This window comes from Passer montanus, unplaced genomic scaffold (assembly GCF_014805655.1).
Source record: "Passer montanus isolate IOZ18808 unplaced genomic scaffold, ASM1480565v1 scaffold52, whole genome shotgun sequence".
Classification (NCBI taxonomy): domain Eukaryota; kingdom Metazoa; phylum Chordata; class Aves; order Passeriformes; family Passeridae; genus Passer; species Passer montanus.
The window spans coordinates 1,462,211-1,584,972 of NW_024370152.1; the positions used below are offsets into that span (position 1 = coordinate 1,462,211).

General features: G+C 41.3%; 1 protein-coding gene across 6 annotated transcripts; it reads right to left on the minus strand.

The window, feature by feature from the left end:
• Positions 1–25,411: 25,411 nt before the first annotated feature.
• PIGG (phosphatidylinositol glycan anchor biosynthesis class G) lies at positions 25,412–97,811 on the minus strand. Of its 6 annotated transcripts, XM_039724066.1 has the most exons (15): positions 97,113–97,238; positions 94,698–94,823; positions 94,071–94,140; positions 93,784–93,989; positions 92,580–92,789; positions 90,922–91,110; positions 89,233–89,371; positions 85,441–85,653; positions 77,113–77,330; positions 74,442–74,723; positions 66,936–67,393; positions 58,919–59,110; positions 56,846–57,155; positions 46,008–46,171; positions 25,412–27,053 (listed from the first exon to the last, which is right to left on the minus strand). In XM_039724066.1, the coding sequence occupies exons 2-15, from the start codon at positions 94,710–94,712 to the stop codon at positions 26,828–26,830; spliced, it is 2,892 nt and encodes a 963-aa protein (XP_039580000.1). In that variant the 5' UTR covers positions 94,713–94,823; positions 97,113–97,238; the 3' UTR covers positions 25,412–26,827. The 6 variants fall into 6 exon arrangements, with proteins under 6 accessions (XP_039580000.1, XP_039579998.1, XP_039580001.1 ...); XM_039724064.1 differs by lacking the exons at positions 94,071–94,140; positions 94,698–94,823; positions 97,113–97,238 and adding an exon at positions 97,627–97,809 and having other exon boundaries at positions 25,412–26,362; positions 26,822–27,053; XM_039724067.1 differs by lacking the exon at positions 94,071–94,140.
• Positions 97,812–122,762: the final 24,951 nt, after the last annotated feature.

Consider the following 122,762-nt stretch of genomic DNA (forward strand, 5'->3'; position numbering starts at 1 on the left):
TGGGGGTCAATGGCAACCTGAACATGAGCCAGCAGTGCCCTGGCAGCCAGGAGGGCCAGCTCTGTCCTGGGGGCATCAGGCACAGCATCACAGCCAGACGAGGGAGGGGATTGTCCTGCTCTGCTGTAACTCAGCTCCAGCTCCCCCTTCTTCCCTCCAGGCAGCTTCTGGGCAAGAGCCTTTGTTCTCACCATAAGACATACATACCCCCAAATATAAACAGAGCAAGGACATCAGATTCAGCAGGACGAGATGGCTTATTTTGCCACCACAGGTGCCCTGCGACTCGGTCCCTTTAGGGTGTGGTCACCACATTCACAGCACTCGTAATCTGTAGGGGGTGAATCAGCTCTGCCTCATCCTGGGCACCACAAGCAAAGGTGCAATGACCCCTGCTTTGCAAACCACACAGGCCCAGCAAAGCCTGGCTTTTCACAGGCTGCAAGATCAACTGCAAAGGATTATCTCAATAGAGGTTCTCATGAAACCCCCATCCTTTGTGGCCCCCTTGTGCCCACCTTTTGTGGATAATAACTCAAAAATGCAAACCCAAAAATTAAACCTGATGGCCATGTTCTGCATAAAAGATATGAGACTGGCAGTGGTGAATTATCTGCTAAATTTCACCTCTTCTTCTCTTCATAGACCTTTAAATGACAAAAAGGTGATGTCAGTTCATCCATTTCTTCCTCAAACACCAGCTTCAGGGTTGTGGTGAAAGAAAAAAATTAAAGTAAGAAAAAAACTAATAACAAAATTTTCTGTATAATGAACTGATTTTATACTTCCCCAAAGACCACCATTAATGAAAATGGCTCCTGAGAATACAATGCCAAGAGCTCCCTGCAGAGAAGGAAACCCAAGCCTTTAAGTGTTATTAACACTCATGTCAGGACTGCTCTGATCTTCTCTCTTTCTTTGTCACCCTCAGCCTTATACATCATCTCCCATCCTATTTTCTGAGCTAGGCACATCCTTGATCTGTATTTCTGAGATGATGCCGCCTCACAAGGCCAGGAATAATCGGTAGTACATACACAGCATAACCTATCTTAAGCATGTGAGCTGGAAGCATGTACTCTGTAGTCATTAGACAGAGAAAAAGGCTCTTTCAAAGCTCAAAGCAAGACAGGAACCTAATTTAGCTGCACTGAATTGCCCTCTGAGAAAGAACAAGGTGCTTGATGATAAATCAGGAAGATAATCTCTCTAGATAGTAGAGGATTTACCAAATATACCCAAAATGATGTGGCACACAAGCTCACAGGCGCAGGGACTGCACTGTGTGCAGAAATGGAGATTGGCTGCCCTGCGTGAGGCTAATGGGGAGCTCGCCCATGGGCTGGAACACACCACTGCTCAGGAGCAGCTGAAATCAAGAGGGGAGGGCCACTTGCAGCCCTCGATGCCCCAGTCCCCTGGGATGGCCAGCAGGTGCCCAAACACGGACAACTCCCTTAGGATTTTCATTTTCCTGAACTCCAGCTCAGGGGAGGTCTGTGCTGCAGCACATGCCATCACACAGCGCCTGGAGATGAGCCCTACCAGCAGGCAAAGCACAGCCTGCTCCTGCTCAGTGGCTGCTCAGAGGGTGGTTTCCATTACTGCCTGACCCCCGCAGGCAGGGAAGTGGAGTAATTCAGCTGCTTGGCTAAAAATAGAAGGAGAGACTTCCCTTTCTCCCTTTGGCCTGTTCGGTGAAAGCTCTCCACACTGATTTGAGCCACTTTAACTGTTGTCTGCCTCTTTCCTTCACTAGCCTTTCGCAGATTCTCTGCCCCTACATTTCATACGCAGTCTTCCCACCTCTTCTCTGCCACGCCACTTCAGACTTTTCTGTCTTCTTCTGTTTTTGCAGCTGCATTGTACCCCTGCAAGTTCCCTTTCCCCATCACTATTTGTACTGTCACGTTCAGGGAATCACAGATGCAAATAGGAGGTATATGAAACCATCATTTTGAGTACAGCCCCATTGCTGCCTTGCCCTCTGATGGTGACAGCTGGCAGGAGCCAACATCTGCTTCAGGCACCTGGGCTGGTGGATTCAAAGTTCTGCATAGCCAGAGAGCAAACCAGGTGCCAAGAAATACGATCCTGATCCTTCACACAGCATCCACCCTCCTGTGACAGCACAACAGCATCAGGTTAGCAGCTGCCTGAGCACTGGGAGGAAGGCTGAGGGGATGGACTGAGGCATGTGGCACCTTGGAGCAAACTGAGACTCAGACTGTACAGTAGCTGTGTATGAACTATCTTTGTTTAAATTCTTGCATTTGCTCCACATAAAAGTTAATCCAAATGAGAGCAGAATCTGGCTTTACTTTCCATGTGTCCCATGTGCTATTATATAATCCCTTCCAAAAGTGTTTAATTGCACTTATAAATACAGTGACTATGATACTAGAAAACTCCAGTGGTGTACCCTACTAAGATCCTTTGGCCAGCATCTACTGCTCCATGGAAAGACACAAAACATTTGGGCATTAAGTTATTACCAAGTAAGCTGCTTGTAGGTTTCTTTCCAGCCTTCAGTGGAGCTGAAGGATAATCTCTGCCTGAAAGCATAGGACTGAATGTGCTGATTGCTTTCTTGTAACTCCTTTTTTGTAACGTAAGAATACTGGTTTTGATCCTGATTACAAAAGTTGTGGGCTAGATGCTAATAAACAGTTGGGAAAGAAGTCATCAGAACAGTACATGCCCTTCTCACCAGCTTTGGCACAAAGGACTCATCATGGAATTTCACTGTCACTAGAGTACCTAACATTAAGACTTGTAAGGTAGAAAGCTAACTTCACGAGTCAGTGTTCTGGTCTCATAGCTGCCACATCATATTTATGTAAGATGTGGACTACTGACCACTTTTGTGGAAAGTACTTCATGCGTCTAATGTTTTTCAAAATACAGTATTGTCAGAACTGGGTTATAAACAAACAAACTAACAAACAATCAAACAAACAAACAAATAAAATAAAGGCAAATTTATTATTGTAACAGTGGCAGAATGGAACTATTCTACTGAACATTTAAATCCCTGCATATTTTAGACCAACATGCCAGAATCTGTCCCACTTCTTTGCAAAAATTTCAGTGAAAAGCAATATTTACACTAGATGAAGCAAAGTATCCCTGGTGCAGAAGACGCATTACTATACAGAAAAATTGTTTCCCAGAGGAAAAAATATAGCCTACAACTTCTCATTAGGTAATTGAAGATATTGTCATGAGACATGAGTTATCTACTCAGTGACTAAATGTCATTCATCCTTCCCAAAGGTAACTTAGTAGGTTTACCACCTCTCAGGAGAAAATGAAAGGCTATTCCTGTGTGGTCTGTATTGCTGATTCCCCAGACACAATTTCCTGGAGTCTCCCATTAAACTCTCCCTCATGCCTGATGACCATACGCAGACTGGTGCCTTGACTCATGCTAAACACGTAACTGTGCAGCAGGTTTTTACTGATTTTGGAAGGAAAAGGGTTTTCTGACAGAGGAGCTGTTGGCTGGCTTGCTTTTAGTTCTTGTGAAAACAAAGGCAAATGAAAGTAAGGACTGAATTTGGTGTCCAAATGCTTTGTATTGTTCCAGAAAAAGTATGGTGCCTACAGCAACAAATTCTGGTGCAGCGCATTCACAGTGGTAGTGGCAGTCACAGACTGTGTCCAGGCCCTGTTTTATCATTTTTCTCTAATGCACTACATCCTTTGCTTCAGGTAGGACAGCCTGGGCAGCCCAGGAAACCAGTCAGACTGTAAAGGAGTAATGTCCTATTCCAACTGGAAAATAGGTAAAATCCAGCCGAGGCTTCCCTTGAGCAACCAGATCTTGCGCAAGGGATCAGGTACCAGGTGTCTGGGGAGAGAAGTCTCTTCAGCTAGAAGAGAACTACTGCATTAGAGATGAGACAAAAAAGAATCCCAGCCAAGGCAAAGGAGACTGGAACATATTGGTAATGCAATAAGGATGTTCTTCGCTTTGGTCTTTGCAGCTACTCTACAGCTGCAAGATGATCACCTACAACCACCTCAGAGACAGCACAGGCTGCAAAACCCCAGGTGGAAGACAGAATTCTGCTTTGGGAAAGTGGTCAAACATTACTCCCAAGCTCTTACTTTAACAACCGAAAGCCCAAGTAAAAGATTAATTTGAAGAAGGGTAATTAATCAACACCTGACTTTTCTTTAGTTGAAACCAATCAAAACAACATGTTTTGTGAACTTGCAATATCATACTTCCTGTATAAAAGAAATCTTTTTACTGACATCCTTATAAATCCTGGGATTTTGTCAAGAGGTTAAATGTTTATTTTGTTATTCAGTTTAAGATTCAGGAATCACACAGATACAGATTTTGGTCTCAAAGTTTCTAGCACTTATGGTGTACATGGAAATTTAGAAAGCTTCATAAATCCCTTTCCCTGTCTTCTTCCTGCCCCCAACCTTCACCCACCAACCTTCCCCCTTAATATTTATTAAGAATAAAATATTAATAAAATAAAAGAAGCCCACTATGATTTTTATATTTCTGTCATAATACTCAAATGCCACTTCAACAACATTTTTTCTTGCAGAATTTATGAAAATTTTTTGCTACCACTAAAGTTACATTCCTTGATAATAATCTAAGCTATTAAAATAGATTTTTCCTTTCAAGAAAAAGACTGGAGCATTTCAATTAGCTTTTGAGAATTAGATAGATATAATTTTCTCTAATTAACCATTCCAATTTCTTCCTAAATGACTTCCCCCAGTAATTCAAAGACATTTCCCTTCCTAATTCTGCTACTACTGTGTCTAAAATAAGTCTACACTCAGTTTTACATTTCATTTTCTGCTACAGTGGATCTAATAAAGCACCTGATTTACAGAACGGAATGCACAGTGCTTAGGGGCTACAGGGAGAGGTTGTCCAACCCGCTGGTTTCACAGAGTAATTAAAATTTACCCTCTCTCTAGTTCACAGCAAATAAGAGACATTTTGCAGCTCGCTTCCCAAAGGTCAGCAAAGATGGCTGTGAATGGAAGAAGATGCTTGAGGTGATGTGCTCTGAGGAAAGTAATTAAAATTTACCCTCTCTCTAGTGCACAGAAAATAAGAGACATTTTGCAAGCTCGCTTCCCAAAGGTCAGCAAAGATGGCTGTGAATGGAAGAAGATGCTTGAGGTGATGTGCTCTGAGGATCAGTGATTAAGAGATGGGGAAGAGTGGGAAGTGCTGGTGTTCACACAAGGTGACCTGCTGCTTGGTGCTGCCACATCAGGCAGAATGGCCTGAGGCAGACAGCAGGGCCAGGGAAAGGAGACATGCCCTGAGTGACAAGTGGCACAGACTTCCACTGGGGAGGGACAGCTGGGGGTGGTGAGGGCAGTCCTGGAGTGGCAGAAATCACCACTCCCACACCACAGAACAAGACCCATCACTGAACTCTGCAGCAGCCTAAACACAAAATGGGAAAAAGTTTTTTGTAAACAAAACTTAGCTGTCAGAGGTATCAAGAACAGGATTTTAGGTGAATTGCCAAGTTATCTCCAAATATTGTCTCCCTGACAATTTTAGGTGAATTGCCAAGTTATCTCCAAATATTGTCTCCCATATTATCCCTGACCAGAACCATCCCTGGCACTAGTCGTAGTCCAAGACTGGATACTGGAGCTGGGTGATCTGTGGTCTCTGGTCCCAGTCAAGCATTTAATCCATTTCATTCATAGACTTCTCCAGAAAAAAAGGGAGATCCTAGTCTTGGGGGGAAGATAACGTCCCTTGTCTTCTGAAGTAGAGATTATCAATATGCTGTTTAATCATTCAGTATCATACATACTCCTCCCAAACAGGCCTGCCATGTTTCTCCTCATGGTGGGCTTTCTAGGACAGAAATCATGTCCATGCATGGAGAGAAATTTTTATAATGACATACAGTGATAAGATAAGGGGGAATGGTTTAAACTTAAAAGACAAGAATTTAGATTAGATATTAGAAAGAAATTTTTCCCTATGAGGCCTGCTAAGGCACTGGGAAAGGTTTCCCAGAGAAGCTGTGGATGCCCCATCCCTGGAAGTCTTCACAGTCATGTTGGATGGGGCTTTGAAATATGTGATCTAGTGGAAGGTGTCCGTGCCCATGGTGGGGGATTTGGAATTGGGTAGTGTTTAAGGTCCCTTCCAACCCACACCATTCAATAGAAGTGATTCTATGAGTCTGTGTCCAGCTCACTGCACAGAACAAGTCCCATCATGGACAAGACTGAGCAATGAACCCCTGGGATCCTAGTGACTTCCTCTGCATTGTGTACAAAAGGTTCAACACATCCATTTCAGTGTGTACCAAATACAGCACTTGCATTGAACAAACCAGTTCCTCTGCAGTGCTCCAACATGAAATTTCTGCATAACAACTCTGATCAGGACATTGAACATCTGGAATTACAGGCAAACATCCAAATATGGCAGATTTCAACCAAACATCATTTTCAGCAAAGATGGTAAATGTGAAAGAGCTGGAAGCATAACAGTTTTATGAGCCCAGAGCCAGCCAATCCTGTCAGAACAGAAATCTCCTACTCACTCATTATAAAATCAGCTTTTTTTACAACAGAAAGCAAGTATTTTTGGCTTTTTTTTTAGAGAATTTTTTATCAAAGACCTCAGAAGAGCCACCCCATCTCTCTTTTTGTTCTCCCTGTGCTTCTCTGGTACTAATTCTCTGGTTTTCCATGTTATCACTACTGTCCTGACTTTCCATGCTTTATTCAAAGCATAAGGAGTCGCTGGAAGTTTTTCTGCTGCTTCAAGCCCTGAGCACACATGCAGTCCAGTGTTTGTCAGGGAAGGATTTGTCTTTATCCAGTCCAAAGCCATTTAGATTGCAAACTCAAGAGAGGCCTCTGGAGTCAATAAAAGGAAGCTGCAAGTGTCTTCTGAAGCTCACTGTGTCCCAGCACTTGCTGTCTCCTCTCTGCCTTGTGAAGCAGTACAGACATGAGCAGAACAGTGGAGAAACAAGGCTGCCACCATGGGAAACACTATGAGTAAAGAAAGAGAAAGAAAATCCCAGGAGCTGCAGCCAGTCTCCCCACAGACCAAAAATCAGGGGAAACCTGGACAACAAAAAAACATGTTTTCCTCCAAAACACAAATTTGGCATACACACCTGTAGGGCCTCTGGAGATGCATATGTAGAGGGCACATCACCTGGGTCTACAGCTTCCAGAATGAAATGTTTATGACAGAGGAAGAACCAGCATTAGACCTCTGGTCAGAAGAACATTACAGCTTTGGGTAACAGATAACTTCTTGTTATCATGTCTGTGGAATGTGTTAAAACTGGATAAAAATTTAGGTATAAAAGCAACTTGTATCTTGCTTACAGTAGCCTTCTCACCTTCCTCCAAGGGAAGAAAGGCTGCACCCAATGACTCTTACAGTCTTCTTCCTGACCAACAAAAAATTTCCTCTTTAGAGTACTTCAGTGTTGCAGTGCATATTTCACAAAGAGCAGAAAATCCTTTGCTAGGGAGCAGCAGTTTGCTATTAACAATGCAGAGTGTTACTGCCTAGTGGAGCAGAACAGCTCACAGAAAATCTCTTTTCCCCTTTTGATTCAAAGGTCATGGAGTGTCTCAGAGACAGTATCTACTACTTTATAGCTACTTCCATAGCTAGGATAGAACTTTGCACAACTGCCTGAGCACAAGAATTAGTCCTTGGTACAACAGTAAAAATTCGGCCACTGGGCTACCAGTGAGAATTTGGCCATTCAGCTAGCAAGGAAACTCTCTCTGAGCTTTTGTGCAAGGTCTTATGAAAGATTAAATAGCAGGAAGAGCAGTAAGGTAGTACTTCAATGCAGCCATAGACAAATCCATGTCAACAGCCCAGGTCCAGGCTCCATCTGTTTCACTCCCAGACTCTGATCCCAGATTGATAGCAAAGATTTCATTTCATCTAACTCTCTCTCAGAGGAAAAATGCACAGCTGACAAGATAATTTCTCCATTATTGTCTCCATCATGGTCATCTTGTAGACCTGCACCTGTAAAGGTGTTCCTGTTTCATGGTGCACACAACAGAGCATGGAAACTAGAATGCAGGACAGTTGTCTGCCATGAAATGGGAATGTGGCAGGCTGCTAGTCTCCAAACCTGTGTCATTCCTTCATCCAGCATGCATCTGCAGCAATGTCACAATCACTGCTATAAAGTTCAGGGTGGTCCCTTGCAAGGAAAAGAAGATGCATCAACATTGTCTCTCTGTGCCCAGCTGCTGGAAAAAACTTAAAGGTATTTCCAGCTGTTTGAGAGAGAGTTTAATGCATGGAAGGGTCTGTCCCAGCTCTGCTGCATGGTTGCATCCTGCCCAAAGGGGATGAGACAACAAGAGCATGCCTCCAACTGCTGTGAAAGTGAAACTGTGCTTGGAAATCTGACCCAAGTCACCCAGCCTGTCATCAGAGAGTGCTAAAAAAGAAGGACCACTTCACGAAGACAACCAGGGCTTTTCTTCTTCATTATGTGTTTTCTCCAAGGTACTTATTTACCACAAATTTAAAGGTTTTGCTTAGAACTACTGTGAGCCCAAAACACTCAGAGACATTGGGGCATGAAGGACACTGGAAAACAATTTTTAGCCAAATAATTGTTTAATGTCTTTTCATTTAGAAGGCACTTTGATGACAAGTTCCACAGGGATGCATTCAAACACTCTCTCAATATTCATTTAATGTGGGCCAGGTGAGACATGACCATAACGGGCTTCAGTTTTGTTTGGATTCATTTTACTGCCTTTCCAGAACTCTTGTTCGTTAACAAATGTTTGCTGTATGAACTTTTTAACTAGTAAAGTATTTTAATACCCACCAGTAGCTGTTTGGCTTGAGTATTACACAAGACACTCTCAAAAAGCTCACATTTCCTTTGATAAGCATGGAGGCACTGTTGCAGGGCACTGAACACAACACAAAGGAGCTTGAGGGCTGAGTTAATTTTGTATAAGGAGAAACCTCAAGTGCAGACATTGTCTTTTGTTTCTAAGAGCACATTTGTCAGCTCATTGCAGAAGGAAAAGAAATTAACTCAGTAGACTGTGGATAACATTTTAGAAAAAATGTAGATCAGACATGTTTAATTTTTGGGTTTTGGATGACGAGCCATGCAGAGCTATGAAACTCTGTGTGTGTGCATGTGTATGTGTTTGCAGTAAATTCATTGACTGAGTAGCAGCAAATTCTGTAAGGAGGTGAACCAAGAAAGAGATGCAGCAGTCCAAGCTGTGGACAGAAACCTCTGTCCCTCAGGACTCAGCATTCACATAGCTATGCCTAAATTGATGGCTTCAAGCAGCAGGACAAACAAGGAGGAAGAGCATATGGCTTTTTTCATGTTGTGGCTTATGCCAAACATTTTGTCATGCATGCTGGGGTTTTTGGAGAGATTTAGTGCTTTACAAGCACACATTACAGGAGAAGGTCCTTAAATGGGGACAAGATTGCATAAATAGAGGAAGGTGCATTCTGGATGCTCCAAGGAGAGCTTCAGGGGTGGTCCTGTGACTTACAAGAGAAAATAAGGCACTAGTTTTATCTAGTTTTTTAGGTTGTCCCTACCTTGCAGTACTTCCTTATTTTCAGAATAGCCCCAAAAGCCTTCAAGGATACTCCTGCACACCACAGATGTTCCGGCCTGTAATACAAATATCCCCCCTCTTCTTCACAGGACTCCTTCACCAGATCAGCCAGGGATTCTGAAGCTACTTGAGATTTTCAGAGAGAAGTAAATATTAACATTTCCAAAATCACAGGGCTCCTAGGGGGCAGTAGGGTGGCCAAAGCTGTATCTGACAGCTCACCCCTCTGCATCTCCATCCAGCATTATGTGGCTTTCTCTAGCAAAAACTCCTCCATCCAGAATAAAGGCACAGGCAAAAGGTTGTTCTCCTTTCTGTGGAATCAGTGGTAATTTTCCCACTGAAAGGAAAATTCCCTCCAATGTACAAAAAGAGGAAGAATAAAACCAGCCATATAATAAATAATATTATTTGTTTTGAGTTGTCAGAACTTAGTTTAGTATCTCCATGTGAAGTTCTCAGATCACAGAAACCAACTCGTATAGTGAATAACTTTTAAATCTGTTATGTATTAATGGATATTAATAATGCTACAGCCATAGGCTGCAAGAGTGCACACATAAACACTTAATCCTAATCCAGAACACATACATGACTCCAGCGCTCTACATTTCCCACTCTGTATCTTTCAACGGCAGGAATTTCACATTACAATCACTTCCAACTCTAGATATCTTATTTTGGAAATAATCTTTTCAAAATATGTTAATGCCCTAAGCATCCCACACAGAACTGGTAGCTCTGAGTTCTCCATTATTCTTTTAGCATAGTGAATGCACACTTAAAATTTCCTAATAGGTACTAAGAAGCTCAAGGCAGAAAAGATTTCCAAAATAACTCATGCTATTTTCAGAGAATCCAATTTAAACAAGTGCCAGCTAAAATATTTCTGGACTGAAAAGTTTTCTATAGTAACTTGCAAATACAAAATCAGTCACCAGGACAGTTCTAGCTGCTATCTTTTTTGTCACAGACCTATACTTCTGTCCAGTTAAAAAATCCTAGTTTGAAAATAGAAAGGTGTGAGATGAGCACTGATTTTTATCTAAATGTTTCAAAAAACAGATTCATGTTTCTAAACCACAGATTGCAGGTGAGGTCAAAGTCTGTCCAGAGGTCAGTACAAGGCTTGCTCCTACAGCTGCTGGAGGAAACAGAGCTATAGCTTCTGAACACAAGATTGATGGTCAGGTTCTGGCCAGTGCAAGTTTGGGCCAGTTGTGGCCCACAGCCTTCTGTGTGGATCTCACAGACCTTGTGTTGCAGCATCCCAGACAAGTGCATCTGCAAGATCAAGACCAGATGACCTATTGCTGCACCTATTCTATTTCTCATCCTGGCTCCCCCTTTAAATTCTCACTGCAAAACAAAGCAAAAACTGCTTCATGTTACAAAAAGGGGAAAACTGGAGCTGAACATAAAGAGAAGCTAAAAACCGGGTGTCAGTCACACAAAGCCATTGGGTAGTTCTGTTATTTTGTTTCCAAATGTTAAAGCCTTTGGGATGTTCTCTGCCCATCTGAAAGTCAGGCTGCACATCTCATCCTCTCTGAGATTTTAAGCACCTGCCTTTCAGCAAGCAATTTCCAGACTCCAGGCTCTTCTCACAGAGTCCCGTGACCCTCACTGTGTGCACCCAAGTCAGAGAACCTGTTAGGAGGAGGTCTGAAGGGTATGAAGGGCGTGCTTAAATGCTCAGGCAGGCAGGGAAACATGGCTCACATTTTCAACATGTGCTGCTGCTGTGAACCCTCCTGCCCACGCCGGTGCTGGGCTGGGGAGAGGGCAGCCCCTGCACAGTGCATTCAGGCTCCTGGACACATGCTCCTGCTCTGCTCTGAGCAGCTTGGAGACAGCTTCTCTCTCACAGCAGCTCCTCATGTCCCTGCACCACTCCCCCAACTCCCCTGCCACTTTTTCATAGCTCGATCTTTCTGTTTAGCTGCTTTACTTCCAACACAGAAGACTGGTCCCCTGGGGCAGCTCTGTAATGACAATCAGCAGATGGAATTGTCTGCATCAAGAAGCAAATAGCAAAAACCAGCTTCTTTAACCCCAAAGAAGTGGATGTCAAGCACCTTCCCTTCCTGGAGAGATTGAGACTGTACAGGTCTCTAGTATGACATTAGCTGACACACAGCAGACCCCAACACACAGGAAGATTTGAAAGCCTACATTCTAGAAACTCAACAAGATAATTCCACGGGGATGGAGGAGCCAAGACAGAGCACTGACTAGCACCCACACGCATCACTTCTTCCTCTGTCTCAGTTGGACAGACAGGGCACAAGCCGTCAGAAAAGTTCACACACCGCTGCTTTAAATAGCAGCTAATTCCCAGACCTCAGAACTCAACAGAAAGCTGCCTGAGGAAAAACATTCAACGGCCTGAAAATCCCAAATTAATTCATTCTGATCGCTGCTGCCAAATACACTGAAGTGGATTAATGGCAGCACCTAGCAGACAACTAAATGTAAAGGCTGGCTTTTGGCTTGTTGCTCGGCTCTCCAGAAGACATCACAGCACATGTCTGTGCAGGGAGTTCCAGCTGCTCTGCCCCCAAGCAGCATTTGTAAGACAGGAGGCCAGGGGCTGGGGCTGGGGTTCCACAATGTGTGTGGGCATGCCTCTGCTTTCAAGAACATGTTGAAAATCCACCAAAATCATCCTGTGGAGGGTCAGGGCTGAGTTTACACCTTGCCCCAGCATCCCCAGAGCAGCCACTCACCTTCACACAGTCCCAGTGCCATTGCCCCAGCATAAGCACTGAACCAGGAGCCCTGGGCCATCTCTGTCTGCAGAGGGTGGCCTCCTCACCAAGGATCTCACACTAAATTCCTGTCTCATTCTGCCTGTGTCAGACCCTCGAAGTAGATCCTCTTAGGACAGAAGCAACAGTTACCTCCAGGCAGTGCTACTGCCCACATTGTGGATATGGGGTTCCTGTCTTCCCTTGCAACCCATCTGTGCCAGAACTTCACACTCTGAAAATGAAACCTGTAGGAGCGACGGGGGTAGGAAGGTCAGGATGGACGGAGATGAGAGATCTCTGAAGGCAGGTCTTGGAACTCGTGGTTTATTGCAAAGGGCGTAGGGCAGGGGCCCTCCTTGGAGCTGCCAGCCACAGCTCGGAGGAGGCCCCAGAGAGAGAGGTAAAGACTGGTAGAGAGAAAGAAGGCAAGAGCGTGGTAAAGAGGATGAGAGAGAGAGGTTCCTGTTACAATACAATAAGTTGTCTTCTGTGTTGAATATTCTAATTCCTACTAACCAATCTAATACAAGATACAAATTCTATAGCATTTACATACAGCCTATAAGCATCATTACATTAGCATACTGTGTTGCATTTTAAACCCTAAAACTACTCTTTAGACCCCTTCTGCCATGCTAGTAGGGTCTGCTCTGACCCTTGGCCTTGTCTGCAACCAGAGGGTATTGTTTCATCAAAAGGGGATTACCTTCAGCCAGCCATACCATCGTTTTCCAGTTGTTCAGTAACTAAAGTATCTCAAAGCTTACTTTCATTTCAATCTTGCTTATAGTTTCCATATTCTCAAAATCTTTTGCCAGGCAATCATATTTATAAGGATTTCTTGTTTCACCTTCCACAACAGAAATCTCCCAAATGAGCATGGGCACACCTGGGAAAATGGTGGTGGCTTCCCGTAAAGCACAGAAATTAAGAACTCCCCATCTTCCATTTCATTTGGGAGTATCACCCTCTGGCAGCCCTTAGTTCCTTGAAACAATGTCCCCAAGGAGCTCCACCTTCACCTGTCAGCACTTCATCAACTGACTTCTTGCTTTTGTTGGGTGCACCCAAGAGAGCAACATGCCCAGAAAACTGCACCCCTCTTAGATTACACACTGGAGATCCATGCACACCTTCAGATAACTCTATTCTTGGCAGTACACAAGCCTCTTGAAACTCTGTCTTGCTTTTCTTTCAGGCTTTTCATTTGGACAAGACAGCCCTGCTCACTTTGTCCAATTTTAAGAAAGCTTTTGCCTTTTCTTCACAAATTCTCTTTGAGGTCTGGGAAACAGTTGTCTTCAGGTCAGTAAAGTCTCCAATAGTTGGAAGGAACCACTGAAATGTTGTTTCTCACACACCAGAGGAGCAGAGTCACCAGAGAAATCATTCCTGTCTAGATAGGTACATGAACAGGGACATTCACAAGTCTGGGTGGGACTGCTGAGTACTAGCTTAAAGCACATCAGTCTCTAAGAGCACCAGATGAAAGCTTCCCACAGAGCTACAGGAATTACCAAGCTCTTCCTTCCTGCACATCAGCTGGCAGTGAGATGCTTCCAGGTCTTTGCCCAGCCATCTGCAGTGAAGTAAGCTGCCTTCTTCCACAAGCCCTTGTGTATGGCCATATTAGGAAATGTCATTAGTTAGGATTTCTGGGAGCTGGCACACATTTTCCTTTAGCTTTACAACTTTTTATCACTATTATTTCCCTCACATACATATACTTTGTGTAGGCATTCATACAAGAACTTGCCTGATTTTTGCCCTAGCTAATAAAATTAATTCTCTCCATTTCATGCTTTGCCTTTATAAGAAATAATGTCATTTCTAGATCTGACCTGGTCTTGTGCACAGGGACATCTCACCTGGTTCCCTGAAGGTCACACTGCAAGCTGTGCTGAGGGCCATGTTCCTTGTTTTCCCTCTCAGTCCTTCAGCTTGCATAAGTGATGTAAATATTCACAGCACAGAGGAAAGCAGCTCATTATCTGAGGGAGGAACCTCAGCTCTGATGGATGCTCAGCTGCTTCACACAAAGGAAAAGAGAGTCAGCAGGAGGGGGTTGCACTGGGTTTGTTTGGACAGGCTTTGGTGGTGGGGGGAGTGATCCCATGTCTGTGGATACCGACAGCCTGTTCAGAGAGAGAAAGCCAGATAAACTTTCCCAGGAATTGTTCCGGGAAAAGCTGCAAGAAGCTCAGAGAAAAGAATGTAACAATTCTTAAGTTTCTGCATCTGGTGTTTGTGAACATATGGAATGTGTTATGGAAAGATGTTTGCCAAAGGGTAGTTTCTTAATTAGCCAATGGTTACAGCGTGTTGATTAAAGAACCACTCAAGTCCACCTGTATCAAATGTAAAACCATGTATAAAAATAATGGGTTTCCTAATAAAAATATTATTAGTCTCTGATCATGTATGGAGTATGTGTCACCTATCCTTCCCGGTCCTGACTCAATGGTGATACATGTCAAAGAGAGCCAATGCTAAATGGCTTCAGGATGGACCTGCCACTGTTCTGGGCAGAGACAGCCAAGAATTATAGTAATGTCTCTGTGATAATGTATTTTAGGAGGAAAAGTTACTGTGCAGATGCAACTGCGGCCAGAGAAGACTGGGATGAGAATATGAGAGATGAATAACTCTGCAGACACCAAGGTCAGTGAAGAAGGACAGGCAGGAGCTACTCCAGGCACCAGAGCTGAGATTCCCCTGCAGCCCATGAAGAATCAGCAGGATGCTGAGATCCCCCCACAGCCCCTGGTGGAGCCCCAGCCTGGAGCAGGTGGATGCCGTGATCCTCTGGGAGGCCTGGGCAGGAACAGGATCCTGACAGGGACCTGCAGACCCATGGAGAGAGGAGCTGGAGCAGATTTCCTGGTAAGACTTGTGACCCTGTGGGGGACCCATGCTGGAGCAGACTGTGCCTGAAGGACTGCACCCTGTGTAAGAATGACCCATATTGTAGCAGTTCATGGAGAACTGTCTCCAGTGAGAGGGATGTCAAGCTGGAGCAGGGGAACAACTCCTGCCCCTGAGCAGCAGCAGAAACAATGTGTGATGAACTGACCCCCATACCCTGTCTCCCTGCTCCTCAGGGATAGGAGGTAGAGCTGGGAAGGGGCAGGGGCAGAGGAGGGGAAGATGTTTTTTAATACTTTTTTTCATTATCCTGCTCTGATTTTGCTACCAATAAATTCAATATCCTTAAGCTGAGTTAGTTTTGCCCATGATGGTATTTGATGAGTGATCTCTCCCAGTCCTGATCTCAACTCATGAACATTTTGGTTATATTTTCTCTCCCCTGTGCACTATTGGAGAGGAGTGAGAATGTGCCTTTGGTGGATGCCTGGCATCCAGCCAGGGTCAAACCACTTATAGGGTAAAAGCACACTTCAGTTAAAGCTCCTGACTGCCTAGAGCTGGAGGGACTCAGACAACTGTCCCCTCAACTTGGCCATATTGAAGCTCTAATCAGAGGGCTCTGGAGAAAAACCTGCCACTGCCAGTTTTCTGTCCCATTTTGTGACCCATCTCTAAGTTTTTCCTCTAACCATGAAATCAATACTGTGAATTCAGTCTGGACTGTGGAAGCTCATTTTCCTGTGAATACATTGCACAGCAGAAGAAAGGATAGGCTAAGTGTTTCCCTTTTGCCCTCCTCCTGCCTCCTCCTGCAAGATCAGAGCTAGACCAGCTGCAGCTTCCATGCCATAGTGTGCTGCCAGCCTCATCAGTTAGCAGACTGAAATACTCATGGTTTTGTGTTGCTTTACACAACAGACAGCAATTATGGAGAAGCATGCAGAAGAGGATGAGTTTGATCTCTGCCATTTAATTTTTAATTTGGGAAAAAAATTCATTTGTCGTAAAAAGGAGTAGAATCCCAGAAACTTCCCCCTACCCCATTTGTCTACATACCAACAAGGCAGTAATTGCCCTGTGAAAGTAGAGGCACAGCACTGCTGATATAAACCAGCTTTTCTCCCTCTTGAAACACAGTAGTTTCTCTCAACTACATCACATAGATATGTGAGATGCAGCAGATGGACAAACACATACACGGAAAGGCATGCATAAAGTTGTGAGATGCACACTGAAAGAAGCACATGGTAGTGGTGTTCCCACAAGCTGGTTTATGTGCAGCTGAGTAGTGCAAGGACTCAGCAGTTAAAGCAAGAGAGGGTAGCTGTTGCCTGAAGGCTAGAAGTGATGACGCAGAAACAAGCAAAGCAAGCAAATACAGATGCTTGGTGTGGTCTTGCATGTTCCTGTAAGAGGTTGTGCCCAGAAAATAAGGGATTTCTAGATAACTATTCACAGACTTGCTGTGTTTTTCTTTCACCAGTAAAACTCTCTCTCTTTAAAGCAATGAAAATTCTCAACCACTTCCTAGTTTCATCCTTCTTAAAACAAGCTTCTCTCCGTTCACAAGCTGTGACAGGACCTTTCTTGAGATGTTACCTTGAGGAAGTAAGCAGCTCTGTGAAGTGGGAGCCATAAAATGAGTGTTTTGTAAAACATTCATCCATGAAAAAGAAAATTGCTCTGTATTATCAATTCCAGCAATGCTCAAGGTGCAATGTCTATGGATATTTGTACATCTTTCTTATAAAGTCCCTTTAAGTACTGGATGGTGCTGTAAGTCTTTCTTCTCCAGGCTGAACAGCCTGAATTCTCTCATCCTGTCCTCCTAGGAGAAGTGCTCTCTGACCATTCTTGTGGCACTTCTCTGGATCCACTAGGTGGACCTGCTTAGGTCCATGTCTTTCTTTTACTGCCTCCACTACATGAAGGCACATTGCTCTGTGCAGGTCTGAAGCTGCACAGAGGGTGATCATGACAAGATCCCATTGAGTGCTTACTAGTCAGCAAGACAGGCTAAACACAATGAGATCCCAAGCACTCACATATTGTACTGGGGGGTGCTGCTCATAAGAAATCATCCAGTGTGGAACAGAATAAATGTTCCATGAGATGGAGAGTAACAGCAGGGAGTTTTAATTGGCAGTTCTCTTAAATGCTATGGTCTTCAAACTAACTCAATTTTCCAGTGCTAGTCATTTTGTCCAGCCTATGTTTTTAAGCCCTCTTTAGTTTTCTTTGTATTTCAGTTCACAAATAAAGTGGATTGAAGTGAGTCACAAGCCCTCAAGAAACACCTTGAAAACAGATTTCAACCTAGCTTTTTCACATTACCACCAATAAGTTGAAGGATCACTCTCTGACACTGGATTCACATATTTCAGTCTTCCTCTTTTGCCTCTGTTCATTTGCCTTCCTGGTGTTTTCTATGTCCCATCTGGCTACTTCCATCTGATTCCAAACACTGCTCTTTTCCTGCCTGCAATTGTTCTCACCACTTCTCCTCTCCTGCCAAGTCTCTCCCTCCAACAACCGGCACTGCTCAGGGATAAGGTGGAGAGTGCCTCTCCTAGTATCGGTCTGCTAAATGCAGACCCAGCCTTGAGCACAAGAGTAGCTGGATGTCTGTGTCATCCCTTGAGAAGGTCTTCTCCACATGCTTAAGCATTTTCAGGATCTGGATCTTTGATGCCCTTGAATTAGAGACTGCAGCATTCTCTTTGCACAATCAACAGCACTTAAGGCAATTACACTCAGAAAATAGTACTCAATATGTGTAGGCCGACATAAAAGCAGCATGACAGTAACATTTCAAATGAAGAATTAAACTGATTTGGTCTTTATTTTCTAAGAGTACTTCATATATCTCAAGCAATACAGCATCAGGCAAGTAACAGATTTCAGTGATGGCAACTGGAAATTATTTGCAAGTTAGGGCTCTCTTGGCACCATGAGCAAAACACTCCTGATTTCAGTGAAAATAAGCAAGGCTCAATTAAAAAGCCCATTCCAGGGAAACAGTATGTTTAGTGGAGTTGGGGGGGGAGAGGAGGGGGGAGGCACATCACATGTAAGGATGTAAAATAATCTAATTGGTCTGATGAAAAAAATCCAGCAATTCAATTTAAGCATCTAACAGCAGGTGAAACACTTCCAGGGAAGTTACGCTTGCTCTTTATTCAGCTAAGATATTTTCAAACCATCACATATCAAAATACAGACTAATTATAGTCTTTGCATAAAAGAGGAAAACTGCCCAATCTCTGTACTTTTGTTTCATCTAATCTATGTTCATTGCACTCCTCATGCAAATGAGCACATTTTTTACAAATGGAGTAAAATTACTTTGCTAATCATCTAGTATTTTATCATCTGAGTTTCAGGCTTTAAATATCTTGTTTGTCTATACCTGTTTGTCTGCTAGCTGTGGTATATAGCACGTGGTATACTTTTGGTATCATGAAGTTTGCTCTGCAAAGTTCACCCTAGGGCAAGCAAGCAGGCTCCAAGTGATCCTTAAAATGCAGAAGGAAAGTCAGACCTTTGTCTGCTGATCTGTGAGCTAGGACAGTGTTGTGTGTCTCCTCGGGTGGCAGACAGCCCCCAGCCATGGCCCTACAGCATTCAGTGAGGAGGATAAAGCATTAATTCCCAGCTCACTGTTCAAGTCTCAGGCAGGCTGTGTGACACTCCTGGCTCCCTTTCTGCTGAGATGGGAATCCAGTGCAGACTGTGTCACATACCCTGACAGATACAGCACTGTGGGGGAAAGATGGAAAGGGTGATTCATTTCTATCCTGCACTTGTACTCAGGAATGAAAACAGGCAGCAGCTGTCCAGACTCCACCATAAGGATGCTAAGGCAGAGGTGCAAGTGTTGACCATGGCTGTGGATAAGAACCTTCATCAAAAACACAGTAAAATTCTGCTACTGAGGCACAGTAGCAGATGTCTGTCAGATGACTGTCTCTTTGGTGACTAAGAAGGAACTTGTAGGAGCTTCTTCACTTTGCATTTAAATAAGGTTGTTCCAGGACCAGGGGAGCTAGCAAGGCCAGGTTTTAACATCTGTTCTTTACATGTGCATGGGTCTGGTCAGGCTGCTGTTATGTGGAATGGACACTGCCTAAGTTCTGACTGCCCAGTCTTTACAGAATCACTGAATTTTTATGGATGGAAGGGACCTCAGAAGATCATCCAGTCCAGCCCTGCTGTCAAAGCAGGGTCACCCTGACCAGGTGTCACAGGAACATGCCCAGGTGGGTTTTGAACACCTCCAGAGGAGGAGACACAATGACCTCCCTGGGCAGCCTGTTCCAGTGCTCTGCCATCCTCAAAGTAAAGAAATTTGTTCTTGTGTTGAGATGGAATTTCTTGTGTTATGGTTATGGCCATTAACCCTTGCCCTGTTGCTGGCACTGCTGAGAAGAGTCTGGCAGCATCCTCTGGGCATGTGCCTTGGAGATATTTGTGTGCAAATACAAATCTCTCAGTCTTCTCCAGATTAAACAGGCCCAGGTCTCACAGTTTCTCCTTCTCTATTCTCATAAGAGACAGACCCCAAATCATCTGAGCAGCTCTCCACTAGACCCTCTCCAGTAGCTCCTTGTCTTTCTTGCACTGAGGAGCCTGGAACTGGACACAACACTCCAGATGTGCCTCACTAGAGTAGAGGGGGACAATCACCTCCCTTGACCTGCTGGCCTCACTCTTCCTGATATCCCCAGGATCCCATTGGCCCTCCTGGCCCCCAGGACACACTGCTGGCTCATGAACAGCTTGCTGTCCACCAGGACCCCCAGCTCCTTCTGCACAGAGCTGCTCCCCAGCAGGTCACCCGCAGCCTGTGCTGCTGCCTGGGGTTGTTCCTCCCCAGGTGCAGGACCCTGAACTTGCCCTTGTTGAACCCCATTAGCTTTCCCTCTGCCCAACTCTCCAGCCCATGAAGGTCCCTCAGAGTGGCAGCAAAGCCTTCAGGTGTGTCAGCCACTCCCCCCACTTTTGTACCATCTGCAAACTGGCTTAGGGTCATTTTCTATCCCTTCATCCAAGCTGTTGATAAACAAGCTGAGTAAGACTGGACCCAGTATTGATCCCTGGGGAATGCCACCACTATAACTATAGGCCTTCAATTGGATTCTGCTCTGCTGGTCACAAGCATCTGAGCTTTTTGTAGAATGTCATCATAGCTTTGCTATTTCAGCCAGTTCTTGGTCCAGCTCACTGTCTGTTCATTTAACCCACATTTCCTGAGTTTACCTATGTGAGACAGTAGCAATGTTACGTGAGACAGTGCCAAAAACATTGCTTCCCATCCAATAAACCTGCAAGCCAGACACTACACCGCTCTCCAAGGCTGTCCCGTGACCACAGACTCAGCTTTCCCAGGGGAACACCCCACACTAACAGCCTTTGCAGGTCAGCAAAAGCATAAGACCAAGAAGGGCTATTTTGGGAACTCCTTCAGCCACCAAAGACAGCAGCTTTTCAGGGCTTTTTTTTCTATTAGGAAAAGTTGAGCTCAATTCTTCTTATCTACACAGATAGAATCAGCTCTCAAGGTAACAGGTGCAGGGTCTTCTGAGTGTTTGGGAGCTCGTGTCTTCCTGCTGGTGACTAATACACCAACATACAGTTCTGGGTGCACGCTTGCTGTGTGAATGGGATTGTGTCAGGTTCTGTGTCAGCTTCTGCACCACAGGTAGTCTTTGCAGCAGACATCAGCAAATACAACACACTGCAGTGGAAATGTCAGAGGCCTAAAAAAGGCATAGGTGGTTAAAGTTTTCCATGTATAGTTCATCTTAAGACTAAGTAGCACTTAAGGACCACCTCTAGTGGCTGGGCTGGCATGCTTAGTTCTCCAAATGACAATGATGTTATGCAAAAACAGTGGTGCTTTGAGCAACAAATTGAACTTTTCACTGAATTACACCTTAACCACTGTATCACACTGAAAATGTGTCCTCAGCACTCTGCAGGTGGGGAGGACAACAGCATTATCCTGAGTGGGAAGGAACAGCGCAGTTCCTCATGGCAACCCAAGCTTTACATCAAATGCTGAGGGTTAGGTAGGTAACAAGTTCTTTAGGATGGCCCTCTGTCCCCCATCAGGAAAACAAAAGGAATTAATGTCCATGGGCCTGTTTCTGAATCTGAAAACAGAAAAACAACTTCAGAAAGTTAGTCACCTATGTATGTCCTACCAAACATACCCAACACGGACTTACAGAAATCACAGTCATGCCACAAGTTTCACCTCAGGCCTGATAGGCAAGCTGAACTTTCTGGGGAACCATCTGAATCATAACAGAGGAATACAGAATAGGGCACCTTTTGTAATCAAGTCTGGAAATACTCAAGCTACAGAGGCGCTGATGGGCAAGTGACATTACAACTAGGATGTAAATGCATGACTACAGAAATTAACAACAATTTTCAACCTGTGAGCTTTATCTATTTTTAAAAAATGACACAGACATTTTCTTTTTTTTTTGTTTTGTTTTGTTTTGTTTTAATTAGGAAATCAATTACAAAGTTTTTTACTTCAGGAAGTAACCTGTGAAATGGTCAGTAAGAAATTGCAGAGACAACTTCAAAGACAATAAAACCACAGAATCCTTGCTGAATGTTGGCTGGAAGAGAACTTTGGATCACACACAGTACAACTTCCAACACACAACAGGGCTAACTGAATGAATTTGCTCCAGTGCTGGAAGATCTCCCAGGGTACAGGGTGGAGACCTGGGGCTCATCCCCACAGTAAACACACACGTAAGAAAAGAGTCTCCTGAACTCCTGGAAATGTCCCCAACTTGTGCCTGTTGCCTTTGGGGCTCTCCCTCTGACCTTCTGAGAAAAATGCACCTCTGTGCTCTCCTCCTTCGAGCTGATGGCAGCCAAAAGGTCTCTGAGTCATCATTGTCCCCAGGCTGAAATAAGGCACAAATCACTGCCAACTTAGGTGATAACAGGCTGTTCATGATTGCACAAAGGTCAGATGGGCAAAGACTTGCTGAGGATCTCAGCTAACCTAATTGCTCAATCAGCAATTTATAGTAATTTATTTAGATGACAATATAATCACTCACTAAGCAACTGGACAATTATCCCTGGTGTGAAGCACACCAGGATTAGTAAAGAAAATAAATGTCTCCTCCTGAAGATCTCACAGACTCAAGGACCTTATTGCCTGGAGGAGCATAGGACTCATGGGATCCACAGGGAAAAGCACTTCAGGATTCAGCAAAATTTATGGCATGTGTTTATGGGGATTGATGAAACATGCAAGTCATACTTAGGGAAGAGATAAAAGCACAGGAAAAGGAAAGACCAAGATGGCTCAGAAAGTAATGAACATGGGAAAGCAGAGGAAAATATAGAGAAAAAGTGCTGGCTCTGTACAAACAGGCCTCTAGTGTGTGTATTTCTGTGAGTCCTTCACTTCATCACTGCTGAGTGCTCCCTCCTCTCATTACATCCTACTTCTTTTGAGTGCGTCCTCTACTCTTGATAGATATTTATGAACAGCAGTGAACTTCAAGCTGGACTCACTCATAAGAGAAGAGGTCTGGATACCAGCAACAGAAGCTGGAAATCTCTGGGATTCCCTTGTCTGAATGACAGCAGCAAGGCAGGCCACTGGGATCTAGGCCAGGTACTGGATAAACTGTCCATGCAGACATATGTGTGCTTGCTCCTTGAACAGTGATGAGCTGGGGAGCAGGATCAGCCTGTCAGGGCTGCTCAGCAGACCATGGGCACCATCCTGCACCATTACCAGCCATGGGCATATGCCCAGGCTGTATTGCAGGTTGTCAGCAACTACCTCTCCAGGGTGCCAAGCTCACTCCAAAGGGTGGTCCTCCCTTTAGCATATACACCACTCCCCCTACTTGGTACCATTTCCAGATTTGCTCTGATCTCTCCCCTCATCCAGCTTAAGAATGACCCTAAAGTGCCTTGCCCTAGTATCACATCACTTCTCTGCCAACCAAGGCTGAGATGGGGTGACTCAGACACTGAAGTCTGAGCCCAGAGATCCAGTCCATCCCTCAAGCCCACTCATCTATTAGCTCAACATGTGGCTGCCAAGTACATCCTGCTGAAGGCCTTGCTCAAGCTGTCCAACATCCATGCTCTTCCCCTCTCCACAGAGTCTGTCATCTCTTAAGAAAAAAAATTAAGTACCAATGGGCCAAACACAAACTGTCCTGCAAACTCCCTCTCAGTCATTTTCCCTCCATCTAGCTCCTGGCAAAGAGTCTCCCTCTGTATTACCTGCCTGTGGGCTGAAGAGAGGCTATTTCCCAGACTTTCCATACTTCTGTTAGATGGTGCAACACCAGCCTCACAAACACCCCCTGATCACAGTCCTTCCTTCATAGTTAGGAGAGTGGGAGGCCTATAATGACATTAGCCAGCTCCTTCTCCTGCCCCACTGACCAGTGGGATCACACCTTCCTTCCCCTCCTTCTGCTGGTGAAGCACTCAGGAAAACCTTGGTTTATCAGAGGAAGCCCTTCATGGTAGCTTGTAACTGTGGCCCCCACCTCTGCAACTGTGCAATTGTGGAGCTAAATCTTATTTAGTTTGCAAATGCCTGATGTGAGGGATTCCAGAAACTGCCCTGACCCTAACAGAGAGAACTACAGGGGAACAGTGGCCTAACACACGTGCCCTGCCTGCTGGAAAGGCTGGGGCTCACACTGTGGATTTTGTGCTGGCTTACGTACAGGCAAGGAAAATGGAGGCCTCTTTTCCCAGAGAGCAGAACTACATATATGTAGTACCTGAATTACTAATAGATTTAATATTTTTTTCTTAAACCTGAATTAATTTTCAAGAATGAAGCTCAAGCTTCACCACTGTGAATCCACGGGCCCATATCAGAGATCATTTAGGAGCTTTGAGTTGTGCTGACTGGTGGTGATCTAGTGAAATCTAGCAGAGCAAGCAGTAGCCCACAGTAACTGGTTGCACTGTCTGACCAGCATAAAAGTGCTGAGCAGAAATATTTAACATGGCAAAACGTTATCCAAATAGAGAAAACATGCCTGCTCAGAAGGTATTTAGAGGAGTCTGTGCCTATGCACAGGGCACTACCAAGGAATTCCAGGCAGATCCCACACTGGAGCAGGGAGTACAGATGACTTGGACAGAAGAAACTGATATGCTCAGGATGGCAAAAAACATCCCCAGTAGCATCCCTGCTTCCCACATCACTCCTCTCTTTGTCTGAGGGTTTGAAACATGCTGAACATGACGAGAAGCAAGGTGGAACAGCTAACTAGTGAGATAAGAATTTGTGTTCAGGCATTTGCTTTATGTTGATATAAAATAAAATTATTATAACATAATCCCTCAGTTAAAGCCTGGTTGCCTGCAGCAGGAACTAATTCATTCCTTCACTGCCTAAGATTTGCATTGCTAGAGCCCATAAGTTCATGAAGCATTATTTCATTTGCCTACACCCAAAGGGAAAGGGTGAAAAGGAATAGAAATGTTGATTCTGAAGCTGAAAGCATCGTGTTTCTTTCATATATCATGCAAACTCATGAGATGACTTGAGACAGAGATGCAGTCTCTTCTCCTTCTTTCCCCCATTCCTGGTCTGGAAGACCTAAGCTTTTCCCAAGCCATTTAATCCTAGATCCAATCCTAGATTTCAACTTCAGAGGAGAAGGGAGACACTGATCCTTTAATTAAGTAATCTGAAAAATACACACACAATAATTTAGATTCCACTATTTGATAAAAGATATACTAGAAACAAAACAAAAACAAAAACAACCAAAAAACCACCAACCAACAAAAATCAACCAACCAAACAAACAAACAAAAAAAAATAAAATAAAAAAAAACCAACCAGAAGGAAGGAATAAAAGACCTTGTAAATGTCGTCCCACATTGTTTTAGGCTTCTGTACCTGAAGCACTGCTCTATGCCTTCCACCTCTTTATTAGCAGCCTTTCTTTCCGACTCAAATGCCTTATAAACATACTCTGTATGAATTTTAGGCAGGACTGCTTACCAATTAATGATGGAAATAAACAGAGAATATGTTGATAATGCCAACATGGCTGCTAGCCAGCAGGTAACCAAAAAATATTGAGAATTGTGAAAATGGTAGATGCATATTCACAAGTACAAACTGGTTTAAATAACCATAATTGCCAGTAAAAAGTGATTTATTAGACGTATTTAATTTTCAATCTTCCAGCAGGTTACAGTAAAGGACATTAAGATCCAGTATTCTCTCCTTCAGGTAAAGAGCAATATGCTGACAGTGTACTGAAAATCTTAGTTGTTTTATAGCTGAAAAAATATTTTGTTATGAGTAATCAAGATAGCCTATTATTAATGTATAAAAACTAAAGGCCTACATTTTGAGATCTGTAACATGAGACAAAAAGAGCATCAGTGATTTTAACTGTGCTGTCAGCTATATCGGTCTCAAAAGCTTTATTTTTCCATATTTGCAATAAAAGTTAAAAGGTCTCTGTATGTTTCTCTTCTGATATACCTCAAATATATTTAGACTAACTCATATTAGCCAGTAAGATGGACAAAACATGGACAAAACTAAGAGGCAAAAGACCCCACATGAATACTGATATTCAGTATAGTCATTAACATGTATCTTCTTGACAGAAGCAAGGAAAACAACATTGTTAGAAATTAATCACAGCACATTCAAGTGAGATGGCTAGACAGGTCACTAGGGGGGCGGTGATGCAAACTGCAAACACCTTTTACACGTTTTATTCTGCTGTAACTTAATCTATTAAACTGTTTTCCTGTTCACTGCTCACAACTCTCTAACCATGTGTGGAAAACATGATCAGATGTTCAGCATACCTGCACCGACCTGATTTATCATTTATACATTGATAAGAAGAAACAACATTTTAGCCATGAATGGACTCCATAAAAGATTTATTACTTTGTTAGACAGTGTTTCTTATTCAGTGTCTGAAGTGCAGATCGAAATCCATTACAAATAATGACGACACTCATCTTACAAAGAATCCTGCTTTTAAACAGAAATGCTTGCTGCCTATGCAAAGCAAACAAAATCTCTTACCTGGGATGTTTGTACAATAAAAATGTCAATGCATCCCCTAGAAAGAAAACAAACACAAAAATCCCCTGAAGCTAATGGATTTAGGATCTTGTGAACAGCACCTAGAAATCCAGCACATTTTTAGGATTCTGTAGTCTAAGAAAGTAAAAAAAATATATGCACACAGGATTTTTTTCTGTGCCCATGAGGCACTGGTCTGTATTTATATCAAGACGTATATTTTTAAATTCAAAATATATAATATCACCATTCTGTTATTTGGGAAGTGCTATAATGACGGCTGTAGAACAAAAGGTATCCTTGAAAAGACAGTTTATTTCAATTCAACATTTTTAAAGCAAGACCAGTTTTAACACAAACCTGATCTTGACTAAAACAAACAACTCGGTTAACAATTTGCTCTTCAAAATCTCCACAACAATTTAAAGCCAATATTTTCCATCTTGCATTCCAGTGGCACAGCAGACATTGCAATGCAGAACCACATACCACACACCTATTTTCAGTCTTGCACTCTGTAAGCGTGGTTCTGATCCATTGCTGTGAAGAACAGGCAGACAGCAGCCGTGATGAACACGTGCACTCCCTCGTAGAGGAGCTTTGGCGAGAAGACGCTCCATATGAACAGGTGGTAGCGCAGACCTGTCACCAAAACAACGTAGATGGCAACGGGGATTGAACGCATCAGAGCGTAGCAGAAACAGCCGTGACCCACTGCTGCAGAATTCCTGGGAACGAAAACAGAGGACTTCATTCTCAGGCAAACTCAGAAAAGACACTGGAGTTCCTCCCCTCTTTAGCATTATTTCACAACACAAGGAGTATTCTGAAATCTCCACTTTGTATTTGAAAACTGATTGTTAATGCAATGATGAACCAATAAAATTTGTTCCTGTCACCTCTATATATCCTATAATGTGTGTGTCAGGTGTAAGCACAGATTACAACAAAGGTGCCTAGTAGTTCACTTCACACTTAGATTGTTCTGTACTTTAATGTATTTTTATTCTAATTGTCAAAGTTTCCATTAATCAGTTTCAAGACCGCTTTGTCTCCTGTTGGCCTTACAGCGCCGTTCCACAGAGCCTGAATGGCAGGAGGAAGAGAGAACGACAGTACTCCTCACAAAACTTCCTACCTGTTCAACAGACAATCAGATGGGAGCATGCAGCCCCCTTGTAAAGGGCATAAAACTTGTCAGAGTGCACCGCTGCCCACAGCCAGCAACACTGTACAAAACAACATAAAAACTGTGCTACTGGAAAACTTTGCAAAGCTTACTAACATAACATTCTCTAAGGAATACAAGGAATACCACATTCTTACGCTCACAAGATACATTGCATTTCTGTCATAGCTGCTTAGCTCAGCTGGGTCCACTGCATCCCAAGAAATGTCTGCCCCATGAAACCTACATGGACCACACTTGCAACATCAATGTATTTTGGTGGGTGACAAGAGTCAGATGAAAATGGAAGTGAAAAGGTTTCCTGCACTTTGATTGTCCTCCCTCTCCTGAGGCACTAACTCAAAGCAATGCCAGGTTGGCCCCTGTCCAATTTCCCCAAAATACATCTGCAGAGATTAATTCACACTAAATTCAGATGTTTACCCCTTCAGACAAAAGGAAGGAAAAAACTATTTCACTGGAATAATAAGTGAACATTTTCCTCTCCCCATCAAAATATTTAACATAAGCAGCTCCCAAAAGAACACACTGGCAAAGAGTGGAAATGTTTTACAGCAAAATCCTGATCTGAGAATCTGTTCTGCTCCTCCCAGTTTTTAATTCTAATCTTGTTCCAAGTAATAAAAATTTAACATGCCTAGCACTTCTGCAAGATGTTAATTAGTCACTTATGACTAAGTAAACTACAGAATGCAGTATTTTACATAAACTATTAAACGTCTTATTTTTTAAATAAAAATAACTTGGATACAGCCCTGTTTTCCAGTGAAGTCAAGATCTAAATTCCCAAGGCTTTCAGTAGAAGGAAGAACAGGTAATGAAAGCAGAGTTTTAAAATCAAGGACAGCAGGAATGAATGATTGAAAAACATACATTCAGTTCTCAGAAAACTACTTCCCTTACTGCTTAGCCAAGGAAACTGAGACTTGGGAGTGAACTATACTGCTCCCTGCTTCTGCATAACTATCTTAGTCTTCAGTTAGCTTGTGTAAATAACCTGATTTATTTTTAATAACTGATTTTATTGACAAGGATTAAACAAAGTGCAGTTCACTCTGTCTTAACTGTTTTCATGCTGATATGAGTTAAAACAGTATTTGTAGCAAAAACAGTATTTGTAATAGTCAGATGGCCACTGAATAAACAGAGGAAATGGCTTTTCAATCAGACAGGCAGGCATTTAAAAAAACATTTTCTGTAGTTAAAAAATGCACTTGACAGACCATATAATGAATCCCCAGGTCAATGATACAGTTCTTTCTGTATTGTGATATCATAAAAATAGCTAACTGTTTTCTGCTTACAAGATACCTCTACTTACAAAAGCTCTCAGCACTCACTTCACCTCTCAAGATACCACAGACACATATCTTCAGAGGAAAAACTTGGACAGTTTCACTGTATAATGCAGTGGTGCTGCCTTTAGAGAAGCAGCAAAAGCACACTGTATCCACAAAGTTAAACTGTTAGTGGGAATCAACAGCAGATTAACTGGGTTTATCTCAGAGTTGGTTGCGGACAGAGCACATGCACCGTTGCGGACAGAGCACTGGAATGACTGAGCAGAAGCAGTTAGACCTCCTTGGCCTGACCCTAAGGCAATAACGTAGCTCTTCAAGCACATCATCATTCTTTCCTCTTATTTCGGCCAGGGACAAAATTTGAACAGCTAATAGTAATGCCTTTTGTGTGCTCCTTCTTCTCATTCTACAGACACAGTGCACACAGCATCTCCAGGCCACAAGGAAGGCAGCATCCAAGGATCAGGCAGCTACTGACAACATGACCACGACAATCCAGCCAGTTCTGCCGGTTTCTGAGTAACTCCAAATGAATTCACCAGAAGAACAGAGAAAGCTGTCTGTGGGATGCCACTCATGTATCCTCATGTTCATGATCTGGACCAGCCAGTAATGAATAACCTTGCAAATTCTCAGTGTTGTTTCAATTAAAATAATGGAAGACTACAGGACACATCTAAAGTATCAATCTGTAACTAATCCACAGTAAATCGTCTCTTCAGCAATTAATACCTTTCATTATTTGAAGAAGAAGAGCACAGACAGATATAAACTACCTCCATGCTCTGACAAAAACAGCCCACTATTACTCCTCCACAATGCAGGAGTAACAAAAAGGAATACTCAGCTTCTAATAATCAGCTCATCTAGGAAGTTAGCTTATGGGAACTTGAAAGAGAGATTCATATGTGTTACAAATGACAAAGCGTATCCAAACTTCATGTGAGATCCAGGAAAAAACAATGGTTTTGGAGAGTTCTGAAGCAAAGAACACTACAGATTAAAATCACTAAACATGCTGTAATTAGAATGCAAATATTAAGTACGGTCTAGAAAACATATCGGCTTTCAGCAAAATTTGTCTCTTAACAGAAAATATTGAATGCATAGTAAAACATGCCCAAGAAACTGTTATATGAATAGGTTTACCACTTCTTTGGATATCCTAAACCCTAGTAGTTTAATATCCTAATCTAATAGTAGATGTTTCATCAACAAATTTTTTACCTCTTAATCCTCTCTAAGGTGCCGCTGAGTAATACAAGGATTGCAAAATGAAAAAAACTATAATGCAAAACAAAAAAAAACCCAAACCAAACCCCCCCCCCCAAACAAAAAAACCCTACTATTTTCTTTTGAGAAAATGTCTCTTAGTTATATAGAATACTTGGCAGCAGGTGGCAACAAGTTTTGTACCTTAAAAATCAAGCAAAACATCTCCATAGACAGCCTACAAATGCATCCAGAAGGAATTTTAAAATAAACTTTACAGTGTTTACAGTGTCCCAACCCTTCTTCCAACATACCATACCAAATAAACATATATAAATATGCAAGCATATGAAGGCGGAATACCCTAGTATTGTCACTCTTCTAGGGTTGAAAGAGCAGGGCCATTCTGAAGGGTTCCAGTATAAATGCGCTGAGTCCTTTCAATGCAAGTTACCCTGTAGCGTTTCCACCCTTCCACTTCCTCCTTTTCTAGCTGAACATCACTGCCTAAGTTATCTCCTACTGGAGATACTGAATTTGCCTATTTGAAGGCTATTTTTACTGTATTAACACCTTCTACAGTATTAAGTGGCACTTTCTAGGCATTCTGCAGTTTCAAAGATCTCCCTGTTTAGTGCCCTCTGAAAATACTTGGTATTTTTTCATCTACCCCATATATACTAATGAATGGTCGCACTCACAAATAAGCTGTGTAGCATTCCAAATTTCTCTAACATCTTAGTGTATCTGCATTGTGTGAGAAATTTCTCTGATCTAAGCAAGTATCAATCAGTTCAGCAGCAAGAACAAATTTGCTACACCTCTCCCACACATCCCATTCTTACTTAGTATAATTCTACAACACTATTTTAGATTATAGAACAGAATCCTGCCTTTTCATGGAAAAACACTTTATATTTTTAGCAGTTCCAAGGGAACCAAGACTCCTCTGTAAATTTACATGATTAATTCTCGTAGAAACTACCAATCAGGAAAAGATTTTTAATGATATGAAGTCACGATTTTTGGCACCACACCGTATCAATGGACAGATGTCAAAATGGTGGTTGCCAGCAAGATAAAAGGGCTGTAAAGTGTATTCTGCTGCCATGGAAATTATGGAACTTCGGTATGACTGATTTTTCTCTCTCCTGTGCATTCTTTTTTCCAGTAAGAAAGGCAGTGAAGGTACAACTACCTGAGCAAGATGTGTCTGTGGCAGTAAGTTACAGGGGACTGTAGCACAGGTGGATTGTAGTACAGGGTTCAGCAGGTTCTCACAAAGACTTAGCCGTAAAAAGCTAGTAGGACTTAAAACTTCAATTATCTTGATTTCAGCATCAAGAGTATGAAAAATAGAATTGTATCAATGTTTTTTCCAGTTCTTGCTGCTGGCATAATCAGTTGTGCTGTGAGCTTCATGTCAGCAAAATAGGCAAAAAAACCCCCAACAAAATGAAACACCACACATACACATACACACAAAGAACCCAAACCAAAAACACAAACACACACACACAAAAAAAAACCAAACCTTAAACAAAACAAAACAAAAGGCCAAAAAAACCCCAATAAAAACCCCAAAGAAGCTCTAAACCAAGCCAGCCTATTCCCATTGACACTGTTCCAGATTTTATTGCAGCAAGGTATAACCAAACCATCCTAACATGAAAAACACAAATCCTAAGTATTTCAAAGCCCAGAATCAGTCAATTTTCTGTGACTATTCATCCAAAATTCACTGAATACTTCATAAGGTTTCCAGTAGGAAAAAAACCTGAAGCAATTTATACTGGTGTCATACATGCAGGGAATAACAAGGAAATTTATAAGCTGATTTTCTGTTAAAGTGCATCTGCAGGCTTTCCTGCCCATCTTTGTACACAGTTATTCTTCATGACCTTAGCTAAAGGTGTACAGAAAAATTGCATCCGACAATTGTTATTGACAGATAGGATCTGAAGAAATTTAACACAGACTGTTAGTGTCCAAGTTATTAAATTAAATTCAAATGTAATATATTAAAAAATACCGGTATAACACGACATATTGATAGTGGCACAAGGCATTTCTAGAAAAATAAAGCACAATTTATTTAAGTATGCATAAGAAACTGGCCAGCAAGGCCAGAATGGATTTTTGACTCCATGTGGCAGCCAGTCAGTCATAAGTGGGGTCCCACAGTGAATGTTACTGAGCCCCAAACCTGCTGAGCATTTTCATAAATAGTCTACATGGTAGGACTGAAAGCACCTTTACTAATGTGCTGTTGGCACTAAACTAGGTGTTGAGGTGGACACAGTAGAAAGGAGAGCTGTCTTACAGAGAGATCTGGTCAGGCTATTAAGACCTATATGAAGTTTAACAAAGACAAGTGCAAAGTCCTTCACCCAGGTTATGGCCTAGGGTGCACATGACTGGGAAACAGTGCTGCCAAAAGGGACCTGGGGGTACTGGAGAACAACAAGCTATGAGTCAGCAGAGCACTGCTGCAGCAACAGGCAAATCATGTCCTGGGCTGCATTCTCAGGGGCACTACTAGCAGGGAGAGATGTGATTATCCCAACTCTATTGAGTGCATCTCATACTTGTAGTACTATATTCAGTTCTGTTCCTCACCCTTCCAAAAAGACATGGACAGGCTGGAGGGCCTCTAAAGAAGGACTGGAGAGCATGAAAGAGCTGCACAACATAAGACATTAGAAGTTAAGTCTCTTCTTCATGGAGAAGGCTCAGGGAGACTTCACCACAGCATTCCTGTCCTTAATTATTTCAAGACAGCAACAAAGGATGGAGGTGCTTTCCTCACCAGGTGGTACATGGAGAAAATATACAGCAATGGGTACAAGTAGTGCTGGGAGAGGTTTCATCTCAGTATAAAAAAGACATGTTCTATAGTGAGAACAATCAATCACAGATAACAATCTTGCCAGGGATCTGGTAGAGTCCCCATCACTGCAAATTTTCAAGACAAGACTTGACAGCATGCTAGATGATCTCATGAGGCTCCTCTTCCCAAAAAAGGTTGAACAAGAGGATCTTTTAAGAGCATCTCCAACTTGCGGTGTTCTGTGGTTCTGCGAAGCAATGCCCACTCTTCTGCACTGAAGAGTGCAGAATAATTTCTTGTATTTTTCCACTCAAGTAACCATTTTTAAACTTACGACTTAAATGAAATAACAGCTCCCTCCTCAAATTACTCCTGCCATCCCAGTAACACACCCATTCAATAAGAATTTGTTACCTTCAAGAAAAGGTGTGACAAAAGAAGATAGAAAAATCCTAGATAAATGCAGAATGACAGTATGCCATGTACAGTCCTATCCACAGCTAGCAGAATGAAGCAGTTACGTTGGCCATGGAAGGGAGAACAGAAAACTAATGGAGAAAAAGGAAAAAAAAAGGTGTAAGAACAGTAGGACTAGCTAATGCCAGCAAAATCACAGGAAACATCTAGAAAGATTGCTACAGTAAAGACGGATAAGAGGTACAGAGGTAAAGAAGTATAAGAGGTACAATAAAGAGGTATAACCAAACACCTACAAGTGTGACCCTCTCTTTCCAGTAGTGTTCTTCTGAATGACTCTGCTCGCGCTCAAGCAGCAGCATTAACCACTCAGAGTCCAACATCATCATGCACCTCTTGCTAATTTAAGGGAGGAAACAAAGTTGGCACTATGCTCCAATCTGTTTCAGAATAAATAGGAAGGAATATGCAAAGTACTGAAGAGAAAGGGGCAATGGAATAATTTCTTCAGTGAACTGTGCATTCATGCATTACATCAGCTTTCTTCGCAGCTTTTTCTAGCACAATGCACAGCATATTCATCTTCAGAGACTCTTTATTCCTTGCGGTGCAATGAGATGTCTTCTGGGATTACACAGGGATACTCTTACTAAGCCCAAGTGTCATACACTTTTTATTTTGGCAAGTTGATAGGAGCATTTGACTTCTTAGTAATTCAGCTTTGTGCAAATTACTTTAAAGAGCAATACTGAACATCAGAATGAAGACTGCAGAGCCCCACATACTTTCTCTGGAAATGAACTACAGCATGATCTGTAGGCCCATACCCTAAGACCTCTGCAGAGGATGAGACACTGCTATTATCATTAAGTGTAAAAGGATCAGTCAACAAAAAATGTAATTAATTGCAAGATCAATCTGATGTTTTATGAAGATAACTTGATTAGTAGCTGCAGACCGTCCTCCTCTTTGGACCTAGCTGAGAAAACAGACAAATCAGCACAGGATTTTTCAAGCCCTGGTTTTGGTGACAGTGTAATTGTAATGGCTCTGAGACAGAAAATTTAAACACACAGTACACAACTTTCAGAGGATTGCAGATGTTAATTTGCAGTTTGGGGAGGGGCGGAAGGAAGTGGTGGAAGGAAGGAAAGAGAGAGAAGAAAGAAAGAGAGAGAAGAAAGAGGAAGGAAGGAAGTGGCGGAAGGAAGTGGCGGAAGGAAGGAAGGAAGTGGCGGAAGGAAGTGGCGGAAGGAAGTGGCGGAAGGAAGGAAGTGGCGGAAGGAAGTGGCGGAAGGAAGGAAGTGGCGGAAGGAAGTGGCGGAAGGAAGTGGCGGAAGGAAGTGGCGGAAGGAAGTGGCGGAAGGAAGTGGCGGAAGGAAGTGGCGGAAGGAAGGAAGGAAGGAAGGAAGGAAGGAAGGAAGGAAGGAAGGATAAGTCTTAAAGAATAAAGGAAGTAAGAAAGGAAGGAAGGAAGGAAGGAAAGAAGGAAGGAAGGAAGGAAGGAAGGAAGGAAGGAAGGAAGGAAGGAAGGAAGGAAGGAAGGAAGGAAGGAAGGAAGGAAGGAAGGAAGGAAGGAAGGAAGGAAGGAAGGAAGGAAGGAAGGAAGGAAGGAAGGAAGGCAAAGCACATGACACAAGAGATAAAGCACTAATGAGGGAACAACAAAGCATGTGACAGATAAAGCCTACATGAAAGACAAAATATGTGAGAGAGAAGGCAACACGTGTAAAGATGACAACATGCAGAAGGGAATGAAAGATATGTAAGAGGTGAGGTGTACAAGGGAGAGAAAATACATGCAAGAAGAAACAAACAAGTGGAAGCAAAGGTCAATGCACAAGAACAAAGTGAAAGAATAAGAAGGGAAGGTTGGAGTTGCAAGAAAAAAAAGGCACATGAGAGAGGCACAGCATAATATTCAGGCAAAAGGCAGGAGAGGCAAAACATGCAGGAGAAAGCAAGCACTGGATAGCAGGGAAAGCATGAGAAGGAACATTCATGCAAAAACATACAGAATCATTTAGGTTGTAAAAGACTCTCAAGTTCTTTGAGTACAGCCATGAACCCAGCACTATCAAGTCCACCCCTAAACCATGTCCCAAAGTCCCATATCTGCACATCTAAATACCTGTAGGAATGGTGATCCACCTACTTCCCTGGGCAGCCTGTTCCAATACTTTACAATCATTTCAGTGAAGAAACTTTTTCCTAACATGCAATCTAAACTTCCCGTAGCCCAGCTTGAGGCCACTTCCTTTTGTACTATGACTTGCCGCTTGGGAGTAGAGACTGACCCCCACCTAGTCTTCCTTTCTGGTAATTGTAGAGAGCCTCCTTTTCTCCAGGCTAAATAATACCATTCTCTAAGCTGCTCCTCATAGGATTTGTGCTCCAGACCCTTCACCAGCTCCACTGCCCTCTCTGGATATGCGCCAGCCCCCAGTATATATCCAGTAGTGAGGGGCCAAGAACTGGACACAGAACTCAAGGTGTGCCCTCACCAGTGTCAAGTACAGGGGAACAATCCCTTCCCTGGCACTGCTGGCCACACTATTGCTGATACAGGCCAGGATGTCATTGGCCATTGTGGCCAACCTGGGCACTCGACGTTCAGCTGCTGCCAACCAGTACGCCCCTGGCCCTTTTCCATCAGGAAGCTTTCCAGCCATTCTGGCCCCAGCCTGTAAGTTGTTGTGATCCAAGGGTGGGAGCTGGCACTTGACCTTTTTGGGTATCACACCACAGGCCTTGGATCCAGCCTGTCCAGATCCTTTTCCAGGGCCTTCCTGTCCTCCAGCAGATCAACACTTCTACCTAACTTGGTGTCGTGACTTGGTCCCCTTGTACAGGCAACTGATAAAGACAGAGATGGGGGGCAGGCAAAGCAAAGCGCATGACAAAAAAGCCTATCAGAGAAAGGAAAATGTGGGTGCAGATATAGAGAGGGGGAAGAGATGTGGGAAGGGAACAACAGAGAAGAGGAAGAGGAACAACTGGAGATAATGACAGAGGGGAGAGAGGAAGGGAAGCCACTGTGTTTTGGGAAGGACTCAAGAAAGCTTGAAAGACAAATAGGAAATCCCCAAGAGAGAGGAAATGCAAATCTAAGAGGGAGGAAAAGCAGGTTCAAGACAAGCCAAAAGCAGGGTATGGCTGGGGACAGCTCTACTGATTTAGAAAAATAACTATAGAGACGGAAAGGACAGAGAATGAGTGGGAAGAAGAAAGCACAAGTGAGACACTGCAAGAGAAGCATGCAAGAAAGTGTATCTGTCAAGAGACTGAAAAGCATGCAAAGGAGAAAGTAAAAGACAAAGAGAAAAAGGAAATGAGGGAGGGAAGTCCTACAAAAAAGGCATGTGAAAGAAGAAGGGTGGGGGAAAAGATGAGGATTCAGGTAAAAGATTTAACATGGAAGAGAGAAGGAGAGTGCAAGCAAATTGCATTTGAAAGTATCTGAGTGCATGTGAGAGCTGGAAAATCTGTGAGGCATGGGAAAGTATGCAATAAAGGAGAAAAGCTACAGAAGGGAAAGGAAGACACAAAAAGGAAAAACAAGAGGCATAAGGATGCACAAGATAAAGAACAAGAGGCTGAACATGCACAAGAAAGCAAGAGAAAAACAAAGCACATTCAAATGAGAGAGAGAGATCATTTGCATGCTTGCAAGAGTGAGAAAGTGCACAAGCAGTGAGAGCTGCATGCGTGAGAGGGGGAAGCACACAAGGGAGGAGCTGCAAGATGGGAACACTAAAAAGAGGAGAAGTGTGCCAAACAGGGGAAGAGCAGAAAGGTGAGGGAAACAGGTGAGAGAGAGGGGGAGAAAGGTATGTGAAAGAAGGGGAGAAGTGTGTGAGAGAAGATGTAAGAGCACATAAAGCAGGAAGAACACATACATAAGAAGGAGCTAGCATGATTGGGAGATGGATAAAGTGAGTAAGAGAGAAGGGGAAAAGCCATGATGGGGAATCAGGGAGCCATGAAGTGTGAGTGAGGAAGTGTGTGCAGAGGAAGGCTCATGCAGAAGCACGAAACAGGAAGAAGCATGCTTGCAAGGGGCAGAACCATGAGAGTGACAGAAGAGCATTGAGGAGGACAGCATGAAAGTGGGGAAGCCCACGAGAGAGAAATAAGCATAGCCAGGACAGGAAGCATATGCACAAGAGGCATAAAGCAAACACATGTGGCAAGTGGGAAAAGTCTGCATGTAAAAGAGGCAGGAAACCTAAATAGGAGGGGTGATGAAAGCACAGCCATGAGAAATGAAAGCACAGCCATGAGAGACAGGCAACATGCACAAGAAGGGTAAGTGTCTGACAGGATAGGAAAGCAAGAGGGAGGGGGGCAGAAAGAAGACAGCTGTAGCACCACAGAGAGACAAAGAGAGAGACTGACACAGTGAGAGAGGAGAATGAACAGAGGTGTTAAACCACATCCAGGTCCTCAGTTTGACTGGGACACCTCATGCATAAATAAATATTTACTCTTGTAATTCTATGCTTTCCATCTTGGTCTCTCTTCTCAGTCTGCATGCAGCAGTCTTATCTTGATGCAAGTGTGAGAGGGAGAGATGTGATGCACATGCAAGTGAGAAGAAGTATGAAAAACAGATGCAGAGTATGACTGAGAAGGGAAGTTTGGGGTGGGGTGGGCTGGTGGTGGCAAGCGGATAACAAGAGAGGGACAGGGAAGATACCAAACAAGCTAAAGAAAAAGATGCAGAGGAATGAGAGGACAGACAGCAAGCAAGATATAATGAAGGACATTGAGTCAGAGACAGCAGGAAAGCACAGAGGAAAATGAAACTTCATTTTATAGCAGCACCAAGCTTCACAGCTTTTCATCTACTATCAGCTGGGTTGACTAATCAAAATTTTCTTACAAGGCAGTGTAGAAAAACCTAATCCCTTTCATACAAGCTTACTAAAATTCTGCTTATTGCAGAATGATGTGGTTTTTGAAAATAACATACTGCACGACCACCTATTATCCTGCAACTTTGAGGAAAGTTAGTTTTCTTCTGTTAAGTTTCAGTAAGCATAGTTCAGTAACGACAGGAAGGACTGCCGTAAGTTTATTTGCAGACACAACACTTAACCAATCTTTCATCATTATCTTTTCAGCTTTTCAAGTCCTTTTAGAATCCTGTTAACAGTTTCTGACTAGACTGCCATTTTTCTCTGAGGATACTCTGCATGCTTACCATGGGAACATAAAACTTCCCCTAGGCTACTCATATCCAACATGGTTAATACTTATTGTCTTGATATATTCAATAAGCTTTGCATGTATTAACATTTAATGAACTCTCTTGTGCAAGCAACTTTGGGTAATCTAACCATACAGGATGGCAGAAAAATACTGTCTTACAACACAGAGGTTCCAAACAAAAATGAAGAACAAATACTGCACTCTTTTGTACAGAAAAGTGGTACTACATATTTGCATTGTAGGTAGCTGCAGTCTAAAGATGCAATGAGAACGTCAACTCAGCTATGTGCTCTTGAGCAAAAGTCACATGAAAACCAGAAGAACAAGAGGAAGAAGACAATGTAACCATGACAACCTCAAATCAGAGCTTGGGCAGAAATAAAAAGGATTTTCAGAACCCTTTCAATTCAGTATTATCCACAAAGAAAAAGTGATGGACTATTCAAATTAAAAAAGTATAGCTGACGTTACTCAAAGTGGTCTCTACCTAAGACTGCAGTTCTGCTGATGAGAACAAATCTCATAGCAATTGCAATAAACAGCATCAGCAAGACCATTTAAAAGGCAAGTGAGTAAGTCTCAATGATTTGGACAGTAGCTAGCACACTGGAGGACAAGTTCTCAATTAGGGTCATCAGTCATTACTGGCAATTAAACCTCATGTTGGATATGCTAACTCTAACAAAAATTAGATCACAATTTTTAAAGTTATAAATCTATTCAGACACTTAATTTTACCTATAGAAAGCAAAAATAACCTAACCTACCCCAAATCTGTGTATTCATAAATACTGAGCACACAACTTTCCTTAATACTTACATAGAAAGTGCTTCAGCTCCTAAAACTGATTCATGGAGCAAAAGGATGATATTTAGTTTGCAAATGGCTTTGAAATAACTTGTTATTTATTTATAACAGAAGCAACTCTACTTTGCTGGATTATTTTCCAATTAGAAAATACTTTTCAATACTGAGCATCATGGATGCCTGGAGGAAGCCTCATAGGAAAAGTCAGTGTCTTGACAACATGAAAAAGGAATGAATGAAGAGGTATCCATCACAGAGCAGTAACAAAGTCCAAGAGAAATCTCCAGCCATCTCTACAATGACAGCATCTCAGCAAAAACATAAGTGAGCAGAATACTCTTCCAGCTTGTGGCAATAAAACCCCAGCACAGCTTTAGCCAACCACTCCAGATGTCCATGCATATCAACAAACAAGTAGATAATCTTTCTTTCTATTTATTTAGAGAATGAGACTGCTACAGTATAACAGATAACAAGTATTACAATTTTAGAGAATGCAGCAGCAGATACTCTTAGATGCCAACATTTTTTCAGCTTGCACCTTCTTCAGCTAACCTAAGACAGAATGGATTTAAACAGAAGAATTAAAAACTATTTGTATAAAATACTGAAGCGTTCAGTGGAAAATGTTTGGACTGTCCTTTGTCTTTAAGGAGACACTTTCTATCCAGGACTCAAAAAAAAAGGTACTGAAACACTCACCACATGTATACTGAAACACTCACTGCATGTCCACCTTATGTCAGAAGGAAAAGTTTTAATGCATTAACATGGGTAGTGAACCCATGAGGGGTGTCTTAGATTGCAAATGGGGGTGTGTATTCTATCACCAACTGTTATAGGTGGGGCAGTTATCTTCTGCTAATCAGGCAGTTTTCTTTATCTCTTCTATGACCCATCCTCCCTCCAGGAGATAACTTCTGTTAATGGGCCACTGAGTGTCACTGCATGACTGATAAAATTACATCATCCCACTCGAGATGCTCCACCCAGGGGGAGGAGCCAAGCATTCCTACCTGGATATCATCTGAGATATGGAACACAACAGGCAGCTTTTTCCCACTGGACTCCCAGAGGAGCAGCTGTCTTCTTCACTGGATTCTCAGAGGAAGACCACCTACACCACCACTGGACCTTCAGAGGAAAACTGCACCCAGAGGATCACTGCTCCAACAGAACCACACCTGTCACTGCAGGAGGACTGCAGCCACCACTTAATCAGACTGCTACCAACACCCTGACTCACAGGGTGTCAGTGTTGTTTTGTATTACTGCATTTTTACTTTTACTAATAAAGAACTGTTATTCCTACTCCCATATCTTTTCCTGAAAACCCATTAATTTCAAAATTATAATGGAGGGAGGGAGGGAGGGAGGGAGGGAGTTTACATTTTCCATTTCAAGCGAAGGTCCTGCCCTCCTTAGCAGACACCTGTCTTTTCAAACCAAGATGGGGGACTCAGTCAATCAAACACATTCAGCTGAAGATAGCAAAAGCTGACATGAACTGCTGAAATTCCTTCAGCTAGCACACCTTCCTAATTCTGTTTAGGTCAGCATCACAAAAGAATTCAGAGCAAAATTTAAGTTTGCAGTGCCAGAGCCCTACATTAACAAAGTCAAGGTATAAAATTAAAGTTATGCAACTATTAACACCCTCCTGTTGGGCATACATCAATTTTTGCTATCTGAAAGCCATTTGCTAATGTGAAAGCACTGTTACAGCTTTTGACATCTGAGGAACAAAAACTAATAGGCATGCAGGCTTCTAGTGCTAGGGAACACACACCAGTTCACCCTGACACCTAACTAACTAAACCAACACAGATTTCAATGTGCTGGTAATCTGAAAACTATCACGATGCCTAACTGAAGAGTAGTAATTACACAACACTCTGAACATCTCTGAACATCATCTACATGACAATTTGGTTTGGGTAGGAGCTTAGAAACTGAATCCATCTGGAGTGTACTGCACAGTGAGGTCATATAATATAGGCCAAGTTATCCAACAACATGGCCCTTTTCCAGTTTTAAGGACCCAAAACCCCAAAGTTCTATCTCAGATCAGAGCAACAGAGCAGTCACTGTAAAAACTACCTTTTATATGAACCAGGTACTCACAGGAATTTATGCAAGTCACACACAGAACACTTGGTTAAGTTCAGGCATCAGTTTAATCAGTACTCCCCATTTCAAAAATAATTTCAAGAGTTATTGCACAGTTTCCATGGAGACTGAACCTAAAGAGTTCTTTCTATTTCTGTCTGTGAAAATCCCTTCACATTTATGCTGCCAAGTTTCTCAGGAGAGCCTGAACGATTAAAAGTGGCAGTAATATTCATGTTAGTGTCTATCACATGCCACTTAATTATTTTAGAAACACATTTACCTTTCCATATGAGGAGAATATCTTATAGTTTCACGAGTTTATTCAGATGAAAGCAAACTATTTATGGACTTCCAACTACATTTCCACAGCAAATGTACTATCTGAAAGCATCCTTATCTTCTATTCCACCTTATCATACCAACAAAACACATATGGGCTACATGTATCTAATGCATTTTCATCTCACAAGTAGGCTCTTAATGTCTCCCATCGCATCTCCACAAGCAAACCAGTATTTTCTGATATTTTCCTAGCCTAGTTCAGGCTAGGAAAAGCGGACATTCAGGTAAACTGAAAAACTATTCAGACGCTGCAGAAATTCCATTTGAAGGCCAGTCACCAGTGATCAACCACAGGATGTCACACAAGGGGCCAGTACTGTTTAATGTCTTCACTAATGAACTAAGTCATGTGATGAATTAGGGGGCAATGTCCCTTCAGCGAGTCTGCACACAATACACAACTGGGAGGAACAGTTTGTACAGGAGCCGGGTCTGCAGACGAGTCTGCTGCTACTCAGGGGCATCTCAACAGGCTGGAGAAATGGACTGACAAGAAACTCAAGATGTTTAACAAAGGGAGACACCAAATTCTGCACCACACACCAGAACAGGCGTGGGGCGGACCATCTTGAAAGCAGCTAGGTAGAGGAGGACATACGTCATTCCTGCTGGACAACAAGTTGAGCATGAGGAAGCAATGTTCCCATGAATCAACGCAGGGCTGTAGTGTGAAAAGTGGAGCCAGCAGGTTGAAGGAGGTGATCTTCCCTCTCTGTTGAACAGTTGTGAGATCATACCTAGGGTTCTGGATCAAATTTTGGGGTCCCCAGTACAAGACAGACATGGGGCTACTGGAGTAAATGCACTGAAAGCTCACAAATATGTCTCAGGGACTGGAGCTTCTGACAAAGTGAGAGGCTGAGAAAGCTGGGACATTTAACCTTGAGCAGAGAAAGTTTGGCAGGGTTCTCACCAATGTTCATAAATGTCTCATGGACAGAACAAGATCTACTCAGACTCATCTCACTGGTGCTCAGTGAAAGGATGAATGATATACAACAAACTGCCCTTAAACACCAGAGAACAACTGTTTAACTCCAAATGCTGCCATATGCTGGAACAGGTTGTTCAAGAAGACCCTGGAGCATCTCTGCTTGCTCTGGCTGACCCTCCTTTTGGCAGGAGGGTCAGCCCTCAGGAGGGTCTAGACTCAAGTATTCTGTGGCTTCATAAATGCAAAGTGCCAAAAGAGGGAAGGGTATGTATGCGTACCTGCACCTAGGCAATGATGCCCAATGCAAGAAGCTCTGGTAAGCCAACCCAACTGATGCAGCTGTAAATTACATGGACTCTGCTCAAGTGGCTAAAATTAACAAAGGCTTGGAATCAGGCTTTCCTATCCAGGCCAACCTCCTCAGATGCAACAGCTACATCTGAGCTGTTAAACAGGTTTCAGAATGCAAGGCTCTGCTAAGAATGACGGTCTTGAGTGGTTCTGGGCACATCTTAATCTTGCTCTCAGAACCACAATCAAAAAGCAAGTGTTTGAATTCCACTAACCAAGGCACATTGCTATAAAGCAGTTAATAAGAAGCTTTTATAAAGAATATCCTAAAGCATCTATTACTTAAAAAAAAAAGTTCAGTCTCCCATACACTTAAGAAAACACATTAAGTAGCCAACCCCCTCCCTTCTGCAGTTTCAGCTTTGGTTCCAAGAAGTAAGAAGCAAGTAAGAAGAGTAATTTGGACAGCAATGGCAATCCACAAGAATAAAAAATAAAAAGCATACAGACCAAGTTCTGAGCAGATTAACATATCAATTTAAGCAAGTCCCAGCAGCTAGAGATTCCAGTCCATATTTATGGACTGTTTCATTGAAGAAACAGCCTTACCAGTTGACCGAAATGAACCTTAGAATGGCTACAGACAGACTGATTGATGGAATCTACTTACATAAGTGATGTGGGTGTTACAGGCCGAAGCTACCCATTTGAGAGCAGGTTAAGCCAGCTCTGTACCTGGCAACACTACTAGCTGAGATTTAATCTGCAAAAATTCAACCAAGAAAACATCAGAATAACAAGCAACACTACTGTAGAGGCACATTATTTGAAGCAATACCAAACAAGTACAGACACTCAAAGATTTTGTCTGTCACCAAAAGCTTTTCGTTATTTTGTTAGAAGAGCTTTCCAAAAACATGCTGAGTGTTATCATTTTCCCTTCACTGTGTGTTAGTGTTCATCACAGTCTGCAGTCTAGGTTTTAAACAACAATAAAACTGTAGTTCTTTAAATTACAGGAGCTATTTTTTTTTTCTCCTCCTTCCCCAGACAATGCCACCAAGGTAGTGCTCTCTACTCTGCTTGGAATCCTCCAAGCTCAAACAAAAAGTGCCAGTTCGAAAGCGCCTACAGTATAACAACAAAGAATGGAGATTTGCACCACAAAAAAAAAAAAAAAAAAAAAAAAAAAAAAAAAAAAGGCAGAAACGCAGATGTGAACTCTTAAAATGGCACAGAGCTATTTTAAACAAATCACAGCAGAGGTATAAAGGAATTGGGAAAAACAGGACATTGAGAGAATGCAAGCAATACCCAGATTCATGGGTAACATATTTACCAGAAGACAAGTGGCAACACTTTTTATATGTTCACTATTTCATAAAATAGAGTGAAAGAATGGAGAACACTTGGAGAGTTTGGATACTGGAAAAATGTATTGATTGAGCAAAGCAGTAACTAAAGCTAAACTGGGGAGCATTAGAAACAGAGTTAAAACTCAGTTTGGTGTCAAGTCAGCAGGTAGTAAGGAAAATTCAGGAAAGGGCTTTCTAACTTTACACAAATCAAGACATCAATAATCAGTGTACTCCACATATACTCCTGCTGAAGCAAAAAAATTAATGGAGTGAATGAACAGAGAAAAGCCTGGTTTTCAGAAGTATTATATTCAAACACCAGTACTCAGACCGTATCAATCTATTTAAGACAAAAGACAACTTCAGGGTAGCTGGCCTCAGACTAAGAGGTAAGGTTTACAGTGAGTCTCAATTTACACTAAGTGCATGAGTAGATCAATACAATGGCCCAGCATTGGTCTGCATAAATCCACAGCAACCAAGAAGAGATTGCTAGACATCTTTAGAGAGCCATGTAGCAGAGAGGCAAATCAGTGAGCAAAGGTTAATCACTCTGAATACCTGTTAAGAAGCCTGTTAATCTAGAAAAATGGACACAGTGACTGGGCACAAATTTAGTCTGCTAGAACAGGTCCCTCCTGGCTCAAAAACCTCCACTGGTCTGTGCAGCTTGGTCAGCTGGTGATCCCATCTCCTTACACCTTTAATGAGCCAACACAAGCATAGTGTAGGCATAGCCCAAAGTAAAAGGAGCAAGAAGAGAGAAGGAGAAAGAAGGAAAGGGAGAAGAGAGAAGCCAGAAAACAAAAATCACTGACAGGGTGAGACCAGATGACACTATGTAGATGAAGGGAGTCAGAGGTTTACAGGTGTTGACAAGTAAGGCAAAAAGTTGTGCTAAACTAAATACTGTCTAAAATCCCGCCTACTGAGCCTACTGCAATATTTTTACAATCACTAAAAAAAAGTAAACAACAGAGAAAAGACTCTGAGATGGTAAGAATTTTGACACTGTCAAATCTGTTAAAATTCATGAAGTTTTGGCATTTGTACATTGATATGATACAATAACCCCCCTATTTAAACATACTGTATCACTCAGTTTAAATAACCTGAATGATGAGTTAAAAGCAATTTTAAAGAGTCCAATCTGATTTTATATGCACACTCTTAAATTACATTAGCATTTTACAACTGTCTTCTTAAAATTCCAATTCCAATGCAATAATTCATTTTACTTTAACTCATCCACTACATAAGATACCCAAAGAAATACAAGTTAAGTTTGAATTCCATTCTTATACTTTAAAAAGCTCTTCTCAGATCTTCAAAGGTTTCAAGAAAAATGTTTTTAGGCAGAACATGCTGTCATAAAAAGAAAAAAATAAAATTTTAAGTAATTTAGCACAGCAAACTGAGAACTCATTAAGAAACAAAATTAGTAAAGCATACATGTAGATACCCAAAGCAAAGCCTCTGCAGATAAAATGGAACTGTAAGAGTTAGGTGAACTTATACTGAAAAAAGTAACAAGCATTTTTTAAATACAAAACTACCATTCAGAGAAAAAGATAATGTGAACATATATATTTCTTTGAAAATATATATGCTTCATGTATGGTGTTTATAACTGCAGTGCATAGAGCAGCATTGCTTTAGTTCAAAAGTTATTACCTGCTAACTTCAGAACTCAAGTAGCACAGCAGATGGATGGCCCAAAGGAAAGGTCCCGCGTATGTTGCAAATGCTGTGAGGAAGATAGCTGGTATCTCCACATAGCTGTCTAGTCCCACAAAACCTGCTGAAATGTCCACAGTAGCAATGCCATTTGAATTTCCCTGAAAACAGGATAAAGTAGTAAATATCCAAATACCTACAAAGACACATTTTAAATACATTAGAATAATATTAATTATTGCACCCCTTAAGGACTTACTCTTTAAATTGCTTTACAGTACAGCCATATTCTCTACATCTGAATTTCAATAACACAGCTTACCAAACAAGTGTTTTTAATTAAAATTTACAGATTAACAAAGGCATAAACAGCACGCTACTTTGCGAGTCTTATTTTTTCTGCAAATTAACATGCCTATTGTTTAATAAGTTACATTTTAAAAAATTACAATAAACAGCTCCACTTGCTGATTTCAGATACATTAATGAAAAAGATGCATCTTTTTTGTCACACAAGGTTAGAACACAAGATTTTAAGTCTGCTGCCTAAAATTACACCAAGAATAAATACTTCTTGCCCTTAGAGACAGCAGGACTCTAATTTAGAGCTGTAATGGAACATTATATCGCCCACCTGCCTGCCTCATGGCACAAGTTCCTGCATGTAAACAGATTAAGACAGGCAAATTTAGAGAGGTTTCTCCTTCTTAAGTCCCTGTACCACATAAGATTGCACTGAAATAGACCACAAGTCAGTCTAGATAGCCTGACTCATCAGTAAAAAGCATTTAAACCTACCAAGAGAAACACAGAAGGAACATACAGCAATTAAAGTATCAAGAGCTGTCAAAGTCTGGTATGTTTTACCTAGTTTTCTTTTCCAGTGGCCAGAATCACTAAATAACAAGAAATAGTGCAAAACTGAAGGAAGTGTTTTCCATTGAAAATCCAAATACCTAAAGTAACAAAGACGCCCTATGATTAAGGTAGAATATTTCTTAAATTAACAGGTCACAGATAGGTTTCCTCAGACTAGTGAGAAAGCTCTCAGATATTCTTGCTGTACCTTGAGAAACTGATCAGTTTCTACAGCACTGATCTTCTAACAGCCATCAAACCCTCTTTTTCCACCTACAGAATCCCAGAACAACACTAATGTAAAGACTGTCACCACCAATAGCCTTAGACTCAATCCCAGCAGAGTATATGAGGAGTGGTAGCTCCCCATTTCCCCCAAACCTGACCTCGGATCACCTTAGTGACTGCAGTCCTCTTGAACTGCAAAGTAACCCAGCAAGGAAGTGCGATTATCAAATACACACTTCTGTGACAAAGCCCAGAGCACACAGGGAAGATAAAAGATTGGCAGCTCTTTTAGGTACATAACTAACTGGGCACCAGCAAAGAAACCCTATTCCTGAGATAGCTCTAAAACCTAAGAGAAAAAGCATCCGTGTTGATGGAACTATTCAGAGCCCATTCTGAGTAGTCACCATCCCAGTCAATCTCACATGAAGATATCCCCACAATATAAGAGAAGCCTGAAGCTGTAAGAGGGCTGTATGGTATGGAGTTTACCAAGATATCATACAGTAGAAAAATCTTCACTTATGACTGTTAGTCTTGCTCATTTTGACTTTCATCGTGCACCACTGTAGTAAATCACTGCACCAGTGTAATCAATTATTGTTATGCATTTAGTGCAATATCCAGCAATGCCAGGAGCAAAGCACAGCACACCTAAGGACAAGCAGCTAAAAAAACCCAACATGTCTGTGCCCTAGAATCTGTAATATGAGACTGGAAAAGAAAGCTGTAAAATAAGACTACTTCTCAGGTTTAACCAGTACAGACTGAGGTCATGGCAAGAGCAAAAAGGTAACACTTTGAGCACTGAGTAGAGTGCTGCTTCTCAATAAGTTGGAGTTTGACAGGGACAGGTATGGAGGGAACCTGTTCTCTTTTCCTCCAGTTCCTGTCCACAGCAGCAGGTCTTTTGCCCACATCTACTTATTTTCCATTGTCCTTCTCCTCTGCATGCTGCGTACAGAGTAGAAAAGCTGAGACATTAGGTGATCCTTCCCTCTCATGTCATGAGGAGCTGAAAGGTCTCTTTACACTGTTTAATCCACACACACATGGTTGACCTTTGACATCTTGGGGCAACTCCCCATGCCACTATATGTGAGAAGAAGCACAAATAAATGCTGCACTGCAGTGCATGTCATTGGTCCTGCAGAACTGATGCAAGCAAAAAGATGTATTTCCCTATGGAATGTAGTCAAGGCAAGTAAGGAACCTGGAGGAAGGAACTGGTTCTCCTTCTCCTCAGCTCCCTGAGTCCCTTCCCCACAGGGCTCACTCCATCTGTCTTTGTTTGAAGTGACACAGCTGTAGAACAAGGACACACACAACTCCAAATCACACTGTGAGAAGTGTCCAAACATCTTATTCCAACCGTGAATCTGCCGAGCCTCATGGATACTACTGTCACTGTTCTACTGGAAGAGCCCTGGTGAGTAGTAAGAAGCATTTTTTCTTCAAGTTAAATTTCTTTCTCCAAGACAAATTAATGTAATTACACAAAATTTTTCACAGCTATAAATTCGAATACTCCACACAATAAATAACTGACAATTCAGAGTGCCTCCTTTTATTTTAACATATCACTCTAGTATTTCAGAAAAGGTTGGCCAGAAAGGTTCTGCTGTCTCCAGACAGACCTTGGAGGTTTCAAGACCCTAAGCCATCTCATTTGACCTCACAGCTGACACTGTTCTGAAAATGGGACTGAACTGTGAGTCTGCTGAAGTCCTTTCCAATGTAAATTATCCTACAATGCTTTGAAATCATAACAAGAAAAAGTTAAAATCACTTTAAATACTCACTCTTTACTTAAAGGAAAGTTGAATTAGATATAAGTAATTCTAAATAATACAAAACTATTCTGGTTTCCTCCAGTGACAAAAAACACCAGAAACTGGAACTGTATTTTCTTTCTCCCATTCCGCAGAAATACTGCTCTAAGCATGGCAACAAAACTCTGCAAGACTAATAAATAAATACATGGAATTTTTGTTCATTTATGAGCATTCACACAAGGAAATGAAAATATTTTTAGCAATATTTACAGCAAAATAAGTTTTTTATGAGCTGGTTTATTCAAGAGAAAAAAACCCAAGTAATTTATTTCTATTTTTACTGCATTTTAAGGATAAATAGTAATGATTAAGATATAACATACTTTTAGAACATGGCTGTTGAGTTATGAGATGTGGACAACTCCAGACTTAGGAAAAAATCAATTATTCAAGCTCATTGCAAAATTCATCACAAGACTCTCAAGCTTTCAATAATATTCTGATAAATAAGTTGTACTCTGACTAAATGTATTAATTGCATTTATTTTTGACAATACTGGAGTATTTTAAACTTTGCTTCACTTCATCATTTCACACAAAGTAATAAATCAAGCAAAGGCATTTAATTACTAAAACAAAACTAGAAAACAAATTGGGTTTACTCAGCTCCACATTAATAACACAGCACTTTATTCAGACAATCTCTAGAAACCTCCAAGCATGAAGACTGCACAACCTGTGTGAGCAACCTTTTCCTCTGCTTCTTATTCACTATTTGCACTTACTATTCTTGCTAAAATGCTGAAAAAATGACATCACACATAGCCTTCCCATTTAATTTACAACTGTTTAACAAATCTGACTTTTAGATCTAAACTGCTAGAAAGCAGAAAGGGACTTCCTTTGGTTCTGCAAAGGAAGGTAAGCTGGGAAACGAGTGTGAAAACAAGGCATCTGAGCAGAGTAAAACAGGATTCTTCAGTGCCATGTCCAGGTCAGGGCTGGATCCAGAGATAATGATCAGGGCTAGATGCAGCCCAGGGCAGCAAGTCTGTAATGACAAGACAAACCCAAGATTAGACTAGAAAGCCCAACCATCAGGTCCAGGTCCAGAACAGGATCAAGGAAGTTTAAGACAGGCACACACATACCTGCTTACACAGCTGGCATACAATACAGACAGTAAAGCATCAGATTAAAGCAGAACCAGAATGGAAAGAAGAGCCAGGCCTTTCCTTCTGCTTTTCTCCCATCAACTCCTCTCTCCATCAAGGACATGACCCTCAAGTCTGCTAACTAAACTCTGAGACAGGAGATGCAGTCAGGGTTCAGACACAAACAAAATGCAGAGTGTAAAACCAAGTCTAAGATCAACGTATTTGTTCTCATCCTGTCCTGTATTGCCAAGCAAATTGTATTTTATTTGCCATCTGTATGGCAGTTGTCTTCTGTTAAGTGGGCAGTTTTCCTTATCTCTTCCACACCCACTCCTCCCTCCAGGGAGACATCTGCTGATAACAGGCTACGGAATGTCACTGCATGACTGATAACAGCTACAGCATCCCATTGGGAGATGCTCCACCCAGGGGGAGGAGACAAGCATTCCTACCCAGATATAATCTGGAGATTCTGGAACACCAGCACACCTTCTCCACTGGATTTCCCAGAGGAGCAGCAGCTGCCTCTTCCACTGCATCTTCAGAGGAAGACTACGCCTTTCCACAGGATCACTGCTCCAACAGAACCGCACCTGACACTCCAGGAGGACTGCAGCCACAATTCCAACTGGATGCTACCAACACCCTGACCCACAGGGTGTCAGGTTGTGTTCTGACTCTGTCAGTGTTGTTTTAGTTTACTGCATTGTTTATTTTATCTTTTTATTTGCTTCTTTAATAAAGGACTGTTATTCCTGCTCCCATATTTTTGCCTGAGAGCCCCTTAAATTCAAATTTATAGCAATTTGGAGAGAGGGGGTTTACATTTTTCCACTTCAGGGGAGGCTCCTGCCTTCCTTAGCAGACACCTGTCTTTCGAACCTAAGACACAACCCCCCATCCTTCTTTTTTTTTCTACTTACATGCAAAATCAAAAAGTTAGCTTCCACACCACGGCACTTCATTTTTTCCCCCAGGTTCATCAGCTATAGCAATGGATTAACAAAATGTAGTATCTGTTCCTGTCAGCTTTGCTTATTCTGTACACTTGGGATTTTTGCAGATCTACTTCCATGAAGTCTTGAAGGACTCTACAATACTTTTTTGAAAGAACAGTGCCTTATTCATTAAATATGCTACCCTGAACAAGGCTATTTTTACTGGCATATTCAAAAGACCATCACTTACAATCCACACTCAGCAAGACAGTTACTCCTTTAGTCATTATGTACCATATCATCTACCAAGACTTAATAAAGACTCAGCAACACGGGCAATTCTCATTTACTTCATAATCACAGCAAGATGTGTGCAAAAAGTAGTTCTCCAAACCTCCTATTTCCAGATGGAAGCATTTCATATTTCATTTATTTTTCTCTTTTCCTGCCTCATTCGGCCAGCACAGTCTTAATTTAGTATCCAATGTGATCTACATCACCAGTGAATTTCAATGGTATTTAGTTCTTGTATTTCAACAATAAGCCTGCTATTTTTTGTATGCTACATTAGATCTTTATGTCTTTCTGGAAATTAAAACCTTAGCATCAGTCTGAACTCAGTAAGTTCAATACTGAAGCTCTAGCGACCACAGAACTTGGAGAAACAAAGTAAAGACATTTAAATCTAAACCAACAGTACAGATCATATCTAATAATACAGTTGTGCTTCCTTCACATCTCTCCCCTAGAATTCTAGCATAGGTATTGCTTGCTCCTGAGGCAGTAAACAAATGACCATCTGTTACTAAGAGCAAGCTAAACAGAGGTCAACATTTAAGGGGAGAATTTGATGGACTCCTCCAGCAGAAACAGACCAGCTGTACTTCCTTAATGTTTATTCAGTGTCTGAGAACAAACCATACATGCTCTGTCTGAAAGACAACCCTGTCCTAAGTCAGTCAAAATGTATGAACTTAGCACTGATGGTCATGAACAGGACAGGTAGTTGCCAAACCTGGGACACCTGAACTGTACTCAGTAAGAACACTGTCACTTCATGGGGAGGCACAGAAGTAAGGTGGGGATCTGAAAGCTGTCAACAAGCAAAGACCTTCCTGGTTTTCCCACAAGGTAAAGGAAAAAAATCAAATGCCTTATTCAAACAAGTAAAATCTGTTACTAAACCAGTATAGGTACATCCAGACCTCCACCCTCCATCACTCACTTAAGGAAGAGCTGGAAAATCTACAAACCATGCTGAATCATCTCTAGCTTCACTGGGGTCATTTGCCTATGGTACTCTCGAGATACATGAAGAAAGCTTGAGTGCCTGCATTTGTCAGAAGAGGTGTGAGTAAACAAGGAGAGGTTACCTCCATGTGTTTGGGCGACTGGTGTCCCAGTGCAGGGGATAGATTTTTTTTTCCAAATCAGGTACACAAAATAGCATAAATATTGGTAAAAGCTCACCTGTTGTATATCTGGTATGGATCCTACATCTGTAGTACAGTGACTATAGATGGCAATTAATTATCAACATAGAGTTGCCAGTTAATTATGTGTCACTAATAAACTAAAGAAAATTTCAATCCTGATTTTAAGATGTACAAATTGAGCACTTTTCCCTTTGCAACACGTCATTCATATTCTAGACAGAACTCAAAGGAAAGGGAAGAAGATATTTAAATACATGTTTTAAAAAATCAATAATGAAGAATTCAGTTTTGTATGTTGACAGCTTTTTGATTTTCCCAGATAATGCAGATTAGAATGCCACACTGAGGAAAACAACATAAAAGAGGCATGAAATTACATATAATTTCTGGAGGAAGTTCCTTTAGTCCTTGGAAATATGGACCCAGACTGGAAAAACTATTCTCAGAATAAACTGAAAGAAATTTACAAATGGAAGAGAGAGCATTAATTAGATTTTGAAGCACCTTTGTAACATCTGTAATTTATGAACTACCAGCTCACCCATTCTACTTTTCTATGCTAATATTCTGCAAATCAGATAACTGCTTTTCAATTGTGAAATGCAAAAAAAAAAAAAAAGTCCCTTGCATGAATTTGTTTCTTTCCATACCTTCAGAACAGTTTTTTCATCAGAGAATAAAAGATCAAGCAAACATTTAAAAATGGGTATTTTGGTCAAACTCTTAATCTCCACCCTAAAAAGGCATCTAATATGAATGTGCTTACAACATTTCTAAAAGAGAACTAAAAACTTTTTCTCTAAGGGGGTGGGGGTGTTGGGAAAGAAAACTGCATCTGACTTCACCCTTAAAAGCTCTTTTTTCACTAGCAGAGTTGATTTCTCTATTTCTGAAACATTTCTAAGATGTTCTGAAAACAGAAAAACAGAAAGAGAAATAAAGAGGGACAATAGAGGAAATCCTTCCTGTTCTATTACAATTAATTTGTAATTTTAATCGGTCTTGGGTGTCGTGAATAAGCACGCACCTTAGTTTTTGTGGACAGACACACAAAAAAATTCTAGAAGACTGTTAGCATGTTCTTCGGAAACTGATACTTTTAAAAAGGCACTGTGCTAAAACAACGTAAGAATTCCTCAAAACTTTTGCTAAGCCATTGCTAATTCAAAATAATCTTCTCAAAGCTAGAGCTTTGGGACATGTGATGGGACACAAAAAGGCAGCTTCTTATCTGGGCCTGTCCTATTTCATACAAAGCAGCATGAGAAACAACATGGGGGAAAAAGCTTTGCTGTGCTTCTAACAGAAGATTTGATAAGTAACTATCACCCAGATCAGATCATTTTCTGGATCTTACAGTGATGGGAGATGCACAAAGACCCATCTAGAAATCTGGCTCATAACACAGCAATGGAGAATTTCTCATTTATGAGATTTGGATGCTGTGACTCAGCAACATGTCTATGTGGAAGAAATTCCCTTGTCAGATCTAATTTTTCAAATATCCTGAAGTTTGTTGAAATCTGTATCATACTGGAAGTTATTATTTCCAAAGGAAACACTTCTAGAAGAAATGTCAAAATTGCCAGCTGAGTGACAGGACCTAGGCCGATGCTCTGAAACTGCAGGATGTGCAATAACACAATTTATAGTCACGTAAAATGGAAATCACTTCCAGTCTTCTAAAAATGAAAAAAACTCCTCAATTGCAAGGGTAGTTGAAACTGCAAAACATTGATCATGAAAAAGAGCAGTCTTCCCCATAACACCAGTTTAAGACCACTAGAAAGCTGAAACATATGTTACTAGATCCTGTTATCTTCTACTGGTCTTGCATAAATATGTTTTTATTGGTGTAGGGAAAACCCTTTGACACAGCACAGTAAAATGGAAGGATGTATCAAGCTCTTGATACTTCTAACAGCTTATTTCTGGAAGATGTTTACAGCTGCTTCAAAGCTGATGTAAATTCTTCCAGAAAAGTTAGTCCAAAATTTTTGGCATCATTCAGACCAGAAAAGACACAACATTTAATCTGCCATATTAAACTTCCAAAACAAAACTATTACTTTAAGAAGCTTTTGGTTTCTTTTCCATCATGCCATCCTGGTTGAAGATACATGGGCTACATTTATCTAAGGCACATTCATCTCACAAGCACTTTTAAGCATCTCCTCAGGCAAACAGATGCAGTCCAGGCTAGGAAGCTGGACACTCATGTGGATTGGAAACTGCTCAAATGTTGAGTTCACAGGGCTGCCATCAGCAGCGTGAAGTCCATCTGGAGGCCAATCACTAGTGATCAGCCACATGGATTGACACTGGGGCTGACACTGTTTAACATCTTTACCAACGACCCGGCCAGTGGGCAGGGAGTTCTCTCAGGAATTCTGCACACAATACAAAACTGGGAGAGTGGCAGATACAGCACGTGGGTCATCTGCCATCAGAGGCACCTCAAAAGGTTGAAGGAATGAAATGACAAGAAATTTAGCAAAAGGAAATGTCAAATCTAGTACCTGGGGAGGAATAAAATCATGCCTTTAGTGACACTGGGAACTAACCATATGGAAAGCAGTTTGGAAGAGATCAGCCAGCCATTATCCTTTTTGTGCAAAGACCAACAGCATCCAAGACTCCATTAAGCGCCTCCCTAGCTATATAAGGGAGATCTCCATTCTGTCTAATAAGCAGTGGTGAGACCCACATTTGGGTGCCTGGGTGCAGTTCTAGGCTTGCCACCATGGAAAAGCCATGGGTGTGCCAGAAAAAGTCCACTGAAGCAACACAGATGACGACGAAGAAGAACAAAGAAGATGTCATACAAGCAACTCTTTTCTTTTTACTCTCAAGAGGAGAAAGCTCAGCAGGGATCATAACAATGTGTATAAATACCTGATTAGAGGAAGTACAGAAAATGTAGCCAGACTGTGACTTTCTCAGTCACGCAATAGTGACTAGCAAAGGGATGAAGAGCAATACACAGAAACAGAAATACCAGAAGTTCTGATTAAAATCAGAAACAAGTTTTTTTTACTAGCTAGAGTGGTCAAGCCCTGGATCAACTACCCAGGGAGCTTGCCGAGTCTTCACCCTTCTGGGTATTTGAAATAGGGAATGGATCCAGTTCAGACCAACCTGGTCTGTTTGACCTGCTGATTCATGTCAGGGTCAGGTTGGACTAAATGATCTCCAGAGACATCTTCCAGCTTCAACTCTCCTGTAATTTCATGGTCCTGTGAAATTCTCAGCCAAGTGTATCAAGAATTCAATATCACTGAAAACATTTATGAACCATTTGCTGCTTTATTAAAAAAATCTGAACCATTCTTTTTCAGTCTCATTTCCTAGGATGAAATTTCCTCAAATCCTAGACTAGGATTTTTATGCCAGCCTCCCCACCATTAAATTTTTGGTAACTGTTTTTGTTTGGTACCTCAGTACAGAGATGGCTCTGTCTTCAGCATTTTGCCAGCTGCACTAAGGGGTGCTCTCAGTAGGCTGTAATCAAAGCTGACTGCCTGAATAGTAACATTCAAAACATGCAAAAGCCACTCAAGCAAGACATGCTATGCCCTCTGAACAGGAAAAGTAGGTACAAAAAGATGAATCATTATGATCTTACCTGCATCAGCAGTTCCCTATCTGAACATATACTACTCTCAATCAAGGCAACCCTCAATCTGCAGTTACACTACCCTAAGCTTGACCAGAGTTTCAACATCCCCAGCCATGGCTCAGATGTAGTCAGTGGAGGTCCCACATTGAAATTCTGCAAACCCCACCTCTTAAACCTCATTCCCAGGTTAACAAATGCTCTCTTTAGACAGCCTGCCACGCTAAGGTTCCATCAATAATAGAAGGAGAAAGATCCTCTCCAGCTTCAGTGCAAAGCAGTTTTTGTGGAATTGCAACCTTATATGCAATGCAGAGACTAGGTTATTGAAGTTAGTAATCCTCCTCAGGAAAGAAGATATCATTTGATATAATAAGAAATTAGTTCTGGTTCTCGTAAGAGATATTACATGCCACAGCACCTTCTTTCATTCTTAAACAGTATATAGACCTATCGTCATTCTCAATAACCAGTGACAAAAGTCACCTGTCTTTTACTGGTATTAATCAACTCAGATGACATTTTTCAAGTAATTATCACCTGAAAAGTACTTACGAGGCCCATTAACAGACCAAAATCATCCTGGTATAGGTCTCTGATTGTTGAACACTTTTGGAAATCTACAATGAGGATAAGACACCAAGGTATGCATCTTTCCCTGATTCTGAAAACTAAACATTATTAAAGCATTTAGAAACTAAATCCTTCTGAGAACTCAGTGAACTCTTCCACTGTAATATTTAGTTAGCATTTTATTTACAATGGACAATTTCTTTGAAAAACTATTCCATCTCCCACCTCTGCAGCAGAGAGAGTATTTAGCTTACCTGAAAATAGAAGAAAGCCTGGCCAAACCAGTAGTGCATGATAGTAATCTGTGCTGCATCCAATTTCAAAGGTATCCAAATATATTTTGTCATAAGTGTCTGAATCAGCAGACAAAACACCAAGACTGGTAAATTGTGAGGTCTAAATAGAAGAGCTGCTAGTAGAACCAATCCACTATATACTTCCCATAATCCTGTGCTCTTTGTGCTGGAGTCTGCAGAAATAACCTGTGACTTTAGTAAATCTTTAGTGCCAGTGAAGACTATGCCAAGAACAAAGACATAAACAAAACGAGCTTCAGTAATCCCCCTAAAGAGAAAATAAAATTGAAAAAAAGTTAATAAGTAAATAAACCAGGAAGATTAGTCAGTTACTAATACCTACTTCAGAGCCTTTCAAGAGAGGTCAAGACCAACCAGTTCTGCCGAACAGGTTAAATCCAAGGCTAGTATTTTTGAAATCCCTAAGCAATTCCATTACAAAATAATGTATGTTTTAAGTTGTAAGTATAATTAGCACTTACATTATCTACAAACCACTTATACATTCATTGCCTCTTAATTCCCAGTGAAAGCCAGCTTCTGAAGGAAACACAGCATGTTGTCCAAAAAAGCTGACAAAAAGGATCAATAAGCTTAAAAACTGTGACCTGCAATCCTGCAATTCTAGAAGTGCAAGGTCTGAGAAACTAAGACTAAAAGGGACTACAGCAAGGCATCTGATGCAACTTTCCTGCTCAGGCTCAGACAGGGCCCATTGCACAAACTAGAGTACATTGCACAGGATTGCGTCCAGACAGTTCTTGAAAATCTCCTCGGAGGGAGACTCCACAAGATCTCCATGCAACGTGTTCCAGTGTCTGGTCACCCTTACAGTAGCGAAGCTCTTCCTCATATTCAAGTTGAACTTTCTGTGCATCAGTTTCTGCCCATTGTCTCTTGCCCAGTTGCTTGGCACCACCAAGAAGAGCCTGGATCCATTCTCTGACACCTTGCTTTCAGAGACATTGCTGAGCTTGTCTCTCCATCATTCTCTTCTCAAGACTATACAGGTCTAGCTCCCTAAGCCTTTCCTCACTAAAGAGATGCTCCAGTCTCCTAACCACTTTCAGAGTCCACCTCTCAACTCACCCTAGGACCTCCATGTCTCTCTTGTCCTGGGGAGCCCAGAACTAGACACAGCACTCTACATGTGCCTCACCAGGGCTGAGCAGAGGGACAGGATCACCTCTCTCAACCTCCTGGCAATGCTCTTCCTAAGGCATCCTCGGATCCCACTGGCCTTGGCCCCCAGGACACACTGCTGGCCCATGGACAGTTTGTTGTCCATCAGGATCTCCAGGTGCTTCTCTGCAGAGCTATTTTACAGCAGGTCATCCCCTGTTGAGGGCTGCGTAGATGTGCCGTTCAGCCAAGACCTCAGTGCCCACTCATCCAATCCACACTTCTTGAACTTGTCTATGAGGGTATCATGAGAGAGAGTGTTGAAATCCTTGCTGAAATCAGGGTAGACAACATCCACTGATCTCCCGTTGTTCATCTCTTTATTTGTTTCATTGCAGAAGGCAGTCAAGTTGGTCAAGCATGATTTGACATGTTGGTCAAGCATGATTTGACATCTGTCACACCTTTATTGAAAGCCCATGTCATAGAATACTCAAGTGCAAAAGTAAGGTGTGGAAAAGCAGCTCTCTGAACTACTAAGCACTTTTGAAACTAAGAAGTAGCTAAATGAGCGTGGCTTGTGATCTGCTAGGTGTGGCAAATCCATCTAAAAACAAGAGATGGTGCATTTGGAATCTTTTGTAGAAAAAAAATATAGAGTATAACTACTAGATTTTCCTCATATTAATTCTTATCTGACTGGCTTCACATCTGTCACAGTGAAAAGACAATTCATGTTGCTTAAAATTAAGCACACACCACAAAAATTCACTGCTGGTTACCCACAAATCACAATTCTATTTGTAAGAATGTAATTCCAACATAGAACATCCTATCCACCTCATCTCCTGATAGCCAAAGTGTTCAACACCTTGCTAGAAACAGTTACTTATCTGCTGATGAACTTACTTTGAAATATCTTTGCCTTCATGTTGCCATGGAAATGCGACATTTCCAATAGCTGCCCGGTAACTGTAGACTCCCAGGAGCCCAAGTGCCATAGCAATTTTTGAAACCAGGGAGCATCTTCTTTGAACCAAAAAGAAGATCATAAGAAGGGAGACTGCAGCTAAGAAGGAGAGTTCAGATTTATGTTCAGAGCTGGGGAAAAAAAAAAAACAAAAATGAACAAACTTTGAAACTTTGAAAACAGTAATTAGTGCTAAACACATTTGATAAGGCCTTAGCTACTGTGGTAGTCTGTTATTTTACAGTTTGTTCTTCTGTAGTAGGTTTCAAATATTCCTTGTTATAAGTTTGTAATGGTTCATTCCGTGTACCCCACTTGGCTTCCCTGATGGCTCAGTCCTGAGTTGTTTAGCCCAAGATTTTCCCACCAAGTGTATGTCAATCCCCCTATTTGTGCTATCAAAGATAGCACACCCTTTTTGTTCTGTTTTGTTCCCTGTCCTTCATCCCTTCCTCGAAGCAAGATTGGGTTGCAAGGTTTGCTCCTTCCCGTTGTTGGCTTCTGTTGGATAGCCCTTACCCTGTACTCCTTCCCTAATGCCTTCCTATTGGTAAAAGGTTGTGTCCTCCCCTTATTCCCTCCCCTCCTTAAAAGCAGCTTCTTGCCCGCAGTTATTGTCACTTCTCCCTGACTCCTCTGGGGAAATAAGCCTTCCTTGGAACTCAAACAAGTGATCCCTCTCTATTCCTTCTCCTTGGTGCCTTGTACTGGGTTTCTGCGGTGTCACCCGCGCCACAGCCGCCTGCGGCAGGGCGCTGCGAGCACCTGCACGCACCAACACCCGGGAGGGTTCCTGTAGGGATCCAGGACAGCCTCTGCCATGACTGCCCATCAGTCTCAGGGAGTGAGCTAGCCAGAGAACATACTCCCTGTGGCCAGAGCCCACAGTTAGAAGCTACAGCACTGTACTAAACAAACTGTATTAATTAATGCAGCACCTAATTAATCACTGCAGCGGTGTCTGTTATGAACTTTCCAAGAGGTACGGTAAAATATTTTAGTATTTTTAGAAAAGCAGTTTTATTAAGGAGGTTTTCTATTCAAGCGTGCATATTAAAAGTGTAATTATTGTGTTGCACCGTATGCTAGTTATTCTGCTAATTATGTAAAAACTGAGCTGCATATTGCATAATGGAAAAGGTCTACTGCTTTTAAACTAGAATTTTGTTATTTATACCTTTTGAAAAAGTGTGCTTTTCTTATACTACAGTATTTCATTTTCTAGCACTACACAAAAGATTTCTGCACTACAGGATTAGAACTGTCTTTTGAAATAACTACATATGTATTTGTTTCATTTTAGACATATTACCTACCCTACCACCGATAGAACACATTATCTACCCAAAATGACCAAAAAGATACTTATGTAGTTTAAAACGTAGTTTAAAACACACACACACTCTTTAGCACAATATGATTCCCCTAAGCAACTATAGAACCTTGTATTCTGTCAATACATGCAGGAGACAGACAGAAAATTTGCATCATTGGCAGAGAAGATCACAGATACAGCTTGTTTGTTTGTTCCCCTGAATTTTAAATAGGTAACACTCATTCCAGAAACAAGGGCATTCCACTGAGCATGCTGCCAGTGTTACATATTTAAATCTTCATTAGTAGGAGCAAGCCTGCAAAATGTAATGGGGTAAGGCAAAGATCCGTACCCACGCCTTAACATGTAGTTTCAGGAAGCCTGCTGCAGTCCAAGAATTGCCAACCCAAGCCTACTGAAAATATTCCCAGTATAAAACCCAATATAAAACCACCAATTTTGTTAAATTTGCCTTTAGTTAAGAACAACATGTACATTTTGAAAGCTAAGGGCTCCATCTTCTGTTTTCCACAACTCAAAATCCCATGATAAAGATAACTAACTTCAGGAAACTAACACTGTGCCTGGGCTGTTACCTGCATTGAATTCAATCACAGTTATGAATAACTCCAGTTTTATCTCTGATTTAATAAAAATTGTTGTACTTCAAAAACAGATTTACTTTCCTATTCCCTAACATACACTTTATCAGGAGCTTGACCAATAACTGTTCCAAGTGTTGTGCTTAAAAACTCTTGGAAAAAAGGTTGTAGGGCAGATAAATTGTCCTATTAGCTCTGCATGCAGGACCCAGTCAAGTAGCTCATACATTTTAACATAATTCCCAAGAGATGCACTCTTCTCTGAAACCCAGTGGAGAAAAGTGAGAGGCATAAGATCTTGAATACTATGAGATAGAAAATGTAGTCGTGATGTTTCTCCTCCCAATTATTCTTCCTCTACACATGGAGAGAGCAGAAACAGTGGACTCCTGCAGCAATCTGTGAAGATAATGCAAGCACCACCTTCTTTACGATCAAAATATAACAAACTAATTTAGTAGCCACTAAACCTTTCAAAGGAGCACTAACAGAAAGCACTAAGCATTCTGGTCATATTCTCTTCAGCTAGTCATTGTATGAAAGCAAGACAAATCAGGGATAAGTAGCAGCACCCTCTCATCATCATCTTTTTCTCTTTATCTAAAAAACTCAATACACATTGAGTTACATTCTTGACTGCTAGCACAGGGATTTGTCATACATCTCATGTCCAGGTCTTCTGGTAACAGTCTTCTGTGATCTCTGTTTGGAATTTTTTTTGAATCGTATAAATCTGTTGGGAAAAACCCTACCTGCATGATTCATAGCATGTGCTGAAGAAACAAAGAAAGTATTTACAGACAGCAAAATCAGGTCAGCACAAATCACCTACAGTTTCAAGGTTTTCCAGCCAAGGTTCTTACAGCTAGGCAGCTAAAATTTAGCACATGTAGTTAGCATACATTTTGAAAGGAGATGGTGGTTGTTTAACACAGAGTCCAATCACTTATCAAAGTTCTAAATGGTTTTGATAGTCTGCTCAGAAATACAAGCACAAACAAGCTACTCTGATCTCAGCTGCCATGTCCTGGGTTTTGCACAAACCATAAAACTGAAAGCGAAGAACCAATAGCTCCCTGAGAGAAAATCTGGTGAGAAGGGAAGGAAGAAAGAGCACTTTGGCTCCATTTTCCTACTGCAATAGCTTGTTAGGTCTAGACTCATACTTATGGCAATAGAATGAAGGTTGAAGACATTTTCTTCCACTGTTTTACTCACTTCATTACTGCAAATACAAATAGAGTGAAACAAGTTGTAAATGTTCGTGATTAATAACTTAAGCGGACAAAATATTTTTTAACTGTTTCTTTCATTTTACAGTTGAACTTCATTTTACAGTTGAACTGTGTCACCTTGTGACACAGAAGTCACAAGGTGTGCTAGTTTTGAGGAGAAGGGCACTTGGGAATGGTTAAGTACATTATTTAAAGAAAATGTTATCATCTTCCCATGCTGATGCTTCTTGTCACTTCTCTTCAAGCTGACAATGCCATGTAGCAGCTCTGACACCTTTCAAGTATCAGCACTGACCAAGATGATCAGCCAAATAAAGGCAACTGAATACCAGCCAATCAAAAAGAAAACTTGACTTCCAGTCAGATTTAGATTGCATGTTTTCTTCCATTTCATCTACTGTCTGATTTTCTTTTGCTTTTTGTCCCATCAAAGTATTTTTCAGATTTCACAGTCTGTCTGCAAATAACAAAGAACATTTTCCTTATTTCAGCACTGCTGAATGCTTTCCTAGTATCCAAATTCAATACACTATAGGTAGATTGATTTTCTGTGTTTTGATGCTTACATCAAACAGGAAAATCTGGACAACAGTCTCTCTGTTTTAAATGCTGAGCCCCTTAAGCACTGTCTAGTTAAGCAAAATCCCAGTCTGAGCATGAGCACAGATGTCCAGAAAATCAACATAGAGGAATGAAAAGTTCGTTCATTAGTTTATATTAAAGATGAAATAGAAGGCTGGCTAGAAAAAGCCTGAGTAGCCCAAACTTAAACTAACAACAGCACACATGATCTAAGTAAGGTTCCTAATTTTTACTAGTAAAAAACATGCTATTAAGACATAACTACACCAGTTAAACAATTACTAAAAATAGAATAACAATCAACCTTATAGACTAGCAATACATTTTGGGAAGAAGTGCTTTATGCAACTCAGTTTATCACCAACTTTTAATTCATGTTAAAAGGAAAATACATCATCTCAATACTGATAAAATCACTAGGGAAACAGACATCTCTAGAACCCTAATATCATGTGAAGGAGAAGGAACAAAGATAAAACCCATGACCAAAGAAAATGGAAGCATGCTGGCCAAATAGGAATTCCCAGACACTTTACATACCACAGGATGTATAAAGATTTAGGTGCATCATTGACTAACCTTTCCAAAGCTTGTTCAGTGAGCCATAACAGAGTCATACACTTAACTACATCCCATCATTCAAGTCCAAAAATTGCCATACTTCAAATATTACTGATCTTTTAACTCTATATTGCAACTGAAGTTTATGTCACCATGGATCCGTACACAATATTCTCCTGTTAGGCTGAAAATTGCCCATTGTTTTAAGTAGGATGTAGCCCCACACAGCAGCCTGAGCCTACATGTGCCAGGGCTGCCAGGGCTCTGTTCTTTCACTCGTCCCCAACACAGCAGAAGTAGTTGCACCAATGAAAGGGAGAAGGCAGAACTATGACAGTGACAGTCCTAATCACATATCCTCTTAGCCTGCCATGGCACAACACTCTGGACTGTTGCATAAGCTTTTTAAGCCTCCCAAAGTACAAGGCAGGGAATCATTGCTTCTTTCTCAATTAGATTTGAAAGGGAAGTGGGTTTTGTAAGGAATGCTTGACAACAGAAGAAAGAAAAAACTGTTTGTCTGCAGCACTTCAAAAGATGCAGACACTTCCACGTTCTCTTCTTACAGTAATTTCAACAACAGCAGTGCTGACTTGTATACACTTCCCTTCCTACATTCCTGTTACTAAGTCAGCCCAATTGCCTGCCAAGACTGATGGTAAATTAGAGTGAGAAGTGATCCAGCTGAAAGCCAAGAGTTTCCCATGCCATCTTGAGTTATTCTTCCAGACACTTCTATGCAGTGACACAGTAGTTCACCATACTAACACAGGAACAAGGAAAATACAGGCCAGTGAGGTGAGGAGAAAGAGAGCAAGTTCCTTCACTTGTATGGCAAAATATAGCATTTTAGCCAAACAATCAGTCATAGCCTAAGATTACAGATGTAGAATCTTTTCTCTTCTACTTGCTTCAAGACCTAAGCAAATACACTCAATGTGAGGCCATAATTGACAGGGAACAGAGGAAGAAATTAATCTGTAAAATTCTGATGGTTTTGTTTTGATCTCTAGCTGCTGTACTTCAGCCTTACTGAAGGGGGAGGCAGACAGTTTTAATAATAGGGTTGTGATGGCTTTATGAAGGAGAATACTTTATCAACCTGACAGATTTTGTGGTGAGACAAGCTCACTGGAAGAGCACAAAGAAGGCATTGTTGTTTATCTGTGCTTTAACAAGGTTTTTAACACCATCTCCCATAACACTGCCATAGGCAATCTCATGCTAGAAAAGTGGACAGTCAGGCAGACTTAAAAGTACTCAAACGTTGCATTCACGGAGTTGCCATTAGTAGCACCAAGTCCACCTGGAGGGCAGTCACTAACTGTCAACCCTAGGATTTGGGCATTGCCCACACCGGAGCCCACACTGCTTAATGTCTTCACTAGTGACCTGGGCGATGGGGCAGCGCCCCTTCACCAAGTCTGCCCACAATACACAGCTGGGAGGGGTGCTTGGTACCGTAGGTGGGTCTGCTGACACTCAAAGGCTCCTTGACAGCCTGGAGAAATTGCCCACCAGGGATCTTATCAAGTTCAGTGAGCCCAAGAGGAAAGTCCTGCACCTTGGAAGGAATGGCTACACGTACCAGGACAGACTGGAGGCTGGTCATATTCTCAGAGGTGACTCCAAATACCAGGGTGGACCCTGACTCAACAATCAGCCTGCAACATGCCCTTGTAACAAAGACAACCAACAGCCTGTGGAGCTGCATATGCAGAACCATACCAGAAGACAGAGGAAGGTTATTCCTCACCCTGGTTCGTTCAACCATGGTTCCAGTACAGAGAAATGGACATATTCAAATTCACATGAATTCCAATTCACAGGGACAAAAACCAAACACAAAAATAGAAACCTCTCTCCCTTCTCCCCTCTCCTTCCTCAACAACAACTAACCAACAAACAAAACAAAACAAACAAACAACAACAACAAAAAAAAAACAACCAAAAACCAAAACAAAACAAAAAAAACCCAAAAAAAAACCCCACAACAACAAAACCAAAACACAAAACTAAACCAAAAAAAACCACCAAAACAACCAGAGTAAACGGAAACAGATGTAAAAATCATTGGGTTTACCTGAATGGGTTGCTTGGAAGTTCCTGACAGGCAACTAGTGTTAGAGCTGGGCATATAGGATTTCCCACTTTTGTTATAAATTAGGAAACACCTGCTCTATCTGCAGTCTACACTCCATCTGTGTTATCCCCCTGCGACCCCCACAGGCCAAGACAAAAGGTTTAGCTGCTTTCCAGGAATACTTAGCGCCAACAAATCAGAGGTGGGAGCACAATAAAGCAAGACAGGATCTTCAAAAGTTAAGTCCATACATGCACACACAATTTTTAGAAGTCTGGTAACATTTCCAAGAGTAAATAAACATCTCTGGCAGATCACATGAGTAAAAGTATGTATCTGAAACAAACAGAATTTTTCAGCTGCAGGAGTATTAGGTCTTTGTTTCATGGCCTTGTGGCACCAGCACACTCCAAAGAGAAGGACTGACGGTCTGAAGACAAAAATGTGGCTCAGGACATTATGGGCAAATGAATCTTTTGCAGATGCTCAGGATTAATTGTAAAAATCCTCACAGTCACAAGAAATCACACCTCATCCTACTCACACATTGGCTTAGCTCATAATGAAGGAGTGAGTTATCTGTCATATGGACTTGATGTAGGAAACACAACATTTTTTTCCTCATTTCCTCATCTCAAGAGCAGAAATGCATGGTGAAAACTCTGGTATAGAACAACCGCTATAATGCAATAAATTCCCTTATAACTCATGTCTTTCAGCACTTATGCCTGTCACTGCAATTAGCATTTTATCTGTGAGGCTGCCAATAAATAACAAGTCTCATATTAGTCCATTTGCTCATGTCATTTTTAATGAATGATGAATGACATTTCATCCATGTGCTGTAAAATACTGGCAAGAAATCTATTTATCTTACACAGCAGAGCCTCTTCATCTGCTATTTGCAAAACATTGACTAGACAGTCAAAAAGTATTGCATCTCCATCCACTAACCATGAGTACATCAGACAGTTTAAGTATCACTGAATAATAACTTTAGTTCTTAAAAATACTGAAAGGCTTTAGAAAAGCAGAAGCCCTTCTCTGCTGTACTTCCAGTTATAAAAAATTCTCTTTCTTGTTTATCATATTACACTTAATAAATTCCTTCAGCTTTTCACCCACACATTACAAGCATGCAATAGACAAGGAAGAATTCTACGTGTAGCAGCTTCTTCTGTGACTTCATAAAGTTTGGAATTATGCAGAACCTTCCTGCCTTAATTTCAAAAGTTTAATTCTATTAAGTGATTTTTAATTTTTCAAACCAGACACTATGGACTTACACATGGAAAATATTTACTTTTTGCTTCTGATAAACCTATAATGTATAATTGGCATTCATTAGGTAAGTCATGGTGCAGGGCAAAGATTATAAACTATTGATAGTACACAAATAATTACTCCTGCATGAAATAGAAATGAAAAATTCCTTATGTCACTTCATCATTTATCTGCTTTGTACGTTTGCAGCACTTTCTGATCAGAGACCATAAAGAAAAATACATATTTCATCAAATTAAACACATATTAACATTTAAATAAGACAGAAAGTGTGACAGTAAATCAGATACCCACCTTGTCAACCAGTGTCCAAAGTCTGGCCGATGAGCCCACTGAACACCTGTCTGATTCAAGGATCGAAGCAGCCGACAGCAAATAAGGATGATCCATGGAGTTGCTAAGCTTATCCACTTATCTGATCCTTTTATGAATTCAGATGAAGAGGTGGCCTTGCCCACTTTTGAATTACTTGCTGCTGGAATGTCTATATTCTTACAATCAGAGGATTCCCCAATACTATCAAAATTTTGTTTCACATTGGTGTTATGTTGAGGGTCATGGTCTTTCAGAAGAAAATTATTTCTACAAAGTTCCTGACACAGCACCAAACAAAGTGTGTTGATAAGAAAATACCAGGTTTGATGTTCCTCTTCTATAAAACTGCTTGCCCCCAAACTCAAAACATGGCCAATTGTTCCAGCCAGAATCAGGACATCTATTTCTGACCAGTTATAACTGGACATGACAGGATTCTGGGGGGGGAAAAAAAAAAGCAGTGGTGAAAGAGTATATAAAACTTTCACTTGTAAGTATTCATAATGTGCTTACAGCAATTTACAGGGAAAACAAAATAAATAGCAGGATAACTTATTTCTATCGTTAGAAATCTCAACATTTCAGTGACACATACTCAGCACTACAACACAGTAATAACTTTTTAAAACTGCATTCTGTTTAAGGAATAAAACTTCTCTATGAATAATCATCACAACTGCACAGATTAAGATTGCCTACCACCCTGTAACAGAAGGTTCAAAAGAAGTTCATGCCCTGTTGCATATTTGTGGAAGCAAAAATGGAAATCCAGCACAAATCTTGAGATACAGACAATAGGTAATTCTCTAGTAGTTGTAATCTGTGATATCTTCAACTCAATACGGTGACAGCCTTCACTATTCAAGTTAACAGAGTTACTGCTTGATGGCACCCTTTAACCTTGTTTAGCTTGTAATGCATCTTTCATCATAAAATCTACTTTAAACCTTTACCCATCTGTTATTTACTTTACAAACTGTGCTTATCTAAAACCACAATATTTTTTGTCTAATGCCTTCATTAGCTCAATTTTCTGTTTTCAGCAGCTAACTGGAATTGCCTTACCATTACTATCTTCAATGACAGGGCTGAAGAGAAGGGCATGAGGAAGTTAAGAGTACCCAGTTTATTGCTGTTATCAGGTAAAGAACCATTTCAGCACACGGAGAAAGCCATAAAAAGACCACAGAGAGACACAACCATGGTAAGTATGCACTAAGGATGATAATGATGACCAAAGCTCTTCAGCCATTAATTGACAGGCCAGTAAGAAATCACAGGGATAGCTCTGAAGAGCCCTAACAGATAAGGAAGAAATGACAGTACATGGGTGTTACAGATATCTGATAGCACCTGTGCATCTGTACCAAATCATTAGAGAGAGCTTCGAGAAAGTGTCAAGGCTGGGGAAGAGGGGGTGATGAGGAACATGCTGGAAACAGAGGCAAAGTAAGAGGGGAAAGGAGAAAGGATTCAGTTATGTACAAGTAGGAGTCAGTACGCATCTCTGACAGAGCCCTGTGCCTGGTCACTGTGGCCTACCCTGAACTACTAAGTCCTCTCCTATCTTCTGTTCAGCCCCACTCCCTGTCCCTCCTGTGGGCATTTCAAGATGCCACTGCAAGTAGCTGGGGAGAAGTCTGTATGTCAAAAACTTGAGACCAGGGCAAGTAAAAGCAAGAACCAGAGGACACTGGAACCACCAGGAGCTTCCCAGCATACCTTAACAAATAACAAGATACATGCTTTTGAAGGGTTTTGTGAAAGACACTATCAATACACTGTCATACATTACTATTCTAGTTTATCTAATTTTGCACTATTACAGAATATTATGGAGAACCTCTTAAAACATATTTTAAGCACCTAATGAAACAAAAATTTAAAAGCCAGATTGAAATTACTGTATGCCATTTTTTACTTCAGAACAAAGATCTATGAAACTACTTTCACATTCATTTCTTTAACTGCGTATTTTAACTACATCATCCTCCTACAATTGACCTATGAACGAACTTTAAAAAAATCTTGAATATTCACAGGGATAAATTTCACAAAGAACCTACTAAAACTAAAAGATGCACAGAGTACTACAATTCCTGCACGGTTTAAGTCATGTTAATACATGAAAATCAAACCAAACTGACCTTTGAGGCGATAACAAGAAAGCAAGTATAAACAATACAAGTATCTCTGAGCATCTTCAATGCAAGCATCACTTGTGTTTATAACTTACTGACAGCAGCATATGTATTTTTGTTCAATAAGCAGAACAATGTAACACAGAGAAGACAACAAACACATGATGCAAGAAGATAGTTAACATTATTAGGAATTTTGCTTTAGGGAAAAAAAAACTTCTGCAAAATTGAAACCTAATGAGATGTATGTGAAAGAATGCAGGAGCTATAATTACAATTATGACCTATTCACATCTTCATTTCTTGTGTTGTTAAAGCATACATTACATAAAAGTCATTTAACTTTAAAAAACCCAACACAACAATACAAACAAACTCACAAACAAAACCCCACACAACCAAAAAAGTCCCCATGAGCTTACACACAACAATAATGGGGGGAAAAATACCAATAATCAGAAAAAAAATGCCCAGGTTCAGTCTAAATTTACTAGCATTTGAAATTTCTTTGATGTTCTAAAGACCACTCAGGTTTGTTTAGTACTCTATTCTGAAAAGCAAATACCATAAGCTGGTATTTGGAACAAAAGGACAAGGTAGTCTCTGCAAAGACCAAAGAGCATGAAATTCACAAAGCTGGGACAAGAACAGTATATGACGGATCTTCAGCAAGTTTAAATTCCAATAATTCTATCATGCTGACCTTAAAGATCTTGCCTAACTAAATAAATGAGCATGTAAGCCCCATTGGCTTGCAGAGATAAAGGAATCTGAGATCCTAAATAAATGAGAATGAACAAGTCTTTGATATAATTTGTCTTCTTTGTAAGACATAACATAAAATCTATAGAAGGATTGGTCTCTTGTATCTGCTTTCTGTCAGCAACTGATATGAAAACTGAAGAAGTGATGCATTATCAGTGGGGAACATAAAAAAAAAAAAACACTTCATTAAAATGATGGCATTAATGTGAAATGTCCCAGGATCAGGAATCTGTATTTCTTGCCTGCTTGTCTCTCATAACTTCAGTGAAAAGAGAAAAAAGTTACTCCTACATTTACATCAAAGGATTAAAATCCAATGACATTTACTGACAAACCACATTTCAGATCAGAGTTAAATCACTATGCAAAATTTAAAATTATGATGTAAATTATAATCTCCTGAGCCTTGATAATCCTAAAAATTCTAGAAATACCTTCATCAAGAATTTCTACAATTTACTTCTAATCCCTTATATATTAACTGTGCCTTCTTATGAATGCCACGAGTATGGTGTCATATACAGTCTGACCTTAGTAAAGACATTGAAATGTAGGTCTTACTGTGATATTTACAGCTCTGTTTTTCCAGCTGCTGAACATTTCCAGCCCTGAGGAACTCAGCAGACACTCCAGATACTAAAAAACCTGTATGACTCCCAGTCTGCTTGGTATCTTGGCAAAAAAACTTAAAACAGAAGCTTTTGTTTAGAAATCTTTATATGCCAGGCTTCAAATTATGTAAACGTATCATCTCCCAAGCCAAGGCAACTTTAACAACTGATGTATCAGCACTAATGTTTAAGCAATACAGAAACTGACCTCTCTGCCCTATCTTTGAACGTACCTTGCTAGCTTGCAAACATGTCAGTACATAAATGAGAGTAGATGCACCTTTGAGCATTAAATTTTGAAATTTCTTCACTTTGAAATAAAGCCTCCTGCAGTCTGTGTTCTGAGTCTTATTCTGGTTACCATTTATTTTTGTGGTGTGATTGATTAACCATCTACAGTTAATGCCTGAGAAATTCTGCAACTATTTTTCAGATGACAAACATTTTATTTTTCATGCTCACCATCTCTCACAATTTTAACACTTATCATTATATTCCCTTCTGATACTTGAGCTCCCTGAACCCATGATTTTCTATGATTGTTACTCTTCCATGACAAAGTACTACAGATCACACTTGCTCCTACATTTTCACAGCACTTTGGGATAATTTTTGAATGCTATCTGGTAAAGACACCACCCAAACAGCTTTTTTCTCCCCAAGACAGAAAATGCCAAAAATATTTTAAGTACAATTGCACAAAAATGTAACATTGTTCAATTCATCAAGAATATATAAAAAAGGAGGAAAATCAAAAATACTGTTAAATGAAAAAGTGCTTTAAAATAAACTGAAAGAATGACATTTTGTAGATGTGATAAAAACCCACTGTAATGCTGCATAATGAAAATTCTCGAGACCTCTACTTGACAAGCTTTAACTTCTGTATTCTAGGTGCAAAAAAATTGTTCGTTTTTATTTCTATGAGAAACAGCACAAAACCCCCCCACAATTAATAGTAGTAAATATCGTGCTTAAATCAACTACCAAGCAATTACAGTGAAACTATGAACAAGAAGTTAAAATTTTCAACAATTTTCTGGAATTCATAAATGGCTGCAGAACTATTTAAAGCCTGAAGTATCATTAAAAGAAGGGACTGGTTCTGCTAGAAACACAGCAATCAGAATCTATAAATAACAGTCAGGAAGCAGATGCTAACACTGCCTGCACTGGTCTTCAGAAAATTCATGAACTTGGTAATCAGTTTCTATATTCAGCCACAGTGGGGAAAAAAAAGGCATTACAAATGAGAAGCACTTCAGAGAAATCTTTAGAAGTGAACGGAAACAATTTGAAGGAAAAAAAGCTCTGAAGCCATTAACAGGAGAGCTTATCTTAATTACTTTTAGAATACCTACATTTTATCGTCTAGCTTGAGCTTAGAAAAGGCTTTTTAGCTTTTTTTTTTTGAACCAGAAAGGCCAAGATTGTACTCCCACCATCAGAAGACAAGGCCTTCAGAATTCTTTCAGAAGTGGACTCCACAGGCAGATTCGCAACGTGGAGATGCACAGGTCACAAAACACTTTGATTCAGAGATATTTTAGCATAAGTGATACTCACAACTAGCAGAGAAGGCCCTCAAGATCAACACACAGCATATAAAAAAAAGCCATTTCCCCCCCAAAACCTAGGCATTCTACTGGAAAGGGGATGAAAGATGGAGATGAATGTTTGGAACACATCTGCATTACAAGCAGGACCAGATTGATACACTGCTCCTTTCACCTTCTCCAGGCTCTGTATTTGTCTAAGCAGATCCCAAAAAAAACCCCACTACATCATTCTACAACAGTCTTGAGACTGATAAAAATGTTATTCAGAACCAAATCACTGCTTTTACACATATCTGGAATGAAGGCACATACTAACTAAACCAAAGGAATATTTCAAGCTTTCTTTGGAATTTGAACAGAGGCAGCAAAGCCTCCCTGACTGATGCAATGAGATACATCCAGTAATTCAGTCACCCATGGGATAGGAGTGAAGACAGGATGACAAAAATCTATTTCTACTGGTCTGAATACAAAGTCATGTCTGCCCAACCAGAATTACTATTTCCTAAACTTCACTGAGATATACTTAAGCTTCCACATTTTCAGATATATCTCAGGTGGGAATATGATCACAGACCAACCTGGGATGAAGAATCCAGTATTTTTTATATCTACCTGCCCCAGCCCTGGAAAAACAAACATATGAACAAACCCGGAAAACATTGCTGAAAATCTCATTTGTGTATTATCAACTTGAAGCAGATGATCTGAGGGTAGTGAGACACTAGAAAAGGCTACCCAGAGAAGCTGTGGATGCCCCATCAGGGTCAGGCTAGATAGAGTTCTGAGCAGCCTGGTCCAGTGGAAGGTGTCCCTGCCCATGGAAAGGATTTGAAACGGGATGATCTTTCCTATCCCTTCCAACCCAGACCATTCTATCATTCTGTGATTCTTTGAGACTATCCACCTGGAGAAGAAATGTATCATCTGTTGTAATTGCTGTCCATGCTATTGAGGTGGCATGTATGTAAATTTTATGCAGGTCTACAAAATTCATCGTATTTAGATTTCTACTGTTTACTAAAGTTAGAAAAACTAGTAAAAAGATGAAAAACAAGTTTATCTTTCATAGTTGCGTTTGTCATTGCACACCAAGTACATGTGAGATTTCTACATTGGAGCATTAATAATTATTTCAAGATTATATTGTTATTCTTTTTCTAAGAAAAAAGCACCTAGTCAGAAATTATGGAAACAAAATTATAATCTGGTATAGTTTGAATAAAATATATTAGCAACCCTGCTTATGAGAATTTAGATTTAAATCTACACTCAGGAATTACAGCACATATCTGCACAGAATGCAAAATTAATCTTCACTCAGGAATTCTGAATTTTCTGAATTGTAAGAAATACAGCTGTTACAAAATGTTTCTTCAAGTCAGAAAGCGGGCTTTTTTCCTTGATAGAGCATGTTGTCATATCATAAAAGCAAGGTATTTGCCATATTTTGTCAGACACTCAAAAAAAAGGTACTAAATCCCCAAGCTTGATTCTAGAAAACACAGATTGATGAAGGACTGTACTACACAGAGGCTGCACCATCAAATGGAGTACTATGAGCAGTGAAGCTATTGAACATCAGAGACCTTTGAAAAATATGACTAACAAGCAGTAGAAAAAACAGCTAGAAACTGATTTCATGGTGTGACTGACAGGTCTTGGCACACTAAGTTTCATAGTGGAAGAAAAGACATTGCAAACTCTCTTTCCTTGGAATTACCTGTATTCTACTGAACACAACAATAAAACTCATCAAGTAATATACAGAAGGTAATTCCTCACACCAAGAAATGCAAAATATTTTAACAAACTCTATTTCTTAAGCTTAAAAAGTAGAAAAAAAACCAGATTAAATTATCTCCCTTTATTGCATTTTCAAAATTATTTTTTTAAAACCCCAAACTTTAATAACACCAATACAAGAAAAGGTATACTGGAAAATTATATTCTTCTTAGAGCATTACTGTCTGTTGTATCATCACTTGTCCTTTGTTCATATTGTTGTAAAGTATTATACATCTTGCTTTAATTGCAATTGTGAAACCTAACTATGTAAAAGCATAGGATTTATACAAGGCATATATATGCTTCCAATCTCATAAAGTCAACTGAAAAATACTGTACAGTATTTTAAAAAATTCTTCAAATCCTGTCAAAAAAAGCACTTCTTAGATCTTCATCAGGTTGGTATCATGCCACAGGGACAACAACACATTTCAATCACAGTTTTAAATAATAATACATATTCATATTACATTACAAAGAATTCTTCGTAAGAATTTCTTTAAGCACACACAAAGAAAACAAAATTTTAAATGACAATATTATGAAAGACAGAAGACAGTATATGAAACACAGTATATGAAAGATAAAACATTTTGAACCATAATTAATGCACGTGCTTACCTTTGGTGGAAGTCTGTAATTCTCAAAGATCTTTGCAATAGCAGATAAAATACCACACATGAGTGCAGATATCAACATCATCACTCCAACTGCTGTTAACCAGGACATACTGCAGAAATAACACAAACTTTCTGCTGATGTGCATACAATGACATGAACAGCACACAGCATCAGACACATCAAGTAAAACAGCAGAGAGAACAGTGGAGGGGAGAGGGGCACCTCAAATTCTGCCTGCTTGCTCAAGGCTTTTGGAACACTGAGCAAAAGCAGTATCAGAACCTAGAAAAAAAAGGAGAATTAATACTTTGAAAATTGGGCTTAGCTAAAGCATACAGTAAGAATTCACACAAAAAATCATGCTGTTGTCATCCATGTCAATCTGTTAATATGCATACTATATCAAAAATACCTGTGAAGAATTATGTCGGATTTCTTTTCCCCCAGTAAGATATTACCATATAAATGGGAGAATCCAGTATTGTCTTTTCATTTATTAAGGGCTTAAACTCACAAGTTCCCAAGTTTAATAACTCATCATTTGCCTCCTCACCTGTGGCAACCAGTGATATGTATGACCTTCATTCCCTGTAAAAGATCTTGAATTCCCAGTATCAAAATAGTTCCTAAGCAAACAAATTTGACCCATTGTTTGTCACCTGTAAATGCCTGAAGTTAATACACTCTGTCAAAGGCAATTTATTTCCTGTATGAGAAATACATATGTATGAGATCCTGCTGAGCTAAACAGCTTCCCAAACTAGGGGAGGTTCTCATACCATCACACAAGTGTATGCTGAATTTCTAGCTTATGAATTCTCCCAGTATTTACTTCTTGTATCTCTCCCTACCTTAGCTGAATTTATTGGTTTTACTTTCACTTTGCTCTGACCTGCACACAGATTGCACAGAATTCTAAGTTTTCTCTTACATAACTGTGGCAGCAGAGATGAACAACACAAAGAAACTTTCTGCTACTCATATACAAATCTTTACCAAAAAGACGGAAATTTCAGCCACATGCTAAAATGTCTGCAAGCTGCAGAGAAGGAGCTAGGACTAGACTGACCTCAATCAGCTAGTGCTAGGGCAAGATTAAAACAAATCAAAACAAAACCAACTATATCAGACCCCTGTAAATCTGTAATCTTTCACTGTCACTTGTGAAGACCTATGCCTAAAATTTTTCCCACACTATAGTGAGACATTGTAAAGTAGAAAAAAAAAAAGTATTGCAATAGTCTGCTATTTCTTCATATTCTACTGCGTATTTCATTTGGTTATGAAAATATGCAGTTTCGAGTATCACACTGGCTTAAGTCCTACATTTCAGCCCATCACTTACAATTAAAGCACTCATGGCAGGAAAATGCACAAACTGTAGGTATCTACCAAACTAAATTTAGGTCTTTTGAACTAATTCACTGTTATCAGTTCACTTCTCAGAGGTATTCTCCTTATCTGAAATACAGGACAAACAGCATCTATAGCATAGTGTAGTTTGAAGAGACATCTGAGTTTCTCTACTCTTATTTACTCAGTGAAGGTGGAAAATCAATATCAAGACAAAAACATTTTGGAGAGCAAGGCAGTTTCTTTAGTGTTGCACTGGAGAAAAGAAATAACTCCAGCCATTTTGCTGGAGTCTTACAGCTACGCTGAGCATACACTCCTCAACAAAAATTTCTGTGGTTAGTAGCTGCATATTTCTTTGATGAGAACTGATTGTGTATAACACCTAAGATTTGTTTTCCAGAAATAGTAAGTATCTACAACTGCAGTTCAAAAAAAAAAAAATCGAGTGCTTCAGATCTAAAATAACAGCTTGAATGCACAGGTTCTGAAAACAAAGGAACAAAGGAAGATATGCACCTTCACCTTTGCACTGAACTTTGTCCACCTCCAGACCTTCCATCTGTAGAGCAGGAACAGAACCTACCATCCCATCTACGCAAGGGCACCATGGAACTCATTCCTGTGAAGCGATCAGCAGAGTGACTAACCCCACTGAGCAGTCTACCAGACAGCCCTTTCAGAGGCACTCTGTATGCAGAGATAATGCATGGGAGACAAGGCAGACCCAGCACTCAAACTTTCCCCAAATCATCTCTTGGACAGATCCACTTAAAATTAAAGATATGATATATCTTATCCTTGTAACTACAGGAGACATGAAGAGGTAACCCTACAGCAAGTATTTATTTTAGGGCTCTAAATCTATCTGTACAAGGAACAATTCCTGGAACTGTGAGAATTTTTCCATATAAGGTATTGTCTGCTTGGAGCAGCTATACTCAATATTAGATAAAGAGGAACAGCTAGGGATTTACTTGCCAGACTTGTTTTTTTTTCCCTAATGCAGTGAAGCTACTCAAAAATAGAAGGTTAACTAATATGGGAGTAATTGAAGTTGTAGCACATCTGCATATCTACTGTAACTAGCTACACTAAAACGCAAGTAATTCATATCAAAAGCGCTCTTGAATCATTTTAAAGGCCAGATTTTACTTTAAAAAGAGTATTAATCTTATGCAAGCAGAATGTCAGCCAACCCTAAGAACCCATATTCAGTAATTTTAAATATTATTAGGCGTATACATTACATATCCAACACCAAGATACTTTAGTTTTGTGCACTTAACTTTTTACACAGAAAGATCTATTTTCATACCTCCATAATGATCACAGTCCCCACCATCATCGAATACATGTCATATTGTGCCACTTGTTTGCTTAACGAAGAACTCAAAGTCTTGAGAGCCTCTAAGTATTGCTTCAGGACCTTCTTGCCAAGATTTAAGAGTATTTCTGAATTATTCCCCTCTAAATACAGTTTGATCCAATTACCATGGGATTTTTCTGCTATCTTAAAATGCTCATATCCAGGATCTGGAGAGAAGGAGAGAAAAGAAAAGAAGCAAGAGGATCCATGAACAAAGATTACTCGGAGATGTAATCATATTTTTATATGTACTTGTATAACGTATAAAAATATATAATTACTATGCCAGTTGAAAATCTTTTCACAGGTTACATTGTCTTTCTGCAACATTACACTATCTTTCTGCAGCAATACCAGTTACTTGGAATAAAAGCAATTAATTCTAACCTAATAAACTGTCAAGACCTCTAACAATTGACAAACTCATTAAAATAAGTTTGTCATTCATTTTTACAAAATGTTTCCAGGACAAACAATTTAAATGCTTCAGATAATGCGGGGGGCGGGAAGAAAGCAATGCTGCCCACTAGAACTACTCATTATCCAGAACGCATTGTATAAGCTAAGTAGGAAATTATCAAATGGCTGATGTCAAGGGAAAACACCAAAGAAGACAACACACACACCACATCAGCTGGTACTACGGGCTGGATGAGTGGATGGTGAAGGTGGACTGAGAACTAAAAGAAAGGCAGAACTCAGAGGGTTTTAATCAGCAATGTGAAGTCTATCTAGTTGGAGGCCTCTTAGTAGCAGCATCCCCTAAGAGTAGACATTGGGTCCAAAGAAATTTAACTTATTCACCAATGACTTGGATGACACAGAGCACAGAGGCCTCCCGCGAGCGAGCTCCCTAATGACACAAAGCTGAGGGGTTGGCCAATACCCCAGAAGGAATTGCAGCCCTTCAGAAGGACCTAGACAGACTGGAGGGATGGGAAGAGAAGAAACATCTGAAATTCAACAGAGGCAAGTTCAGGGTCCTGCACCTGGGGAGGAACAACCCCAGATACCAGCACAGGCTGGGGGGGACCTGCTGGGGAGCAGCTCTGTGGAGAAGGACCTGGGGATGCTGGTGGACAACAAACTGTCCATGAGCCAGCAGTGTGTCCTGGGGACCAAGAAGGCCAGTAGGATCCGAGGATGCCTTAGGAAGAGCATTGCCAGGAGGTTGAGAGATGTGATCCTGTCCCTCTGCTCAGCCCTGGTGAGGCACATCTGGAGTGCTGTGTCCAGTTCTGGGTTCCTCAGGACAAGAGAGTCAAGGAGCTCCTGCAGCAGGTCCAGAGAACGCCAACAAATGTGATGAAGGGACTGAAACATCTCTTCTGTGAGGAAAGGCTGAGGGAGCTGGGCCTGTTCGTCTTTGAAAAGAGATGGCTGAGAGGGGACCTCAGAAATGTCTGTCAGTATCTGAATGGAGGGTGTCAAGAGGATGGAGCCAGGCTCTTCTCCATGGTGCCCAGCAAGATGCAGGAGTCTGCCTGTTGACAAGAGGCAACACAGGAACAGAGAAGTTCTACCTAAACACAAGGAAGAACTTTTTTACTCTGTGGGTGGCTGAGCATTGGAACAGGCTGTATGGAGAAGTGGCAGAGCCCTTTTCTTGAGGTATGTAAAAGTTGTCTGGACACATTCCTGAGTAATGGGCTGTAGGGGACCCTGCTTGAGCAGGGTGGTTGGATTAGATAACCTGCAGTGAGCCAGTCCAACTCTACCTAATCTGTGGTTCTGCTTTTCAAATACTGGTCATTGAATACAGTATGCATTCACAATACAAATTCAGTTGATAACACACGGAGAGCAAGAGCATAACTTTCAGAAACTCATATCTCACTGGAACTACACTATGCATGAATATTCACATTTATCTGCATTTTTCTGAAAAATAGATGTTCCATTTCACTTCACACTAATAGTACTTGCTATTTCCCTGCAATTTGTCTTGAAAGGTAAAGATAACTTAAGTACAAAAGGTCAATCTGGAAATTTTATATAACGTCCAGTTCTTCCCTTCTTAGCTAAAAGTAGGGTGAACTACTGTACAGGTTCAGACAAAAAACATTAAAACAATGAGAGAAATAACTTTGGTGTCATAAAGACTTAAGTTGCAGCTCTTTTTCACCCCTCGTAGATGAACAGTGCATTCTACTTGGAAAAAAAAACCACTTTATTTTTTGTTAAGTCTTTTCAGCAAAAGTACATTATTAAATCCAGTAACATTTTAAATTTTATTTCAAGTGAATGAAGGTGAATGAAGTATTTCTATTCTCAATCTGTACTGTCATGAAAGAACCGTGCTTCCTATTTACAAGTCTTTTATCACAAAAGACATTTCATGATTTACTGTGGGCTGAATTCAAGGTGAGAATTTTAAAAGGCAATGTTTAACTCAAAATGTCCAGTCTGCCTTACCAAGCATTCCAGCAGACTCCAAGGCATGCTGACCCTGCTATGCAGGGGGCTTGCAGGGATCTGCCAGAAAGCACAATCCAGCCAGCAGCAAACACCTGTATATCAAGGTAGCTGCCTGTGACACAGAGGATTTCATTTGCTTCCTGTAATTCTTTTAACTTGCCTGTCAAGTTTCTTGTTTGGTATATTTGAAATAAGAGTTAAATATTCATACGTTTGAGGACATCCATAAAGGATCATCTAAAATGAGCTTTAATCAAACTGAGATTTGACATGACACACTTTCATTATACAGAAGACTGAAATGAGTTCAAGCTATATTTTGAAACATAAGTAAATTCCCTGCACATCTTCTGCTCTTGTTCTGCTCTCTTTTCATGCTTCTTGACTGGTCTCCCTCTTTAGCCCTTTTAGCATTTTTATTTCCTTCTCATCTACTCCTTTCCATGCTAACTGCCCACCAAAACTATTGCGTCCATGTTATGAAAGATGACTTTTAGCCAAACTCTCATGAATGAATGATTCAAAGATCTTTCAGACAGGAATAAAAGACCATGGTTGCCAAATTTCATTGGAGAACACCAGTTATATGGTTCAGTGGCACATTTATATGCAGAAAGCATAAAACAATAAGGATCATGGACATTAAGTTGTTGGAGAAGTATTTTGCTAACAGGTAGATAACACTGGCAAGTCACTCCCATACAGGATACTCAAAAAACAAGTCAAAACTGAAGCAAAATCCAAAGAAAGCTTGCCCAGCTTTTCATCAAGCACTGGCAATGTTTTACTTGCATAGTATTACATTAGCAATTTGTGCTTCAGCCTTACTACTGTCTTATCATAACCAGATGGATAAGCTTTGCAAGCATCTGTTTGACAATAATTTCACTTAGTTCCTGTGACAGGCAGCAATCATTTAAAAAGGGGTATAAGAAAGAATGAATAATGTAAAAGTGACTTCTCCAGTTTCAACACATACATGTCCCAGTAAAAGTCAATTTATTTTAATCTAATGCAATTTCAGGATCAGTACCAAACTGAAAAACTTGGGCTTATTTTAATAACACCATTCAACTTCCTCTCCAGCATGACTCTTCATTCCATTGTAAAATGTCTTTCAAAGAAAAGGCCCTAATTTATCATTCAACTACATGTTCAGAAGTTCAGAACATGAGGGAAGCATTGCTAAATACCTAGGGCTGCCAATCTTACACTGAGGTATAAACTTGCTCAAAAACCCAATGTGTTTTTTTAGATAATTCTTCTTTCAGCTTTTTAATTTTTGCTAGCTATTTTTATTTTCCTTTTTCAGACTTTTTCTTCAGCTGCATGTATCCACATCTATCAAAAGGAAACATCATGTCTCACATTACAATTTATTAGCATGTTTCAAAAATATATGTTTTAAATAACAAAGCCTTAGTCAACCTTCAAGTTTCTCATGTAAAATTTAATTTACTTGATATGTTTAAGTGTGAGGATTCTTTTGAACCTTAATCAAGCAAAGCCCAAGTCCAATTAAATGTTGTGCAACCTCTAAAGTTTTAAAATGTGTGTTTATATGAACAAACCCAGGGGCAGAGTTACTGACCTACCTTCATTCTGCTCTTTATTTATTAATAGATATATTTAAAACACACTTGAAGATGAAAAGAAATTTTCGTGTATTATTACAGTTTGCTTGTAACATTGGAGCAGTTGAATTCAGGGAAATCCATGGCTTCTTTATGAAACAGCTTGTTAAAATCATTCTGCCTTCCCATCTGACAGTGATTCAACTCAACTGACAGCTGACTTATCTCATTGTGTTAAGAAGAAAACTAATATTCCACCAAAAATGAATGTATATTTTATGACATAGCTTAAAATGGGTGAGTTTTTTCCTGACTCAGTCATCATCCTCATGGTCCCAACAGCTGGTGCTGTAAATTACAGCACTGGACAGGAATGCCATGTTTTCCCCTTCAGCAGAGCTTACTGGTTTTCACCTCAACAGTCAAATTTTTTTCTTTAAAAGCAGCAAGACTTGTGCTATCCTTGCAAGCATTTTCAAGTATATCTTTCATTTTAAACTGAAGTTACAGTCATAGGCATTTCTCTTAGCATTGAACTGAAATGTTATGATCCACTAGTTGCTATTAGAGGAGAATCCACATTGGAAAGCTTGAAACTGCAGCAGCAGTTTCAATATGAGTGATGTCTAACTAAGCAAATGACTGACTCCAACTGTCTTTTGGGGCTTCTTTCACTCAAAAAAAACTGGCAGAAGACCTTGTCTGTGGAATTCAGAAATTATATAGCCCAAGAGCTGTCAGTAAAATTCTGATGAGTGTTCAGATGTTCTACAAATGCAGATTAAAAGGTTCTGAGTAGGGCGAGTTAAAGAAGATTGCTCAGATCTGTGTCCAGTCAGATCTTGAACATTTACAGGTATGAAGCCTCCACAACCTCTCTTGCGAACTCATTCCAGTGTTTGACAAATCTTACCTAAAAAGGTTTCCTCCAAATTTTTTGTGAGGACCACCAATTGGACCCTGGTCCTATCTTATTTATTCCCTCCCATCATATATTACCTACATTGATCAGACCCCTCCTAAACAGTCCTAGCACCCTCAGGCCCTCCTTGTACGACAGACATTCCAATCCCTTTATCACCTTCATGACCATGCACTGCGCTTACTATGTTATATCCACAAAATTATGGTAGTGAGAAGCCCAGCACCAGACTCAAGATTCCTGATGTCTGCTCACCACAGCTGACAGAAGAGGCAGGACTGGCCAATGGATGACTGTCCTCCTCATGCCACCTTGGATGTCCCTCCTTTCACAAGGGTGCTCTGCTGCCTGATAATCAACTTGGTGTCCCCAGTCATGCCGTGGTGGTTCTTCCAGCTGTTTCCAGTCAGTCAAAACCCAATCTGCTATGATACATTGGGATTACTTCTTCCCAGGTGCAGGATTTGGCATTTCCCTTTTCTGAACCTTAAGAGGTTCAGAATCAGCCCGTTTCTTCAGCCTGTCAAAGTGCTTCTGAGTGGCAAGAGACCCACCTATTGCATCAAGCACTTCTCTCAGATTTCTGGTGTGTCCTTCCCTTGCTAAGACACCACTTTGTCCCACTGGCCAGATCATTGATGATGATGTTGAATAGTTCTGGCTTGGGTCATGCCCTGTGATTGATCACAATGGCCTTCAGGGGGACTTCATGCTCCTGATCACATTCACATGAGCCCAGCAGGTGAGCCACTTTTCAGTCCATCTCACTGTCCAGTTATCTAGCCTGAAATGCAACAGGATGGCTGAAGCACCACATAAGCACCATGGATGGTGAAAGTAAGACTCCCTCTAGTTGTCTGAAAAGCTACAAATTCCTTACAATCCATCTGTCTGCCCTAGATGCCCATAAAATATTGCCCATGTTGGTCTGTGCACTAATCCTGACCCAGAAGTTCTCAGCTATTTCATCATCCACTCCCAGGCACAGCTACATGCCTGTCACCACTCTGACATAAAGATCAATTTTCCCTCCTCATATTCCCAGCTTAAAATCTTAGAATTGTAAAATTTTTCCGGCAGGAAGCTGCTTTTAAGATTCTCTCGTTCATTGCCAGCCCTGTTAATAGAGACATCTTTTGCTACATCACCACTCATTATTGGTTTCCAATCAGACAATAAGCCACCGACTTTACAGACATGCAGCCAATTTCTTATTCATTAGAGAGTCCATTTGTCAAACCATATCACTCTAACAACAGGATCAGGAATGTTCAGGGAGGCCTTACCAAAGGCCTCACAGAAATCTAAGTAGATGACACATCTTTTGTCCACTGATGCATTTATTCCATCATAGAAGGACACTAAATTAGCCAGGCACAATTTGCCCCTGGCAAAGTAGTGTCAGTCATTTCCAATAACCTTTTTGTTTTCCATATGTTTTAATATGTCTTCCAGGAAGATGTTTTGTGATCTTACCAATCACAGAGGTGAGGTTGACTGGTTAAGGAGTTCCTAGGATCCTCCTTTTTACCTTTTTTAAGAAACAGGCAAACTTCTTGAACATGAATCAGATTACTGAATATAATAACTTCTCTGCAAGGTAACCTCTTTCTAGAGGAATCCTGAGAGATGTGTATGTGCCTGTAGTGGTATAGTGGGATGGCATTTATCTTCACCTGAAAGCCATACAAAACAAATGGCCATCCGTGCATGATCTTGAGTTACATACATTAGTCACTGAGTTAGTGACATTGTCTTTAGTATTTCTAGGCCTGAAGTATCCACATCAATCAAACAACACTCAACAAACAGAATGTACCGTTTCCCTGCCAGTCTTAACTGAACAGAGCCAAGCATTAACCTACAGCCTTGCACATCTAGAAACTCTAAGAAAAGCAAGATCCCTCTAAGAAGTCAACAGAAACAGGGGAAATTGACATTAAGACTCACTCTGTAAAAAAAGCTACCATGACTTGGACCTTGATTTGCACCATGTTATTGAGACTTTCCATTACTGAAAGAAGAGAAAGTCATTGTGGTGCTTTGCCTCCCAAACTCTTTCCAATATGGTAGCACCTCTAATAAGTTTGCAGTCACAAGCAAGCGCCAAAAAAAATTCTCACATTTTTATCCTCGGCAATTTTGACTTTAATTTCTCAGATGAAAGTTGAAATTAAGCTGTTCACAGACAAAATGTAAAACTAAAATGAAGATACAAACAAGATGCTGGTAGAAACTCCAGCCTGCTTCATCAGTGTTTGCAGAAATACTGTCAGATGGAGTTTTGTGATGGCATTTTCAGCAACATAGTCATATCCTGAAACCCCTCAACAGGGCAAGTTCCTCACTTGACACAACTAGGTTAAGTGAAGAAATCTGTGCAGAAAAAAAATGTCAGAAGAGATGGAGCATGGGTTCTGCTATAGGCATGTTGTTATAAGTAGAATTTGTTCTCTTGAGATTCCTGGACAAGGTTTAATTATGATTAGAAGCTGTGATGTTGAAAGATAATTGATTCTTGACCTAGAACAATCATTTTGTGAAAATCTACATTGCTATCCACTTTAATTATTCTTAGTTGTAAAACAGCTCTGCATTCTCATCTAGTTATTTTAATAATTCAACAGATTACAAATCAACTGACAAGCTTCACAGTCACTTTAAGACAACATCTTCTAATGTCAATGGCAAAATATTCTCCTTCACCCTCCGACTCAATTTTTTTCACAAAATTATCATATTAACTTCATTATTTATACTGAGGTTTGTATCATGCTTCCTAATGAAATACCACATTTTGCTATGTTTGGTTTATTTTTTCTACTTGTTTTTTATTCTTTCCTCCAAATACACACACACCCCCCATGAATTTTTAATAAGCTGTTGTCTAGGTTCTCATTCCAAGTAAATATATAAAAATGAAATAATAAGACAACTTACCCTAAATTATCTCCCAGCTTTACTTGAACCATCTTTTTATTTAAACTAGAAAATTCAGTACATTGTGTTAATTCTCCAAATAGCTCAGAGTCAGTGCCCTATATAGAACACCTCACAAAGAGCAGTTATGAAACCACTGAGATTTAACTACACTGGCAATTTTACTTTAATCTTACGCTATCATTATTTTTGCTCTTTTGCCAACTAGGAATATTAGTAGTCATTAAAAAAAACAAAACTGTATTCAGAAGCACAGTATCAAAGTAGGTTGCAGTAAAGAATTCAGTACAACGGTTCTGAATACTGCTCTCAAAAGAATAGCTAACTTGCAGTGCGATGCCATACTATTAAATTTAAAAGTCCAAACTGTTTTATAAACAGTCTCCTTTTAATATGTCTGTAACATTTTTTTAGTTAATTTACCTTTTTCATATGCAGGTGTATTCTCTTGCAGCAATCTGCTAAGCTGGAACCCATTCAAGTGCGCAAAACGTAGCTGTTCTCTCATTGTCTTGCCTCCAACAACTGGCAATATAAGGTTCCCAACACTGTTTCTTGAAATTGGTAGGCCAAGACCTATTGCCAGTGTGCTAGCTAAATCTGTTTGCTGCACATGTTCAGGTTGGGCTAGCGGAGCTAGAATGAACAAAAAAAGAGAAAGAAAAAGAGAGAGAAAAATAAGTATTTCAATAAGAAGCCCATTCTATTTCTCCAGAGACAGCTGGCACCTTATTAGTTTGAAAATTGTCTAATTGGTGTTAGATCAGCTATTTTAAGTGGTCTACAGAGAGTTGACTGATCTTTTTCAGCTGCTATCTTCTGCTGCTGTAAATCCAATATTTATTAAATTCTTAGCCAGCACCACTCTTCAATGCTAACAACTACTGTAAACACGACATAAATGTTATACAAGTAAGAAAACAGATGGTCCAGAACATCACCTTAATATCAAATTGCAGCCTACATCCTGAGAGGATTTCATGACTTTTACATTAGAAATAATAGAAAGCACTACGGTAGGCCAATTTAATATATGAACAAAGAATGAGAACCTAAAATAATGTTGACAGCATTCCAGAAGCATCTCCATATAATGACAACAGCTCAAGATTTAATTAATAACAGGTTGCTAGGAAAACAGAATTAGACATCAGGTAAAGAATGTTGAGGCTACAAATCCATGGCTACATGCAGGCAAACCCAGTGATTTTTAATGAGTCCTATATAAGATTCCATTAATTTACTCCAGTTATCAGGGTTAGCCTTCAGACCCACAGAAATCTACAGATATGAATGACTTTATTAACATAAGGAACCTTCTGTTTAAGATTGTTTTGCCAGCTGTTTCTTTTCATGTAGAACTAGTTAGGTAACGGTATTTTTCTACATGCTTTTATTTCATCCTCTTTGTAACTTCAAGCATTGAGTATTTTGACTTAAATGCAGTATAGGAAGAATTCTATATAGTCTTTATTCATCTCAAGGCTGCTTTTAAGAGCATTAAAATTTGCCTCATTTCTCATCTAGCTCAGATTAATCCCATACTTGTACAGAATGCCATCTATAATCCATAAAGCCTCTTTGCATGAGTACCTGTATGTCAGCAGTTTTCAGATTTTATCTTTAAAGGCAAGTTCTTAACTGGTAAAAAAAGCCAAACTACCAAACACATTTAGCCAATCATGGGTGACACATCTCTGTAGAAGGCTATACAAGTAATACTCTGACAGCATACAAAATGCAAAAAGCCCACAGAATTACTATTTTGAGGTTTACCAAATTAACCACAGTACATTTTGTTTACAGTAGGATCATAAGGAGCAGTCATTAGAATCCTGATTACTGTACCAATGAAAAGTAAGCTGCTGAATATTTACAAAGGCATTAGAAATCACAAACTCTCTCCCAAAAGACAGGTAAATAGATATTTTTCACTGTATTGTAAAAACTGCTCATTCAGGTTAAACCTCATAGAAACCAATTCCAATGAACAGGAGACTGCATTTACTGAATCTATTCTTGTGGCCTGGCTGTCAACACATGCTAGTGAAATTCATAAAATAAAAATTTAGCCAAGAGCTTTGATCCACTCTTGACTTTGTTTTGTTTACAGACCTGAGAAGAGGTCAAGGACTTCTCAAGCAGTACTTTCTATTGCATAATATAATAGCTTAATAACAGCTTTACAGACAACAGGAAAATCTACTTCCACTGTGCTGCAGAAACCTCCAGCAAGATAAATAAATCAAGGTTCTGCACACAGGTTCTAGAAGAAAATAAATCATATGGAAATGAGCAAGTGGCAGAATGCAAGGCAGAAGGAGTATTATTTTGGGGAATATATTCACTCCTGGTATAACTGCATTCTACCAATCCACTCAGTCAAGGAGTTTAAGTACAACTCTACAATAGACTACAGATTCTCAACCACTCCATTTCTTTATTGCCTCTTGCCTTTAACTATCTGGTTTTTATTTTTTATCATTATCTACAAGTAGAAAATCAGCTTCAGAACAATGTGAATTCACATCAATGATATAAAATTAACCAGCCTATACCATAAACACACTCATGGTCCATTTCTACCCTTAAGACTTAGCAATCAATAGTCATGTTAGTGCCATCACCTCTCATCCTTTCACAAGGGTCAGATAAATTTAACATTAAAAAGTAATCCTATTTCCAATAGTCTCTAGTCTACAAAGGGTTTTCTTCCTCCTTCTGGAGGACTCTGTATGAGAACTTGTCATTCATTCTTTTATCCCATCTGTCTGAGAGAGAAGAATGGAGGCCAAGGAAATATTCTGGCCACCAATGACACAGTTTCAACCCACTTCAAATAGGATTTTGGATCTACATCTATTCATTTACCCTTAGCCCAGTATCCTGACAACAGAGCTCATTAGCGCTCAACATTCGGATAGGACAGTGCTGTAAAAGATTATCATCTCAGAAATACAGAATTCTCTCACTGGTTACAAACTTGATTTATGATTCTTGGTTTCACCGAGATACAGATGCTAACTTTGGCTGAAACCAGAGTTTTAGATCACACAGAATGGGCTTTTCCCAAATAACTGTAAAAATAACCAAAGCACTTTTCAAAAAGAATTCTAGTATAATATAAATTAACAGTTACCAGTGTGTTCTCCTGGTTTCAACTGGGACAGTTAATTTTCTTCCTATTATCTGGTAGAGAGGCTGTGTTTTTGATTTAGTATGAGAATAATTTGATAACACACTGATGTATTAGCTGTTGGTAAGGAGGGCTTACGCTAAATCAAGAACTTTTCCACTTCCTGCGCTCTGCCAGCGAGCATGAGAAGCTGGGAGGGAACACAGTTGGAGCAGCTGACCTGAACTGGTTGAAGGAATACTCCATACCATAGGGCATCATAGGCAGTACACAAACTGGAGGGAGTTGACTGGGGGCTGTGGATTGTTGCTTGAAGGTGGGCTGAGCACCAATCAGCAGCTGGTGAGCAATTGCATTGTGCATCACATGTTTCTCTTGGGTTTTATTGCTCTCTCTCCCCCTTTTCCCTTAAAATAATAACTATAATCTACACATAATGATTATTGCTATTCTTGCAACAGCTATATGCAGTAGTAGTGTTCCCATCCTATTAAGAGTACACTATGCATTGGTATCTACTGGAGCCTTACACCAAGTACCACACAGCCCACTCACTCTCTCACAACCCCCCATCCTGGTGGGGAGGAGAAGGAAAAAGTAAACCTCATGGGTTGAGACTAGAACAGTTTAATAACTGAAACAAAATTACTGAATATTATAATAATAATAGTAATGAAAAGAAGACAGGGGGAAGAATAAAACCCAAGAGAAACAAGTGATTCACAATAAAATTTGTCACCCGCTGCTGACTGATGTCCAGTCCATCCCCAAGAAGTGACTGGCAGCCCCAGTTTATATACTAGGGATGATGTTCCTTGGTATTAAATACCCCTTTGGCCAGCTCAGGTCAGATGTCCTTCCTATGCTACTTAATGGCTCCTTTTGCACTTGCTCAATGGCAGAGCATGGGAAGCAGAAAAGTCCTCAATTCAGAGTAAACGCTAAAACACCAGTGTGATATCAACATTATTCTCATACTGAATCCAGAAAACAGTCCTGTACCAGCCACTAAATAGAAAATTAACTCTATTCCATCTGAAACTAAGTTCTAAAAAACATCATGCTTCTTTGATCCTTACCACTTCTCTTCCCAAAAGCAGAGCTGATAAACAGTAGTGGTGTGTGCACTTCTCCTTCTGAAGAACCACCATGACTGCCTGTTTCAGACATTCCATGGTCCCCACAAACAACTAACAAATTGGGAAGAGAAGCTTCCTCCTGCAAATCACAGGAAAAAAAATCTAAATTACCATATAAACACAATTAATTTCTATAATTTCACTATCTTCATCACTTTCAAACATGAGTATGTCTCAAAATTAACTTCAGTTTTGAAACTTACTCACCCTGGGGCAGATAATAAGAGATCACTGCAATTAAGTGTAACTCAGTAATAGTAATTTTAAAAAGTTAAGCCATATTCATATCTTAACACACTTGTCAGTATCTTAGCAAAAAGAAAAAAAGGCATAAAAAAAGTTTTTTTTAAAAAACCCTGAATTTACAGAGTTACAAGAAACTCTCTGGAAGATGAAAAAAGGCTATCACACCATGAGAAGAAAATCAGGAGTCCCAGAAGAGCACCATTAACACAGAAATATTCCCCCTCTTCATTTCTGCAGCTTCACTGAGTTTTAATGTAAATGCTGAATTATTAACTAACATAATATCAATTCAATATAAAAAATAATCCTGTTTCTAATAGTCTCTAGCTTCCCAAGAGCTTTAGGGATTGAAACCTGACTGATTTGGGATTTAAATCTGACAGTCAATGAAGACTAAACATTAATGATTGTCGAAGAATGATGTCGAATGAGGTGTATGTTTCTGAATAGAGACACAGAAACTTAAGTGAGGCCTGTCCAAGAATTCTGAGCTAACAAATCAAAGTGGCAGAAAATTAACAGTCCTTCAACAACAAAGTACTTTTGTATCACCTCTAGTTATAACCAGCACATATTGTATCCAAAAAATAAACTGTTTTTATTATATCTGTATCCTAAAACAGAGATAAAGGCTTGAATATAAATGGCAAAAGCCAAGATACTAAAAAGCAGCAAAACAACTGTAACATTCATAGAACTTCGACACACAGGATTTAACCTTACTTTTCAGGTAGTAGTATCCACTTGATTAAAAATACCATTAAAATTTCATAATCAGCTATTCTGAATTGCAGTAACCAAAAACAAACAATAAAAAGAGCTTCAGGCCACCTGGAACTAGGACTTGGTATTTCAGTATCTAGTCTGCTTAGGTAAGTCACAACTAGTATTTAGAAATCTAAAAACAGATTCAGATGAGCTACATTTATCATTAAAAAAAAAAAACCAAAAAAAACCCAGATTAAGATCACTACTTCCATTTGAATTTATCAAATATCTAAGAATTCCGTTTGCCTTCATAATTCTGGATATCAGAGCTATTAGCTACACGTGCCCATTACTTCTTCTGCAGAATTTCATTACTAGAAAGCACACCAACAACTGTTTTAATTCACAAGTGAGAGAACTTTGGCAGGCATTCCTCTCGTCTTCCTGCACATCAAGGGGATGTTATTTCCCACAGCTGCCCAGAAGACGCTGTTAGCAGATGTTACCAAGGTCAGCCACCAAATCCTTAAAAATGCTACACTGAGAAATAGTCCAGGAAGGCAAAGAACAGAATACACACTTCAGTCTGTGAATAAAGAAGCTACCAACAACAACCAGCAAGCATTTTAATGTCAGTCCACAACTAACAGACATTGACCCAAGAAGCTGTATTACCTTTGAAAGAAGGGAAATATGAATCTTCTTCAGTATGTTATCCATCTCACGAAGTTTTGGTCCCACTAATGGGCTGTTTGGCCCAGTCATATGACCAATATGGTCCAACCCCAGGTAATGTAGTATTAGGAGATCCCAGTCTTCTCTCTTTAACACTCTATCCAAATGTCTCGTCACATTATCATCAACCTCAAAGAAAAGAAAACAACTACAAGGTAAAAAAAACTTCTCTCTTTTAAAAAGCATAAAAAATTAACTGCACTACCCATGAAAATTCTATATAAATTGATGAGATTACATGTGCAATGTTAGTAAGAAAAAAGGATTGATTACTTCAGTGTCAGGCAGTCAAATATATTTGTCTAACAAAATAGATTCTTCACCCCATTTAATCTTTTCTGGTAAGGACGCACCAGATTACAGGCAGAAAAGGCAAATGGGTTACCAAGCTTCTACAGAAACTTTTAAAAACTGTTCCAAGAACTTTTCAGTCACTTTCACTACACACTCCAGATTATCACTTCCCATGTGATACAACGTATCACAAGTACAGTTTAGTGATGGCAAAGTCTGAGGTACAACAAACTCTAATCTCTCAACTGCATTTTTGCTAGTGTGCAAACACAAGATGGTACTTGCTATAAGTAAAAGAACTGACAACATAATGAGAAAGAAAAACTGTTAGAAAAGTGCTATTTGGGGCCTAACTCAACTATTCTCCTGCTTAGATTGACAATGCATTTTTAGCTGCATATACTCTCTTCAGTTATTAAAAATCCTTACACTATCTCCCATGTGGTACTAATTTGTTGAGTAAGTATATAACTACCAAAAGACTATAAAAAGCTGTGCGTTTAATAGACTATATTAAGACAGCATAAGGACTGCATATAGAGCTTGGGAGCCACATAACCACAGATCTGATAGAACATTTGTACTTTTTACTCCAGGTAGAAGCTTTTGCAAGTCTTATCAACATAACCAATTAAACAATCTTCCAATTCACATTAGACCTTTCTAACTTCCTTAAATAATAAAATACTTCAGTCAGTAGCAGCAGTTCAATGGCTTGAGGTTTTACAAATCATAAACGTTCAAAAATTAAGTAAATTTGTCAAAGCATTTACACTTCTAATGTGCCCAGAGTAAGAATTATCAGAATTTGCTTCACTTACTTTCTATGCTCCCTCTTTTACAACATAAAGAAACACTGCTCCCATTGCAATTACAAAAGTGATGCAATACTATAAAAGTATACCTTTAAGAGACCAAGCTAATTTATTAATGAATCTCTTCAAGATTGCACCAACTAAAAATATCTGATAGTAACTGAAAATGTGGACAGTAGAATTTTTAAACAAAGGAATTAGTCTAATTTCCAACCACAACAGGTTTTGTGAGAAAACTGCATGTTTACTTAAATTATAGAGTGATAAATTGATGATTACTGTATCATCCCAACACTTTTTACAGCATATGCATGAGGGATTCAAATGCTTAGTTTTACAGCACCCACACTAAAATGACATATAAATTCAATTTCTATTTAATTGCCAGGTGAATATTTCAGAACAAGGGTAGCTTTAGTCACTCACTCTCAGAAACTGACACTGTTTATACTCACTTCATTTAACTTGGGATTCTACAAAACCTCTCACCTCTGTGAAGTCTGACACAAAAAACGACGTTGTTCCATCATATTCCACGAAGTGCTTCGGGAACAACTTGACCCAAGTATCATCACCATAAAATATTATTCTTTTCCCAGCTGTTTTTGCCTGCCATATCAGATTGTCATCCAAGAGAGCTGGAGAATTGAGGTTCACAACAACATCAATGAAACCAGGTATGCTACCTGTCATCAAAGCCTAATGAAAGAAGAAGAGACACATTAAACAGGAAACTTCCAGTGCTCAGAAGACAGTAGTAATGGGAGGAAACAATAAGCCAGATGGCAGACAAATCATATTTTTGGTAAGGAAATATAACAAAGTAAAAAACACAAGCTGTCTTGCCACATAACCTCATCTGCCACAACACAGTGCTAGTTGATGTCTATGATAACAGCTTTACAGAAAGTACAAAAAATATTACTGTCTCAATTAATGGACAGAAAAAAGACTTTCAGTCTTTTCATCAAACAAACAGTTGATGTTTGTTTCATTTACTGGTCATTAAACGGCCAAAAGACAATTTAGGTGTAAGTAAATTGACTCAACATTAAAAACAATAGTACCTTCAAAACAGTAAGTAAGAAACTTCTAGAAGAAGCACTGAAGTCCATGTATAGAGTTACCAGACTGTCCCTCCCTCACTCTCCTGCTAGTTGACCTACCAATGATCACTCCTTCAGCCTCTTCAGTGCACAGAGGTGTTACTTAGATCTACCGTTAACAAGCCTGGGTGATCTAGTATTTTGATGACACCAACAAAATTCATCTTTTATTTACCTGGAACTTGGCATAATTTCCTTTTTAAGCTCTTCAGAAGCATCTCTATGACAAAACAATTTTATACTAAACTGGATTTTCTCTCAGAAGTTACAAGAATACAGAAAAATACAGTAAAAATATTCCTAGATAGAAGACAATGGAAAACTGGACAACTAAGAGACTATTGCCTTCCCATGATGACAAATAAAAAGGCTATGTCAATCATTTAAGCCTGGACTAGGGCCTTATCTGTCCTTAACCTATTGCCCATGGCAAATCAGGAGTCTATCACACACACTCAGCAAAGAGACATTCAGCCATAGATTGCACTAACACCACAGACATGTCCTTTATGCCAACTCCAAGCATATGAAAGAATTCATACTTCAAAAGCTTCTCCAATGAAACAACAGAAAAAAATCCCTTTTACCTTAATTCGAGGCATAGTCACAGTGGGTGGCTTGGCTTCAGCAATGAAACTGTAGGAAGTCCCTTTTTCAACAACTTGAGTAGTATATGGCATGAACTGTTTACCTTTGGATCCAAACACAAAGTCATCTCTCAAAGCATCTATCAACACAATGACGACTTTTTTGAAAAGCGGTGGAGGAATCTTGGTCCAGTTAGAAACCATTCCTAAGCAACAAAAACAGGTCATATAAAAGTCATCAACAAAATTTCACCAAAGGTGAGACAGAAGCTGAAGAACAACTTTACCACATAAATGAGTACTTTCAACTTCTTTACTAATTCTACACCCAGAATCAAGCAGCTGCAAACAGCAAACCTGGAAAGTAATATGAAGAAGATGAGTTTTCAAGCCATCCAGCACAGGAATAACACAACAACTCCAATACCACCTCTAGGAAGTAAAATGTGATGTGAAAGAAATATGTGACACGTAATTGAGAAAACTGAGGAAAAGCTTTGAAACTGAGAGTGTTCAAAGTAATAAGAAGGAATGGCTGCTACCTTCTCTCTTTTTACTTCAGCAGAGTTGAACTAATTGTATCTGACAGACAACTTCTGTAAGAAAAATGACATAGCATTCACCTGTGCTAATACCCAATTTTGCAGATCACAACATAAACAATGCCTCTGCATGAAATCTTACCCTAAGATAACAGGAAGATTACAAAAAAAGAGATAGTTTCACTGAAACCTGTATGAAATAGATTTATGCACATTCACTCCCTTCAAGGTAGAAGACTGTATGACATGCTAATTCAGTGATGGCAGCTCCAGGGCCAAAATCCAATTCCAGAATTCCCTGAACATAGAGGTGGGTACAGAAAAATGCTGCTGTGCATCAAGTAGTAGGCAATGCCATGCCTTCAAGCCCACCTCTTTCTCTTGCATGGACTTAATTCTGGCCACAGCAACTCTTCATCTGCATTGAACTTGGTCCACATGGTGACATTCAGGTCTTACAGCAGCATTTTTGCTCCAACCTCTACAGGTCTCATTTCTCTATCAGGAAAAAACACAGAAGGGCAAAATGGAAGCAGAATGTATCCTGCCCACAGGTCTCTACCCAGACACCATTGTGTTGAACCAACTGCTCAGTAAATGCGTTACATAAAGTTAGGGGGTTTACAATCGTTTAGAGCAAAGTTTTTTTCTGCAAAAGCGGATGACAATTTGGAAACACTGCAGATAATGGTGTGCCTAACACGGCAACATCAAAAACAACCTCAGGAATTTTATTCTGGGGTACACAGATAAGCGTCTGTGATCACTGAAATTCACAGAGTAGTTACTGCTAGCAATTCTTCCAGATCAAGAAATGGGGGAGAAGGGCACAGCAGGGAGAAGGAAATCTCAACAAGAAAATGCTGACCGTAAGCAATTCTAACTAAATTGATAATTTTGGTTTTTTCTGGGACTTTAATTGTCAACCTATCAGGTATGCTTTGGCTCTCCATGAAAAACAAGACGGCACCACCAGATGTTCTGTTAGTTACATCTTTCACTAAGCAGTGGATGGGGGAAAGAAAGCTTGCTGGATACCAAAAATGTTCATATCACAAACACATATGCCCTACTCCTAACCTCCTCCTGCAGTGTGATTTATCAGAAAGTCAAAGCGTTGAGAAGCTCAAATCAATTTGGAGTCATTTACAAGCCATGTGAAAATACTTACTGCAAGATAGCTAAAGCAACACATTGTCCAAGTCTTGCCATGCAGCATGCTTATTTATCTCTGCCAGGGTTACTTAGAAAACAGTTACTCTAAATGAACCTGAACTTCTGTGAAGAAAACCACAGGTACTCTATCAAGAACTTGTTACAATAGTGTGCTGCAAGCATTCAGTATCACAGCCTTCTTACAGGCAAGACAGCATGCACTCAACAGCAGTCAGGACTCACAAAATGAAACATTCAGGAGTTAAAGAAGCACTGAAGAAATACTCTTTTCTGAACAGGTCTAAAGTAGGTTGAAAGCCTTCTGCATCATGGTTTAGTAAGCAATACCCTGCTTTTAGACATTATCATCCAGACATAACTCTGCAAGCACATTGTAACCAAGTACTACTGAAAGAATTTTCCTACTGTCACTCCATTTTTGCCTAGCACACCTAGACTTGCTCGTGACATGCCTAAATTTAAACTGCTTGTAGAGCCCTGTGGCACACACTTCCACCCTTCAACACAAACCAATCCTTTCAAAACCAAATTGTCTGACATCTCCTTCCCACCCAGTCTCCTTCTACATTAGTCGTCTGCTAATAATCACATGTGAATGCAATATTTCACTCACAGCAGCCTAACAAATATATAGTGATAGTCTTGTTAAACTCAAGCTAAAAATCAACCAGCACACCACACTCTAAACCACACAACCTTGTTCTCTCCACTATGTCTTGCAATTTAAGTTAACCTGTCCCTACAGGCATAACATCACTCACTTTAGAAGAACTAACAGTAAATACCAAGCAGCTAAACACCCAGTTTGGCACTTACAGTCCGGCTCCAAAAAGTTAACCATAACTTGGTGTCCCAATCAAGAGCTTTATATGAGCAAAATACTACTCTATCCACCTGCCAAGTCAGCTTGAAGTTTCATCCCACAAGCTCCAAACTGGTGAAAAACAGTCCCTCAAGTACACAATCCTCTTCGCATTACTTTAGTACAATTTGTGACTGAACGTATGAGACAACTACTTTATTAGCGTATCCTCTACAGGCTCCTTAAAAAGATTCTTGAAAATTCTGGTTTCACAATTCAGCTCTGGAACGGAGCAGGACTTGTAAAGACAGCAATTTCACAGAAATGGTGATGGATGGCAATACTGTAGATGTTGCAACCTGCATTACTCTAGTTGCTTTGTCACTACGGAGGTGTTAAAAGTCTCACTGAGGTGAGGCTCACGGAGTCTAAGACACACACTCACACACCACGGAAACATCACAGAAACAATGAATCTCGGGCACAACACAGCCAGCGAATGATCACAGGAAACGCGTGAGGCGTTTAAGCTAAGGCGGCATCATTGAATGCAAGCAACCTGCCCTTGAACAGCACCGGGTATCACGGATCCGTCAGTCAGGGAGAGGGAAACAAAACGACAGAAAAGCACAACCTTCAAAAAAGTGACAGCTGACGCTTGAGGCTTTTCGACTGCGTGCAGGTATCCTGCCTGTGTTCCCTAACTACGTGAAAACCAGTTCAGTTCTGAACTACTCGGGAAATGGGTCTGGAAACACGAGGGCGCTACAGAAAGTTGTTCCGCGACACCGCGGCACGGGGCGCGTTACCTGCGCCGGGCGGGGCCGGCTCGGCGGGAGGCTCCGCGCGGGCCTCTCTGCGGGGCACGGACCTGACGGGCACCGGGAAGAAGCCGCGGAGGAACAGCGCGACGCCCAAGGCCTGCACGAGGAGGCAGGAGGAGGCGAACACCCCCGAGCGCAGCCGCATCCTGCTTCGGCAGCGGCGACGGCAGCACCAACCCGGCCCGGCCGGCGCTGCGCCGGCTCTGCGGGGCCGCACCTGCGGCGCCCCGCCCCGCCCGCCTGGCCCCGCCTCCGGCCCGCCGCCCGCCAACCAGCGGCCACCGCGCCCTTCCGCCAAGCCTCGCTATTGGCCAGCGGCCGGCAGCCCCGGCGCGAGCGGGTAAGGGCAACACCGAACCGGAAGTACAGCCCCTCATTCCTCCCCACAACCCTGCTCCCGGACACGCCTCCCGCTTCCACAGCCCGCATAGCGCCTCGGGACCCGCCTCCTGGACCTGCGCCCCCCCTCCTGCGCCCACCCCCGAGCTCCGCGTCCCACCTCCGCCGTTAGCCTCTGGGGCGCACGTCCCGTTGCGTATCTCATCTCTGCTTTCCAGCCCCCGCTTGCCGCTCCCGCGTCCCGCACCTGTGAACCAAATCCGCATCGTGCGCTCCAACCCCTCATCCCAGCCCGCGTCCTGACCCCGCCTTCCCCGGCGGGAGCGGAAAGGAGGTTCCATGGATTGCTGCAGCGAAGGGTGCTTGGCAGGGGAGGAAGGAGGCCTGGGCAGTGGCTGCTGCGGGTGTTGGGCAAGCAGAATCTTTCCCCCCGCAAACCCACACTTCTTAATAAAATTGAATAAGGCTATTTCTCAGTCTTTCCGTTGGAATGGAAATGGACTGTGGCAGGCAGATCATGTCAGAAGATGAGGAGAAATAAGTTTTAAATTTTCTGAAAAGCACACCAAAGACACTCTGCGAAGTGAAGCAGAGTTTATACTGGTCTCACTATGTATACTGAAATAGGAAGATAGCGTCAAAATTTTGTTCTCCCAGAGAAAACTGCTCCTCATTTCTACCCAGGCAGCTTATGTATGGCCCAGCACCGTGCTGGAAAGATGTGGTGCATGTTTCTGCAGTGCACAAAGTCCTTGGCTTTACCTGCAAGTGGCACATTTTCCCTGACCTAACAAGCACAGCACCCTGCCAGCTGCACTTCCACTTACACCTGGATGTGTCTGGCTGCGGACAAAGCTGCGCTGCCACAGTGCTGCTGGCACAGCACCTGTTTGCCTGTGCTCCTGTGTGACCCTGCAAGAGCCATGTCAGCAGCCTCCAGGCTGGTTTTCCCGCTGGGTCCCTCCCCTCAGCACAAAGCACGATCTGTCTTGTGTAAACACAGGCCAAACGCGTTGTGCTGTGCTTTGAGAAATGTTTTCCTGCTGCAGCTGGTCAGTTTGTGGTTTTGCTGCCACTTTCACTGGTCAGCTGTTAATTCTGGGCTTTGCGACACCTGCCACAAGGCAAAGTTGCTGTGATTTGAGAAGCATGTGTGAGGGGGTTCAGGATAAAAGTATTTGTATTTGGCCTTTTGTAGGGTCTCCAAATACAGAGAAAAAATCAAGGAGCCTGAGCCCTGTGGATTCATGCTCTTTACTTATGAGCATCTCTGAGCACTATGCTACTTATACAGTGCTTTTTCTGGCCACTTTTACCACTTCATGCTTCTGCTGAGAATATTGATAGCATTTTCATTTCTTGAGATGATCCAAAACCCTTATTTTTAAAATAAATTGCATTTTTGTGGACACTATTCACTTGTTTCTTTGCAGAAGCACAACTCTGAAGACCCAGGAAAGTTAGTAATTAACTTCAGCTGATTATGGGCAGTGCAATGAAATTCAGAAAAAATATACAAGGAATGTTGCTTGAAACAGTAGGACATGGCAAAAACCAACTTTGGGCTGTTGTATTCAGACGTTAAAATGGCTTTAGGTAATATGCCTTAAAGTTACATTATTTGTACTGTATTGAGAAACTGTATTGGTTGCTTTTTTTATGGGTATTTTTCCTGTCCTTTAAACCTTGAATTTGTGAGACTCTCCAACCATAAACTAGGAAAGGTTGCCTAACAAATACAAAGCAACCCAATGTGGGCAATGTTTATTCATCATAAAACAGAAGAAGAACATCTAAGAAATGTCTGTCTTCTTTTTATTTCATGTGTAAAGCTTACTTTCCCTTTCAATAAGTGGAAATTCCCCAAACTGCATCTTTCTCCCTCATTCAAACATTCACATTTCCACAGAAGACCAGAATTTTTGCATTCAGAAAAAGGATTTCTCTAAAAACAGTATCTAGCCTGTGATTCACACTCCCTGGGACCTATCACTGGGTGTTTACTGAGTACCATCACCATTTGGCAAGTTCTTGCAGCAACATGCTTTCAAGTCCATTACTGTAGCACTTAACTGCAGGGGTCAAATCCTGAGCGTGGCACAAGACTTTAAATCTGTCTGTCTGTGAGTCTACAGGCATGTTACAACATAATATATTGACAGTCACTGCTGTGCACTGCTGTGGCCGTTTACAGCCTCTTGGGCATAGCCTCCTCTGTTGTGCATGACACATTTATGCCCCGGGAGCTGCTGATTCCGTGAGCATTCAGAGGGACTGTTTGTGTGCTTCCCAGTTTGTAAGCACACAATCAGTGTGGCATGCACCAGTTTATGTCAAGGGGTATTGGCTGACTTAAATAGCCTCTGGAAGGTTAAAGGTTCATGCCAGAATGTCTGGAAAGGTGCAGTATAGTGCACTTCATGTGATTCAGAAGGCTTTTGTTTCATCAGAGCCAGCAAACATTTTAGAACACGGCACAACCCAATCCTCTGGGAGATTGTCTTAGTTTTGAAAGACAGGTGTCTGTTAAGGAAGGCAGGAGCCTCCCCTGAAGTGGAAAAATGTAAACCCCCTCTCTCCAAATTGCTATAAATTTGAATTTAAGGGGCTCTCAGGCAAAAATATGGGAGCAGGAATAACAGTTCTTTATTAAAGAAGCAAATAAAAAGATAAAATAAACAATGCAGTAAACTAAAACAACACTGACAGAGTCAGAACACAACCTGACACCCTGTGGGTCAGGGTGTTGGTAGCATCCAGTTGGAATTGTGGCTGCAGTCCTCCTGGAGTGTCAGGTGCGGTTCTATTGGAGCAGTGATCCTGTGGAAAGGCGTAGTCTTCCTCTGAAGATGCAGTGGAAGAGGCAGCTGCTGCTCCTCTGGGAAATCCAGTGGAGAAGGTGTGCTGGTGTTCCAGAATCTCCAGATTATATCTGGGTAGGAATGCTTGTCTCCTCCCCCTGGGTGGAGCATCTCCCAATGGGATGCTGTAGCTGTTATCAGTCATGCAGTGACATTCCGTCGCCTGTTATCAGCAGATGTCTCCCTGGAGGGAGGAGTGGGTGTGGAAGAGATAAGGAAAACTGCCCACTTAACAGAAGACAGCTGCCATACAGATGGCAAATAAAATACAATTTGCTTGGCAATCCAGCACAGAGATTAATTTGCATCTTTCCCTACAGGAGAGCATGCTGCTACTGCTGCTGTTGTGAAGAGCCACTCTAGCAAATTTACATCTCTGTTTGTTGAGGAAGAAGAAGGAATTTAGTGCTCTGTGCAAAGCAGTCTCTAGAGGCATTTTCCCAAATCTGCTGAGAAATCAGCAGACTGAAAGCCAAGCAAGCCTTTTCTTCAACAGGCAAATTTAGGAACCAGTAGGAATATATTTCGGTGTCTTTGCCACCAGCATTTAAAGCAGCTAGGTGATATTGTTAGTCACTCTGGCATCCCTCAGGCTTTTCTTTACTGAGTCAACTAGTAAAAAGTAGACAAAATAAAAAATTGGTGTGTCCCGTGAGGGAAGAGCACACCCCCTTCCAACAGTCTCTGTGTCCTCTGCCACCACTTAAGGAAACGCTGCCCATTAGTCAGCACTCAGCATGTGTGCTTCCCCAGCTCCTTCTCTCCTGATTCTTTCACTTCTTATGTTTCACAGTTTGACTAGAAAAACAGTCCCTATCTTCCCTTTTCCTCTAGTTTCAAATACAGACAATATGCAGTCAGTTTTCTCAGTTTATTTTTTTTTCCAAATTTTCCATTCTCTTACTTAGCTTTATTTTGAATAATTCCCTTGTAGTTTTGCTCTCAGGCTTGTTTACCTGCTGTTGATAAGTTCTGGGTATCTGCAGCTTACCACCTTGCTTTTTGAACTGCCTCAGTTATTCTCTCTGGGCCCAATTTAACAGGATTTCACATCTGAATGTGTGTTTATGTGAAACCTGCACATCTTTTCTGACACTGACAATGTCAGATATGTGAACACCTCATGCCAATGGTTTAAACAAGGCATTTAAACAAAACATCTCTTTTCTGTAATCAGTGATACTTCTTAAACTTGTCCCTAATACATTTAATATTTATTGGGGAATACACAAGTGGAGCACAAATATGGACAGTAGCAAAATTGGCATGTATAAGCAAAAGCAATCATTTTTACATGCAAGGGGTGTGAGGAAGAATTAATTCAAAATTAAGTGAAACTGTAATAAAAAAAATGAGGCTTCCCAAGGTGTTCTGACACTCTGAAAGCACTGTGATGTAGTTAGAAATTCAGAAGAACACATAGTAATTTTTTATCTCCTATCATTTTTCCATTCTTCAGTACATGGCAATTTGAATGTATGTCAGGTCTCTGCTGTATTTAAGACACAGTAAAACATCAGAAAAGGTTATAAAAGACTGTCTGCTGAAGTGTGACTCTCCCTCCTCCATTCTGGTGCACTGCAAAGCCTCCAGAGATTTGTAGCTGCTGAGGCAAAAGACAAAGCAAAAGCCCTGCATTGTAAACCCAGCTTCTGAAATCTGAGATGAAACAGGAATTTCTTCACTTAGGAAAAAAAATGTTAATAAATAATTCAATAGCTTTATCCACATCAAATAATTGATTGTCTGTCTTTGTGCACACACACACGTGTGCACACATGCACTGAAGTCTGCCTTCAGATTTAGCTATTTTGGAAACCCTGCTTTGCAGAGCTTATGGGATTTGAGATTGAGGCTACTAGGGATCACTGAAGAAGATAACCCCTGATAACCCCTGAGCTGGTGAGCTGTAGGGAGCCAAAGCCTGGTTTGTTTCTGTAGACTGCAGACTTGTTACTTGCCGCAGTATGAGATTACTTGTTTTTGAAGGGGAAGCAAAGCTGCAGAGCAAGAACTAATTGGAGAAAGAAGCTGCTTGTTAGTTTCCCCCCAGAGCCTTGCACTCAAAGCTTACACGGTGTTTAGTAGCAATATCTGCATCCCTCTTTCTCTAGACAGGGTTGTGCAGAGATGTAACTAGTCGTTCCTGCTTAAGAAAGCCCTGGCTTTAGAGCTGCATTTGTGACTGGGGTCACTGAGCATGAAACCCATATGTGCTGTGATTAGAATAGATCATGGGATGCTGACCCAAGGCAAGTTTTTCATTCCGTTTAAATGAACTGGTTAAAATGTGAATGAAAAAGAGTAAAGAAAAACTTCCAAAGCCACTTAAGTAGGTGGACTGATTTTGGTAGTATTAGTGTCTGAAACTTCCCCAAATGTCAGCAGACTCCACAAGTTAGAGTAATGCCAGTCATCTAGCCTTCAGAGCAGGCACTGAGAGAAGGAGCCAAATCAGGGCTCAGCTAAAGCAACATCTTTTCATGACACATGAAAATTAACCATAATCTCTCCTCCCTACAATTTTACCCACTTACCCTTTACCCTTATCTTTTACCCTCCTTATCTTTTACCCTCCTCTAATCCCATTTTCTTTCCCTTTCTTTCCTGTCTCTCTCCTCCTCTTCCTGATAGCCTTAGCTATTTTTGGAGAGGTAATGAACAGGAACCCAGTGATACTAGGTTTTTCCAGATTTAATGGTGATTTGAAAGAGCAAACAGACATTGTCAGTGCCCCTATCAAGGAAACTGCCTGTTGTGTAACCTGACTCCCTATCAGGTGCCAAAGCATCACATCCAGAAACATGAGCAAAACAACCAAATTTTTGCATCTTGGTTACCAGGGAATCCAGCAACTCCTCCCTGCAGCTGCAAGAAACCCGACTGTCTCTTTTCCTGCTTAGCTACTGCTTCTCCATGACATTAGTACATTATACTCAGCATGCAGGTGATGACTTCAACTCCCTCCAGTCCTCCTTGCTTGCCTGATATGCCTAGTGCTATAGGGCTTTCTTTAGTCACATGGTCTTTATCCTACTGAGAATTTCTCACGCTGCAGAAATCCTCTCTTCCTCTGCCCCTGTGAGCAGTGGTGATAAACAATTACAACGATGAAATAGGAAATGTAGCTACATTCTTCCATGACATATGACTTTACTAAAATTACCTTCCTAAAATATCCTAGTAAAGCATTTTTTTATCTTCATAGACTTCTTGCCTGACATCTTTCTCTTCTCTAAGCTGAAGCCTTCATTTTTAAGTGATTCACCTGCAGGTGCCAGGTGTTCAATGACACTGCCTTTATTTACCTTAGGCCTAGATATTTTTACTAGCTAAACACTACACTTTGTTTAAAAATACCAAAATATAACATAAGCTCTTCTTGTTTCAGAAACCACCTTCTTCTCTGACACTTCCTCGTGCTTGTTTCCAGGAGAGAGATCTTTATGTGTTGCTTTTCACTGCAGGGAATTGCTGTGCTCTACCAAGCCAGCATCATAAGCCTGCTCATCTTAATGCTCAGACACTCTTCAGCTGTCTGAGCTAAGAAAGCAGAGAGTGAGGAAGGCTGGCAGGCGCTGAGAGTGCAGGCTGTTGGTGCGCTTGCTAGCTGAAGTGTGCGCTTTGTCAAATTTCACGCTGGATAGCCAAGTCATCGCCAAGGGAGAAGCTGAAACGGTACAAGGGGCCTTAATAAGACGTGTTAGTGGCTGCAGGGAGGTCAGGAGAACAAGAAGCTGTCAGCTGGTAAATTATCCAAAGCAAAAGTGTTTGTGAGGGGAGAAGAAACAGCAACTTAGCTGTCTTTAGTTGCCCAGGCTAATTAATCAGCGTCATCAAGCCCTGGCATCAGTAAATTCTGAAAAAGGTTTTCAAGTGTTTATAGTTTCAGGATAAATTTCTTCCAGTGCTGTGTACCTAGGATTTCTTGCTCTAATAGTTTTATCACAGAGTAACAGCCTGCCATGCAGATGTACCCATTTCCTCCCCTGTGGGAAAAGTCTAGCTGCTCCTTCATGGGTCACAGTCATCACACCTGGGCCCTCTCTCCTCCATGCCCTGAATCAACTAGCTCTTCAAGACCATTGATTTGGGGATTTTACCAGCTTGCTTCTGCAATGGCAGAGTGGTGTGTTTTCTGGGTGGGGAGCTGTCAGCTGTTGCCCACCCTGTGAAGGAGCATAGAGGATCCGAGGGAACTTGACCTGCCTGAATGGTCACAGGGGGCCAAGCCTGGTGCAGTGTCACCCAAGGGAAGTAAGATCCTTAGACAGACTATCTGCATTACCACATTTCAGTTACCTCTGTTCACACCTGACCCCAGCAGCCAGGGCAAGAAAACAGTGCCAGGCAGAAAAACTAAACCATCTAGATTTTCCAGAGTTTCATTTCTTTACATGGCTGGACCTCTTGCTTCCCCCACCAAATTGAGCCAATTATGATGTCTCATGGATTCCTAATAAGGAAGAATTTTGCTTTAGTGCTTCTCTTGGGCCAACCTCCAGCTCCTTCCCTGTTGTATGGCACCAACTCACACACCCAGGCAAGGTATTTCTGCCTCTTATTCAGGTTCATTCAAAGGAGGGAGCAGGGTGGTAGCCCACAAAAGACTGGCTCCCCACTCATCAAAACTTTACAGCATTTGTACGTTTTAACAAAAAAAGCATCAGCATTCATTGCTTATAGATTATGTGACTTTCATTAATTAGTACTCAACCCCCTGTTGGCCTTGCTAATTAGTCTGCAGGTGCAGTTCTTCCCTCTTTCTGACTCGGGGGTCTGTTTGGAGTAGGTGCTCACTGAGTTGGTGGTCCTCTGCTGGAATTACCTCTCCCCCAGTGACTGCTCGGTCCTGGCCTTACTCCTGGTGGCTCTCATTCAGACAGGCCATTCATCTTGGGATTGTCTTCCCTTTTCCCTAAAACTAACACTAGCCAAGCATATAATGTTCACAATGCAATTGCTTAATCATAACTGTCTAGCTACATCTACTGATTGACCACAACAAAAAAAATTGTGAAGTTGGATTCAGATCTTGAGACGCCCAGATTTTGAGGGGCTCAATATCACCACCAGCCTTCCAGGTCCTCTCTACCTTACTCAGCCCCTGTGTCCTCAAGTCATACAATATTGCTGCCTCTCTGCATATTTTTTTGTATTTGATAAGGGCAATAAAGTGTTAAGATGGACTAACAGTGACACATAGGGACATTATAAGCCTGTAAACCCTATTTCTAGAGAAAATAAGTCAAGAACTGCTTACATCTAATTGCAGGCTGTTAATCTTACCTGCACTAATAAACTGAAAAAGTTTCCTTGTCTGAGCTTTTGTGGGTTTTTTTCATTTCCAAGACAACTTCTGGCATATCCATCAAATGAAACAAAGCTTAAGCAAGATTTCTCCCTTACTTAGGCTGTTCTCAGTGCCTATGTTCTCAAAATGTAGATGGAGAATGAGACTTGAGTCTCAGCAACACTGGAACCAACTGAGCTTTTGGAGGATGTTCAAAGTTCATCAGTGCTCCTAACAGTAGAAAAAGGAAAAAAACCAGTAGTTTTGTGTCCATCTTAATAAATTTTGAAAGCTTTCAATGAGCACAATAATTACTATAACCAAGAATCAAAAACTGTCAAGAAGATGAGATTTCTATTCAGCCCTTAGTAAGAAAGGTTTTCTATTTCTTGAATGCCTGTATTATTAGGACAAGTATCTGCGTATCCTCTTTATTGAAGGAGGAGTCTTCCTTACACACTCTGTTTTAAACTGCAGCAGACTCTAGTGTGAGTTTAATTGTCAACATAGCAGAACAGCAAAACCACACAATGTAATAGGTACAACAGCAGGTCAAGATTTTTGTGTTGTTTTTTTCCCCTCTGGTTTGTTTTTGGAGAGGTCTTTTTCTATTATTTTGCTTGTAACAGTGATTAAGATCAATCCCAAAAACTCTACAAGAAAGAATGAACTACAAAAAATCACATCTCTTTTTTTTTCAAGCAAAATGGCACAGGGAAATATATTAAGGGGCTGGATCTCATAATTTTCCTGTCATCTTATATGCTGGTTTCCTTAAACCAGTCACACTCCATGTTGTTGTTATTTGGGCTTCTTAGGTTGTTCCAAGAGGATGAATTACAGTTTCTAGGAAGCTGTGAATTTCCACCCTCAGCATATTGAGGATCCCTTGTTCACATGCCAGAACTTCATGTCATCCAGCTTAGCTCCCGTCACTCGCAGCAGGTTTTTCATCCTTCTGCACTGGTGACTTTGTCGAGAAAACTCTCACCACACTTTAGCCCTTTTTGGCTGTGCTGCACCCACCTAGGTTATAGTTTGTCACACTGGGCCTCATTTCAATGTTGCAAGTGCCCAGCACAGCCCGCAGTGTTTGAAGAAGGCCTCAGTAGGTCCCAAGTGATCATGAGAGTCTCTTTCCTCTCTGCAGGCAGTGGCCATGATATATCTGAAAATCTTCTCCCAGCTGTGCCCCACCAATTCTCCAATCATTTTGTAACTGGCATGCTGCCATGCATTTTGTTTCATCTACATGACCTCTGATGTGTTTGCAGTTGAACACAAAGATTCTAGCTGCTGGTTCTCAAGACCATAATCTTATCACTTTGGATTACTGAAGCTCATGTTGTATCATTGCTCTCATCTCCTTAAATAATCCAGTTCTAATTCTTGTTCCAAAAATCACTAGTAAAAATATAAACAAGTTACCATCCACAGGACAGCACAGATCAGTCCTGTCTCTAAATGGTCTCTTGCAGTCAGCACGTACCACCTTTGACTTCTATTAATCAGCTATTCCTCAGAATCCCTCACTTTGTTGTGTTAACATGACTTCACTGAATAGACACATTCTTTCCTTCTCAAGCTCATAATTTCTCTTACTAGATGAGGAACTTAATTCTTTCCACCCAAGAACAGCTTTCACTGCCACTATGGATGGCATCCTCCCCCTGGTATTTCTGTCCATTGTGTTACCCTGTTTTTATCTGGTTCTGGGTCCCCTTCCTGAGCACTGAATGCAACAAGAAAAATTATTCTTTGGCTTTTTCTCAAATCATAGCAGTAGCAATCTTAGTAGTTATTAACAGTTTAGAAGTCCCTTACCAGCTTGAAACTCTGTCTGAAGAAAAATGTATCAAAGTCACCTTGATTTTCCAATAAGGAGTTGGAGTGTGGAATGAAGTGTATAATGCAACAATGGAAGCAGTCATAAAAAAAGACATTAAAAAAGGAAAGCAACATAAACACCCTTGACAGTGTAAGGATGGGAGCCTGGAGCTGCAAAGAAGGATGGCAGGTTGTGAGTATGGTGCTTCAGAATATGCCACCTAGCCAAGTACAGCAGGGCCTTGCTGTCAGCTTTTTACTGCCTGCAATACTTGAAGAACATTCTAAGGTGAGAGAGGAGATCAGTTGTAGGAGGAAAGGGCTCCTGGAGAGCAGAGAATTGTGGAATACTGACATTCAAAAAGAGTGAAGCCATTTCTGTGAGGGAGAGTCTAAAAACAAGAAGAAATAAATAATCCCATCATCAAGCCATGGCTCCTAGGAAGCAGTCCCTTCCTTCTGGATGGAGAGAATCTGTAGTGTTTCCTCAAAGACTACATTGCATATGAACGTTAAAAAAGCAGACAAGAAATAATCACATTAAGTGACCAAACAGTGCCATCTGGGGACTACTGTCATAAAAATAGCATGAGCAAAAGGCAGTGAAGTTAATGAAGGACCTGCTTTTTCACTCAGAGTGAGCAGAACTGTATTCTTCGGGAAGTTTTGCTTATTTGCACATGGCCAGTCTTGGGGTCAGGCACTGAGAGGCACACAATGCTCTATTAACAGTCAGGACTGCTCCAGCAAAGGAACACCAACACATCTCTAAATTCAAGAGTTGTGGTCAAGCAGCAGCTTTCCTGTATGTTCTTGATAGAAAGAATTTCTTCATTTGAAGCTTGTAGGAAACAAGAGACTACATAGAAATCAAGGAAAGGATGTAGCACCAATGGTGAAATGCTTTCAGAGCTTCTTGTTTTACTATACAACAGAAGTTTATTTCACAAAACCTCCAGGGCACCGTGATCCCCCATTTAAAGCAGTTCTTTTCATCTGAGTGCCTCATATTTTGCTTAAGGACTCCAGTAAAATCACAGAATTATTTCATCAGAATGGTTTGAGTTGAAAGAGACAAGAAAGATCATCTGGCTCCAGTCCCCGTGCCATGGGATACAGTGAGCACTATCATGTAGCTGTTTGTACAAGCAGTGGGAATATACGGCTTTCCAGGCTGGTGCAGATGATACAAATGGAAGCCAAGATCTCTTGTAAGGACAGCTGTGTCATTTCAGAAGTGGCATGAGGGAAAGGAGGGTGCAAGAACAAAGCACCTGCTGCTGTCTTCAGGCAGGCAGATTCAGTCTGGACTCCTGCAGGAATGCAAGCTTGATGGTTGCCTAGAAAATGCAGGCTTTTCAGCAGAATATGGAAAACCCAGAGATGGACCAAATCTGCTGATTTGGGTGTTGTGCAAACAAAGACCAAGAGCAGCTGCTTTTAATCCCAAGATGCATATACAAAAAAAGGGAAGTAGGAAAGTAGCAAAGGCAATCAATTTTTGCATTTCTTTCAGAGCCTTATATTTCTTTGAAGGATTATGAGTATTATGTTTAGACCTTCAGTTTAAGCTGGATCAAAGAGGAAAGAGGAACCAGAGAATATGGTCTTCAGTAAGAAGCTATGGAAGTAATGTAGACTTTTTTTTACTTTTGCCCTCAAACTGCCTACAATCCAGGCTAGCTCTTGTAAAACCGAAGTTAAAAAAATTGAGCTGCATCAGAAGTCTCTGCAATGTTTGGCTACCCATCTGTGTTATTTCAACATTTTCAAGATTTCAAAATGTTCAGTACACAAGTATTCCCTTCTGTTATATTTAAAGGATTTAAATCACATGCTATTTATTCTATTTATTATTTATAATGCATTAATTTCAATTCACCTGCTGCAATACACTGTTCATTTTTAATACATAATTTCTAAGTTCAGTTTCTTTGCAAAGTCTGCCTTCTCTTGAGCTAACCCCTGGAAATGAGTTCTTATCCAGAGGCCAGCACCTGGGAAATCTGCTAAAACAATAGCAGATGGTCTGCATCCTCGTGAAACTGCCTGACATTGATGCTAAGCCTGCTGAGACTGGAGTGAGAACTTTAGGCACTAAGCTCTCTCCTTCTATGCAAGGGAAGCAGAGCAAGTCATCCAGCCACTAGGGTGGAGTGACCCCCATTTTTCCACCTTCCTGTTCAGTCTGAACAAACATTAGTGATGTTTTGACCATCTCTCTGTTGTGGCTACAACTCACTATGGTGTGTGAAGATACCGTGAACAGATACATACCAAGATACAGAATGAACCTTACTGGGGAGAGATTTTGTCAGAACGGGCACTGAACAACCTGCTCTTGAGGAAACTCATAATCAGATGAACAGAAATCAAGGCAATAGTAAATGAATTCCCTCCAGCTTGCAGCAGTTTCCAGATAAGATAGGTATTTCCATGGCACACATGTCATACCAGCACTCAGTAACTCCTCTCAGCCTCAGCCAGAGTCCCCAAAGGTCCTTGGGGAAGTTTCACTCAGCATCCTCTCTAAGGCACAGCTGTGGGTATATTCACAGGGACTCTCAAGCCCATGCTTGAGCCCTCTTGCACTCCCCACTGCTCCTCCTTCTTGCACCAGCTCCCTGGACAGTTTGACACCCCTCCTGTCCAGCACAGTGATGCTACATCCTCTGTTTTCACAAGGAGTGTTGTTGAAAAGGTGTGTTAACCATAGACAAAACAGATGCTATACACCAGCTGGCAAAATATGCCTTTTGCTGGTAGAACTTCTTAGCAGGTATACCAGGGGAACTAGAATAACAAGTTTTAGATTGTCCCCAATATACTGTCTCAAAAAAAAAAAAAATCACCCTCTGTTTTATTCAGGTCCTCAGATACAAAAGAAATATGTATTCAGGTCCTTTAGGAATTGAACTATTAACCTTTCTGAATGCCATAAAGCCTAGAACTAGGACAGAGAGGGAATGATTATCATATTGTTGAAACAGAAGGACTCATGGGAGTCCTACTAACTGTTATACCTGACACTACCTGAGAAAAAGGAGGAAGACAGGATGCTGTTGTTAGAGCAGGATCTGTTGGGGGTTGGTTGCACAGATAATCCAGGATGGCAGAGGTTTCTCTGATGTTTTGGAGGGTACTTGACTTGTTTCAGGTGGTTCACAGAAATAGGTCACATCCTTACAATAGTTGTTTGCAAGATGCAGAAAGCAGCATTGACCCAAATCAGGGGGGTTTCTCCTCAGGGGAACCCTCAGAAATGTGTTTCTGGTAGAGATGCTCAGGTATATTTTCTTCCAGATCCTGGAAGTCCCTGTGATGGTGGGACAGTGGGAGGGGGGCACATACGCTGCTGCCAGAACACTTTGTCTCAGGGAGTTGCCTCAGCTCCAGGCCAGAGAGTACAGATCCTCTCCTCTCACTCTCCCTGGCCCCTGCAAAGCTCCTTGAAAGAGCACACCACACCCCCTCATAATTCCTAGCAGGGTCACAGGCACCCCATGACAGCACACGGGCAGGTCACTTTCCCAGCCCAGTGTGCAGGAGGGGTTGCAGTTGGGCATGACTTGAAGACACCACTTCTGTTGACTGCTTGGCAGCCTTCGATCATCCATTTAAGGCCAATTTCCTTCCCAGGGCCTTTGGAGACAAGAGGGCTCAAACTGTGCATGGGTTTCAGGTGGTGAAAGAACAGGCCTTTTAACTATGTGGGTGCCCTCACCAAAGAGGATTCACCAATACTTTGGGAGCAGCAAAAAGCCCCAGCTGCAGTGTTCTGCAGAACCCAGGACACACCAAAGTGCCGCTGCCTGTGGTGATGATGACATTTTCATTTTGACAATATCCCACATACTGCAAGCGTCCTCCAGGACTGAACCTGAGCCATTACTGGGAGCTATCTCAACTGCAGTGACAAGGCAGGCATTTCCTTTCACAGGCCAAGAGCTAGTCATCATTCATTTATCAATGGCTTGTGTTTGCTCAACACTGTATTGCTGCTAGCCAGATAACATTAATTAGGTGACTTCACCTTGTGTTTGGTTTTTGTAAAGTTTCTTTTTGCCTTTTCTGACACCTCTGTGTCCCATGTGAGAAGGCACGTCCTAAATTGGCAGTGACAGCAACAAAGATCATCTATTTTCACTGGAAGATTTTACCATTGTACAACCCATGATGAACTAAAATGATTTTAGAAATTAAGAACTGCTAAAGAATTTTTGTTTCTGCATCCAAAAAACCCCAAGAACCTGTGTTTGTAGCCAGTGAGGCAACCCAAGTCCTTTACCAGCAGTGGTGGGATGTACATATATTTGGAAGGAACTGGAGTGCCCGAATACATTCTTGCCTGTTTCTGTGCTTCCAGGAAGCAGTGTGGTGTTTTCAGCATAGGAAAACCTGCTTCCTAGGGTTTCTGTGAACACAACTCCCTGTCCAAGCTGCAGCAGGTAATTTGACAGCAGGTGGATGTTCACAATAGGGAGCTGCTGTGTCACGCTCAAAGGGGCAGAGCTAAGGTTGAATAAATATTCAGACTCCCCCGTGCCTGGTTGAACAACTGACTCTTGCTTTGAAAGGAGTTCTCTGAAATACCAGGTCCCCTAGAGGGATCCCCTCCAGGTAACAGCTGCTGAATGCCAGGGTTCAAAATGCCTGAGCCCGTGGTGTCCAGATTCATTGTCAAGCAGCTTCTCTCTTTATGAAAGTTGCTTTGATTAGGATTCAGTGACTTGCAGTATCACATACGCTAAGTGCTCAAACACCAACATAAACCAGAGATCTGAGAACAGCTTTTGCACTCCTGGGAGAGTTTCTGTGAATCTGCTGAAGAACCACTGTGTCTCACAGCACTGCAATTTGTCTTTATTCCATCTTCTCACTGCCCTCTATTTCCAAGGGAAAAAAACCAAAACCAGCAAAAGCTTGTGATGCAGTCACAAGGGAGAGGTTGTCCAGCTCATCAGTAAGGTTGCCTCAGCCAAAGCTGCGGGAATGATGTTCCCACATCCCAGGGTGCATGCAAAAAGCACTCTGCATTTGGGAGCTGTGGTTCATGCACTTCTGTGCATTGTAACAGAGCAGCTTAAGGAAGGATTGGTGGTTACCTGGGGAGATCTGTTTCCTAAATGAATATCCCTCATTTCTGAGGTCCAGTGGTAGCAATAGCTGAGGGTAGACAGCTACCAAGGCTTGCTTCAAGGCATATTTATGTCTCTGTGCAGCTGTAGTGCCTGAGGATGCCCAAGGAGCCTTTATACCTCCCTCCCTCCTCTCTCCCTCCTCCCAGCTGCATTTTGCTGATGCACTCGGTGCTGCAGCTGCCCAGGGAGAGCGTGGGGTGGGTACTGCCTCCTACACCAAGATCAGGCCAGGAAATTGTGTAATTTTTGTTTCTGCACAACTAACTCCTACCCAGAAACCTACTGAAAAGGAGGGGGAAAATGCTCTTTATTCCCATCAGCAGAAATTAGATTTTGTAAGCTAAGTAACAGGTGTGAGGGCATGGTGAGGAGTTACTACCTGCATAAGGTTATTCTTTTAACAGCTGTGTACCTGTAGCATTGCTTGAAACAACTGAACATGTGTATGAGCTCTGTCCCCTGGGGCTCTCAGAGGTTAATCACAATACAGGGATCCAGAGCACAGCTAAAGATTTGAAGAATGACTTTAGGCTTTTCTTATATGAAGAATAGAACCCATAAGACAATTCACCTCAGGGACTGTTATGCTACTGATACAGCTCTAGACAATTTGAGATGCAAACAGGCCTCCACAGCAAGAATCAGAACACCACTTGTGCACACTGGGGGCTCAGAGGAAACGGGCCAAGCTGAGGAGGAACAAGCCTCCAGAGAAAGGTTTGTTGGTACTGCTGTCCAGCTCTCCACGGCCATCCTTTTAGGAATCCCTTCCCAATAAGAACCTGGTTGTGTTTGATGGATGCAGCAGCTTCTCATGCCTCAAGCACCATCTCAGACACTATGTTTGTGCAGGTCCTCTGCCATTCTGCAACAGCACTTGAGGCGCGTGGAGAGAAGCCTGCTGCCCCAAGTTAGTCACAGGGAGCAGTCTCCTGTTTGGCTGTAAAGCAAACCCAGGTCCCTGGGACTAACACTATCATCATGAAAGAAAGAGGAGGAATCATTGGATCTCATGGGAGGTTTTTGCTCTGCCAATCTGAGCAGGAACTAGTTCCTAACAGTGGAGGAGCTGGGTCAGGTGCGCCTGAGAAATGTTGTTCTGCAATGTTAATTAGCAAAATACTAAAAAATTATACCCTGCCTTCCTGTCCAGCTGAGCTAGACTGAGATACAGCTGACAGAGGAGGGGTACACAGCTCCCAGTGAACCTCTCTGAAGATACAGGAGCCCTACCCCATGTCATCCAAGGCCCATCAGCTCCTTCTATGTATCTGGTGGGGCTGTAAGAGCCAAAGATCCAGTGCAGAGGCTGACAGTGGAGCACTTTGAAGATTAGGCCAGGTGGGAGAGGCTCCTTTTCCTCACTCTGAGTGCATTTAGAAAAAGAGAATTGATTCCCAGACTTTTGAGGTTTCCATTAGAAGATTTTCACAGTGATGGACTTGGTTCCCTCACTTTCCCAGCCACGCCTGTTGTGTCATTTTTGTATGTTCTGTTTATCTGAGAGGGGATTGAGCTGTTAAAGTGAAGGACAAGGACAGCAAAGCAGAGGAACAAGTAACAGGATGCTGAGCTGTGCAGTCAGGGCTGTCCAAGGACAGCTTCCACACAGCTGTGCACCTGAGCACCACAGCCAAAAAATAAAGCAAACCTGAGTAGAAAAATAAACCAAGCCTTCTTTCTCATACCACTATGACTGACTGCAGCCAAGAGGGTGAAGTGGAATGCAGGGAACAAGGGAGCACTCAGGACAGACAAATAAAGCATCACCAGACCCATTCCAGACCTGATGGCCTCAATATCTTCCTAATACCAAAAAGTCTCCTAGTGTTGTAGTCTTAAATTTACATTTTCTTGTGTGGGCACATCTGCATGAGTGCACACATGCTTTACACCTCCTCACAAACACAGAATCCCTTGGCAGCTTCACATGCATCTGCAGGGCAGAAGGGAGGCCTTTACAGTGTGAAACATTCTTTAGAGATCTCTGATTATGCCAAATGTTGCAGCCATATAAAACCATTTCTCTGAGATGTAACTTCAAACTGATACTCTAAAAGCAGGTTCAAAGAAAAACAGCCACTGTTATCAACCTCTTCAGGAAAGCTGGAAGCACAAAGAGGAGAGATTTTCTTGCATTAACCAGGAACAGAAAGAGCAGATGACCAAAAGGAGACCTGGAGTCAAAACCATATGATGAGAGAGGAGAGTGATTGTAAAGTCTTTCTTGGATCAAAATACAAGCTGAAGCATTAGCAGCAGCAAGCAACTCTAAGTCAGCATGAAATGTTCCTATTTTCATACACAATTAGCCTCACCAGAGCAGTAAGAGCTAACTCAAGTCTCCTTAATGTATTCATTGCTTGTGGAAAATTTCCTCTTGCATCTTTGTTACAGTTTCTCCCACAACATATCCCCTTGAATAGGTGATCATTTCAGTCAGAGTGTGAGGAAACATCTGGGCCCATCTGCCTCAATTAAAGTGCCTTGTTCTAAAAGCATAACCCATCATTTTCTGCTCATCTTGTTGTATTTTCACTTTTGTCTGAAATTAGGACACAGTTGGAAACGCTAATTATTTTATGAATCATCTAACATCAGACTTGATACATCTTTTTGTTGTTGCTGTTATGCAGAGCCCTTACTTCCAGTTCTTTTGTCCACCGATACCAACATAACGCTGTCTGGCTTATCTCATTTCACGGGCTCTAAATAAAGCCTTGCTAGCACTGAAGCTGGCCATGCGTGTGGCAACGTGCTCTGCATCCCCACGGCTCTGCTCGCCGGCAGGTTAAGCCCTCTGGAGGAGGCAGACCGTGCTGTGCCATGGCAGGAGCCGGGTGCATGGCAGGGCTCGGCGTTGTTTGCAGCCCAACAAGCCTTTCACCCGGACACGCAGCAGCATTCCAAAGGGCACAGACAAAGCCTGTTCTGGGGCCAAAGCATAACCAGTGCTCGCTGCTAGGCACAAACCCTGCGCCCTCAAACCCAGCGTCAGGGCAGCTCCTCAGCAGAGGGTGAGAAGCTGTGAAAGGTGTCGTGCCCTGCAGCTCAGTGCGGCTGTCACAGGCTGGGCAGCAGGAGGGAAGCCTGTTGGGAAGGATGAAAGTTTGACAAGAAAGTCTCACAGATATGTATGCTTAGCAGAAAGATTTTTGAATGTAGAAGCTGAGGAAGGAATAGAGATGGAAGCAAGTTTTGATATAGAAGAAAAGAATTGCTGAGCCAGTCTTACTGGATAACCAAGGAGGCAAAGGGTATGTTAGTTAGAAGGGGGTTTTTATGACTCAGAACAAAGGATAAACCCACCTCAAACAAGAAGATGTTTTTACCAAGCAGAAAGATAGCACAGGCAAACAAGTCAGCAAATGTTGCAAGTAGAAAAAAGGTGTCAGAATTTTCCACTGCAAGAAAACTGAAAAACAACTTCTAGCTTAAACTGTAATGTACTAACATTTAGTGATTGGAGAATACTAACATGAATATGGTAATCGTATTAGGTATGATAGGCTATAGATAAAGTTAAGGTATAGATTGGTTCTACTGTATTAAGATGCTCAGCAAAGAAAAGTATATAATGCATTTGTAAACTAAAGTAAGGGTCTCCAGGCCTGCCTGTAGATGCAGCTGACAGCTGTAGGCACAGGCTCTGTCTCCCACGACCCTGGACTGCTCTAACATCTTGCATGTGATAAACTGCGTTTTGGAAGAGCCGCCTGGAGTCCCGCATCTCTCATTTAGGCTCTTACAGAAGCCTGTGAGGTGCCTGTCCCTCTGTGGTACCAAGGAAAAACCAGGGTGAGTAGCAGGGCCTCTTGTGCTGTCTGTTGCAGAAGGTGTGTAGAAGACTTGAGAAGTACAACTTTGGACTGTAAGGAGAACGTTGTGTCCCTTGCCTTGTAGCTGCTGTGACAGGAAGAAGAGCAGGGGCAGGCCTCTCCAAGACATTTAGGGCAGGGTTTCCTGTCCAGGACAGGACAGGCGGGTTCCTCTGGCCTCCTGGCCAAGCATGAGGCATATCAGGGGAAACAGCAGATCATAGAGGGCTGGTTGAAGGCACTCAATTCCTTTTATTCAGTTCATTGTCCCATGGTACAAAAGGGTTTGTACTGTGACACCACCCCCTGGGGAAGGGCAGATCCCCTCTCTGATGCTGAATTATTAGACCTGCATTTTCATGGTCAGCTGTTCCAATGCTTCAGGCTCTCAACATCACAGACACTGTATGAAGCTTTCCAGAAAGCCCAGGATATTATAGCCCTGGAGCCAAAAGAATAACCATTCAAAGACTGACTTCCAGGGGCCAGACCACATGATGGAGGGTGGAACTATTTCAGGGTCCCTGAGGAAGCAGCGTGCAGATTCCCAGCTATCATGTGCCTTGCTTCCAAAAGGTTTGTTCTGAAGTTAGAGGTCCAAGACCACAGCAGGCACCCAGAACCCCAGAGCTGCCCTTCTCCCTGCAGCAGCCTCTGTTAGCCCTAGAGCAAGCTCCTGCAAACAGCTCCCCTGCAGCAATGCAGAACCAGCTCCCTTGTCAGCTCCTGGTGTTGAGTCTGCAGCAGCAGGAACAGAACCAGTTCTGCCTATTTCTGTCAGTCCCTGGTCTGTGTAGCTGCATGCTGCTTATGCAGAACCTCAGCCTTCAACTGGCCAGCAGTGGCTCCCGCTGCTCCTGGCCCTGGTGACTGTGCAAACTATGATATTACAGGCAGAGAGGCCATCTCATCCCCCACGTCCCCAGGGCTGAAATGTCCATATTAAAAGCAAGAAGGATTCTAACTGCATGTGTTATTTGCTAGAGATCAATTACAGATCAGTGTAAACAGCTAATCTCCTACTGAATTCACTTCTTTATTGTACAATTTATTAGAGGATTATTCAGACAGCTCAGCTGGACCTTACTAGCACATCAATATTTATTCTGCCCTTTAGCAAGAAGCAGAAATGGAAAGCATAATTTTCTTACTAAACTCTCCTGCTGGGAAAGCTGCACCTTGCTAATGCCACAGAAATCCTCTCTATCCTCCATGAAGGCTTGTGGCCTCATGCAGACCCACTCCTGGCCAGGATTGGGAGCACAGCCTGGGTGACGCAAGAAACACGGTGTCCATGTGCCCCCAGAGAGACACATCTGCCCAAACCAGGGATCCCACAGCACTGGGCAGTCACTGCTGTGGAAACCTGAGTTGAAGCCAAAGAGATAAGTGGAGGCACAACTGCAGCAGTACTTACTGCCAGGGGAATGCCTTCAGGATTCAAAAAATTACATAGTGAGAAAGCTAGATAAATCACCACCATTTCAGAAGACCCTGACATTGGAGTTGCAGAGATAGATGAGCAGATAATTCTGCAAAAGCCACATACCTGAAAACAGGGCTCTGCCTCACCACACATTTGCCTAGAGTGCCAGGCTGCTTTTGTTCTTGCTCATTGCTCCAAAAATAAATTGCTTCACCATCGATAACTGGATGTGTAAAACAAGGGCAAACATTACTTCAGACAGAGTCAAATATCAGGAAATATGAACTACATAGGCCTGTAGCACCTGTACTAAAGGCACTAAAATCTAAAAACCTTGGATTTTTCAGAAGCTGCCTAAGTTATCAGAAGTACTGACCTCCTATTGCAAAGTCCACAGTACCATAGATTGTTTCAAGGACTTAACTCCTTGTAACTCTTGGAAATTCCCTACAAAATTAAGTGTCTGTCTGCTCTCCACAAACATATCACTGAAAACAGAATTTCTGACATTTCATATCTTTCATATCAAAGAGACCTTGGATTTGCCTTTTCTCACCTAGAAACTGTAACCTTGTAGCTCAGGCATACTAATAAGAGATCTTGAACTTCAACACATTGTTTTACTAGACCTCAAGCTGTCAGGCCTTAAATTTATCTTTGCTTGATTTTGGCCATTTGTGCAAACTGCAACATCAAAATTGTCTGATGGTCAGTGCCTGCTCTTGTCTTGTGGCTTAGAGTTTTGGGTTGTTTTGGGTTTTTTTTGGTTTTTTTTGAGATATTGCCTCAAATGTCTTTTGTTAAGTTTTATTTAGCTTGTGCTAATTGTGTTGTTCTTCCTTCCTAAGAAATTGTGCCTTATACAAAGGAACAGCAGACCTGAATAATCATGGTATAATTAACCCTCTGGACCCACAGAAGACAAGAACGTATAACCTACGTATGTGCAAGGTTGATACATAAAAAGATCTCCCTAAAAATACCCAAGAACAAGAAAAAAAATGGTAACCTTCATCCACAAAGCATTTTCCAGGAAAATGCTGTGAAATGCCAGTGAACAATGTACAGGAAGGGATAAGGCAAGATACTGATGAAGTAACCAGTGCTATAAGCAAGGCATTGTACCTTTTAGGACAAACTTTTTGCTCTTTTCCTTATCTTGGAGAGGCCAGCTCAGGAGCAATGCTGTGCCCAAGATGATGCCAGGACACGTCCAGGTTCTTCAGCTCCAGGAAAACTCCTGCCCCTTGTCCTGTCACTATATGCTCTTTCCACAAACCTCTCTCCCTCCTTTTTATAAGCCCCCTTTAGGTGCTGGAAGGCCACAATGAGGTCACCTCAGAGCCTTCTCTTTCCATGCTGAAAAATCCCAGTTCTTCAAAGGAGAGCTGCTTCAGCCCTCTGATCATCTCTGTGGCCTCCTTGGAACTCACTTCCATAGGTCCATATCCTTATGCTGAGGGCTACAGAGGTGGAGCCAGTCCTACAGGTGGCATCCCACAAGAGCAATATAGAGGGAAAACTCAAGCCATTTCTAAGACAAAGGTAAGGAAAAATTACTTGGTTTTCTTTACCTTGAACTCGAGTGACTTCCTGGAAGAAAATGCAGGGGTGGGTCTGGCTGGAGGACAAAACTGGCACAGTAGGCACGTGTGTGCCTTCTCCTGTACATTGTCCAGTGGGGGTCATTAAAACTGATACAGCCTTTTTCCTGTACACAGAGGTACACCACTGCTCTGCAGAACTGGAGCTTCATTTCACAATTCTGGATAAGAGCATGGTCTTCTAACATCTCCTTCATTGGATGCTTCTGCAGAAATTGAAAACACTGCCAGGAGAAATGTCTTTGGGAAATATTTTTGCATTTCTGTTTTTGCATTTCTGCCTGTATAAAGTATTAAATGTCACCATGGATCACAGCAACAGGAATTCCAGTCTAAGCTAAAGATCTGCTGAAAAATTCAGCAAATTCTGATCTTCCAGCAGCTGGAGTAATTTTCAAATAGTATTTGCACAGAACTGAAATTAAAGAACAGCATTTATCATTTCTCATTTGCAGCAGACACATTACACGTCACAGCAATAGAATTAAAAGTTGAAGCTCATCTAATTTTATTTACCTTACACAAGATGCTTGATCATATTAAAGATGCAGTTTTCAGTCATTCATCCAAGTAAAACTCAAACTTTGTTTTTGAGGTCTTGTTGTTATTACATCCTTTGAATTGCTGTCATTTGGGCTGAGTTTTGTACCATCCTGCACAGCAATTAATAAATGCACGTAAATTTTCCTTTAAAGCTGTGGACATTTTTTTTCAGACAGGAAACATTCCAGGACAGAACTTGATTCAAAAGCTGAGTTTGAGTGTTCAAAATGCTGACCAGATGAATTTTGTGGCATTCGTGGTGGGGCACAGAAACACTGGTGAGAAATGGGCCTTTCCATGAGAGCACTTGTTAAGGATACTAACCCTGGGTCTAGTGCTGGGCTGTGCAGGCAGGTACCCTTTGCAGTCACTCTGGAACCTCACACAACCTCCCCACGGGTGAAGCAGCCTGGGCTGAACTGTCAGGGCCTCATTTTACAGCCTTCTTTACTCAGAGCAGGTGTTAGGACAGTACAGCCGTTTGCACTGCCCAGAGTCTTTGAGTGCTTATTCTGTTCTTCCTCCTCCCACTGCAGCTGAGTACCTGCATTCCAAGTACTGTCTGTCTGTGCTGAGGTCACACCTACTCACCACAGGCTGAGCACATGCAGGGCACAGCCCCAGGATCTACCTGGATGCTTACTGCCCAGCCCCTTGCTCTCCTATGCTGTTTCCAGTCCGTGTGTCCACTCACCTGAACTTCCAAGACTCCTGTGGTGCATGTCTCCTCTTCCTCTTTCTCCAGCATAGATTACTTGCTTCTGTCCACTTCATGAAGCATCTGTTCTCAGGGGTTGTGAGCTCTGCCTCCGGCATTGTCAGCCTATGAATTCAGACATCCAAAAGCAGCCCTTTTTTGCAACATGCACATACAAACTACACAAACACAATCAAAATGCTTAGTATTAAAAAAAAACCCCTATGTGGCACGAGCGTGAAATGCAAACACGTCATTCTGCCAGCAGATGGCAATCAAAATAAAGAAACATGATTACTGATGATAAATAATTCCACATGAAATCAGGTGCATTTTACTCAGGGGAGCAATGCAGTTGCCACCCACCAGCTGCGGTTACCTGGCAGAGGAGTGGTGGGCCAAGGACAGGCCAAAACAAGCTGCCCACATTAGAAAAAGCAGAGTGCAAAATGATGTCCCTTCTGCCTCTCCCCCTTGCATTAATTCCTAGAAAGCTTTTATAAGAAACCCCCAAACATCCTGTTATGCATCTGGAGATGGTAAACAATTGCAATTCAACCCTCCACAGGAGATGTGGTCCTTGTGATGTCCCATACATGGAAAAAGAAATAAAGAGATCTGACAGAAGCTCATACCTTGCATGTGTAGGGCAGCAGCTAGGAATTTCCAGATCTAATAGGTGGTAGGTGGTAGGAGTAGCAGAAAAGCCTAGTGAGAAGAAGTGAGTGAGGGAAGAAAAAGGGAGGGCAGCTCCTGTCGGGGTCAGCTGTCACTTGTCTCTGCCCCAGCACGGGAAAAGGTGGTTCTGGGCAGGCCGCGCTCTCGAAGAAGGAGTCTGGACTCTTGCTTTTGGTCTTCAGTTGTGTTTATTGTTCCTTCCCTACAAAGTTTTTCTGTCTGTCCAGCCGAGGTCTGATCAGCAAGGCAGCCAAGGGCACTCTCTCCCGCCCATGGGGTGGTTGTCTCTTTTATAGTGAAAACTACGTATAAGATATTTACCTTTAATTTCCAATACTTTTCGCCCTTGTTGGCAAGTGCACTTTCCCTATGAACCAATCCACACATGCCAACATCATCCTGAACATGGATGCCAAGGAGAAGAAAGAAGAAGGACAGGACATGCCCAAATTCCTCCATCTTAGAAGCCCTGACCCCCATGTACAGAATTTCAAAACCCCCCTGTACAGTGCATTATAATTCAAGTTTTATCAAGTGAATATCATCCCCTCATCATTCAGGCCTGAAATTCTCTCATTTTCTCACATTCAGGTGTCTTTGGCTTCCTGCCAGGGTCTCCGAGCCCCTGCCAGGGCTTTGAGACATCCAGGGCATCCAGAGAGATGCTCTGGGTCCCGACAAGCTCCCATAGTGAAGATAGCTGAGAAAAAAAAACAAAACACAACAACAAAAACAAACATTGGTAATAAAATTACAATTTTAAAAACCCTACATTCATCCCTGGTTTCATGATGAGTCAGTAAAGGCATGAGAGGCAAATTTAGCCACAGTATATAAAAATATCTCAGTGTGAAATGAGATAGAGTATACACTGGGCTCAACAGCCCTTATTCAATCCATTGAAAAAACATGTAGGAGTCCAGTTCTTGTGTTTCATACATCCCTAGAACAGAACCTGGCACCTTATTTAGCCCTACGGTGAGCCACTGCTAGGATGTGGAAGGAGCAGGTGTGCAGCAAGAAAGGAAGAGCTAAGAGCCATCACAGCAGCTAATTCCTGTAGGTCTGGTTTCTAGTTCTAAAACAGTTTCTGGTTCTGCTTTGCTGGAGGTCAGTTTCCACATGAATTCTCGTGAATCCATTGCTTTAGAAACTCCTGAAGACCAGAGAAAGATGAAATCTTGGAACTGTTGATAAGAGGGAAGTCGTCTTCTTCCTCTAATAGCTTCTAGGAATGCTGTCAGCAGCATTTTTGAACTTCGTAATGAGACTGACAGTACTAGGCTAGCAGGGATCAGGAGAGGAGCAGGCCCAGCAGGAGTACCAAACTCAACCATTATGGAATACTCACTGCTTCAGAGCACACACACAGCAACATGCCTGCAATGGCAAACAAGGTTTGTACTTT

Coding starts and splice junctions, on each gene's coding strand:
- PIGG (XM_039724064.1), bottom strand. CDS start 97,807: ATGGAACCTCCTTTCCGCTCCCGCCGGGGAAGGCGGGGTCAGGACGCG. Junction 74,724..77,112: donor GGACTGTGATCATTATGGAG/GTATGAAAATAG, acceptor TTTTTTTTCTAG/GTTCTGATACTGCTTTTGCT. Junction 57,156..58,918: donor GAAGGCAAAGATATTTCAAA/GTAAGTTCATCA, acceptor TTTTCTCTTTAG/GGGGATTACTGAAGCTCGTT.